Consider the following 117655-nt stretch of genomic DNA (forward strand, 5'->3'; position numbering starts at 1 on the left):
GGTAGTATGGTAAAGGAAATGGCAACCCACTCCAGTTTTCTTGCCTGGAGAATCCCAGGGACAGCAGAGCCTGGTGGGCTGCCGTCTATGGGGTCGCACAGAGTTGGACACGACTGAAGCAACTTAGCAGCAGCAGCAGCAGCAGCAGCAGCAGTATGATAAAGGGGGCTTCCCAGGTGGTAAAGAACCTACCAGCCAAGCAGGAGACATAAGAGACATGGGTTTGATCTCTGAGTTGTGGAGATCCCCTGGAGGAAGGCATGACAACCCACTCCAGTATTCTTGACTGGAAAATCCCACGGACAGAAGAGCCTGGAGGGCTATAGTCTATGGGGTCACAAAGAGTCAGACATGACTGAGCTCACACCACCAGTTTTAATTTCCTCATCTATAAAATCAAGACAACCACGTCTACCTAATGAGAACATTTACTGAAAACTTATGTGCTGGGCACTGCTGTTTAATTCCCATTTTACAAATGAGGAAATTGAGACACAGAGAAAGGATGCACAGGTAGGAAGTGTGCAACCAGTAGTCGGTCATTGGCAATCTGGTCCCAGAGTCCCTGTGTTTAATGCTGCACTTTATAACCTCACAGGCATGGCGACTGTCAATACAAAACCATATCTAAATATCATATATATTTCTGGCAGTGTCAGCAGACGCTGAATATGCTTATTATTATCATTGCTATTTTAAATATTTATTTATTTATTTGATTGTTCTGGGTCTTAGCTGTGGGATGGGGTGGTCTTCCTAGTGTCATGTGGGATCTAGTTTCCTGACCAGGGATCAAATCTGGGCCCTCTGCGTTTGACACAGAATCTTAGCCACTGGACAACCAGCGAAGTCCCAGAATATGCTAATTATTGTTAACAAACATTTTCAAGCATGAAATATGTCTGTGGTATAGGGTTAGGCTTTGAGGATGTGAAGAGGAAAAGATACAGCCTCAGCCCTCAAGTTTCTCCCAGGTTTAACAGTGCCACCAGATATCCCTATGCCAAGAGGCAAACAGACAATCATAAACTATCAATACTAAAGGAAATTTTAGAAAACATCCAATCCGAGAATAAACAAATGGGATCTAATTAAACTTAAAAACTTTTGCACAATGAAGGAAACTATAAGCAAGGTGAGAAGACAACCCTCAGAATGGGAGAAAATAATAGCAAACAAAACAACTGACAAAGAATTAATCTCCAAAATATACAAGCAGCTCATGCTGCTCAATATCAGAAAAATGAACAACCCAATCAAAAAGTGGGCAGAAGACCTGAAGAGACATTTCTCCAAAGAAGACATACAGATGGCTAATAAACACATGAAAAGATGCTCAACATCACTCATTATTAGAGAAATGCAAATCAAAACAACAAGGAGGTTATCATTTTACACCAGTCAGAATGGCCACCATCAAAAAGTCTACAAACAATAAATGCTGGAGAGGGTATGTAGGAAAGGAACCTTCTTGTACTGTTGGTGGGAATGCAGACTGGTGCAGCCACTATGGAGAACAGTATGGAGATTCCTTAAAACACTAGGAATAAAACCACCATATGAACCAGCAATTCCACTACTGGGCATATACCCTTAGGAAACGAGACTGATAAAGACATATGTACCGCAGTGTTTACCGCAGCAGTATTTACAATAGCTAGGATATAGAATCAGCTTAGATGTCCATCAGCACCTGAATGGATAAGGAAGTTGTGGTACATATACACAATGGAATATTCCTCAGCTGTAAAAAGGAATACATTTGAGTCAGTTCCAATAAGGTAGGTGACCCTATAGCCTATTATACATAGTGAAGCAAGTCATAAAGAGACAAATACCATATATTAACTCACATATATGGAATCTAGAAAGATGGTACCAACGATCCTATGTATGGGGAGACACAGGAGACACAGACAAAGGAAACACAGATGTAAAGAACAGATTTTTGGGCTCAGTGGGAGAAGGAGAGGGTGGGATGACTTGAGAGAATAGTATTGAAACATACACATTACCATATGTAAAACACATAACCAGTGCGAGTTTGATGTATGAAGCAGGGCACCCAAAGCTTGTGCTCTGTGACAACCTGGAAGGATGGGGCAGGGAGGGAGGTGGGAGGAGGTCTCAGGATGGAGGGGACACATGTATTCATACTGATGCAAGGCAAAAAGCATCACAATAGTGTAATTATCCTCCAATGAAAAGAAATAAATAAATTTAAAAAAAGAGAAAACATCCAATCCAACTCCCTCATTTTTCAGAGGAGAAAACTGAGGCCCCAAAGTGGGAATGAGGTATGAGTAATTAAAAAGTGAAGCTTGGATGAAAGTCCTGATCTCCTACACTGGAGCATCGCATCCTTGGCATAAGGTAGTGTTCAAAAAAGACAGAGGTGGTTCTTATCCAAAGCCTGTGTGAAATGACAAAGCAGCTTTCCTTGGCAAGCAGAAAATGGGAGGAGTGGTCACTGACGGATGGAGAGAAGCCCATCAGATCCTCCAGACTCAGTGGACTCACTGCATCTGCAACTCTTTAGCAGCCTCCGTCTTTCTAAATTTCAGCTGGCAACTTCTTTTAGCTTTCTTGTCTTCTAATGAGAGTGAGTGTTCCATTCCAGATGACTTCTCTAGGGTGTGTCCTTAACTAAATGACCAAATCTCTCTTATCCTTGGGCTCCTTCTCAAGAAAAAACCACCTCCACCATAAAAAAATGGGGTTGGACCCAGGCCTCTTTCAGTTCTAAAATTACGTGGATCTTTGTAGGGGTGGGGGTGGAGAGGGCACTACAATGTTCAGCCCCTGAACTTGAAAACTAGGGGAGGTGTTTTTGTTTGCCAAGAGGAGGTGCTGCTACGCCCCAGGCTGTAGCCACGAGACGGCAGCGGGTCCTTGAGTACCTAGGCAGGTGCCTACTGTGGGCCTCAGAGAGAGAAAAGCAACCACTCTCCACAGACCTTGCCTGGCCCCCGCAGCTTTCCTGTTGTAAATCCCAAACTCTTAATTAGTGAAGGGCAGCCAGCCAGATTGGGGTGAGACAAGGGAGCAGTTCTGCAAATTAAGTCTAGCACCAGAAAGACGAAAGATGAAAGACTGGGCCTAAAGAGAATTTGGATTCTAGGAAAGTAAATATTTTACAACAAATTGAAAACGTATCTCTGTCCTGGTTTAAGTTGCCTACAGCTCACATCATCAGAGGCAGTGCTTGGAAAAGAGCTGGGAGTTGGGAGAAAAGAATTGATGCTTTTGAACTGTGGTGCTGGAGAAGACTCTTGAGAGTCCCTTGGACTGCAAGGAGATCAAACCAGCAATCCTAAAGGAAATCAACCCTGAATATTCATTGGAAGGACTGATGCCAAAGCTCCAATATTTTGTCACCTGATGTGATTCATTGGAAAAAACCCTGATGCTGGTAAAGATTGAGGGCAGGAGAAGAGGGTGGTAGAGGATGAGATGGTTAGATGGTTAGATAGCATCACCAAGTCAATGGAGATGAATTTGAGCAAACCCTGGGCGATAGTGAAGGACAGGGTAGCCTGGCGTGCTGCAGTCCATGGTGTCGCAAAGAATCAGACATGACTAAGGGACTGAACAAAATTTTTAGCAGGCAGAAAGATGATTGTTAAAACTAATCTGTAAGGCTTGTATGTTAGACCATCATTTCTTAGAGTTCCCTGAGAAGTCTCTGTTCGTTCTGCTCATGTTTAATAAGCTCTTACTCAAGAAAGAATTGGCTCTGGAAGTTTCCAGAAAGCTCAGCTAAACCAACACTTAATCAATCAATTTTTCTGGAAAGGATGAAAATAATCAAAATTATCATGTGCTTACTGAATGAAGAGCACCAGCCTGGGCACCCGAGGGGTCTGAAAGGATGGAGAGGGAGTTCAGTGAGGGTGGTAAGGAGTGTGGGACACTGGCCTGTCTTGTTCTCTTCAGAGTTCCATTCAGGAATAATCACATTTCAGATCAACTCAGTAGCCAAAAATTCCACATGGCCTGTTTAAGGGTCTTTTTAAATATATAAAAGAATTTGATTCCTTGAGAAGACAGTTTCTAGTAGAATATAACCTTGCAAAATACCTAGAACACTCACAGAAAAGGATATATAAGGATATGAGGTTTCTATAGAAAGATAACATTGCTTATTCACCAGCTACAGAGCTAGAGCTTTGTTTTTTGCCTCCCTCCCCCAGGGCCAAGGAGGGATTAATTTGCCCACTGCCTTACTCGTCCAGCCTCATTTCTGAGCGTCTGCCACCTTGCCAGTTGTTTCCGAAACACACCAAGTGCTTCCTCACCTCTCTGCCTTTGCATATGTCCTCTACCTGGAAATCCTTTCCCTGCTTTAGTTTTCCAGCAAACTTGTGAAAGAGAAAGTCGCTCAGTGGGGTCTGACTCTTTGCCATGGACAATACAGTCTGTGGAATTCTCCAGGCCAGAATACTGGAGTGGGTAGCCTTTCCCTTCTCCAGGGAATCTTCCCAACCCAGGGATCGAATCCAGGTCTCCTGCATTGCAGGTGGATTCTTTACCATCTGAGCTATTGGGGAAGCTCAGCAAACTTTTATTCATCCTTCAAAACCCCACTCAATGACACTGTTTGGTGAAAACTTCCTTAACTCCCCAGAGAATCCCCAGACAGTTAATCATCCTTCATTAGTGCTCCCAGAGCAGCTGGTTCAAAACTTATCACACTATGCAGTCCTTGTTTGTTTTTATGTCTGCTCTTCCCCCGCAGACTTGAGAATTCCTGAAGGGCAGGGGCTGAGAAATTCTCTCTGTGTCCTCAGCCCTGGCCCGTTGCTTACTGTGCAACCTTAGTCAATGCTGGCCGAACAGAAATGGATTCTCTCTCCTGTAACCAGCAGGGTGTTTTGCAAGGTGACCAACCAGGATCACTGAACAAAAGAAAATCATTCCTGGAGGGAGCCCTGGGGCGCTTGCCTAATACCAGGAGCTAAATGCATATAACTGATTGCTAACATTCAATTGCATTGGAAGGCACACATCACTCAAAATTTAATGGAGGCCATTTGCCCAGAATCCATTTTAATTACAGTAGAAAGTTATATGTAAGGAGATATTTTCTGATAGTGTGATTAAGCTCTGAGACTTTAATGGAGTGGTGAGTGCTCCGTGTTGAAGGTCTTTATAATCTTAAATGTTTTGGAAAAGACCATCCAGCGTGAGTAAGATAAATATGAATTGGTAATGGGACTTTCCTGGCAGTGCAGTGTTTAGGACTCCACACTTCCATTGCAGGTAGCAGGGGTTCAATCCCTGGTGATAAGATCCTGCATGCCATGGCCAACAAACAAACAAAAACAAACAAACAAAACAAACAAATATGAATAGATGATGTCAGTTTTCAAGTTTATGTAATAGAACTGCCCAGCTCTGGGCACTGGAAACAGGGCGGAGGCTTTAGTAGCTGCATGTGGAATTACCTGGTCCTCCATAAATGGGTATTGGGGTTGGATACATAGCTGCCACTTCTCTACACAGCTCCTCACAGCTTTGCCTCATTTGCAAACATCCGAGGGATCAGTAAATATTAGTACACATGTGCCGTCAGTAAATAGATTTTGCGAGAGTTGCCAGCACTCGCTGGTGCTTTGTGCTTGTTCTTCTCTCTGGCTCCAAGCCTTCCTCTCTGCCTCCTTGTCCCAAAGCCTCTTAGCATGGACATGGGGAGAGAGCCAGTTATATTGAAAAAGGACTAGAAGACAAAGGAAGGAAGGGGAAGGCAACCTTCAAGGGACAAGTAAGTGGGCGTCGTGGCTGATTGCATTCTGGGCATTTTTTGGAGATGGACTTTCTTGATCTGCGCCTTGGTCACAATAACTGTTAATGTGAGGGGAGAGGAGAGAACGGCACACGATTTGGACAGAAGTGACAGCTGAGGCTGGGAAATGGTTCCACCCACAGTTCAAACCAGGCAAAAGTTCAACATTAAGGCTTCAACATTTTTTTTAAATTTTTATTTAATAAATGGTACAAAGCACAATGCCAAAAACATTAACAGTTAAAATTTCACCAAATGAAAAAATACTATAGAATACACAGTTGCAAAAAGCTACATTAAGTTATTTTACAACTGCCTCAAGCTGCAAAAAGAAAAAAAACCCAATGCCATACCTAAGTTATCCCTCTCTCAAAATAATGCCATTTATGTTATAAACCACGAGCACCCCATCAAAAGACGGGAACTGCTTTTGTTAATTCATATGTGTGTGTGTGTGTGTGTGTGACTGTATCACTTTGCTATACACCTGAAACAAACACAACACTGTAAATAAAATATAGTACAATATAAAATAAAATAAGTAACAGACCTTTGGGGCTTTACACCGAGTTAGAGTTCCTATTAGAGGGATAACAGCACCACAGCCGTACTGAATCCTCATGAAGGGGGCACATGAATGACTGGATTACAAGAGTTACAGGAATGAGAGCTGCTCACTTCCCAGAAACTACAGCTCGCAGAAAGCCAACAAAGGCACGAGGTACAGACCATTTACTTATGAACGTGTAAAACTCAAGAAAGTGCACATTATTCCTACAACATGTTGAAAGTGCTTCAGAATTCACACAATACTAATTTTCTTATGGTTCTGGTTAAATTACATATACCAGTTTATAACAAATGGTAAAATCTGTAACTCTGTTCAAAGTTTTAAAAGATTACTTAAGAATAGTTTCTTGTATTTCTATGCCACCTTTATAGTTCTGGTTTCTCATTTCTTAATTAGTAAATTCAGCGTGCAGGTTCTATCCCAGGCTAATTTATACACTTCTGGAAGGAATGGCCTCTTAAATCCACAGAGTGTTGAGGTGGGGAGCCCCCAACCACATCAGATTCGTTTCACGTATGATAATATACATGTTTCAATCCATTCTCCCAAATTATCCCACCCTCACCCTCTCCCACAGAGTCCGAAAGACTGCTCCACACATCCGAGTCTCCGCTTTTGTCTTGTATACAGGATTATCGTTATCATCTTTCTAAATTCCATATATATGTGTTAGTATACTGTATTGGTGTTTTTGTTTCTGGCTTACTTCACTCTGTATAATAGGCTCCAGTTTCATCCACCTCATTAGAACTAATTGAAATGTATTCTTTTTAATTGCTGAGTAGTACTCCATTGTATAAATGTACCACAGCTTTCTTATCCATTCGTCTGCTGATGGACATCTAGGTTGCTTCCATGTCCGGCTATAATAAACAGTGCTGCGATGAACATTGGAGTACATGTGTGTCTTTCAATTCTGGTTTCCTTGGTGTGTATGCCCAGGAGTGGGATTGCTGGGTTGTATGGCAGTTCTATTTCCAGTTTTTTAAGGAATCTCCACACTGTTCTCCATAGTGGTTGTACTAGTTTGCACTCCCACCAACAGTGTAAGAGGGTTCCCTTTTCTCCACACCCTCTCCAGCATTTATTGCATGTAGACTTTTGGATAGCAGTCATTCTGACTGGTGTGAAATGGTATCTCATTGTGGTTTTGATTTACATTTCTCTGATTATGAGGGATGTTGAGCATTTTTTCATGTGTTGTTAGCCATCTTTATGTCTTTTTTGGAGAAATGTCTGTTTAGTTCTATGGCCCACTTTTTGATTGGTTCGTTTATTTTTCTGGAATTGAGCTGCAGGAGTTGCTTGTATATTTTTGAGATTAATTCTTTGTCAGTTGCTTCATTTGCTATTATTTTCTCCCATTCTGAAGGCTGTCTTTTCACCTTGCTTATAGTTTCCTTTGCTGTGCAGAAGCTTTTAATTTTAATTAGGTCCCATTTGTTTATTTTTGCTTTTATTTCCAATATTCTGGGAGGTGGGTCTTGGAGGATCCCGCTGTGATTTATGTCGGAGGGTGTTCTGCCTATGTTATCCTCTAGGAGTTTTATAGTTTCTGGTCTTACATTTAGATCTTTAATCCATTTTGAGTTAATTTTTGTGTATGGTGTTAGGGAGTGTTCTAGTTTCATTCTTTTACAAGTGGTTGACCAGTTTTCCCAGCACCACTTGTTAAAGAGATTGTCTTTTCTCCATTGAATATTCTTGCCTCCCTTGTCAAAGATAAGGTGTCCATTCAGTTCAGTTCAGTTCAGTTCAGTTGCTCAGTCATGTCCAACTCTTTGCGACCCCATGAATCACAGCACACCAGGCTTCCCTATCCATCACCAACACCCGGAGTTCACTCAAACTCATGTCCATCGAGTCGGTGATGCCATCCAGCCATCTCATTCTCTGTCATCCCCGTCTCCTCCCATAGGTGCATGGATTTATCTCTGGGCTTTCTATTTTGTTCCATTGATCTATATTTCTGTCTTTATGCTAGTACCATACTGTCTTGATGACTGTGGCTTTGTAGTAGAGCCTGAAATCCGGCAGGTTGATTTCCCCAGTTCCATTATTTCTCAAGATTGCTTTGGCTATGTGAGGTTTTTTGTATTTCCATACAAATTGTGACATTATTTGTTCTAGCTCTGTGAAAAACACCGTTGGTAGCTTGATGGGGATTTCATTGAACTTATAAATTACTTTGGGCAATATATTCATTTTCACAATATTTATTCTTCCAACCCATGAACATGGTATATTTCTCCATCTATTAGTGTCCTCTCTGATTTCTTTCACCAGTGTTTTATAGTTTTCTATATATAGGTCTTTTGTTTCTTTAGGTAGATATATTCCTAAGTATTTTATTCTTCTCGTTGCAACGGTGAACAGAATCGTTTCCTTAATTTCTCTTTCTATTTTCTCATTATTAGTGTATAGGAATGCAAGGGATTTCTGAGTGTTGATTTTATATCCTGCAACTTTACTATATTCATTGATTAGCTCTAGTAATTTTCTGGTAGAGTCTTTAGGGTTTTCTGTGTAGAGGATCATGTCATCTGCAAACAGTGAGAATTTCACTTCTTCTTTTCCAATTTGAATTCCTTTTATGTCTTTTTCTGCTCTGATTGCTGTGGCCAAAACTTCCAAAACTATGTTGAAAAGTAGTGGTGAGAGTGGGCACCCTTGTCCTGTTCCTGACTTTAGGGGAAACGCTTTCAGTTTTTCACCATTGAGGATAATGTTTGCTGTGGGTTTGTCATATATAGCTTTTATTACATTGAGGAATGTTCCTTCTATTCCCACCTTCTGGAGGGTTTTGATCATAAATGGATGTTGAATTTTGTCAAAGCCTTTCTCTGCATCTATTGAAATAATCATATGGTTTTTATTTTTCAATTTGTTAATGTGGTGTATTACATTGATTGATTTGCGGATATTGAAGAATCCTTGCATCCCTGGGATAAAGCCCACTTGGTCATGATGTATGATCTTTTTAATGTGTTGTTGGATTCTGATTGCTAGAATTTTGTTAAGGATTTTTGCATCTATGTTCATCAGTGATATTGGCCTGAAGTTCTCTTTTTTTGTGGCATCTTTGTCAGGTTTTGGTATTAGGGTGATGGTGGCCTCATAGAATGAGTTAGGAAGTTTCCCTTCCTCAGCAATTTTCTGGAAGAGTTTGAGTAGGATAGGTGTTAGCTCTTCTCTAAATTTGTGGTAGAATTCAGCTGTGAAGTCATCTGGACCTGGGCTTTTGTTTGCTGGAAGATTTCTGATTACAGTTTCAATTTCCATGCTTGTGATGGGTCTGTTAAGATTTTCTATATCCTCCTGGTTCAGTTTTGGAAAGTTATACTTTTCTAAGAATTTTTCCATTCCTTGCAAGTTGTCCATTTTATTGGCATATAATTGCTGATAATAGTCTCTTATGATCCTTTGTATTTCTGTGTTGTCTGTTGTGATCTCTCCCTCTTCATTTCTAATTTTATTGATTTGGTTTTCCTTCCTTTGTTTCTTGATGAGTCTGGCTAGTGGTTTGTCAATTTTATTTACCCTCTCAAAGAACCAGCTTTTGGCTTTGTTGATTTTTGCTATGGTCTCTTTTGTTTCTTTTGTATTTATTTCTGCCCTAATTTTTAAGATCTCTTTCCTTCTACTGACCCTAGGGTTCTTCATTTCTTCCTTTTCTAGTTGCTTTAGGTGTGCTGCTGCTGCTGCTAAGTCACTTCAGTCGTGTCCGACTCTGTGCGACCCCATAGACGGAAGCCCACCAGGCTCCCCCGTCCCTGGGATTCTCCAGGCAAGAACACCGGAGCGGGCTGCCATTTCCTTCTCCAATGTGTGAAAGTGAAAAGTGAAAGTGAAGTCGCTCAGTCGTGTCCGACCCTTATCGACCCCACGGACTGCAGCCTACCAGGCTCCTCCATCCATGGGATTTTCTAGGCAAGAGTACTGGAGTGGCTTGCCATTGCCTTCTCCATAGAGTTAGGTTATTTAGTTGGCTTTTTTCTTGTTTCTTGAGGTGTGCCTGTATTGCTATGAACCTTTCCCTTAGCACTGCTTTTACAGTGTCCCACAGGTTTTGGGTTGTTGTGTTTTCATTTTCATTCATTTCTATGCATATTTTGATTTCTTTTTTGATTTCTTCAATGATTTGTTTGTTATTCAGCAGCATGTTGTTCAGCCTCCATATGTTGGAATTTTTAATAGTTTTTCTCCTGTAATTGAGAACTAGTCTTACTGCCTTGTGGTCAGAAAAGATGCTTGGAATGATTTCAAGTTTTTTGAATTTACCAAGGATAGATTTATGGCCCAGGATGTGATCTATCCTGGAGAAGGTTCCGTGTGCACTTGAGAAGAAGGTGAAATTCATTATTTTGGGGTGAAATGTCCTATAGATATCTATTAGGTCTAACTGGTCTATTGTATCTTTTAACTTTTGTGTTTCCTTGTTAATTTTCTGTTTAGCTGATCTATCCATAGGTGTGAGTGGGGTATTAAAGTCTCCCACTATTATTGTGTTATTGTTGATTTCCCCTTTCATACTTGTTAGCATTAGTCTTACATATTGTGATGCTCCTATGTTGGGTGCATATATATTTATAATTGTTATGTCTTCTTCTTGGATTGATCCTTTGATCATTATGTAGTGTCCTTCATTGTCTCTTTTCATAGCCTTTGTCTTAAAGTCTATTTTATCTGATATGAGTATTGCTACTCCTGCTTTCTTTTGATCTCTATTTGCGTGGAATAACTTTTTCCAGCCCTTCACTTTCAGTCTGTATGTGTCCCTCGTTTTGAGGTGGGTCTCTTGTAGACAACATATATGGGGGTCTTGTTTTTTTTATCCATTCAGCCAGCCTTTGTCTTTTGGTTGGGGCATTCAACCCATTTACATTTAAGGTGATTATTGATAAGTATGATCCTGTTGCCATTTTCTTTATTGTTTTGGGTTCGAGTTTATACACTCATTCTGTGTTTCCTGTCTAGAGAAGGTCCTTTAGCATTTGTTGGAGAGCTGGTTTGGTGATGCTGAATTCTCTCAGCTTTTGCCTGTCTGTAAAGCTTTTGATTTCGCCTTCATACTTGAATGAGATCCTTGCTGGGTACAGTAATCTGGGCTGTAGGTTATTTTCTTTCATCACTTTAAATATGCCCTGCCATTCCCTCCTGGCCTGAAGAGTTTCTATTGAAAGGTCAGCTTATCACTACCATTCTATCTTCTAACTCACTTATTCTATCTTCTGCCTCCATTATTCTACTGTTGGTTCCCTCCAGAGTGTTTTTGATCTCATCCATTGCATTATTCAGTGTCAGACTTTATTTTTTTGGGCTCCAAAATCACTGCAGATGCTGACTGCAGCCATGAAATTAAAAGAAATCCTTATGGGGATCTCCTTCTGTGTTATTTGTTGCTTTTCCCTTGTTGCTTTTAATATTTGTTCTTTGTGTTTGATCTTTGTTAATTTGATTAATATGTGTCTTGGGGTATTTCGCCTTGGGTTTATCCTGTTTGGGACTCTCTGGGATTCTTGGACTTGGGTGATTATTTCCTTCCCCATTTTAGGGAAATTTTCAACTATTATCTCCTCAAGTATTTTCTCATGGTCTTTCTTCTTGTCTTCTTCTTCTGGGGCTCCTATGATTCGGATTTTGGGGCGTTTAAAATTGTCCCAGAGGTCTCTGAGATTGTCCTCATTTCTTTTAATTCGTTTCTCTTTTTTCCTTTCTTCTTCATCTATCACTACCATTCTATCTTCTAACTCACTTATTCTATCTTCTGCCTCCATTATTCTACTGTTGGTTCCCTCCAGAGTGTTTTTGATCTCATCCATTGCATTATTCAGTGTCAGACTTTATTTTTTTGGGCTCCAAAATCACTGCAGATGCTGACTGCAGCCATGAAATTAAAAGACACTTACTCCTTGGAAGGAAAGTTATGACCAACCTTGATAGTATATTAAAAAGCAGAGACATTACTTTGCCAACAAAGGTCCGTCTAGTCAAGGCTATGGTTTTTCCCGTGGTCACGTATGGATGTGAGAGTTGGACCGTGAAGAAAGCTAATCGCCGAAGAATCGATGCTTTTGAACTGTGGTGCTGGAGAAGACTCTTGAGAGTCCCTTGTACTGCAAGGAGATCCAATAAGTCCATTCTAAAGGAGATCAATCCTGGGTGTTCATTGGAAGGACTGATGCTAAAGCTGAAACTGCAATACTTTGGCCACCTCATGCGACGAGTTGACTCACTGGAAAAGACTCTGATGCTAGGAAAGGTTGGGGGCAGGAGGAGAAGGGGACGACAGAGAATGAGATGGCTGGATGGCATCACCGACTCTGTGGACATGAGTTTGAGTGAACTCCAGGAGTTGGTGATGGACAGGGAGGCCTGGTGTGCTGTGATTCATGGGGTCGAGGAGAGTCGGACACGACTGAGTGACTGAACTGAACTGATTGCATTATCCATTATATATTGACTCTTTTTTATTTTTCTAGATCCTTATTAAACCTTTCTTGCATCTTCTCAGTCCTTGTCTCCAGATTATTTATCTGTAACTCTAATTTGCTTTCAAGATTTTGGATCAATTTCACTATCATTATTTGGAATTCTTTATCAGGTAGATTACTTATCTCTTCCTCTTTTGTTTGGGTTGGTGGGCATTTATCCTGTTCCTTTATTTGCTGGGTATTTCTCTGCCTCTTCATCTTGCTTATATTGCTGTTTGGGGTGGCCTTTCTGTCTTCTGGCAGTTTGTGGAGTTCTCTTTATTGTGGAGTTTCCTTGCTATGGGTGAGGTTGGACAGGTGGCTTGTCAAAGTTCCCTGGTTAGGGAAGCTTGTGTCAGTGTTCAGGTGGGTGGAGCTAGATTTCTTCTCTCTGGAGTGCAATGAAGTGACCAGTAATGAGTTATGAGATGTCAATAGGTTTGGAGTGACTTTGGACAACCTGTATTGTCACTTCCAAAGTGGTTCCCTCTGTTCTAGCTTCTGTTTGCTGGTCTCTTCAGTGTCTAATTTCTGCCCTGACACTAGGGGGTGGTGGTGGACACTTTTTAAGGCTCACTTGTTCAGTCCTGTTCTGGGAAGGGAGGAACACTGCAGAGAAATATTTCTGGCGTTTGTGGCGAGTGCTCATAGTGTCCTGGCCACACTGGGTTTGCCCCTGCTCATGGTGTGTGTGCTGTCCCAGTCTACACTGCACAGGCTCTAAGTTGCTCTGCCGATAACTGTCTGAGGCCAGCGCTGGGTTGCATGCACGTCCCAAGTCTAAGCCACTCAGGTTCAGGTACTCGGGCACTCCACAAAGGCGCAGACTTGGTTGGGCCTGCGTTTTGTGCCTTCCCTGGACCGAGCAGCTCAAGTGACCAGGTGTTTGGCGAGCGCAGTCACTGCGACTTATCACCTCCCCAGTCCCTCCCGCTTGGTTTTCTGTGTATACAACCGGCGCACCTTCTCAGGCAGATGTTAACCAGCCAGAAACCCGAAAAGTCTTGGTTAACACTGAAGCCTGCCTGCAGTTTGGTATCGGATGCCTCTCTGGGGCTGTGATTGCCCCCTTCTGGCTCTGGCTGCCCTCCCCTGCCTGTCTCGGTGCGGGATGGGCTGTCCGCAGCCGGCTAGCTCTGCTCTCCTTTGTTCTGTGAGCAGGGCTGGTGGAGTCTTAAGTTAGGACTTTTCGCCTTTTCGCGGGGTAGCTACCCCACAGTCTGCTCTGCTATCTCCAGTCAGCTCCCCCAGACTGCCCTCGCGGCATTCAGGCCTGGTCCTGTCTCTAAGCAGTTCAGCTGGCTCATCCCTGCCCAGGCCCTGCTTGTTAATGGCGGATGCGGGTGTCTGCTCTGCTTCTCCGCTGGGAATTACCTTTGGACTCGTAAGCTGTGAGGTTTAATTATTTATTTCTTTTTCTCCTGGTTGTGTTGTCCTCTGAGGTTCCAAGGCTCGCCACAGACTTGCCTGTGAGAGTGTTTCCTGGTGTTCGGAAACTTCTCTCTTTTTTTATGCCTCCCTTCCTGTCCCTATTTCTTTTGTCTCTCTTTTAATCTTTTATGTTTTTTCCTACCTTCTTTTGAAGACAATGGGCTGCTTTTCTGGGTGCCTGATGTCCTCTGCCAGCATTCAGAAGTTGTTTTATGGACTTTACTCAGTGTTCAAATGTTCTTTTGATGAATTTGTGGGGGAGAAAGTGGTCTCGCCATCCTATTCCTCTGCCATCTTATTTCAGCCTCCAAGGCTTCAACATTAAGGGACCAAGAGTTTACATTGTACATTTTTCAAGCTTAGCGCAGTATCTTTGCTCCATTGATGCTTTCGAATTGTGGTGCTGGAGAACATGCCTGAGAGTCACTGGACAGCAAGGAGATCAAATCAGTCAAGTTGAAAGGAAAGCAACCCTGAATTTTCACTGGAAGGACTGATGCTAAAGCTCCAATACTTTGGCCACTTGATGCAAAAAGCCAACTCACTGGAAAAACCTGTGATGCTGGGAAAGATTGAGGGCAAAAGGAGAAGGGGGCAGCAGAGAGTGAGACGGTTAGATAGCATCATGAGTTTGAGCAAACTCTGGGAGATAGTGGAGGACTGAGGAGCCTGCAGTGCTGCAGTCCATGGGGTTGCAAAGGGTTGGATACAACTTAGCAACTGAACAACAACATCCATTTTATAACATTTTTTATAACTTTTTTTTGTGATAGAACATACACAACATAGAACTTATCATTTTAACACTTGTTAAGAAGGACTGATGCTAAAGCTGAACTCCAATATTTTGGCCATCTCATGCGACGAGTTGACTCACTGGAAAAGACTCTGATGCTGGGAAGGATTGGGGGCGGGAGGAGAAGGGGACGACAGAGAATGAGATGGCTGGATGGCATCACCGACTCGATGGACATGAGTTTGAGTGAACTCCGGGAGTTGGTGATGGACAGGGAGGCCTGGCGTGCTGTGATGCATGGGGTCACAAAGAGTCGGACACGACTGAGGGACTGAACTGAACTGAAATACACCTTTCCATGGCATTAAGTATTTTCATGTTGTTATGCAACAGACATCTGCCTCCAGAATTTTTTCAGCCTCCCTGACTGAAACTCTGTATCCATTAAACACTAACTCCCAATTGAGGCCTCCCCCATTAAGCCCCAGGAAACTACCTTTCTTTCTGTCTGCATGAATTCGATAATCCTGCTGCTGCTGCTGCTGCTAAGTCACTTCAGTCGTGTCCGACTCTGTGTGACCCCATAGACGGAAGCCCACCAGGCTCCCCCGTCCCTGGGATTCTCCAGGCAAGAACACTGGAGTGGGTTGCCATTTCCTTCTCCAATGTGTGAAAGTGAAAAGTGAAAGTGAAGTAGCTCAGTCATGTCTGACTCATAGCGACCCCATGGACTGCAGCCTACCAGTCTCCGCCGTCCATGGGATTTTCTAGGCAAGAGTACTGGAGTGGCTTGCCATTGCCTTCTCTGTTTTTTAATTAAACTCTTTTCATAAGAGTGTCCTTGTGAAAAATTTTATTTCTAAAAGTATCTCTACATATAGATGAAGTAGACACTATCATGTCTAGTTTATAGTTGGACAAACTAAGTTAAGAGAAGTTCAGTGCATGAGAAACAAGTGGCTACTTATCCAAATCTATTCTGCCCTGTCCCCCTTCCCTTTCATCTTCTTTATTTTGGCAAGTCCCAAATTTTGTTCTGCTATTCACAAGCAAGATATGTACACAGGGAAGAGGGTACTTTTAGCCCTAAGAGTAAGTCTGGATGCATTTGAGTCAATGCCAGTAATTTCAGTCCCTTTGCCAAAGATTGATATAGGGGATTAGCAAGTGATACACTTCCAGCCTATGAGACATGAGAGAACACTGATGTAAGGATTTAAAAAAGGATTTCTTTGCTTTGACAAATACACAGTTCCTATTTTCTGCTTCTCAATATGGTGGCCATGTATGAAGTGGTGCCTGGAGCTCAGCAGCCATCTTGCCACCATGAGGAGAGTTAGCCACATCACCCAGATAATACACTGAAGACGGCAGAGGGGAAGATGGAAGGAATCTGGATACTTTATGATGTGAATGAGCTTCTGAATTAACCAACTTTGTAACTCCCCACCTTTAGCTTGCTGTTTATGTGAGATCATACATTTCCTTTTTATGTAAACCACTTTTGCATTTTCTGTACTTGCAGCCACAGGCATACTGAGTAACTTAAGGATTAAAGTTAAATAAGAACCAATGCAGATGACCCAAGTCTCACAACTTTTCCACTGGATGATGCTATTGAGGCAGCATTGGTCTTTTTGTTATGAGAGAGCCCATCCTATTGTATTATTTCTGAACTGTTCGCTCTGGGAAAAGATTTCTAGGAAAAAGTACTCCTGAAAAATTGAGTTTGATTTTGAGAAAAGGAAGAGGTGGGAGATATGGGAGAAAATGGAGAGAGACACAAATAACAGAGTTAATTTTGTGTAGGAAGTTGCAACTGGAAGGATGGAGAAAAATTTTAATCTGGGAATGGTCCTTTGAAATACAATGGTCAGGTGTGATGAGAGAGATGAGAAAAAAAAAAAGCCAGTCAGTATAGCTGTCAGAGACAGGGAGCTTTTCTCTCCAATGAGAAACCCAGGAAATCTCAGAGAGATGGTGTGTGACAAAGTGGAAGGCAAGGGCATGATATGAAGATGACTAGGTAAAGGGCTTTGAAATACTGCAACTACAGAAGGCTGACAGGGAACTAACAGAATTACACACTGAGCTGACATTGATGCTCACTTACGTTGAACTTGTGGCCAACTGGACTGTTCTTTAGAGTGTACCCAGCAAACGTTCTTTTAGGCATGTGGGCTGGGCATGTGATCCAGGTTTGGATAATCATAGTTCATTCAGGCAACTTCAATCAGTCCAAGGGGTAAGCACATGACTCAAGAAACGGTCAGAGTCCTTCCCTAGAAAATTATATACAGATGCTGAGAAAAACAAGGTGGGTTTTGTTTTTTTTTTGCTAATAGACAAAGAAACAGAGTTGAGCAGAAACAAAAGGCAGAAGAAAAAGAGGGAAGCGACCTTGAGTTCTCTGTGTCAGATCTTAAGGCCTAGGCTCCTATAGCATTTGTTTTAATTCTGTGAACTACCCCAGAGTGGCAGATCATTTTCTTCAGAAATGGCCACCATGATATATTCCATCCCACATACTCTAATTACAATGCAACATTGACACTCCCTCTGTGGAGTGGTGGTGTCTGTATCCCCACCTCTTGTACCTGGACAGACCTTTGTGACCACTTGATCTGAAAATGTATGGTGGAAGTGGTGCTATGCGACTTCTGACACTGAATCATAAAAATGCCGTACTCTATTGCTTTATTCTCTGGGGACCTTTGACTTTGGAACCCAGGCACCATGCTTGAAGAAGCCAGGAGCTACATGAAGAGACCATCAGGGTCATGCCAACAGCCCTAGATGAGGTCCCAGCAGACAGATAGCCTCAACCAGAAATGAGACATATCCAGATGAACCCAGGCATCAAGTCACCTTGAGCCCCAGTCTTCCCAACTGAGGTTCCAGGCATTGAGGGGCAGGAACAAGTCACCCTTACGTATCCTATCTGAATTCCTGACCCATACAGTCCATAGAATAATCAAATGATGGTGCTATATCACTTAACTTTGGGATGGTTTGTTACACAGCTACATTTAACAGAAATACTCAGTGTCCTTCTTAGCTATGTGAACCAACAAATTCTCTTTTTTGCTTAAGCTAGTTTGAAATGAGTTTCTCTCCTTTGCAACTAAAGGAATCTTGACTCATAAACGCTCTGTGCTCAGTTACTCAGAAGTGTCTGACTCTTTTGAGACCCTATGGACTGTAACCCACCAGTCTCCTCTGCCCATGGAATTTTCCAGGGAAGAATACTGGATTTCCTACCACTAGCACCACCCGGGAAGCTCCCATAAACCCTTTGTGCTAAGTCACTTCAGTTGTGTCTGACTCTTTTGCAACCCTATGTACTGTAGTCTGCCAGGCTCCTCTGTCCATGGGATTTCCAGGCGAGAATACTGGAATGGATTGCCATTTCCTTCTCCAGGGGATCTTCCCAATCCAGTGGTTAAACCTGGGTCTCTTATGTCTCCTGCATTGGCAGGTGGGTTCTTTACCACTAGTGCCACCTGGGAAGCCTCTGTGCTGTGCTTAATTGCTTAGTTGGGTCCAATTCTGCAACCCCATGTGCTGTAGCCAGACAGGCTCCTCTGGCCCTGGGGATTCTATAGGTAAGAATATTAGAGTGGGTTGCCATGCCCTCCTCCAGGCGATCTTCCCAACCCAGGGATCGAATTCAGGTCTCCCACATTGCAGGCGGATTCTTTACCAGCTGAGCTACCAAGGAAGCTCAGGAAGCCTCCAGTCTCAGAATTATCCATTCATGCAAATCAGTCACTCAGTTTACCAAAAAAAAAAAAAAAAGTGGTTTTTCACATGGTCTTCACAGAAAAAAAGTACAGAAAGACAGTGAAAAAGAAAGAACAGTCAGAATTAGGGCAAAGGCCTAATTTGTGTTTTCTTCAATCCATGACTTCATGGGACATGGCATGCCTTATCTCCTCACGCATGTCAATTTTCTACTTAGGACTGGGTGCTAGCCACTGATTTACTGAGTGACTTTTGACTGTCATTGTTACCTTGCTGGGTCTATTTCTTTTTTCAAAGAGTGATAGTGGAGGGAGCTAGTTCTTTATCAGCAAAATGAGGAAACGGGGCTAGATGTGGTATTTATTAGCATTCTTAATAATAGCCTTGTGCTAAGTATTATGTTAGTTATTTCTCACATATTCCCATTTGCTCCCCACCATGCCACTAGGCAGCAGATATTATTAGCCACCTTACAGTCCTTTCCTTAACTAACATGCTATCCATCCTGTTGAACTTTTTCTCTAGTGCCTCTCACTATGATACACTCTGAGGGCATGACAAGTCATATGGGACAAGTTCCTCATTTTTAAGAAGCTTTTGTTCAGGTTGGAAAGGTAAAGCTAAACCAGGTAATAGGGCGCAAAGAGTCGGTCATGACTGAGCGACTGAACTGAACTGAAACTGAGTAGCTCTGACCATAGATGCAACAGGAGTTGCTTTTATTACCTATCATCATGTAACAGGTTACCACAAATTCAGCAGTTTAAGAACACACATTTATAATCTCACACGTTTTGTGGTCCAGGAGTCTGGGTTCAGCTTAGCTGAGTTCTCTGTAGGGTCTCACAAGCCTGCAACAAGGCTGGGTTATGTTCCTGAGTTGAAGCCAGGATCCTCCTCCAAGCTCATAAGGTTGTTGTAACAATTTCCTGCAGATTTAGGACTGAGGGTCCTATTTTCTTGCTGTCCACAGGGGGCAACTCTCAGATCCTAGAGGCTCCTGCAGTTCCCTCCCACGAGCCTTCTCCACACGCAGTTCACAACATGGCAGAGTTCTTCTTCAGGGCCAGCCAGAGACTCTCACTCCAGTCAGCAAGAAAGGAGTGTTATATAATGTGTCTGTAACCATGGGAGTGACACACCATTATCTTCACCATGTTCCACTGCCTAGAAGCAAGTCACAGGTCCCGCCCACACTCAAGGCGAGGGAAATACACAAGTATGTGACTCACTGAGTGGGTGATGGAGTCATGGAAAGGTGTATTTGCTGCAGGAATTTAAAAAAGAGAGGGGTCAGAGTAAACTGGAACCCTCAGGGGAGGTTTTACGGAGGGACTTAGGCTACAGTTTGAAGGATGAGTAGAAGTTAGACCAGCAAAGGGGGAAAGAGAAGAGGCAGGACATCGAGGATCAAAGAACTGTATGAGTGACGGTGTGGAGGTGGGGCTCTCCTCACAGTACACAAAAAGCCAGCGGAAACCTGCTGACTTTGCACATCACAAAGGATAGGAAGAACTTTTTTTTTTGAAACCAAAAAGGAAGCTGGATAATGGAGAGTCCTGGCCTTGGTGTCAGAAAATTTGGGTTCCAGATTCACTTTTGCTATTAACTAGCAGTGTGATTCGGAGAAGGCAATGGCCCCAACTCCAGTACTCTTGCCTGGAAAATCCCATGGATGGAGGAGCCTGGTAGGTTGCAGTCCATGGGATCTCAAAGAGTCGGACACGGCTGAGTGACTTCACTCACTTTTCACTTTCATGCATTGGAGAAGGAAATGGCAACCCACTCCAGTGTTCTTGCCTGGAGAATCCCAGGGATGACTGGCCTGGTAGGCTGCCTTCTATGGGATCTCACAGAGTCGGGCAAGACTGAAGCGACTTAGCAGCAGCAGCAGCAGCAGTGTGATTGGGGTCTGCTGGTTATCCAAGCGTTTAGTTTCTCAAAAACGCTTTTATTTACCTGGTTATTGTGAGGACTAACCATGCTCTTGGCTAGGTGCTTTGCAAATTGTTTTGTTTCCAAAGGTAGCTTCATCAACTTTCAAGTCCCTGCTCTCTCTGGGTCCCCCAACTCTCTGACTCCTCTTTCTCGGTCTTTCCCCTGATCTCCTTTGTCTTCAGTTCAGTTCAGTTCAGTTCAGTCGCTCAGTCGTGTCCGACTCTCCGCGACCCCATTAATCACAGCACGCCAGGCCTCCCTGTCCATCACCAACTCCCGGAGTACACTCAAACTCATGTCCACAGAGTCTTAAAGTCTCCTAAATTTGACGAGGGAAAGTATTCTCTGGGTTCTGACCTTGGCCCTTCTCTCACTCACTACCCCTCTGCCTTGGGACTCTCAGGAACCCCACCTAGGACTTATGGCTCCCAAATCTATGCTCCAGCCCAGACCCTTTCCCCCAATGACAGATTCATGCATCCAACCAATAACTGATCAATTCTTCTTGGGTCTCCTGCAGGCCCCTCAAATCCAACACACCCCAAACTGAATTCATCATCTTTCTGCCCAAACTTTTTCCTCTTCCATTTCATGCCTGCTCTTAAAGAATCCCACTGGCAAGTCATCATTCTTCCTTCCCCCACCCACCTGCGAGCCAAACGGTCACCAAGTCCTTTTTCTCTAGCTTTTCTCCCCTCCATCACCACTGCCCTAGCTTGAGTCTCATCAGTTCTCACCTGAATCACTGCAGTCGCTTCTTAACTGGTCTATCTCATTCTATCTCCACCCTGCATAGAGTGAACCTTCTGAAGCACAGATCGGATGATACTGCTGCTCTGCTTAAAAGCATTCAGAGGCCCCCAAATACTTTGGAGTGACATCCAGACTCCTGGGCACTGTTTTCAGCATCTGAAACCCTCCCAGATCTGACTCCTGCCCACATCCCCTGTCTCCTCTGTGCCCACTTCCTCCCTGTCGCCTCTGCTCTAGCTCGCAGTTCTCATGCTGCTCCATGTTCTTACAAATCTCTGTGCGTCATGCCGTATTTAAAACGGATAACTTTCCAGCAGTGACAACCTCATGAGAACGTGCCTCTTGCAAAGAGTCTTCTTCATCCCTCCCCAGAAGAGGAGAAGAAGAAACACAAGAAGAAGCACCTGGTGCAGAGCCCCCGTTCCTATTTCATGGATGTGAAATGCCCTGGATGCCATAAAATCACCACCGTCTTTAGCCATGCACAAACAGTAGTAGTTTTGTGTGTTGGCTGCTCTACTGTCCTCTGCCAGCCTACAGGAGGAAAAGCAAGGCTTATGGAAGGATGCTCCTTCAGACGGAAGAAGCACTAAAAGTACCCTCTATCAAGATGAATGGGAAACCATCCCAATAAATGTGTTTTGGATACATCCTGTCTATTGTCTTGTTTTACTGCTAGGAAGCTCCTACCGCACATATTCAGGGGCAAACAGAGTGGACTCTAGAGTCACTCTAGAGTCTCTCTAGAGTCTGGGGCAAGTGAGTGGCCAAGTAATTAAAAAGTCCATTTGGGACATTGTTATCCCTAGGTTCATGGACTAAATCTGCAGAGTTTGATTAAAAACTGAAATAGCATGTAAATGGGGTATTTCCTTTCACTTTTATGTTTTCTTAGAATTAAGAACTGACAGTTGATACTTAAAACGCAATCCAGCACACTACTCTAATATTAAACAGCTTCAGTTCAGTTCAGTTCAGTCGCTCAGTCGTGTCCGACTCTTTGCGACCCCATGAATCACAGCACGCCAGGCCTCCCTGTCCATCACCAACTCCCGGTGTTCACTCAAACTCATGTCCATCGAGTCGGTGATGCCATCCAGCCATCTCATTCTCTGTCGTCCCCTTCTCCTCCCGCCCCCAATCCCTCCCAGCATCAGAGTCTTTTCCAGTGAGGATCCTTTATTTACAGTTCTCAGAAGCCTTGTTTGGAAGCATATGAGTGTAGAGGTTGCTGCTGATCTGGGGCTAGAACTCTCCAGTCCCCTACAGTTAAAGACTGGTCCAAGCAGAGGTTAGTGTCTTATACTCCACAGCCAGTGTTGCAGCCGATTCTGGGCTGGTGGGGGCTGTGGACCCATGAACGGAGGGGGAGAACGCGTGGATGTGTAAGAACCTAGAAGTAAAGGAGGAAAGGAAATAGAAGAAGGATGAATAGAGGTGAATGAGGGTGGTACCTGAGTTTTTCGGAGATGACAGGTGGTGATTCTTTACCTGACTGTGTGCCAGGAGTTGGTATGTAAACAACTGGAACTGTCTGTATCCTGTTTAGGAAGGCATTGTATGCTGGAGAAAGAATGAGAGAGATGTCAACAAGGGATCTGTTCTCACTGGAGGAAGGCCTGAGGGTCAAGTCCGTTCTTCAGTATTGCTATAAAAAAGTAATGCTCCAAATTAAACAACACTGTACACTTAACAGGACATTTTTATTCAGTGATTTTTAGAGGTATTCCAACTTTCGTCTGAAAGATGGGAAATGCACGTGTAGATAATGGTATGTGCTGTGTTGCCTGAATCATCTATCGCTCTGTATTTGAGCAAAATTGCTATAATCTAAAGTGTAGCAGTGGTTTCCACTCAGAGTGGCAGCTGTTTGCCACATGCAGTTTATTGCTTCTCAGTAAGTTGGGCGGGATCTTTGGTCCACCAGGTGACTAAGGATAGGGAGGCTAAGTCAGTTTCAATTGCATGTCCCAAATTAGATGTGATATAAACAGCTAATTTTCATCCTCATTTAGTTTGTGAAATAAAATGAAGGCAGTTTCCAAGTCTAAATTCTACAGTGCTGAATATAAGGACTCCTTACCTAGAAAGAGGAAAGCTGTTGATGCCAGCACCACAAAGAGGGTAAAGAGGAGAATCTGGTAAGGACCTGCGAATTTCTGGAGAACACCTGAACCGTCACATTGATCTATGCATTGGCAGAATAAAAGAAGATAGTGTTTTGATATATCCAGGACAGATGTTGCATTTAAAAATTGTGTGATCCTGAGATGTCTAGCTGAAGCACTCAAAACCTAGCCCTCCAGGAGATTCTTTTTGTTTGTTACCAGAGAAAAAGCGGTGAACTGTACTCGGTGCCTCTACCTCTTTTTGGCTTTTTACCACTCTGATGTAACAAACTACAATTCTTGAGCCTTTCTTTTCAGCTTGCAAAGGAATGTTTAAATTCTCTGCCACTGTAAAATGCCTGTTATCTTTCCTGAGTACTTTAATTACAGGTGACATGCTTCAACTTTTAATCCCTCTAATCTGAAACAATGACCTCTTAAATCCAGGAGCACTTGTCCTTTTTTATTCAGCTGTCATTTCTAGGGAACATAATGATTTGTATATAACTTTGTCCTCAATAAAACTTCAGACTTAATTCTTGTGAATAATAATAAAAAATAAAATAAAATGGATAGCTGTCAAGGACCGACAATACAGCACATGGAACTCTGCTCAGTGTTGTGTGGTGGCCTCGATGGGAGGAAAGTTTGGAGAAGAATGGATACATGTGTATGTATGGCTGAGTCCCTTTGATTTTCACCTAAAACTGTCACAATATCATTAATCAGTTACACACCACACAAAATAAAAAGCTGAAAAAAAATTCTCTCTGCCTTGTCAGAATGTCCTTTCACCACTACCCTTCCCTGCCTTGCTAACTCATCTATGATCAGTCAGCATTCCATGTGGAAGCCCTCTCCAATGTACACTCTTAGCAGCTGGTGCAGCCTCCGTCACAGCTCTCATTGCTCAGGAGTGCCAAGGCTTGTACTGTAATCACTTTTTCTTTTGCTGTCTCTCTTGCTAGATTCTTGAGAGCAGTAATGGTGTCTTATTTTCCTCTTTTGATACTCTGATCACCTTTTCTTCCAATTTGATCCTTCTAAGTATTTCCTGTATTTATTTTGTGAACAGGCAACATATTCATCTATCTAAAAGAACTTACAAAATGGCATATAGTGAAAGGTCTCCCACTCCTATTCTCCCTGCTCCCCGCAGTTGTCCAATCCCCCTTCCCAGAGGCAATCAATGTTATTGGTTTCTTGTGAATGTGTGTGTGTGGGCTCAGTCTTGTCTGACTCTTTGTGACCCCATCGACTGTAGCCCACCAGGCTCCTCTGTCCATGGAATTTTCCAGGCAAGAATGCTGGAGTGGTTTGCCATTTCCTACTCTAGGGGATATTCCCAATCCAGGGACTGAACCTGTGTTTCCTGCGTCTCCTGCACTGGCAGGCGGATTCTTTACTACTGTGCCACTTGGGAAGACCTTCTTGTGAATACTTCTAGAGATATATCTATGGTTCCCTTTTATGCAAAAGTGGTATCATACTCTACAGACCGAGCTGCACCTTTTCATTTAATTGTGTACAGTGTCTATGAGGTCATTCCTCTTAAGTAAAGAACTTCCTTACTCTTTACTTACAGTTTTTCAGTTTTCCATTGTGGCTGTATCTTAACCAATGAACATTATTTCCTAGCTTTTGTGAAGACAAACAATACCGCAATGACTAACTTCACAAAAATGTCATTTCACACATGTGCAAGTGTGACAGTAGAATGAACTCCTACAAGCGGAACTGACAGATCAAGAAGTATGCACATTTATAGGTTTGATCACGTCATATTGCCTTCATGGAGTCTGTAGATACCATGTTTGGATCCCTAGCCACTATTACAGAGTGTAAAGCAGATAGGCATTCAGTATATCTTTGACAAATACACAAATGAAGAAAAAAAAGCCCAGCTCTTTTAGTGCAAGTTCTCTCTTCCTTTCTCTGATGTCTTGCTTTGTTGGATAAATTTCTTCCCATCCAGTGCTCTGTTCAAACCAAATGATTCATGTTCAATCTAAATGCCATTATTATTTTGGAGCAAACTTCTCATTCCAAATTCTGTTCATTTCCATATTTCTTTAATGAATCAAGACCCCTATTCGTTAGCTTGGTTATAAAATACGACACATTAATTTTATGTTATAATATAATAACTTTGAGTCCTCATCCCACATTTTAATAAGATATCTTAGTTATTCTACTGGGGTTGTTTTTTGGCTGCATCTTTTGACTTGTGGGATCTTAGTTCTCTGACCAGGGACTGAACCAGCACTCTCAGCAGTGAAAGCAGAGTTATCAGGGAATTCCCTATTCTACTGCTTTCCCCCCGCCCGCACTTATATAGTCCATAAATTCTTTGGAGGGGTTGTTTGTTGCTTTTACAAGTCATCAAACCTCTGTAAATTAACTTTTATTCTCTTCTAACTATGTATCCCTGTTGTTTTTCCTAGATTCACAGCTTATTAGCTGTGTGAGCTCTCTATTCCTGTTTACTTAATCTATGAAATACAGGACATTAAAGAGTTGTGAGGACTAAATGAGATTATAGATATAAAGTGTTTAGCATTTAGTACTTAGTGTTTGGCACATAGTAATGTGGTTATGTATGGATGTGAGAGTTGGACTGTGAAGAAAGCTGATCACCGAAGAATTGATGCTTTTGAACTGTGGTGCTGGAGAAGACTCTTGAGAGTCCCTTGGACTGCAAGGAGATCCAACCAGTCCATTCTAAAGGAGATCAATCCTGGGTGTTCATTGGAAGGACTGATGCTAAAGCTGAAACTCCAATACTTTGGCCACCTCATGCGACGAGTTGACTCACTGGAAAAGAGTCTGATGCTAGGAGGGGTTGGGGATGGGAGGAGAAGGGGACGACAGAGAATGAGATGGCTGTATGGCATCACTGACTCGATGGACATGAGTTTGAGTGAACTCCGGGAGTTGGTGATGGACAGGGAGGCCTGGGGTGCTGTGATTCATGGGGTTGCAAAGAGTCGGACATGACTGAGCGACTGAACTGAGCTGAACTGAACTGAATGTGGAGAAAGACAGTCTTTCATGGGTTTTTCATGCCGTTTACCCACCTTCCTGGGCGGTCGCAGGTGGCACATTAGTAATGAATCTGCAAGAGAAGTGGGTTTGATCCCTGGGTTGGGAAGATCCCATGCAGTAGGCAATAGCAACCTGTTCCAGTATTCTTGCCTGAAAATTCCATGGTCAGAGGAGCCTGGCAGGCTACAGTCCATAAGGTTGCAATAAATCAGACACAACTGATGCACATACACACATCCACCTTTCTGCATATGACAAGAATGCAAGGCCCTGACCATTTTTTACCAGGGTAATTTCTCAGGGTTATGTTTACAGTGAGCAGATGTGAGGAACGAAATAAACTCTCCCTCTAGGATAAAGAATACGTTTGCTTACTACTCCCTACAAAATGGTGTAGGTTCCCCAAGCTCAGTGTTCCCGAACTGTGGAGTTTAAGTCCACCAAGTGCACAGCATTCATCTGAGCCTTCATGTCATCCTCGTGGCACTTGGTGGGGCAAGAGGAATTAATACAAAGGGGCTGAAGTTGTTGCTCCTGTCGTGAATAAAATTTCTTTGTCTCTGACCCAGGAATCTTGGATCTTTTTTCAGCATTCATGAAACAGTAACAGACTTATTAGCTTGCCAGACGTGAGCAGTAAGTGCTTAAGCAAGCTATTTTTCATATTTTTGTTCTTGTTCTTCTTACTTGACTTGCCAGGCATTCTGCACAATATTTGTAAGTTTGTGTTTGTGTTCAGTTCAGTTCAGTCGCTCAGTCGTGTCCGACTCTTTGCGACCCCATGAATCACAGCACGCCAGGCCTCCCTGTCCATCACCAACTCCCAGAGTTCACTCAAACTCATGTCCGAGTCAGTGATGCCATCCAGCCATCTCATTCTCTGTTGTCCCCATCTCCTCCCGCTCCCAATCACTCCCAGCATCAGTCTTTTCCAGTGAGTCAACTCATCGCATGAGGTGGCCAAAGTATTGGAGTTTCAGCTTTAGCATCAGTCCTTCCAATGAACACCCAGGATTGATCTCCTTTAGAATGGACTGGTTGGATCTCCTTGCAGTCCAAGGGACTCTCAAGAGTCTTCTCCAGCACCACAGTTCAAAAGCATCCATTCTTCGGCGATCAGCTTTCTTCACAGTCCAACTCTCACATCCATACATGACCCCGGAAAAACCATAGCCTTGACTAGACGGACCTTGGTTGGCAAAGTAATGTCTCTGCTTTTTGATATGCTATCTAGGTTGGACATAACTTTCCTTCCAAGGAGCAAGCGTCTTTTAATTTCATGACTGCAATCAGCATCTGCAGTGATTTTGGAGCCCCCAAAAATAAAATCTGACACTGTTTCCACTGTTTCCCCATCTATTTCCCATGAAGTGATGGGATCAGATGCCATGATCTTTGTTTGTGTAGTTAGCCAAAAAACATCAATTACTGCTGTTTGCAAAGAACACTACTGTGCTGTTGGGGGAAACAAAATGAATTTGAAATAAAGGTAACTTCAAAATCATTGCTCAATACATGTTATCATTTATATGTGAAATCTAAGACATAAAACACAGTAGTGAACATAACAAAAAAGATTCTCCAAAAAAAAAAAGAAAGAAAGAAACAACCATCTCTCAGATACAGAAAACAAACTAGTGTTACCAGTGTGGAGAGGGAAGGTAGGAGGAGAGTGATGCTGCTGCTGCTAAGTCACTTCAGTCGTGTCCGACTCTGTGTGACCCCATAGACGGAAGCCCACCAGGCTCCCCCGTCCCTGGGATTCTCCAGGCAAGAACACCGGAGCGGGCTGCCATTTCCTTCTCCAATGTGTGAAAGTGAAAAGTGAAAGTGAAGTCGCTCAGTCATGTCCAACCCTTAGTGACCCCACGGACTGCAGCCTACCAGGCTCCACCGTCCATGGGATCTTCTAGGCAAGAGAACTGGAGTGGCTTGCCATTGCCTTCTCTGAGGAGGAGCGTGATAGGGGTTGGGAATTAAGAGGTACAAACTACTGGGTATAAAATAAGTAAGTTACAAGGATACATTGCACAGCACTGGGAATATAGCCAATATTTAAAAATAACTATACATGAGGTATAATCTTTAAAACTTGTGAATCACTATGTTGTATCCCTGAAACTTACATAATATTGTAAATCACTATATTTCAGTGAGAAAAAAAATGAATATTTTAAAACTAAAAAAAAAAAAACCCAAAAAACAAAATCACTACTCAATTGCAATTATTACTTGGCCACTCTAACATCCAGGTCTAAATCACTGAGACTATAGTTTCCTGTACATAAGCTTTTTATGTACATGGGGTACTCTGGGTTGAGAAGATCCCCTGGAAAAGGATATGACAACCTGCTGCAGTATTCTTGCCTGGAAAATTCCAAGGATAGAGGAGTCTGGAGGGCTATAGTCCATGAGGCCCCACAAAGAGTCAGACACAACAGTTCTTATGTAGTTGCAATATAAGAAAAGAACGTTGCACAAAAATAACTTGGCTTTAGTTCCTGTTACTTAATATCTGGATGACTTTGGTTCAGTTTCCTCATATGTTAAATAGAGAAATGAATTCATGACCCAGTTGTCTCATAAGATTGTTGGAGTCCTGCAATAAAATAATGTATGTAGTGCAGTGGTTAAGACTCCTGCACTTCCACTGCAAGAGGCACGGGTTCCATCCCTGGTGGGGGAACTAAGATTCTGTATGCTGGCAGGCAGGGTTTAGGGAAAAAAGAAAGTAATAATAATAATGATGTATGTAGACACAAAATACTGAGCAAATGAGTTATAATTTAAGACTCTGTTGAATCACAAATGTCAAATCTGTCCTAATAGAATTATTTTTAGAAGTTATGAAATCAAAAGAAAATTAAATTTGCCCCGCACCAAAAGATGAATCTGTCACCTACATTCTAGGCCGGATTAGGGACTCCCGGTCCAACAGGATAAAACGAGCATAAGAGACGAACTACAAACCCCAGCAGGCTTTGCGCTCCGAATTGCGTCGTATAACCTCAGCTCCGGCCCGGGCCCAGCCCCCTCCCCGCCCCCACCAACCAGAAACTACATCTCCCAGGAGGCTTCACGGCGTCTAACCGTCCTCTTTTCCCCCCGCCCCCTGTCTCTCCTTAACCCGCGCCGGTAGCTCCGTGGCCGACTAGGGTCCCGCGGTCGGCGGAGCGGGCGCGCGCGCCGGGGGTCGCGCGGCGGCTGAGAAGGGCGAGCACGCGCGGAGGGAGTGGAGGTGTAGGGCGGTGGGAGTACGGCTTGCTAGCTCGCAAGATGGCGGACGAGGACGGGGAAGGGATTCACCCCGCAGCCCCTCACAGGAACGGAGGTGGCGGCGGCGGTGGGGGGTCTGGGCTCCACTGCGCCGGGAACGGCGGCGGGGGAGGCGGCGGCCCGCGGGTCGTGCGCATCGTCAAGTCCGAGTCCGGCTACGGCTTCAACGTGCGGGGCCAAGTGAGCGAGGGCGGGCAACTGCGGAGCATCAACGGGGAGCTGTACGCGCCGCTGCAGCATGTGAGCGCCGTGCTGCCCGGGGGGGCAGCCGACCGGGCCGGGGTGCGCAAGGGGGACCGCATTCTGGAGGTGTGAGTATCGGGGCTGCCCGCTGCCTCACCCCGCGCCCTCCCCTCCGTCTGTCCCTGCGTTTCTCCCCTAACCCTGCCACCCTGAGGCCGCACCTCCCTGCAACCCCCGGAGCGGCCCTCGGGTCCCCCGCCCCTCCACGGAGGCTGACCCTTTTACCTGCCCGCACCCTGGGTTTCTGGGACCCCCACCTCCCTCCGTGTAATCTCCCAGCGTTCCTCCTGCTGTTACCCCTGCCCCCATTGCTTTGGCTTCTTTTCTGCCCCGCTTGCCTTCCCCCTCGGCATGCTACCGCCTTCTCTGCTGTCCTCTAGTTGAACGTCTTTCTGCTTCTGACTGACAGCATCTTTTTCTGACCCAGCCACTGTGTGTCTCTTGTGTCTCCCCCCACCCCAAGTTCTCATCTTGAACATCATAGTTTCTTGCTCCCTTTCAGCCCCCGTGGACCGTCCCTTCTGTCCTCTAGACCAGAGAGGCAGAACCTTTGGTCTGCTCCTACTTTTCTCCGAAAACATATCCCTCCACGCCGCACTCCCTTTTCTTCCCTTAGTTACCCTGTCCTTATGGTTAAGCACTAACTGTAGTTTTGTGTCCTACCGTGTATCTCCTTTTTTTGTATTCATACTCCAAGAATACCTTCTTCTCTGACCCTTGGGGGTTTTTGTTGGTGGTGGCGTCTTTGACACGATGGTTTGTCTTCACAGTAGCCCCTACATCCCATCAGGATTTTGAATCTAGTGTTCCATCACACCTCTCTGAGAGCACCCCTGTTCTGGCCCTCGTCTTCACTCCTGCACGGTACTCATACTTCTTTAGAGTCAGAGCTTTATGGTAGCACTCTCCCTAGCTGGTACTTCTTCCAAACTACAGCCCTTTGGGGGTCTTTGACCTCCGCACTTTTACAGGGCATGCCGTTTTCATTCTCTGCTGTATTCCCTTGTTATCTCATGTTTTATTTTTATCTGGTTCTTTCTCTCCTCTGGGTTGCTTTCCCTTTCTTCTCTTTTTAGGCTCCTTCTGCTCTTGCAGCCCTTCCTCTTTCCTTGCTGCAACCCCTCCCCCTTCATATTCCTTCATCCTTACTTCCTCACTGCATCCCTTACAACTCTGGCAGGATGCTGCCCTGTTTTGCAGTTTCTTTGCAGACCTTCTCCACTCCTTTAATCCAGCTGTTACATTTGTGTTTTTATACTTCGTGTTAAAATTTATATAGTGGTTGCTGATTGACTGGTAGATGGTGTATAAGCTGTCTATATTCTCCTCAGCAGTCTTCAATCTTGCTGACTTTGTCTTGTGTATTCCTTTTTCCCCCCACTTCTGTTCTTCCTTTCAGAGTTTAGATTTGCCCTCATGAATCTTTCTCTTTTCTTTTTTTTTTTGACCTTGCTTTGCTCCTTGCAGGATCTCCGTCCCCCTACCAGGGATCTAACACCGCCCCCCCCCGCGCCCCGCCCACAACAGTGAAAGCTCAGAGTTCTAACCACTGGACCGCGAGGGAATTCCTTCTTTCTCATTTTTATAAATGTTGTTTTAACTATAATTTCCCTAACCTTCAGCCTTTCCTGTAGTAGAACAGTAGGTTTAATCAAAGTTTCAAGGGGATAGTGTTTTGAAGGACCTGTAGAGGGTCTATCCTTTCTTATTCAGCTCATGCCTCTTACCATAATCCTTGACACTCTTACTCTGTGGTATCCCTTCATTCTGTTTCCTCTTACACTTCAAGAAAGAGTAGCTCACCAAAGTAAGTGTTTGAAGCTATTATACCTTTCCTCTGTCCTTTTTGTAAATGGATGAGTTATTTTTCTGTTAATGTCCTGCAGTTTTTCTGGTTCTCTCTGGCGGTATATTCTTAATCTTTTGACGTTTTATTCTCAACCTTTTGTTTTATACCTGGGCACCTAATGCTTTGTTTTTTTCCTAGATAACTCAAAATCTGTGACTGACATTTCCTTCTGGTAGAAGCTCTTGGAATTGTCATTTCCCTTTCCTTTTCAAAGTTAGTTTTGGATCCAGCTGTTTATTTTTAAATTTAAAACTGAAGTGTTTATTTAAAATTATAAATTTGTCATAGAGTTCTAAAGCATTTACTCTTTACTGGAGGTAAAGAACTAAACTGAAACAAATAATTCTGTAGAAGACAACAGCTAACATGACCATTTTATATATACTAACTAGTGTAGTTGGTGGCTTCTTGCCTTTTCTGTGGTTTTTGCTGCAGAGTTCACATATAAACTAGGTATTGTAAAGGAGACCTCAGGTGATTCCCTACAGAAGGACTTGCCTCAGGCACAGGTTCCAGTCTAGGCCTACTTCTCCTTCTAGAGAAAAGACATTACATTTTAGCACATCATTAGCGGTAAGTGGAGAACTGTATATTCGTGGGCAGGGCAAAAAGAGCACTCTTTGCTTAGAGAAACTTTCTTGGAAGGTTGTGATGATCAGATATCTTCCAGACATTGGTTTCTCACCTTCCAACTGTATTTTGATTTCCGAATTCTTTGAGGCACCTCTGCTAATAGTGAAAATAGTGATAGTTGCACCACAGAGCCAAGGTAGTTGGTCAGTTGTTTGGGTCCTCAACTATACAGCTTCTTTCTCTTTCCTTCCTTCTACTAAAGCCTACATTTTCTCTTTAGTTTTCAAGTGAGAGGAGGAAATCAGAGACATGGTTCTTGAGGGATATCTGTATCTGGAACTTGTTTTGATCTTGGTTAGGTTGATTCTGATTTTCCTAAAGCATTCTTTTGGCAACACTTTTCTCTGTCTTTCACCCAGGTTCCTTAATTAAGCTTTCTATTGTCCCAGGAAAGTTTTGTATGTTGATGAAGTGCCAGGTAGGGTCAGGGTAGGTCTAGGTAGGTTATTATTGTATAGATGTAGTTTTTATTGAGTCAAAGGTGGATGTTTGGATCTTGATAATTGCCTTTTCAGACTTTTGTGCTTTCTTTCAATACATAAATTATTAGAGTTTCATATGTTGCAGTAATTTTGACAACTGACAGAGGTTTGAAAGAATAGAATACCTTTGAGATTTAAGAGAATACAGGCTTGGACCAAAAAGAGCATTATTTCTGTGCATTTCTTTAAAGGCTCCTTACTATGGCCTTATCCTCATTGAATCTTGGAAAAGTCATTAAATTGAATTCGGTATGGTTTGGTTTGTCCTTCTCCCTTCAAAACTGACTAGGTTCTTAACTGGTTTGGGAGAGTCATGTTGCAAGGCTAGATACTAGAGTATGAACAAGCCTCTGGGTTCTGAGTTTTACTGCAGATGGAAAGTTTTCTCAAATGACATTGTTAGTCTCTACCTTGTAATTTTTCACAGTGTAATATATATTGAGTGTCTTCCCTGTGATGTGTATATACCTGGAGGCTAGTGAGAAAGGATGCTTTCAGCAAGTAGAACCAAAATAAATATGTCTTTGCACTAATTATATAGTGTATGAAATATTTGACTTCAGGTTGATTTTTCTTAAAGTAGTTTCATGGGCTCTTGATTGATTTCTTAAGAGATGCCTTTAGGAGGGTCTAAGTGTGCACTGGATATGGACATAGTAGTGTCTGTTTTTAAGAGATGAGGTTTGTCTGTTGGCTAGTTTGTTTTGTCTCTTTGGTATTTGTGTAGTATGGTCTTCAATAAGCATGAACCCTACGGTTGGATTGTAAGCATTCAGTATCATGATATGTTTATGCTAGGCAGAGGGTGTATGCCTTACTTCTAGATAGCTGCAAGATAATATAACTTTCCTGTGTTAAACCATAAGAAAAATCGAAGATATTTGTGTGTATATATGTATTTATTTGTAATTTATTTTTAAAACTTATAAATGTGTCAGGCATTCTTTCTCTCTCTTTGCTGCATTTTATTTGAAAATTGACCTAAAAGAGGTTGGGGCCACAAGTATTTTTGTTAAAAAGTACATTCTTAAGATCTGCTTTCTCAGTTGTAGCTGAATTCTATTTAGCTTAGATTTTCAAGGTAGATTTTGAAAATGGTGTTTGAAATCATGGTTATTGATCAAAGGAAGTTTTTATGGCAGTGATTCTCAAGCTTTAGTGAGTATAAGAATCACTAGGTGTGCTTGTCAAAAGTATGGATTCTCAGGCTCACCCTTTAAAGATTATGATTCAGTAGATCTTGCATGGTGGCCTGAAATCTTTATTTTTTACTCCGTTGCTGCTGCTGCTGCTGCGTCACTTCAGTCATGTCCAACTCTGTGTGACCCCATAGACAGAAGCCCACCAGGGTCCCCCGTCCCTGGGATTCTCCAGGCAAGAACACTGGAGTGGGTTGCCATTTCCTTCTCCAATGTGTGAAAGTGAAAAGTGAAAGTGAAGTCGCTCAGTTGTGTCCGACCCTTAGCGACCCCACAGACTACAACCTACCAGGCTCCTCCATCCATGGGATTTTCTAGGCAAGAGTACTGGAGTGGCTCGCCATTGCTAGGTGTGGTTAATGCAGTCAACTTAACGAACCTATACCTGGAGTCAATCTACAGGCCTTGAATTCTCAGTTCATTTTATTGTCATGGTTATGTAGAGTCATTAGTCAAGAAACAAAGTGAAATCCCAGCCCTGAGGACAATCAGTTCAGTAGATAATGGACTGTTATATCTAGTCATCTGTACTTTATTTATTGGATCTTGCTTGTTGTTCAGTTGCTTAGCCATGTCCAACTCTTTGTGACCCTGTGGACTGCAGCATGCCAGGCTTCCCTGTCCTTCACTCTCTGGGAGTTTGCTTGAACTCATGTCCATTCGGTTGATGATGCCAGTGAATCTTGCTGAGCTATTGTAATAGAGATGAGGGTTAAGAGGTGGAACAAGTTAATAGTAATAATAGTCATATCACTTTGCAGTTTGTATAGTGGCTTTCCTAGTGGCTCAGATGGTAAAGAATCTGCCTGCAGTGCGAGAGACCTGGGTTCGATCCCTGGGTTGGGAAGATCCCCTGGAGGAGGGCGTGGCAGCCCACTCCAGTATTCTTGCCTGGAGAATCCTATGAACAGAGGAGCCTGGTGGGCTACGGTCTATAGGGTGGCAAAGAGTCAGACACAACTAAGCAACTAAGCACACAGGACAGTTTGCACAGTGTTTTTATGTTTGATTTGATCTTCATAATAGCATTGTGAGATAGGGAAGTCAACTATTCTTGACTGAAGTCACTGAAAATTCTTAAAATTCAGTCACATTCCTGTGAAGTTGGATAGCAATTGAACTTTGGTTCTATAGTTTTGAAGCGGAACTATTTTATAACTTTATTTACCCTGTTTCTCTTACTGTTAATTTGGGTGGAAAACAGGGACAAATAGTCATTCTTTGCTGTTCTTTGCTGTCTTTATCAGTGAAGAGAACATGATGATTGTAACTGTAACCCCAAGAAATACTTTTAACTCCGTAGGTAGTAGGGCAGCAAAATAATGCAATTAAATTTGGAAATAGCTTTGTTTTCCCCTCAGAAATGACTTCCGCAACATTACTGTGACCAGGGAAAAGATCTTTTGTTAGTAACATGAAGATTTGTCTGGTTCATGTAAGTTACTCTGAAGAACAGTTCTCTTTGCAGCCGCTACTTTACAGTTTGTTTTAGGAGAGAGTTTGTTACCATGCTCTCAAGGATAATTGTTTTTTTAGATAAGTCCCATTGGGAATAATTCTTATAATCCGTAGATAAGCAAAGAGGCTCAGTTGACAAGCAAACATTTACGATTTGTGATCACGGCAGAGCGCTTAGGGAGCATGATCTGTGGTGAGTTCATCTGTTAGATGATGGCACAAAGGATATTGTAGTGGTTTAGGTTAGAGCCAGTTAGGATCATTCTGTTCTTTGACTGTCAGCTATATAGATAGTGTCTGTGCTTCCTTTGGGCAGTCTAGTAAGAGCCTATGTATGGGTCCACATTTGGGGAAAAAACTACTCCAGGCCTACATTTGGAAAAAACAGTATCTAGGCAGTTTAAAAATATTAATTGGAACTCATAGTAAGAGATAACATTTTGTGTTACAATCCAGTTTAAAAACAACAACAACAACCAACAACCCACCTGAAACAAGTTTCACAAAACTGTATTTACTAGTGTCTTGCACTCTGGTATTTTTTAGTCTGTTCAGTATTTAATTTTTTTGTTTGAATGCTGATGGTGACCTACTGCATTAATTTCCTGACTCATTAGGTTATAATCCACTGTTTGAAAAACAATGATTTAGAGTGTCACTTTTCTAATATTGGCCCACCAACATCACCTCTTATTCAGCCTGATACCACAATTAAGCACAAGCTATGTGTAAAACACTGTTAGGCTATATGAGTCCCAGAATCCCAGCATCCCTGCCCTTGAGAAACCTACACTGCAGGTGGGTTAGATCTAACTGCTTGAAGTTCGATCAAATAGGGTTTTGATTGCAGTGCTAAAAAGTTTGGATTTTATACTTTTTTGAGGTCAGAATATGGTTGTATGTGCATTATACCCAGGACTCCCTGTGCATTTAGTTTTTATTTAATTATTTATCTGAAGAGGTTGAATAACATTTACAGGACCAGAGAGGAGGATCACTGTTAGAAGCATTTCAGAGCATCTACTCTCTTGGGCTGTCTTGTACTATTATATGAAGAAGGGAACTACAGACAACTAAGTTCTGATACCCAGAGGTGAGAGTAGCGGATGAGGAACTGGTTGGCTTTAATTGGTATATGTAAGCTACCTCACAGTCCAGGTCAGCTTCTCAAGTGTCCATTTCTCTCTCTTATGTTTTACGTGGCTATACTTGCTATTGTGTTTACAGTTGATCCTGTGTACTGTAGGCCCACTTGTGCTCTGACATACAGATGTTCTCTTTTAGCTGCACTCCTCTGATTTGAAGGTGCCTCCTTTCCGTCTTTTATTTTGGCATATACAGCATGTTTGGGAATTGAGGGGAACTGAAGGAACTTAATACATACAGTACTAAGACTTATACCTGCAGTCTGCCTTTAGAATGGAAAAATTCTTACTATTCTTCAAATAAGTTTTAAGAATTGGTGGTGACTGTACAGTGAATTTCTGCTGTCAGTAATGTGAGGGGTACTTATTTAAATTTTGTGATTTAACATTAGTCAAATGCTGAGTAGTATGTGTGTAGCTTCTTTTGTTAATTACTTATTTTAAAGCTCTCATATAGTTGAGGAAATAGACCTGTCTGCAGGGTATTAAAGTTGCAGAGTAAGGTACTGTATTTGAGTACTCTCGTGTGTACTTCCTTCAGTGAACTTCCGTTATTATGAAAAAAACATCTTTTAAAAATGATTTGTTTTTGCTTAAGCTCTCTGAAACTGCAGATTCTTGTCTCAGGCCTTAGAGCAAGACTAGAATGACAGGTCTATGTATTCTGTGGACTTGAAGCACAAGTAATTAGTTTACTTCTGTTTGGAAAAGTACAGAGCGGTCTGCAGAGAGTCAGCTGCTTGTGTGGATTTTCTCCCAGCTGCGTTCAAGAGCCTGATTACTCTTAGGGGGAGCTATTCAGTGAATTAACCAGGAAGTTTTCTCTACTCCTCCACCTCCCCCGCAGTGCTTTATATCTGTTTGTCTGTCTAGTTCTGGTTATATTTATTTGGTGTGTTCTGAAAATTGGGAGGTTGATTAGTTTAATGTTTGGAGATCTTGGAAAATGTGATGACCTCTGTGAAAGTTCTGAAAACTTCTTTGACTTCTTTTGCTGATCAGTTTAATCATGATAAAATTTGTAATTTATAAAGTATATAGTTTTTCTATTGAATGTACCATGAAGGTTATTTAATTCTTTGTACCTGTTATGATCGTTTTGATTCTGGTAGGGTTAAAAACTTTTTTGGATCTGTTTTCTTAAGGTATGTAGCTTACATCTCTTTTCTTAGAAATGACAATGAATTTTGTTCTCTCTAGCTGGTGTTTTAAATGTAAGGAAATGTGACACTGAAGTTTCCCTTTATGAATTGTGTGCTGATAGATTATTTTAGATTTCCCTGGCCTACAAAATTATCTTTTATGTTAACTATTTTGGAAAAAGTCTTACTGTAACTTTTTTCTCAATATGTTGAAATAGACTATAGCTTACAAAAACTATACTGTAGTTTGTGTTCCTCAGCTTTCAAAAGAAATGGCGCAAATTTAATTTGGATTAAAGGATGCATTTAATTGCTAGTGGGTCATATCACTTAAAAAGTATCTCTCTTTTTATTAATTTCTAAGGGCTTCTTTCAAAGATGAAGGTATTTTGAACTGTTTTTTCAATAGTAGTGATAGATTTACACTTCTACTCACACTCAAATACAGTACCTCTGAAGACTAGTTGAATATTTAGGAAATGGGTGTTAGGATTCAGGGTGTTTTCTGTCACCCCAGAATAGACTTATCCGATCTCGTGAGGAATCATGCTTTTAATTGCTTTATGTGGTAATTCAGAAGTAGTAATGAAACAGAACTTTAAAATATTAAGATGCCTTCTTCGGTAATTTACCTGAGTTGCAAACACAAAGGTTGTTGATAAAGCAAGTATATCTTATTCTTTAACTTTCACCGTATACCATACTAAAAACATGTGGGAGTTGCATTTAAATTGGCTGTAAAGGCTATGGTTCAAATTATAGCAGATCTCAAGAGCCTGAGTTGGTGTTGAGAAATGATTTAGGACTGATTATGTTTGTTTTGCTGATGAATAACTGATTGAGGGGTCCTCAGAAAGAGGGTACCATAGGAAGAGAATGAGTTAGGTTAGGGAAACTGTTAGACTATTAGCAAGCAACACTCTTCCCTGTAGCATTCATTATCTCACACTGTGAAGAAGTAACCCATTTTCACATCCAGCTGGTGGCTTAGACTGTAAAGAATCTGCCTTCTATGTGGGAGACCTGGGTTCCATCCCTGGGTTGGAAAAATCCCCTAAAGAAGGGAATGGCTATCCACGCCAGTATTCTTGCCTGGAAAACCCCATGGACAGAGGACCCTCTGAGAGCTGTAGTCCATGGGGTCGCATAGAGTTGGACATGAGAAAGCAACTAACAGTTTCACTTTCATAGAGTTGTTGTATGCTGATCAAGTTTTTAAAGATAAAAATTGAAAAGTAAGTAAGCAAAAAAATCTTATCCCAGACAAAAGAAATGTATATCTTTACAGCTTTAGCATCAGAAATTTCTGTAAGACTTTACTAGTAATGTTTAGCCTCTATTATGTGAGGAAACCCATGGTGTTTAATTTTTTCTTACTAAGTGTGGTGCATTTATTTTTTATGAGATGAAACAGTATAATTATAATAGATTTTATTCCAAGAATTAACATAAAATAAAGGCTACTTTTTAAATGTCAGCATGTTTGTTTCTTATTCCTTCTTCTTACCTGATTTTGCTATCCTTGGAATTAAGGTTTATTTTTTTAAATTAATAAAAACTTTTATTTTCAGTATATTTTAGTAAAGGAAAACATAGCCTTACTTTGAAATTGCTTGCATAATTGAATGTCATATATTATTCTTAAGCATTATTTTTATTGCTTCCCATAATAGGAAACAAAACTGTCACTAATACTAAAACTTGAAAAATGTAGAGCTTGCGAAATATTTTTAGTACTTCCCTCTAAATAGTGAACAGGATCTTCCTGGTGGCTCATTTGGTAAAGAATCTCCTGCAGTGTAGGAGACTCAAGTTAGATCCCTGGGTTGGGAAGGTCTCCTGGAGAAGGGAATGGCAACCCACTCCAGTTTTCTTGCCTGGAGAATTCAATGGACAGAGAAGCCGGTAGGCAACAGTCCACGGGGTCACAAAGAGTCGGGCACAGCTGAGTGACTAACACTTTCACTAAACGGTGAAACCAGTATAAAAATTAAAAGTAAGGAATGAAATTATGAAAGTGCATGAAGGAAAACTAGTATGAGTTTATATGCTAGCCTTAATAATCACCTTTCATTCATTCAGGGAAAATGCATTTTAGATTTTTATTTGCTGATTTATTTTTGGCTGTGCTGAGTCTCTGTTGCGGTGCACAGGCTTCTCACTGTGGCAGCTTCTCTGCTGTGGAGCATGGGCTCGAGTGTGTGGGCTTCAGTAGCTGCAGTGCGTGCTCTCAGTAGTTGCGGTTCCCTGACAATAGAGCACAGAGGGTCAGTAGTTGCGGCACTTGGGCTTAGTTGCTCTGCAACATGTGGGATCTTCCCAGACTAGTACCTGTGTCACCTACATTGGCAGGCAGATTCTTTGCCACTGAGCCACCAGGGAAGACCCCCAGGGAAAAATTTTAATGAGTACTTACTACGTGGCAATGGCAAGCCACTCCAGTACTCTTGCCTGGAAAATCTCGTGGACGGAGGAGCCTGGTAGGCTGCAGTCCAGGGGGTCGCTAAGAGTCGGATGCAACTGAGCGACTTCACTTTCACTTTACTGCGTGGCACAAACAATATTGGACACTGGGGATAGGAAGCTGAATGACAAGTAGTCTTTGCCCTAAGGAATTTTAGATTTGATGGCGAATCTGGCAGCCTCAGGTCATTTCTTAACCCCGATTGACCTCAGGTCTCATTCCTCCTTGCTAACCTCTCCCATCCTGCCTCCCCACAATGGAATGAACAAGTTGGAGCAATTCCTCCAAGTACTTTTCTACCCTTAGTTATCTAAACTAGTAATGCAGGTGCCCAGAGACCGTGTGCCTATTAACAGGAGCCTTCCAGGCACAAAATGTACTAAAACTGGGAAGACTATGTAGTGTATGGTACAAACCAAGACACTTGAGAATGAAAGGGACCCGTTAATTAAGCTAGGAAGGAACATGTAAACTCGTTGTGTCCTGACCACCTGGAACACAAATCTATAGCCTTGGTAATTTTAAATATAGGAGGCTTTTTTAAAATTCTGAAACTAGAGTTTTGTATTCTATTATGAGGGAAATGAACAAGTTTATTTTTATTCTTGGTGTCAAGTTGTTCCATTGGCCTTGTAGGTAATTATCAGATAACAAATGAACTTTTCTTCTGAATCATTTCAGTTCAGTTCAGTTGCTCAGTCGTGACTGACTCTTCGCGACCCCATGAATCACAGCACGCCAGGCCTCCCTATCTATCACCAACTCCCGGAGTTCACTCAAACTCATGTCCATCGAGTTGGTGATGCCATCCAGCCATCTCATTCTCTGTCGTCCCCTTCTCCTCCTGCCCCCAATCCCTCCCAGCATCAGAGTCTTTTCCAGTGAGTCAGCTCCTCGCATGAGGTGGCCAAAGTATTGGACAAGGGACCAAGACCATTCCCATGGAAAAGAAATGCAAAAAAGCAAAATGGCTGTCTGAGGAGGCCTTACAAATAGCTGTGAAAAGAAGAGAAAAGCAAAGGCAAAAAGGAAAGATATAAGCATCTGAATGCAGAGTTGTTCTGAATAGCTTGATTATAATTTTATATTGATTTTTAAAATGTCTGAAAACCTTAAGCCTTATTATACTTTTTTTATTGAATGACAAATAAGATTTATTTATTTAGAAATAAGTCTGTGTCGATTATTTTTGTATCCTGATTGCCTTGGAACTAGAAGTTTTGAGGTATCTATTACTCTTTCCCAAGTAATCAACCCTTGTAAACTGTGACTGGCGGTATTATGGTTGAAAGTCAGATGAGGTTTGTTTGTACTTTTACTGCCTCAGGCAGCATTCTTTGTGACTAGAACACCCAGCCAAGGTTAAAAAGTCCCAGTGATGATGAGCGGCTTATTTGACAAGTTATTTATTCTTTCTTCCCTCTTTGGGAAGACCAGGTGCACATTGACATACCTCTCAGTTTCTCAGTCCTGACAGGGCATACTCTATTATTATTAACAGTAATATGGTACTCTCTTTTGCTCAGCATTAAAATTTTGGATGCACTTTAAAATATTGGTGTAAATATTGCATTTTGCTTTTGGTACTTAGAAAAGGCACCAAGGGTTTGGGAATTAGGGGTCTCCATAGAATGCTTTCAACATTCAGAAAACAAAGATCATGGCATCTGGTCCCATCATTTCATGGGAAATAGATGGGGAAACAGTGGAAACAGTGTCAGACTTTATTTTTTGGGCTCCAAAATCACTGCGGATGCTGATTGCAGCCATGAAATTAAAAGACGCTTACTCCTCGGAAGGAAAGTTATGCCCAACCTAGATAGTATATTAAAAAGCAGAGACATTACTTTGCCAACAAAGGTCCGTCTAGTCAAGGCTATGGTTTTTCCCGTGGTCATGTATGGTTGTGAGAGTTGGACTGTGAAGAAAGCTGATTGTCGAAGAATTGATGCTTTTGAACTCTGGTGCTGGAGAAGACTCCTGAGAGTCCCTTGGACTGCAGGGAGATCCAACCAGTCCATTCTAAAGGAGATCAATCCTGGGTGTTCATTGGAGGGACTGATGCTAAAGCCGAAACTCCAATATTTTGGCCACCTCAGGTGAAGAGTTGACTCACTGGAAAAGACTCTGATGCCTGGAAAGATTGGGGGCAGGAGGAGAAGGGGACGACAGAGAATGAGATGGCTGGATGGCATCGCCGACTCGATGGACATGAGTTTGAGTGAACTCCGGGAGTTGATGATGGACAGGGAGGACTGGCGTGCTGTGAATCATGGGGTTGCAAAGAGACTGAGCGACTGAACTGAACTGAACTGAACTGATAGAATGCATAACCTCCACCATTGTAAACATCCCCCACCAGAGATGGTTAGAATTGATGAGCCTACATTGATACATCATTGTCACTCAGAGTCCGTGATTTACTTTAGGGTTCACTCTTGGTGTTGCGTATTCTATGGGTTTGGACAAATTTGTAATGACGTGTCTGCCATTATTGCATACAGAGTACTTTTACTGCCCTAAAAATCCCCTGTGCTCTGCTTATTCATTCCTTTCTCCCCCTAAGCACTGGCAACTAATCTTTTTACTGTCTCCATAGTTTTGCCTTTCCCAGGTTATCGTACAGTTGGAATCATGTACTATGTATCCTTTTCAGACTGTCTTCTTTTACTCAGTAATATACATTTAAGTGTCCTTCATGTCTTTTCATGGCTTGATAGTTCATTTCTTTCTAGTGCTGAATAATATTCCTTTGTCTAGTTCTACCACAGTTTGGGCTTCTCGGATAGTGTAGTTTCCATATATATATTCCCCACTCCTGCCAAACAGTTTCTCGTTATGAACATCTTATATTAGTATGGTTATTTGTTAATTGTTTTAACATTAAAATACATCAATGTTGATACATTATTGCTAACTGAAACTCATAGTTTATTCTGATTTCCTTAGTCTTTACCTGTTGTCTTTCTGTTTCTGAATCCTGTCCAGGACCCCCACATTACATTTAGTTGTCCTTAGGCTCATCTTAGCTGTGACAGTTTCTTAGTCTGTCCTTGATTTTGATGACCTTGACATTTTTGAGGAGTACTGGTTAAGTATAGTACACCTGACTATTAGAATTTGTCTGCGTTTTTTTTTCATGGTTAGATTGGAATTTCGGGAAGACAGTCACAGAAGTAAAGTGCCATTTTCATCAGTTCATATCAAGGGTGTATTTTATCATCATGATTTGTGACTGTTTATATTGACCTTGATCATCTGGCTAAAATAGTATTTGCCAGCTTTCCCTACTATATTCTCCTCCTCTCCCCCCTTTTCATATTGTAGACTTTGGATAGGAGTCACTGTATATGCAGCCCATATTTGGGCTCTTCCCCCTTAGTATGTAGTAACTGTATAATTTATTTGGAATTCTACACAGGAGAAGAATGTCTCTTCTTCATGTATTTATTCTGTCATTTATTTGTATCAGTATGGGCTAATGAATTATTTATTTTATACTTTGTGTTATGTAAGGGGCTTCCCTGGTGGCTCAGACATTAAAAATATACCTGCAATCCTGGAGACCTGGGTTTGATTCCTGGGTTGGGTAGGGAATGACTACCCACTTAAGTATTCTTGCCTAAACAAGTCCATGCAGTTGCAAAGAGTTGGACACAACTGAGTGACTAACGTGTTGGCTTTTCACTTAGGTTATAAAATCCGATACTACCACTGTATTTTGTTGCTCCAGAATTGGCCACTGGTAGCTTTTTCATTTGGCTTGTGTGCTCTTCTGCCATCCTGTCATCAGTGTGTGTTTTTTGTTTTGTTTTTGAGCACTTTCTTTCTGGTGCTACAGAATGCTCTAGGCTCATCTTGGGTATTTCCTGCTCCCGTCCTAGAATCAGTCATTTCTCCAAGAGGCACTGGTTCTTTTTATTGAAGCATATTGTTAGAAACCAAGGTCTGGGCATTAGGTATGGTTCTTGGTACAAGAGTGTACCTTCTTTTAGACCCTCTCAGCTGACAGAGCAAAGAAATACATGTGTTTATAAACCCCTGTGTATATTCATGAGTTGAGTTCAGTTACTCAGTCATGTCCAACTCTTTCCTACCCTATGGACTGCAGCACGCCAGGCTTCCCTGTCCATCACCAACTCCCGGAGCTTGCTCAAACTCATGTCCATCAAGTCAGAGATGCCATCCGACCATCTCATCCTCTGTCGCCTACTTCTCCTCTTGCCTTCAGTCTTTCCCAGCATCAGGGTCTTTGCCAGTGAGTCAGTTCTTCGCTTCAGGTGGCCAGAGTATTGGAGTTTCAGCTTTAGCATCAGTCCTTGCAATGAGTATTCAGGACTGATTTCCTTTAGGTATGATTGATTAATCTCCTTGCAGTACAAGGGAATCGCAAGAGTCTTCTCCAACACCACAGTTGAAAAGCATCAGTTCTACAGTGCTCAGCTTTCTTTGTAGTCCAGCTTTCACATGCATACATGACTACTGGAAAAACCATAGCTTTGACTAGATGGACCTTTGTCAGCAAAGTAATGTCTGTTTTTAATAACTATCTAGGTTTGTTGTAGTTTTCCTTCCAAGGAACAAAGCATCTTTTAATTTCATGGCTGCAGTCACCATCTGCAGTGATTTTGGAGCCCCCCAAAATAGTGTGTCACTGTTTCTATTGTTTCCCCATCTATTTGCCATGAAGTGATGTGACCGGATGCCATGATCTTAGTTTTTTGAATGTTGTTTTAAGCCAACTTTTTTCACTCACTGAGTTTTAAGGCAACTTTTCCGCTCACCTCTACATATCTATAAATATTTCTATATGTAAACATCTGTATCTATAGAAACTTAAACATGAGCTCTTTCTGATGTCTCTGGCTTTTCTTCATTACTGAATGGATGTTTTGTCCCCCTCCCCTTGCTGATCTGTTCATTTTCACTCCAACATTGAGGAACTTGACTCCCTGCATCCACCCTTTATTTACTCAATTGTTCATTTCCAGTATACATATGTAGCAGTACCAGAATTGTTAACCTGAACCCTGTGGGAAACAACTTTATTGACTAGAATATAGTACTTTCATGCAGTCCCTTTGGCCTTGAATTCACTTCCAGATACTTAGGTCTGTATCTCCCTGCTCATTACCCTCTCCCTGCCCCAACCCTGTTCAGTGAGACTTTTTGAAATAGATTTGAAATATAGTTAGACTCTCTTGTGACAACTGGAATTCTCTGGACCTACTGACTTAAGAAAAAGTAGCAACTATTAAGGTTTCAGTTCAGTTCAGTCGCTCAGTCGTGTCCGACTCCTTGCGACCCCGTGGACTGCAGCACGCCAGATCTCCCTGTCCATCACCAACTCCCGGAGTTCACTCAAACTCATGTCCATCGAGTCGGTGATGCCATCCAACCATCTCATCCTCTATTGTTCTCATCTCCTATTGCCTTTAATCTTTCCCAGCATCAGGGTCTGGCCAAAGGATTGGAGTTTCAGCTTCAGCAGCAGTCCTTCCAATGAATATTCAGGACTGATTTCCTTTAGGATGGACTGGTTGAATCTTCTTGCTCTCCAAGGGACTCTCAAGAGTCTTCTCCAACACCACAGTTGAAAAGCATCAATTCTTCAGCGCTCAGCTTTCTTTCTAGTTCAGCTCTCACATCCATACATGAGTATTGGAAAAACCATAGCTTTGACTAGACAGACCTTTGTTGGCAAAGTAGTGTCTGTACTTTTTAATATGCTGTCTAGGTTGGTCATAGCTTTTCCTCCAAGAAGTAAGCATCTTTTAATTTCATGGCTGCAGTCACCATCTGTAGTGATTTTGGAGCCGGACAAAATAGTCTATCACTGTTTCCACTGTTTCCCCATCTGTTGGCCATGAAGTGATGGGACCAGATACTATGATCTTAGTTTTCTGAATATTGAGTTTTAAGCCAACTTTTCACTCTCCTCTTTCACTTTCATCAAAGGCTCTTTAGTTCTTCTTTGTTTTCTACCATAAGGGTGGTGTCATCTGCATATCTGAGTTTATTAATATTTCTCCCAGCAGTCTTGATTTCAGCTTATGGTTCATCTCCTGATGTATTCTGCATACAAGTTAAATAAGCAGGGTGACAATATACAGCCTTGATGTACTCCTTTCCCAATTTGGAACTAGTCTGTTGTTCCACTTCTAAATGTTGCTTCTTGACCCGCATACAGATTTGTCAGGAGGCAGGTCAGATGGCCTGGAATCCCCATCTCTTGAAGAATTTTCCACATTTTGTTGTGATCCACACAGTCAAAGACTTTGGCATAGTCAATAAAGCAGATGTTTTCCTGGAACTCTCTCGCTTTTTCGATGATCCAGTGAATGTTGGCAATTTGATCTCTGGTTCTTCTGCCTTTTCTAAATCCAGCTTGAACATCTGGAACTTCACGGTTCACATACTGTTGAAGCCTGGCTTGGAGAATTTTGAGCATTACTTTGCTAGCATGTGAGATGAGTGCAATTGTGCGGTAGTTTGAGCATTCTTTGGCACTGCCTTTCTTTGGGATTGGAATGAAAACTGACCTTTTCTAGTCCTGTGGCCACTACTGAGTTTTCCAAATTTGCTGACATAGTGAGTGCAGCACTTTCACAGCATCATCTTTAAGGATTTGAAATAGCTCAACTGGAATTCCATCACCTCCACTAGCTTTGTTCGTAGTGATGCTTCCTAAGACCCACCTGCCTTCACATTTCAGGGTGTCTGGCTCTAGGTGAGTGATCACACCATCATGATTATCTGGGTAGTGAAGATCTTTTTTGTAGAGTTCTTCTGTGTAATCTTGCCACCTCTTCTTAGTATCTTCTGCTTCTGTTAGGTCCATACCATTTCTGTCCTTAATTATGCCCATCTTTGCATGATAAGTTCCCTTGGTACCTCTGATTTTCTTGAAGAGATCTCTAGTCTTTCCCATTCTATTGTTTTCCTCTATTTCTTTGCATTGATCACTGAGGAAGACTTTCTTTTCTCTGCTTGGTATTGTTTGGAACTCTGCATTCAAATGGGTGTATCTTTCCCTTTTTCCTTTGGCTTTTGCTTCTCTTCTTTTCACAGCTATTTGTAAGGCCTCCTCAGACAACCATTTTGCCTTTTTGCATTTCTTTCTCTTGGGCGTGGTCTTGATCCCTGTCTCCTATACAGTGTCACGAACCTCCATCCGTAGTTCTTCAGGCACTTTGTCTATCAGATCTAATCCCTTGAATCTTTTTGTCACTTCTACTGTATAATTGTAAGGGATTTGATTTAGATCATACCTGATTGGTCTGGTGGTTTTCCCCACTTTCTTCAATTTAAGTCTGAATTTGGCAATAAGGATTTCATGATCTGAGCCACAGTCAGCTCCCGGTCTTGTTTTTGCTGATTTATAGAGCTTCTCCATCTTTGGCTGCAAAGAATATAAATATAAAATCAATCTGATTTCGGTGTTGACCATCTGGTGATGTCCATGTGTAGAGTCTTCTCTTGTGTTGTTGGGAGAGGGTGTTTGCTATGACCAGTGCGTTCTCTTGGCAAAGCTCTGTTAGCCTTTGCCCTGCTTCATTCTGTACTCCAAGGCCAGATTTTCCTGTTACTCCAGGTATTTCTTGACTTTCCTACTTTTGCATTCCAGTCCCCTATAATGAAAAGGACATCTTTTTGGGTGTTAGTTCTACAAGGTCTTGTAGGTCTTCATACAACTGTTCAACTTCAGCATTACTGGTTAGGGCGTAGACTTGGATTACTGTGATATTGAATGTTTTGCCTTGGAAACGAACAGAAATTATTCTGTCATTTTTGAGATTGCATCCAAGTACTGCATTTTGAACTCTTTTGTTGACTATGATGGCTATTCCATTTCTTTCAAGGGATTCTTGCCTAGTAGTAGATGTAATGGTAGTAGTAGTTGTAGATGTAATGGTCATCTGAATTAAATTCACGCATTCCAGTCCATTTTAATTCGCTGATTCCTAAAATGTTGATGTTCACTCTTGCCATCTCCTGTTTGACTACTTCTAATTTACCTTGATTCATGGACCTAACATTCCAGGTTCCCATGCAATATTGTTCTTTACAGCATTAGACTACTTCCATCACCAGTCACATCCACAACTGGGTGTTGTTTTTACTTTGGCTCCGTCTCTTCATTCTTTCTGGAGTTATTTCTCCACTGATCTCCAGTAGCATGTTGGGCACCTACTGACCTGGGGAGTTCATCTTTCAGTATTCTATCTTTTTGGCTTTTCATACTGTTCATGGGGTTCACAAGGCAAGAATACTGAAGTGGTTTGCCATTCCCTTCTCCAGTGGGCCACATTTTGTCAGAACTCTCCACCATGACCTGTCCATCTTGGGTGGCCCTACGTGCCATGGCTCATAGTTTCATTGCATTAGACAAGACAGTGGTCCATGTGATCAGATTGGTTAGTTTTCTGTGACTGTGGTTTTCAGTGTGTCTGCCCTCTGATGGAGAAGGATAAGAGGCTTATGGAAGCTTCCTGATGGGAGAGACTGACTGAGGGGGAAACTGGGTCTTGTTCTGATGGGCGGGGCCGTGCTCAGTAAATCTTTAATCCAGTTTTCTGTTGAAGGTTTAAGGTTTGCACTTTGTGTTTTAAAGTTCTGTAGGTTATGACAAGTGCATCCTGTTATGTATGCAGTGTTACAGTATCATACAGAGCAGTTTCACTGCAGTAAAAATCCCCCCTGCTTCACTTATTCATCCCTCCACTCCATCCAAAGTCCTGGCAGTCTACTGATATTTGCCTTTTCTGGAATGTCATGTAATTAATTGGAATCAAACAGTGTTGTTTCAGATTGGCTTCTTTCCCTTGGCAATATGCGTTTAAAATTCCCTCATGTTTTTTCGTGGCTTGAGAGCTTATTTCTTTTTATGGCTGAATAATATTCCGTTGTCTAGATGTACCATTTTTGTCTATCCATTCACTTATAAAAGACATCTTGATTGCTTTCAGGTTTTGGCAATTATGAATAAAACTGCCATAAACATTTATGTGCTGGTTTTTGTGTGAATATAAGTTGTATATTGAGTAAATACTGAGGAGTGTGATTGTTGGATATTATTGGTGAGACTATGTTTAGCTTTTAAAGAAACTGTCAAAGTGTCTTCCAAAGTGGCTATACCATTGATTGAGTTGCTGTTGCTTCACATCTTAACCAGCATTTGATATTATCATTTTTTAAAAACCCATTCAAATAGGTGTTTAATGTTATTTGCAGTTCTCTCATGATGAATGATGTTGAGTAACTTTTATATTCTTATTTGCCATCTGTATATCTTCTCTTCAGAGGTGTGTGTTCAGATCTTTTGCCTGTTTTTAGCTTGTTTTCTTACCGTTGAGTTTTAAGTTTTACGGTTCTTTTGTATTTTGGATACAAGTCTTTTATCAGATATGTTTTCCAAATATTTTCTCCTAGTCTGTGGCTTGTTTTTCATTCTCTTAATAGTATCTTTTGCAGAGTAGACATTTTTAATTTTAATAAAATTCATCTTAGTTTTTTTTTATGGATCACGTTTTTGTTGTTTAAAATCTCATTAGATTTTCTCCCATGTTATCTTTTAGAAGTTGCATTTTTATAATCCATTTCTTAGCATTGACTCAAACATATGTCTAGATTATCTTGTTCATATTTAAAATTTTAAATGATTGCTTTATAGTCAAATTGTTTTACCATAATTTTCTTGAGCATTCATTTCCCCCTTTGTCAACTTTTTAGAAGAACAGAAATTGGGAAACAACCTAAATAATAATGAGCATACTTGGACTTTGCTTTTTCTGTGTTCAGAATTGTTTCATTTCTTCCCACAAAAACTTGAGAATGGTCTACATGCCACTATAAAGTTCTTTTCTTCATGGAACTCATATTTTGGTGATTTCGTTAGGATAAATCCTCAGGCCACTTGGGGTTGAAAGAACATGAACATTTTTATGCCTTTAGGTGCATATTATCAGTGAAATTGCTTTCCAAGAGTACTTTACCTATTTATATAGTCATCATCTCATTTTCCATATGTTAACATTAAAAGTAATTGAGGTAATAGTTTTGTACCTTCAAAATCGTTAACAAGATTTACTGTTTATTAAAAAAAGTGCAAACATTTTAGAAACCTTTGATCATTTACTTTCTCTAGTTGTATTTCTCTTTTCCTATTGGTAAATTAGGTGTTCTAAAATGTTATTTCTGCAACAGAATTCCAAAAAGTTCTTGATATTTAGTAATCTGGAATTACACATTGGTGTGGACACATTCAAGCTTGAGTTCCTTTGGCTATTTTCATTGCTTATGCATGCCTGAGTCCCTTATCTCCAGAGTGTAAGGGCAAAGTACAGTATCGTTCCTGAGACAATTAGTCAATAAAAATATTCTCTGACTTGATTGTTTGCTTAAGTATGGTAGCAGAGAGGCAGAGGTGGATGAAAAGAAGTCAGCCTAAACCAGCCAGTTTATTTAACTGTAAAATTTAAAAGGACATGTCTTTACATTTCAGTAGAGTGGTTTCTTTTTATAGTCTGATGTCTAGTATAACTACCCAACTGGGCAGTCACTACCAGTGAAAAGTCAAAGGAAATGTCTTTCTTTTAAAGTGTCAGAGGACTGTTTTTCTCTAACTCGTAAGGTGTTCACCATTTCCAAGAAGGTCTATTACAGAGAAGATAGAAAGTTTGTTTAAAAAGCTTTGTATAATTTAAAAGATGGAAAAACTTTCTTAAGTTAAAAAAATTACCCATAGTTCCATAATTACCCTAACTCAGTTATTTTCATATTTTACATATCGTGCATATTTTTGGCTCAAAAATATCTTATGTGTTCATAATCACAGTGGATAATATTTTTATATTTTAAATGCAAAAACCTCCAAAATAGATTGTCTTTGATTTTTGCATATTGCATACTATACAGACTTTTCCATGTTCCTAAATATTTTTTAAAAGTTATAAGTCCATTTGCTTGATGTTCTTCAGTGTCATTAAAAGTTTTTCTAATGTTAGCTATTTGGCTGAGCAGATTCTTTTTCAAATACTCTGAGAAGAAAATGCTTTATAATTTTGAATGCTTAACAATCTGACAAGGGGATTCTAGGACTCCTAAAAAGATCGATTATATTTATACTGTAATATAATAGTATTAATCAAGTGTTGAGTGAGTTTGAGGTTTGTTTCTCACATTATGGTTTTAATAAACTTGAGAGAGATGCTGTTGCTCTCTGGCTTAACTTTATAATCATCCATTGCTGAGGTTCTTAGCTACACTGGGCTTGAAATAACATGTATGTTCTGTTGTTTATAGGAGGTTAAGACAATGCCAAATCAGTAGTAGTGATAAAACTAGTTCTGGTGTAATTTTGTCTTTATTGTTTCTGTGAACTAGGCTTGTAAGACATGAAAGTATTGAAGGCTTAGTTTATTTTCTACAAAGTTATGGAAGGTGAAGGAAAAAGGATGTGTTTTATCCATTAAACAGTTTTGTATTGCTGATATGTGTATGGATTAATCTACTAGGATCTTCATAACATTATTCAATAACAGCAAAAAAAAAAAAAAATCGGAGTAACCTAAAAGTTGAATAGGGACTCTTTCACTCTGATGACTACTATTTCACTTTTATAAATGCGGATATTGTATAATTTTAAAATCAGCTTTATTGAGGTTTAACTTATATACACACTTAATTTACATGCACGCATTTTGACAATTTTAAATTGGAGAAAACTATAGATTTACCACACCAGTCAAGGTACAGAACACATCTGTTAGTTTAGAAAGCTTCCTTGTGTGTGTTGTTCCCTACCATCTGATTATTATCACTATAGGATAGTTTTGTCTATTTTGGAACTTCAAATAAATGGAATCAAATCAAACATATTCTTTTCTGTCTTCTTTGCTCTTTGTGTTTTTGGGTTTCATCCATATTGTGGACATCAGTAGTTTGGTCCTTTTCGTTGCTGAATAATACTCCCATTTCATGAATATGCCACAGGTTTTCTGTTTACCTCTTGATAGACATTTGGTTGTTTTCAGTTTTGGACTATGATGAATAAAGCTTCAGTGAACATTTGACTATAACTGTTTGTATGGACATGTTTTCATTTCTTTTGGGTAGATACCTATGAGTGGAATTACTTGGTCGTATAGTTAATGTATGTTTAACATGATGAGAAACTGCCAGAGACTTCCCTGGTGGTCCAGTGGCTAAGACTCCAAGCTCCCAGTGCAGGGGGCCTGGGTTCAATCCCTGGTGGGGGAACTAGATTCCACATGGCACAACTAAGTTTGTATGCTGCAAATAAAGATCCCAGGTACTGCACCTAAGACCTGGAGCAGCAAAATAAATAAAAATAAGTATTAAAGAAACTGCCAGATTGTTTTGGCTTTATGCTCCCCTCAGCAATGTAGGAGAATTCTGATTCTTCCATATCCTTGGCAAAACTTCTTTTTTAATTTAACTGTTCTGTGAACATGTAGCCATTATGCTTTAACGTCTAGAATTGAAGTGTGTCCTACTGCTTGCAGTTATAGGAATTTGTTGTCTGTTTTTTACCGGCTGCAGACTAACTGCACTTTAATTGCTTTCCTGCATGTCACAGGGGGTCAAAGTAATATTGTTCTTGCCACATGGAAGGGCTCCTTCCCGTGCCACGTGTAGTGATTGACTCTGTCCTGTTTCCATCCATACCTACGTTCATGATATATAGGTTCCTTCATAAACTGTATACAAATCCTGACTAGAGCATTTTTTCTTGCCTTTTGGGAGTATTTATATTAGTTTTGCAGTTTCCCCAGCTGGCTAACTTTGAAAAGTGAAAGTATTAGTTGCTCATTCATATCTGACTCTTTGTGACCCCATGGACTGTAGTCCACCAGGCTCCTCTGTCCTTGGTATTCTGTAGGCAAGAATACTGCAGTGGGTTGCCATTGCCTTCTCTGGTGGATCTTGCAGACCCAGGGATTGAACCCTGGTCTCCTGCGTTGCAGGCAGATTCTTTACTATTTGAGCACTAGGGAAGGCTTGAAGTCACTCTTATTAGCTAGTTAAAGGCCTCTTGATGGGGCCAAATTTTGGTCTTATGTAAAAATTGAGGGGCATTTTATTAAAATTATCAAAGTGTATCTTTAAAATGCTGAAGGCACAAATTAATTGGATATCATCTAATTGCCTAAGGGGAAAAATTGGCCTTAGTTGTAGATTTTTTGGAGGCTTGGAAAGAAGCCGCCTTTTTTCCCTCCACAATATGAAAAATTATGAAAAATTTCAAACATACAGAAAAATTGAAGGATTGCACATGAATACCTGTTTTACCTACCATCTGGATTCTGTAATTAACTTTTTGCTGTATGTGTTTAATCATGTATATCTGTTGAAAAATTTTGATGATATGTTCAAGCCTTTCTTTGTAGAAGAAGCATTGATGGGTAGAACCTACTGGGTGGTTAGTTACTTTTGTGTGGTGTAGGATTTAATGGTTCTCTGATGTGGTAGTTTGCTTTTGAAGTTGATTATCTTGTGATTCCTATTATCACTGGCTGAGAGCTCAATCATTTATTTTCAAATGAATGGCAACTAGATTATGTTACATAGACAAAAGAAAAGCAAGGGAAATTGTTCGTAGAAAGGGTTTGTATCATCAGGAGCCCCAAATACTACCAACCTGCTTGCCCAGCTGATATAATTAATATCACATGAGTAACTACCATTTGTTGAGTGACTACTGTATTCTAGAGCTTTATCTCATTTGAGGTCTTACAGCAACTCTGTTAGCTGAGGGTGTTATTAGCCCCATTTGGGTTAAGAAATTGAAGTTAAACAAGATTGAGATTGAATTATTTACCTAATGTCTCATCTGTTAAATGGCACAATTGGTATTTAAACTGAAGTCTCTCTTAACTCCAAAACCCACACTTTGATCCAGAAGTCTATAGTGCTGCAAGTTCCCTTTATTGCAGAATTTATATTTTACATTCATTTGTGTCTTCAGAATTGATCAGACTGGGCCACACCTAATATAAGCCTGGTATAGTAGCGTTCCTGTAGAAAAAGGGTATCATAAACATTTTTATGAGTAGGAAGGCCTCTTAATTCTTGAGGATGGAGGACTCTTTTTGAAATCCGACATCCTGGGGTTTTTACTGACCCATTTCATTCTCTGAAGAAGTTTCCAGCTTGTATTAAATTGTCGAATGTATAGTATTCCTTCTGTAATTGAACCAGATAAGTATTACCAAGTGTGTTTAGAATATGACACTGGACATGAGTTTGAGTGTACTCCGGGAGTTGGTGATGGACAGGGAGGCCTGGCGTGCTGTGATTCATGGGGTCGCGGAGAGTCGGACACGACTGAGCGACTGAACTGAACTGAACTGAACTGAATTCTTTCCTGTTTCTGTTTGTTTTGTTTTTTTTAAGAGAGATTTGGGATGATAGCCAATTTGAAGTGTGGTCTTACTGTTAAAGAAGTGAAACCCAAGCAAATTTCTTTGCTTGCTGGCTGCTCTTAGAGTAAGCCTCACCTAGGTTTCTCTGTTGATTTTCAGGGTTTATTTCTGTGAGGGACCTGTAGGAGCAGTGTATTCTAACTTGAAAACTGAATGACTGGAGGTGTGTATTGAAAGCAGTAGTTCTTAACCTTTCTGAGATTACATACTCCTTTTTGAAGCGGATGAAAGCTGTTAGCCCTCTTCCCTGAAAAAAAAATGCATATATGTAGACAAATACAGTTTTACATACAATTTCTTTAGGGGTTCACTGATTTTCCTCTGCCGCCACCACAAGCCTGTCAACAAAGTAGCCCAGATTAGGAATCCTTTAAAGGGGAAGAATTAGGGAGCTGAAAAATAAGAGTGGAACATTGCTTCTTAACTTTTTTCACAAGAGCTCATCTCATAAATTTGATTGTATTCACATAAAAATCACATTTTTAGTATATAAGGTGTTTTCTTTAGTCTCTGAAGTGTTAGTTTTTCACTTTTTTTTTTTTTTAAACTTAAGGCTATTTGTAAGTTAAGATGATTCCTAGGGATAGATCAGATATTCTGTGTTGATTTTTTAACTTTTACTTTTTCAATTTTATTTCTTCTACCATCAAAACATTTTCCCAGAACTGCTAATTAGATCAAAGATTTAGATGAAATCCTTTACCAGTCCCCAACTTTAGTTGTCCATTTCTTCTTTAACCAAAATCTCTTCATAACACATAGCACCATAGTACTTCTTTCCTTAATATACCTTCTAATGTGAGTGTTCAGGCATTGATGTTAGCAAGTTACATGTTACATTACATGTAATGTTACGTTACATTAATCTTCACAGTGATCTGTTAGGGACTTATTGTCTCCATTTTATAGATGTGGAAAGCAATGGTAAGAAAGATTAAATGACTTGATTAAGATCAGTTCTGGCAGGACCAGGATTTAAGCCCATGTAGATCTTGCTCCAAAGCCCATTTTCTATTTTATCATGCTGCTTTATGGTCAAAGAACTGACCACTTCTGGTCACTGGTCTGACCTGATCTGAACTTTAAAAGCTGAAATTTCCATTGGTGGAGGGGGCTGATTTTCTTCTATAGCTGCTGCTGCTAAGTCACTTCAGTCGTGCCCGACTCTGTGTGACCCCAGAGACGGCAGCCCACCAGGCTCCCCCGTCCCTGGGATTCTCCAAGCAAGAACACTGGAGTGGGTTGCCATTTCCTTCTCCAATGCATGAGAGTAAAAAGTGAAAGTGAAGTCGCTCAGTCGTCCGACTCTTAGTGACCCCGTGGACTGCAGCCTACCAGGCTCCTCAGTCCATGGGATTTTCCAGGCAACAGTACTGGAGTAGCTTGCCATTGCCTTCTCCGCTTCTATAGCTAGCCAGTTGTAAAATTGCTATATTTATATGTGTACGTGTGTAAGTTAGAGTTTAGGTTGTGAAATGTCAAGAGTGCTGAATTTACTGGCTAGATTGTTAGACCTGAAATAAGGAAGGAGGCTTGGCTGGATGATCTCCTGCCTATTCTGTTTATATAGATGGGTATTTCAGATACCATACACTGACAGACAATTCCAGTGATTGAAAAGTTGGTGGAAGGCTTGTTACTAAACTTAGCATCATTTTCAAGAAGAAAAAACCCTAATGGTTTGGAACAGGACTGAAAAAGTTTAAAGGGTAAATAAGCTTTTGTCAAATTGACTAAAGGCCAGGTGTGTATTTCCTCACCCTCTTGGGATAGCCATGGAGGGAACCTCCAGATCAGCTAGCTGTCTAGTGGTTTTTGCTGAGATGGCAGGCTGGGTCAGCATTCTGGGAAGGTAGCTCAGTTTGCTGAGTGTGTTTTGTGAGACTCAGCATCTTTCTTGACAAAATTATTGTTCTTCTAAACCTTGTACTTTTCCTAGTTTCAGCCTTTATATACACAGTGAAATAGGAAGGAGAATGCGTAGGTTGATTTACTATGTAACCTTAACTGTACATTTTTTAGTTTGAACTGATACACGGGGCTTTAAGCGAGACAGCACAGAACAGAAAAAAGTAGGTAGACTCCTAAAAGAGGCTAATTGAAGTGATTGGGAGAGAACAAAGGATGTTGGGTTAGATAGTAAAATTTTAGAGATGTTATCTCCTTGCTTTTCTTCAAACTGAGTGATAGAAGAAACTAGTGTGTATGAAGATATGATCATTTAATTCCCAAGGTCATGAAACTTGTTATAAGGGAAATGAGTTGACTGACTTGAATATATGGGGAGAAATCAGATACAAATGCCAGATAACAGTCTTAAGTCAGTCACACTTTTTGAGTCTTCACAAATTAAAGAAGTGTGTTTTGTAAAATTTTTCTTTTAATGAAATGCCCAGTTCCAGGAGGTTTGAAAAGGGCACAGAACAATTCAAATGGCAGGATTGTTAAAAGTCACTTTGTTGTATTGTATACATGCTTAGTTAGGATGAGGAAATTGTACTCTTTAGCTTTAAAAGCTTTGTTTCCTCTTGAGCTTCACCTTCCTTCCTGTGTGTTTTCCTAAGGCTGTGTGTTGAGTTCTGGTACAGAGGAAGAGTAGGTCTTCTCACCTGTTACCATTTTTTCCCCCTGCCTTAAGTTCACACACACTTTTTCACATTATGATTTGTAAAAACATAAACAGTTTTTCTGGAACCAAACTAATCCTTTTTCTTTTATGGTTCACACTTCATGACACTGGAGTGGGGGCAGGAGGGTGGAGCTTTAAGGTGTTTGGACCCTTCTGGTTTATGGGATTGTCTTTTTCCCTTTTTCCCCTTAGGAACGGCGTGAATGTTGAGGGGGCGACACACAAGCAGGTGGTGGACCTGATCCGAGCAGGCGAGAAGGAATTGATCTTGACAGTGTTATCGGTACCTCCTCATGAGGCAGATAATCTAGATCCCAGTGACGACTCGTTGGGACAATCATTTTATGATTACACAGAAAAGCAAGCAGTGCCCATATCGGTCCCCACATACAAACATGTGGAGCAGAATGGTGAGAAATTTGTGGTGAGTGTCAGCCCAACTTGATCCTCAAACACTTAGCTTTTGTTTCTCCCAATCTTATAATTTATGACATATATGAGTGCACTGGGATAAATGACTGCAACCTAGGTCAGTTTGCTACCAGGAATGTGGGTTTACACATAAATAAAAGACACTGACCCTGATTTATTGCAGGGGTGAACTGCAGTAATGAAGAGTCCTATTTCTGCTTAAGTATTTCTAGACAGTTTTAAGTTTCCATTCAGGCCTATTGTAATCATGTGTATGTTTGTTTTGTTTGTTCTTTTATTGGTTGTCGTATCTCCTTGCTAATAGTGTCTCACTGTTGACTCTGTAGAGCTATAGAGCACGATTCATTTTAAAATGTGGTATCTTCTAAAGTGTTTGGGTAATAAAGTTTGTCCATGTTAGAACCTACAAGTACCCATACCCGTTTCATGTCTTGTTCTTTTTCATTTTCTTTGGAGATATCTGTGTGAATGGTTAATTCGGATTTTCTCCAAGGTCCTCATATTCTGAATGCAATTCACATGGGCTGCTTTATACATTTCCAATTTCTTGCAGTTATAGATATGCAGAAAAGCCCATCTTGAATTTGGATGATATGTGCCAGCCACTTTCTTAAATGCCTTTGTTTGTTCTTCAAAACCTAATTGCAGTGATCGCCCAATCTACTTAATTTTTCCCTTGGTTGCAGTATTCTTTATTTACCTTTGATTAGTCTGGGAGTAATGGTACAATGAGAAATTCACTAATCTTTGTGAAAAATGCAGTATGTTCTGTTAGGTATTGGCAAACAGACTACATGTATTTAAAGCTGATCTGCTCTTTAAAGTTGCAGTCTCTGAAACAGATTTGTCCCCTATATAGGAATGAGCTACTAGAATTTTATGTAGGTTTTATGTCAGTCTGGTGTATGTATTCTCAGAGCCATACACACAAAATTTAGAGTTTTGTTTTTGCTGTACCTTTTGTCTTTCACCATTTTTAAAATTGAAGTATAGTTAATTTACAATGTTGTGTTAATTTCAGGTATGATTCAGTTATACATATACATATATATTGGGTTGGCCAAAAGTTTATTCTGGTTTTTCCGCGACATTTTATGGAAAAACTCGAATGAACTTTTTGACCAACCCTCTATCTGTTCTTTATAAGATTCTTTTCCATTATAGGTTATTAAAAGATAACTGAATATGGTTCCCTGTGCTATATAGTAGGCCCTTGTTTATTTTATATACACTAGTGTATATATGTTAATCCCAAACTCCTGATTGATCTCTGCCCCACCCCCACCCCCTGCCATCCCACTATCCCCTTTGGTAACTGTTGAGTTTTCGTGTCTGTGAGCCTGTTTCTGTTTTGTAAATAAATTCATTTGTATCATTTTTTTAAATTTCCACATATAAGTGATATCATATGATATTTGTTTTTTTTCTGACTTACTTCGTTTAGTATGATAATCTGTAGGACCATCCATGTGTACTGTGTGCTAAATTGGTTCAGTCGTGTCTGACTCTTTGTGATTCTTTGGACTATAGCCTGCCAGGCTCCTCTGTCCATGGGATTTCCCAGGCAAGGACACTGGAGTGGGTTACCATGCCCTCCTCCAGGGGATCTTCCTGACCCAGGAACTGAACCCCCTTCTCTTATGTCTCCTGCATTGACAGGCAGGGTTTTTACCATTAGTGCTGCCTGGGAAGCCCTAATAGGATTATTTCATTCTTTTTATGGCTGAATAATATTCCATTCTATAAATGTTCTATGTCTTTTTTATCCGTTCCTCAGTGGATATTTAGGTTGCTTCTGTGTCTTGGCTGTTGTGAATAGTGCTGCTGTGAACATTGGTATGCATGTATCTTTTCAAATTAGAGTTTTCTCCAGATATATGCCCAGGTGTGGGATTGCTGAGTCCTATAATAACTCTATTTTTAATTTTTTAAGGAACCTCCATACTGTTTTCCATGGTGGCTAGTGGCTGCACCAATTTACATTCCCATCAATGGTGCAGGAAGGTTTCTTTTTCTCCACACCCTCTCCAGCATTTATTATTTCATTGTTAGTGTATAGAAATGCAACAGATTTCTGTGTTTTAATTTTGTATCCAGCAACTTTACCTATTTCATTGATGAGCTCTAGTAGTTTTCTGGTAGCATCTTTAGGATTTTCTGTGTACAGCATCATGTCATCTGCAAACTGTGACAGTTCTATTAAGTTGATGAAACAGTAATTGTAGTTTTGCTTTGTTGAACTTTACTGCTTGATATTGGAATACATTCTTAAAGAAATGTGGTCATGTTGTCCATCATGTTAATGTGCATTTCTTGTTGTATGGTTTTTTTTCTGGTGACTTATTATTAGTTGTGTATTTTATATTTATTTCAGACTATGGAAATGATGTTAGACAAAAAGCAAATTCAAGCGATTTTCTTATTTGAGTTCAAAATGGATCATAAAGGAGCAGAGACAACTTGTAACATCAATAGCACATTTAGCCCAGCAACTGCTAATAAACTTTCAGTGCAGTGTTGTTTCAACAAGTTTTCACAGGGGATGAGAGCCTTGAAGATGAGGAGTGTATTGGCTGGCCATCAGAAGTCAACAGTGACATCAAAGTTGATCCTCTCACAACTACATGAGAAGTTGCTGAAGAACTCAGTGTTGACCATTCTATTTTTTTTTTTAACCACAAATAAGATCTTTTATTTGTCACCATTAAGAGTCTGCATTTTAAACCGATTCTTGGACTGGTGGCTTGTTCAACTTTAGCACCTGTCTCATCCCCAGTAGCTTTTCCAGAACTACTACCTTCACCATGTAGCTCCATGAGTTTTCCCAATTCAAATTTGGGCTTCTTCAGCATTTTTACTTTTCTAACGAAGACATCATGTAGCGGATAAATAGATTGGCAAGCCTTTTCTGTGTGTTTTCCAATGTTATCTGGAATCAGTTTATTGACCACCTCTTTCAAGTCATTTGTCTGCACCTCTCCAGTCATGATTTCCATCATCTTGCGGATCTGGCGCACCTGCTGGTGCTGGGCATAAGAGGTCTTCCGAATCTGATTGTTGCGCTTTTTAGTAAAACTCACACAGAACAGATGAAGCAAGTAACCATCGGTAGTCTTGACTTCAACATGAGCTTCAATCACGGTCTGCCATTTTTTGACCATGGAGCACATTTTGTCATGGGTAAGATCCATACCATGAAAATTAGTCAGGCAGTTTTTGCCCTGAACATCCTCAGTAATTAGCTTGAATTTTCTAAATGCTACTTCATCATTCTGCAGATCAGCAAGACTCACTTCAAAAACATGACCTTTGAGGCCGTCAGACGTGATTTTGGTTCCTTGCATTCTCGTGACCAATGCTTTCCCAATATTCCTTATATTGAACATAGCTGGTGCTTTCACATCATACCAATCTTTTTTAGAAAATGGGTCAACCACTTTCTTCTTGGCTCCCTTTTTGCCTCCTTTCGTAAGCCGCTTGTTCTTGCCGACCGCCATGGTGCCGCTCAGAGAGCCAAAAGGGCGGAAGTGCAATTCGCACGAGAACTTAGGCGTGCAGATTGACCATTCTATAGTTAGCCAGCATTTGAAGCAAGTTGAAAAGGTGAAGAAGTTCAATAAATGGGTACCTCATGAGCTGACTGAAAATCAAAAATATCGTCTTCTCTTCTACACAACAACAGTGAACCATTAATCGAATTGTGACTTGAGATGAAAAATGGATTTTATATGACTGTAGGTGACAACCAGCTCTATAATTGGATTGCGAAGATGCTCCAAAGTACTTCCCAAAGCCAGACTTGCACCAAAAAAAGGTCATGGTCACTGTTTGGTGTTCTGCTGCCCATCTGATCCACTACAACTTTCTGAATCCCAGTGAAACCATTACATCTGTAAAGTCTGGTCAACAGATCAGTGAGATGCACCAAAAACTGCAATGCCAACAGCTGGTGTTGGTCAAAAGAAAGGGCCCAGTTCTCCATGACAATGCCTGACTGCCCATTGCACAACCAGCATTTCAGAAATTGAACGAATTGGACTAGGAAGTTTTGCCTCATCCACCATGTTCACCTGACCTCTTGACAACCGACTGCTGCTACTTCAAGCATCTCAACAACTTTTTGCAGAAAATGCTTCCACAACCAGCAGGAGGCAGAAAACGCTTTTCAAGAGTTGTTGAACCCTGATGCATGGATTTTTACATTACAGGAATAAACAAATATTTCTCATTGGCAAAAATGTATTGATTGTAATGGTTTCTATTTTGATTAATAAAGATGTGTTTGAGCCTAGTTATAATGCTTTAAAATTCACAGTTCAGAACCTCAATTATGTTTCAACCTAATACTTCTTAATATGTTTCAACCTAATACTTCCTAATATGCTAGCAAAGTAATGCTCAAAATTCTCTAAGCCAGGTTTCAACAGTTTGTGAACCACGAACTTCCAGGTTTTCAAGCTAGATTTAGAAAAGGCAGAGGAACCAGAGATCAAATTGCCAGCATCCATTGGATGATCGAAAAAACAAGAGAGTTCCAGAAAAACATCTACTTCTGCTTTATTGACTACACCAAAGCCTTTCACTGTGTGGATCACAACAAACTGTGGAAAATTCTTCAAGAGTTGGGAATACCAGACCTCCTTACCTGCCTCCTAAGAAATCTGTATGCAGGTCAAGAAGCAACAATTAGAACTGTACATAGACCAATAGACTAGTTCCAAATTGGGAAAGGAGTATGTCAAAGCTGTATATTGTCACCCTGCTTATTTAACTTATATGCAGAGTACATCATGAGAAACGCTGGGCTGGATGAAGCACAAGCTGAAGTCAAGATTGCCGGGAGAAATATCAATAACCTCAGATATGCAGATGACACCACCCTTATGGCAGAAAGTGAAGAGGAACTCAAAAGCCTCTTGATGAAAGTGAAAGAGGAGAGTGAAAAAGGTGGCTTAAAGCTCAACATTCAGAAAACTAAGATCATGGCATCTGGTCCCATCACTTCATGGCAAATAGATAGGGAAACAATGGAAACAGTGGCTGACTTTACTTTGTTGGGCTCCAAAATCACTGCAGATGGTGACTGCAGCCATGAAATTAAAAGATGCTTGCTCCTTGGAAGAAAAGCTATGACCAACCTAGACAGCATATTAAAAAGCATAGACATTACTTTGCCAACAAAGGTCCGTCTAGTCAAAGCTATGGTTTTTCCAGCAGTCATGTATGGATGTGAGAGTTGTACTATAAAGAAAGCTGAGCACCAAAGAACTGATGCTTTTGAACTGTGATGTTGGAGTAGACTCTTGAGAGTCCCTTGGACTACAAGGACATCCAACCAGTCAATCATAAAGGAAATCAGTCCTGAATATTCACTGGAAGGACTGATGCTGAAGCTGAAACTCCAATACTTTGGCCACCTGATATAAAGAACTGACTCATTGGAAAAGACTCTGATGCTGGGAAAGATTGAAGGCAGGAGGAGAAGGGGGCGACAGAGGATGAGATGGTTGGATGGCATCACTGACTCGATGGACATGAGTTTGAGTAAGCTCTGGGAGTTGGTGATGGACAGGGAAGTCTGGCGTGCTGTAGTCTGTGGGGTCCCAAAGAGTCGGAAACGACTGAGCGGGCGAACTGAATGCTTCTCCAGTTTGGATTCCTTTTATTTCTTTTTGTTGCTGATTGCTTTTTGGCTAGGGCTTCTAAAACTGTTGAATAAAAGTGATAAGAGTGGGTATCTTTGTCTTATTCCTGATCTTATAGGAAATGCTTTCTTTCAGCTTTTCACTGTTGAGTATGATGTTAGCTGTGGATTTTTGATATATGGCTTTTGTTATGTAGAAGTATGTTCTGTCTGTGCCCACTTTCTAAAGAGTTTTTATCATAAATGGGTGTTGAATTATATCAGAAGCTTTTTCTGTTTTTTTTATTCTTCAGTTTGTTAATGTGGTGTATCACATTGATTTGTGAATATTGAAAAATCATTGCATCCCTGGAATGAATCCCACTTGGTCATGGCTTATGATCCTTTTAATGTATCGTTGGAGTTGGTTTGCTAGTATTTTGTTGAGGATTTTTATATCTGCCTGTAATTGTGTGTGTGTGTGTGTGTGTATGTGATATCTTTTTTCGGTTTTGGTGCCAGGGTGATTGTGGCCTCATAGAGTGAGTTCAGATGTGTTCCTTCCCATGCAATTTTTTAGAATGGTTTCAGAAGGATAGCTGTTAACTCCTCTCTAAATGTTTGGTAGAATTCACCTTCTAAGCCGTCTGGTCTTGGACTTTTGTTTGTTGGGAGTTTTTAAATTCCTTATTTAATTTCAGCACTGGTAATTGGTCTGTTCATATTTTCTGTTTCTTCCCTGTTCAGTCTTGGGAGATTGTACTAGTCTAAGAATTTGTCCATTTCTTCTAGGTTGTCCATTTTATGGGCACATAGTTGCTCATAGTAGTCTCTTAGGATCCTTCATAGAGGTACTTTTAATCGTAAGACACGTAAGAAGTAGAAATCAAGGTCAGGTTCTAAAAATGGATCACATTGGATGTTGGCACCTTTGGGGAATTGCCTAAGACTTTGAGAACTTCTGTAGACTTAGAAAAGGAATGAAATTACTAATTGTCCTTTTTTCAAAAATCAACTTCATTAAGCATAATATACTTGCATTAACATTCATCACTGTTTAATGTCCAGTTTCGTGAGTTTTAATTAATATACATAGTTTTATAATCACCACAGTCAATATAGAACATTGTCGTTGTCCCAGAAAGTTGCCTCACACCCCTTTGCAGTCATCTTGTCTCCCTCCCACTGCTTTTTTCAACCACTGATCACCTTTCTGTCACTGTATTTTGTCTTTTCTTGAGTGTAAAATAAATGAATAAGGAGGGTGACAATATGCAGCCTTGACGTACTCCTTTTCCTCTTTGGAACCAGTCTGTTGTTCCATGTCCACTTCTAACTGTTGCTTCCTGACCTCTATACAGGTTTCTCAGGAGGAAGGTCATGTGGTCTGGTATTCCCATCTCTTTCAGAATGTTCCACAGTTTATTGTGATCCATACAGTCAAAGGCTTTAGCATAGTCAATAAAGCAGAAATAGATATTTTTCTGGAACTTTCTTGCTTTTTCCATGATCCATCGGATGTTGGCAATTTGATCTCTGGTTCCTCTGCCTTTTCTAAAACCAGCTTGAACATCTGGAAGTTCACGATTCACGTATTGCTGAAGTCTGGCTTGGAGAATTTTGAGCATTACTTTACTAGCGTGTGAGATGAGTGCAATTGTGTGGTAGTTTGAGCATTCTTTGGCATTGCCTTTGTTTGGGATTGGAATGAAAACTGACCTTTTCCAGTCCTGTGGCCACTGCTGAGTTTTCCAAGTTAGCTGGCATATTGAGTGCAGCACTTTCACAGCATCATCTTTTAGAATTTGAAATAGCTCAATTGGAATTCCATCACCTCCACTAGCTTTGTTTGTAGTGATGCTTCCCAAGGCCCACCTGACTTCACATTCCAGGATGTCTGGCTCTAGGTGAGTGTGAGTGATCACACCTTCGTGATTATCTGAGTCGTGAAGATCTTTTTTGTAGCGTTCTTCTTGCCACCTCTTCTTAATATCTTCTGCTTCTTTTAGGTCCATACCATTTCTTTTAGGTCCATACCATTACCTTTATTGAGCCCATCTTTGCATGAAATGTTCCCTTCGTATCTCTAATTTTCTTGAAGAGATCTCTAGTCTTTCCCATTCTATTGTTTTCCTTTTCTCCTTTGCTTTTCGCTTCTCTTCTTTTCACAGCTATTTGTAAGGCCTCCTCAGACAGCCATTTTGCTTTTTTGCATTTCTTTTTCTTGGGGATGGTCTTGATCCCTGTCTCCTGTACAATGTCACGAACCTCCGTCCATAGTTCGTCAGGCACTCTATCAGATCTAGTCCCTTAAATCTATTTCTCAATTCCACTGTATAGTCATAAGGGATTTAATTTAGGTCATACCTGAATGGCCTAGTGGTTTTCCCCACTTTCTTCAATTTAAGTCTGAATTTGGCAATAAGGAGTTCATGATCTGAGCCACAGTCAGTTCCTGGTCTTGTTTTTGCTGACTGTATAGAGCCTCTCCATCTTTGGCTGCAAAGGATATAATCAATCTGATTTCGGTGTTGACCATCTGGTGATGTCCATGTGTAGTCTTCTCCTGTGTTGTTGGAAGAGGGTGTTTGCTATGACCAGTGCGTTTTCTTGGCAGAACTCTGTTAGCCTTTGCCCTACTTCATTCTGTACTCCAAGGCCAGATTTGCTTGTTACTCCAGGTGTTTCTTGACTTCCTACTTTTGCATTCCAGTACCCTATAATAAAAAGGATGTCTTTTTTGGGTGTTAGTTTTAGCAGGTCTTGTAGGTCTTCATAGAACCGTTCAACTTCAGCTTCTTCAGCATTACTGGTTGGGGCATAGACTTGGATTACCGTGATATGCAGAGTACATCATGAGAAACACTGGGCTGGAGGAAGCTCAAGCTGAAATCAAGATTGCCAGGAGAAATATCAATAACCTTAGATATACAGAGGACACTACCCTTATGGCAGAAAGTGAAGAAGAACTAAAGAACCTCTTGATGGAAGTGAAAGAGAAGAGTGAAAAAGTTGATTTATAGGTCAACATTCAGAAAACTAAGATCATGGCATCTGGTCCCATCACTTCATGGCAAATTGATGGGGAAACAGTGGAAACAGTGGCTGACTTTATTTTTCTGGGCTCCAAAATCACTGCGGATGGTGATTGCAGCCATGAAATTAAAAGATGCTTGCTCCTTTGAAGGAAAGTTATGACCAACCTAGACAGCATATTGAAAAGCAGAGACATTACTTTGCCAACAAAGGTCGTCTAGTGAAGGCTATGGTTTTTCCGGTAGTCATGTATGCATGTGAGAGTTGGACTATAAATAAAGCTGAGCGCAGAAGAATTGATGCTTTTGAACTGTGGTGTTGGAAAAGACTCTTGAGATTCCCTTGGACTGCAAAGACATCCAACCAGTCCATCCTAAAGGAGATCAGTCCTGGGGTACATTGGAAGGACTGATGCTGAAACTGAAACTCCGATACTTTGGCCACCTGATGTGGAGAGCTGACTCATTTGAAAAGACCATGATGCTGGGAAAGATTGAGGGCAGGAGGAGAAGGGGATGACAGAGGATGAGATGGTTGGATGACATCACCGACACAATGGACATGGGTTTGGGTGGACTCTGGAAGTTGGTGATGGACAGGGAGACCTGGCGTGCTGCAGTTCATGGCGTCGCAAAAAGTCGGACACGACTGAGCGACTGAACTGAACTGAACTGAAAGTAAATGAAACCATATAGTATATAGTCTTTCATGTCTAGGTTTGTTCTCTTGGTGTAGTTCTTCTAAGATTGATGCATGTGGTTGCATAGACCAACAGATTATTGCATTTAATTACTGATAGTATTCCATTGGATGGATTTATTACAATTTATTTATCCATCCACTTGTTGTTGCCCATTTGTGTTGTTTCCAGTTTGGGCTAGTATTACTGAAGCTGCCGTGAAATAACATCAATGTATGGGTTTTTATGTAGATTTATGTTTTCATTTCCCTTGAGTATATACATAGCTAGAAATGGAATTGCGGTGTCAAATGCTAAGTGTAAGGAACCTTATAAACTGTTTTTCAAAGGGATTGTACTATTTTTGTATTCTCATCTGTAGTGGAGTGTTCCAGTTGCTCCATAACCTCTTGAAACCTTGGTATGTTCAGTTTTTAAATTCTGGTCATTCTGAGTATAATGGTAGCTCACTCTGATTTTAATTTGCATTTGCCTAATGACTCATGATGAATGTATTTTCATGTGCTTACTGGCTTTTCTTATATCTTCGTTGTTGACGTAGCTGTTCTACTCTTGCCCATTTAAAAAATTGGGCTGTTTGTCTTGCTATTTTGTGTAAGAGTTCTTTATGTATTCTGTATATGTCTTCTATCAGATAGATCCCTTGTAAAATATTTCTCCCAGTCTGTGGCTTGCCTTTTTATTTTTAGCTGCCTTTGAAAAAAAAACAAAGCTATAAATTCTGATGAAGTCTAGTTTGTCAATTTCTTTCTGTTATGGATAATACTTTTTTGTGTTCTAAGAAATCTGCCTGCCCCAAGGATGCAAATCTTTTATGTTTTCTTAAGAAAGTTTTATAGTTTTACCTTTCTGTTTTTGCAATAACTTTAGTTTGAGGTTTGAGTCACATATCATAAATTCACCCATTTAAAGTATACAGTTCAGTGGTTCTTGGTATGCTCAGCATTGTGCAACTATCACCACAATTTTAGAACATTTTCATCCTCTCAAAAAGAAACTTTGTACCCTTTAGCCATCATTCTTCAAACGTCTTATCCCCTCTAGTCCTAGGCATCTACTTTCCTTCTCTGTAGACTTGCCCATTCTGGATGTTTCATATAAATGAAGCTATATGTGTTTTCAAGGTTTATCCATGTTGTAGCATGTATCAACCAAATGACATTCCATTTTATGAATATACCACATTTATCTGTTCTTCAGTTGATGGACATTTGGGTTTTTTCTACTTTTTGCTTCTTATGTATAATGCTGGATTGAACATGTGTATACAAGTTTCTGTGTGGATACCTGTTTTCATTTCTCTTGGAAAGAAATACTCAGGAGTACAATCACTGGGTTATATGATAACTTTTATGATTAACTTTTTGAGGAAATGCCAAACTGTTTTCTAAAGTGGCTGGATCCTGGTTTTCTTGTTTGTTGTTTTTTTTTGACTGTGCCATGCTTGACATGCAGGATCTTAGTTCCCTGACCAGGGATCAAACCCACACCCCTTGTAGAAGTGTGGAGTTTTAACCACTGGACTTCCAGAGAAATCCCAGTTTTATGTTTAGGTCTGTGATCCATTTTGAGTTGACTGTTTTATATGTATGATCTAGGGGTCACGGTTATTCCCCGCCCCAAGTGGACATCTTGTTTCATCAGTTGTGTTGAAAAGACCTTTTTTTCCCGATTGAAACATCTTGACATTATTGTTGAAAATCAGTTGAACATCTGTGTGTGTTTTTATTTTTGTATTCATTGAGTATATGTCTGAACATTTTAATATTTATGTCATTTTGATTTAGTCTTTTTGTTTTCCTTGAGAATGGCTCATATCTTCTGAGTTCTTTGTATAGTGAGTAATTTTGGATTGTGTCCTGGGTATTATGAGTGTTACAATTGTGTAGGCTCTGGATTCTGTGATATTCTTCTGAGTTATGTTGATGTGTTTATTTTACCTGGCAGTTAACTGAGTAAGCTATGTCAGCTTCTGTGAACTGTACAAGCCTGATTACAATTCTTTAAGCTTTTGCTGTGCTGCTTTTGAGTCTGTCTTGTGTGTGTATCATTTAGGGAGGAATCAGCTTGAGGTGTATGTAATGTTTGTTCAGAGTTAAGGCATCTCTTTCTCTGATTCTTTCTCCTGTGGAATTCTCCACTCATTTTGGTGGCATCTGTGATTGCCCAGAACCTTCTCTTTTTCTTCCAGCCAGAAAGCTGTCTATTGGAGTTTTAGTTGCTTAAGTTATGCTACTTTGTGACTGATGTCCACTATGAAAGCAGAACTCCCTAAAAGTAGGAAACTCCCCAGCTCTTTGCTTCATGTTTTGACTCCTGTCTACAATTTTAGGGTACTATTTAGAATCCTTAGGTAATTGGTTTTTGTATTTTTTCCCAGAGTTTGTGGTTATTCACTGGGAGGGTTGGTCTGTAGTGAGTTTACCTGAAGCAGAATCTTCAGTTCTACCCATTTTTTATGTGTAATGAAGCTATTATGTCGTTTTGATGAATTGGTCCCTTAAACATTCTCTCTTGTAATGTTCTTTGTTCTGAAGTCTTTCTCTAATGTTAACATATAGCCACTAATAGTTACTTCAGCCTTCTTTTGATTATTGTTTTCATTGGATATCTTTTCCATCCTTTTTGACCTATCTGTATAATTATATTTGAAATGGGTTTATTGCAGATAGCATATAATTGTGTCTTGCTTTTTTATGCAGTCTGGCAATCTTGGTCTTTTATTTAGAGTGCGTAGTCTGCTTCCTTAGTATAATTATTGATATAGTTAAAATTAAATCTGCCATCTTATTTTTTGTTATCTGTATCTCATCTGTTCTTTATTCCTCCTTTTTTGCTCTTTTCAATTAATAGAATATTTTTAATGATACTGTGTTATCTCTAATTTGTTTCATTTTGTTAGTGGTTGTTCTAGGTTTACAGTATGCATCTTTATAAATAGTATCTTTAATACATTATTGTTTCTCAATGTAAGAATTTACTATTGGTATATTTCATTTCTACCTTCTATCCTTTGTGCTGTTGTTATACATTTTTATTCTATATGTAATTTTTTTCTATATTCTGTATGTAAATTTTGTGAGATTTGTTGTTGTCTTTGCTTTAAGTAATTAAAGAGATTGAAAATGAGAAGAGTTTCTTTATATTTAAGCACATATTTCCATTTCTTATGTCTTTCATTCCTTTGTATAATTGTAGTTTCAGTTTCTATCTGGTATCATATTCCTTCTGACTGAAGAAATTCCATTAATATTCTTGTAGTGTAGATCTGCTGGCAGTGATTTCTCTTAGCTTTTGTTGATCTGAAGAAGTCTTTATTTCACCCTTATGTTTGAAAGGCATAAAATTCAGGAATGATGGTTTTTTCTTTCAGTACATTAAAAATGTCATGCCAGAGAACCAGTTCTTAGTTTCATCAGTCTTTTCTATTATTCTGTTGTTACTTAGTCTCTGTTTCATTTATTTCTGCTCTGATCTTTATGGTCTCTTTCCTTCTACTAACTTTAAGTTTTGTTTGTGTTTTTTTCTAGTTACTTTAGGTGTAAGTTTAGCTTGTTTATTTGAGATTTTTCTTGTTTCCTGAAGTAGACTTACATTGTTATAAACATCTCTTAGAACTGCTTTTGTTGTTTGCATTGGTTTTGGATCATTGTGTTTTCATTTGTCTCCATGTATTTTTAAATTTCCTCTTTGATTTCTTCACCCATTGTTTGTTGAGTAGCATATTGTTTAGCCTTCATGTATTTGTGGTTTTTGCAATTTTTTTCTTGTAATTCATTTCTAGTCTCATAGCACTGTGGTCAGAAAAGATGTTTGATATGATTTTAATCTTAAATTTCATGAGACTTGTTTTGTAGTCTAGTATGTGATCTGTTCTGGAGACTGTTCTATGTGCATTTGAAAAGAATGAATAATTTGCTTCTTTTGGGTGGGATGTTATACATGCTAGCAAAGTACTGCTCAGAATCCTTAAAGCTAGGCTTCAGCAGTATGTGAACCAAGAACTTCCAGATGTACAAGCTGGATTTAGAAAAGGCAGAGGAACCAGAGATCAAATTGCCAAGATCTTTTGAATCATAGAAAAAGCTAGAGAATTCCAGAAAAACAACTACTTCTGCTTCATTAACTATGCCAAAGCCTTTGACTGTGTAGATCACAACAAACTGGAAAATTCTTAAAGAGATGGGAATACCAGACCACCTTACCTGCCTTCTGAGAAACCTGTATGCAGGTCAAGAGGCAACAGTTAGAACTGGACGTGGAACAACGGACTGGTTCAAAGTTGGGAATGGAGTACGACAGGGCTGTGTGTTGTCACCCTGCTTATTCAACTTATATGCAGAGTGTATCATGTGAAATGCCAGTCTGGATAAGCACAAGTTGGAATCAAGATTGTGGGAAGAAATATCAGGTATGCAGATGACACCACCCTTACGGCTGAAAGCAAAGAAGAACTAAAGAGCCTCTTGATGAAAGTGAAAGAGGAGAGTGAAAAGTTGTCTTAAAACTCAACATTCAAAAAATGAAGATCATGGCATCTGGTCCCATCATTTCATGGCAAATAGATGGGGAAACAGTGAAACAGTGACAGACTTTATTTTCTTGAGCTCCAGAAGCTCTGTGGACGGTGACTGCAGTCATGAAATTAAAGGACACTTGTTCCTTGGAAGAAAGGGAATGATAAACCTAGACAGCATATTAAAAAGCAGAGACATTACTGTGCCTACAAAGGTCCATATAGTCAAAGCTATGGTTTTTCCAGTAGTCATGTGTGGATGTGAGAACTGGACAATAAAATAAGCTGAGTGCTGAAGTTTGATGCTTTCAAACTGTGGTACTGGAAAAGACTCTTGAGAGTCCCTTGGACTGCAGGAAGATCAAACCAGTCCATCCTAAAGGAAATCAGTCCTGAATATTCATTGGAAGGATTGATGCTGAAGCTGAAGCTCCAATCCTTTGGCCACCTGATGGGAAGAGCTGACTCATTGGAAAAGACCCTAATGCTGGGAAAGAGTGAAGGCAGGAGGAGAAGGGGTTACAGAGGATGAGATGGTTGGATGGCATCACCAACTTAATGGATATGAGTTTGAGCAAACTCCAGGAGATGGTGAAGGACAGGGAAGGCTGGCGTGCTACAGTCCATGGGGTTGTAAAGAGTCGGACACAACTGAGTGACTGAATAGCAACAAAAACAACTATCTATATCTGTATAGTTGTTGTTCAGTTAAGTCCATCTGGTCTGATGTGTCGTTTAAAGCTAGTGTTAATTATTGATTTTCTTTTTTTTTCTCTTTTTTTGGCCATAGCACTTGGCGTGTGGGTCTTAGTTTCCCCCCCCGAGATTGAACCCACAACCCCTGCATTGGCAGTGCAGAGTCTTAACCACTGCAATGCTGGGACTGTCCCTCATTATTGATTTTCTGTTTGGATTATCTCTCCATTGATGTAGGTGTGGTGTTAAAGTCCTATACTGTCATTGTGTTACTGTCAATTTGTCCCCCTTTTTATTTATTAATATTTGCTTTATGTATTTAGGTGCTCATATGTTGGGTGCATGGGCTTCCCTGGTGGCTCAAATGGTAAAGAATCTGCTTGAAATGCAGAAGACCTGGGTTTGATCCCTGGGTTGTGAAGATCCCCTGGAGAAGGGAATGGCAACCCACTCCAGTATTCTTACTTGGAGAAGTCAATGGACAGAGGAGCCTGGGGGGCTATAGTCCATGAGGTGTCAAAGAGTCGGACATGACTGAGCAACTAACACAGCAGCAACAGCATGTTGGGTACATATATATTTACAATTGTTATATCTTACTGGATTGATTCATTGATTGTTATGTAATTTTCTTCTTTATCTCTTATTACAGACCTTGTTGTAAAGTATATTTGGTTTGATATAAGTGTTGTTACCCTGGCTTTCTTTAAATTTCATTCATATGGCATACCTTTTTCCATTCCCTCCTTTCTCTGTGTGTCTTTAGATCTGAAGTGAGTTTCTCTTAGGCAGCATATATATGGTTCTTGTTTGTATATCCATTCAGCCGCTCTGTGTCTTTTGATTGGAGTATCTAGTCGATTTATATTTAAAGTAATCGGATAGATTTGTACTTACTGCCATTTTATGAATTGTTTTGGGGTTGTTTTTTTTTTTTTGTTCTTTTCTTTGTTGTTTGCTTTTTACCATGTCTTTAGTGTTATGTTTGGATTCCTTTCTCTTTGTGTGTATATCTTGTGCAGATGTTTGGTTTGTGATTACCGTGAAGTTTATATATAGCAGTCTGTCTCTCTATATGATCATTTTAAGTTTCTGATCCCTTAATTTTGAATGCATTTTAACAATCCTGTGTTTTTACTCCTCACCATGTTTATTGTTTTTAACATCACATTTTACATCCTTTTTTGATATTGATGGTTTTAATACTTTTGTCTTTTAACCTCCCTACTAGCTTTATGATTGACTGATCAACTACCTTTAACAATGAGATTTTTCCTTTCCTACTTTCTTATTTCTAGTTGTGGACTTTTTTGCATAGGGAAGTCCCTGTAACGTTTCTTGTAAAGTTGGTTTCATAGGGCTCAACTCTTTTAGCTTTTGCTTGTCTGTAAACCTTTTTGATTTTCTCCTTCAACTCTGAATACTATCCTTTCCAGGCAGAGTCATCTTGGCTGTGGGTTTTTTCATCACCATGGTATATTGTGTCACTCCCTACTGATCTGCGGCTTCTGCTGAAAAGTCAGCTGATAGCCTTATGGGAGTTAGTTCTCTTGTGCATAACTAGTTGCTTTTCCTTTGTTGCTTTTAATATTCTCTCTTTATCTTTTAATTTTTGCTGTTTTAATGACAGTGTGTCTTGGTGTGGTCCTCTTTGGGTTGGTCTGTTTGGGACTCACTGTGCTTCCCAGATCTGGATGTCTGCTTTCTTTCCTAAGTTAGGAAAGTTTTTAGTTACTCCATCTTCAAATATGCTCTCTGCACCTTTTATTTCTTTTCTCCTTCTGGGCCCCCTGTTAAATAAATGTTGTATGCTTGATGTTGTCCTAAAGGTCTCATTTTTAAAAATTATTTTTCCTTGTTTCTGTTCAGTTTGAGTTATTTCCTTTACTCTGTCTTCCAGTTTTCTGATTCATTCATCTGTATCATCTAATCTGTTATTGAATCCTTCTAGTGTATCTTTTATTTTAGTTACTGTATTTTTCATCTGTTTGGGTCTGCTTTGTATTTTCTCTGTTAGAAAAATTCTAACTTCTCACTGTGTTCATCTAGTCTTCTCCAAAGTTCTTTGAACATTTTTATGATCATTACCTTGAAATTTTTGTTGCATAAATTGCTTCTCTCCATTTCACTTAGTTCTTTTTCTGGGGTTTTGTCTTGTTCCTTTGTTTGGAACGTATTCCTCTGTAGCCTCATTTTGTCTAATTCTGTGTTTTTATTTCTGTGTATTTGGTAGGTTGGTATGTTTCCTTATCATGGAGAAGTGGCCTTAAGTAGGAAATGCCTGTGTGCCAGCAGTGTACTTGCTTCTGGTCTCCAGACCTTTATGCTTTAGGGGTGCCATCTGTATGGGCTGCATGAGCCCTTCTGCTGTGGTAGGCTGACTACTGTGAGGCACATTGGTAGGCATGGCTGGCCCCTGATTGGGTTGGTTGCCAAGCCTTGCCTGGTGCAGAAGCTGTCAGGCACTGGTGGGTGGGGCCATGTCCTGGGAGGGTTCTGGGTCAGATGTCAGACTACTGGTAAGTGGGACCAGTTCCTGACTCAGCTGGCTGAGGGGTCTGGGGTTTTCCACAGTTGAAGTTGGCCCACTGGTGGGTGAACCTTGATACCTGGGCAGCTGGCCAATAAATATATATGGAGAGACGATGATCAACATCATTAATAATCATGGAACTGTGAATTAGGACCAGAGCAAGAAATCTTTTCATACCAATTCCATTTTCAAAAATTAAGAGGATTTTTATATATTATTACTGAAAAGTAGTATAAGGAGTATAAATTTATGTAACTGCTTTAGCTTATAAGTTGGCATTATCTCCTTAGGTTGAATATTCACATACCTTATAATTCTGAAGTTCCTCACATGGAGTATATCCAGGAGAATCTCTTATATTAACGTATGTACTACAGACGGCGTGTGCGCAAACATTCACAGTAGCATTGTTCATAGTAGGTAAAACCAAGAAATGTTAAAACGCAGAAACAACCTAAATGTATGTCAACAGAACAGATTTTTTTTTAAATGCAAAACAACAAAGTGTTATGTACAATAGAATAAACCACAAAGATATATAGCATTGTGGATGAGACTGTGTGAAAAAATAAGTGCCAAGAAGTCTCATTCTCCATGATAGACTTTTTATAAAACTGTAGTATCCTTCAAAAATTAAAGTAAGGACTTCCTTGATGGCCCAGTGGTTAAGAATCCGCCTGCCAATGCAGAGGACACAGGTTCAGTCCCTAGTCTGGGAAGCTCCCATGTGCCCTGAGGCAGCTAAACCCATGCACCACAACTGCTGAGCCCACACGTCACAACTCCTGAAGCCAATGTGCTCCAGAGCCTGTGCTGTGCAACAAGAAACGCTGCTGCAGTGAGAAACCCACACACCTCAGCTAGAGAGCAGCCCCGCCTTCCCGCAACTAGAGAAAGGCTGCACACAACAACAAAGACCCAGGGCAGCCAAAAAATTAACATAAAAAATAAAAACACAAAGATGACATGGAAACGTAGGAATAAACTATGAAAAGAAAAACAAGGGAATAATGAAACATGGTGGAGCCTCATAATTTTGAGAGTGAAACAGGGAGATGGGGTGAAGTAGGCAGAGACTATGTGGTTAGAAATGTTTTTGTCAAGGTCTTAGCTTTTAGTTTATTTTTTACAATGTTAAACATAATTAAATTGGGATTTCCCTGGTGGTCCAATGATTAAGACACTGTGCTTCCACTCCAGGGGCTGTGAGTTCAATCCCTGGTTGGTGAATTAAGATCCCACATGCCGTGTGGAGTGGCAAAAAAAAAAAAATCAGTTAATTAAAATAAATTTTAAAAGATAAAAATATCTGAATTAAATATCCAAACAGAGTTCATCAAAATGAGACTGTTAACGAACAGTTGTTAACAGGATTGTTGTTAACCCAGTTCTACACACCAGAGGTCCAAATAAAGAAAATAGATGCCATTTATGATCTACATTAGGGAAAACACACACACATAGCCAAGTTCTTTAGGAGCATCTTGTTGTCTTTTGATTTTTTTCTTTCCAAGAAGAAACCTAAATACTTCAGCATTGGGAAAGAATCCCTTATTTAAGGATCTCATGCATTTCACTCAACATGAAACAGAACTGTACATGGAACAACAGACTGGTTCCAAATAGGAAAAGGAGTACGTCAAGGTTGTATATTGTCACTGCTTATTTAACTTCTATGCAGAGTACATCATGAGGAACGCTGGGCTGGAAGAAGCACAAGCTGGAATCAAGATTGCCGGGAAAAATATCAATAACCTCAGATATGCAGATGACACCACCCTTATGGCAGAAAGTGAAGAGGAACTCAGAAGCCTCTTGATGAAAGTGAAAGAGGAGAGTGAAAAGTTTGGCTTGAAGCTCAACATTCAGAAAACGAAGATCATGGCATCTGGTCCCATCACTTCATGGGAAATAGATGGGGAAACAGTGGAAACAGTGTCAGACTTTATTTTTTTGGGCTCCAAAACGACTGCGGATGCTGATTGCAGCCATGAAATTAAAAGACGCTTACTCCTTGGAAAGAAAGTTATGACCAACCTAGATAGTTTATTAAAAAGCAGAGACATTACTTTGCCAACCAAGGTCCTTCTAGTCAAGGCTATGGTTTTTCCATTGGTCATGTATGGATGTGAGAGTTGGACTGTGAAGAAAGCTGATTGCCGAAGAATTGATGCTTTTGAACTGTGGTGCTGGAGAAGACTCTTGAGAGTCCCTTGGACTGCAAGGAGATCCAACCAGTCCATTCTAAAGGAGATCAATCGTGGGTGTTCGTTGGAAGGACTGATGCTAAAGCTGAAACTGCAATACTTTGGCCACCTCATGCGACGAGTTGACTCACTGGAAAAGACTCTGATGCTGGGAAGGATTGGGGGCGGGAGGAGACGGGGACGACAGGGAATGAGATGGCTGGATGGCATCACCGACTCGATGGACATGAGTTTGAGTGAACTCTGGGAGTTGGTGATGGACAGGGAGGCCTGGCGTGCTGTGATTCAAAGAGTTCAAAGAGTCGGACACGACTGAGCGACTGAACTGAACTGAACTGATGCATTTCACTCAGAAATCAGATAAGAATGCTGAATCTCCTTTTGCTATTATAAGCATCTTGTGAATAGCCAATAAGGTGTCCTTTGGAAGACAGATTTTCAGCTAAAAGCAAGATTAAATGGCAAGGTGGCATTGGAAACAATTTGTTGGTCCTAATGTACATTGAGGATTTATTCAGATCAATAGCATGAACCAGATGAATGTCTATTTTGACATTTGGAGGCAGAACTTGGGTGGTGTTGTCATTCTTTTTTTCTTTTTGTTGGAGGATAATTGCTTTACAATATTGTGTCTGATCACTTTTGCATTGTTTAAGGAGATTCTCTTCTGTGTGTTCACTAACACAATTCCTGTGGGTTACCAGAGGCTTGAGAAAGTGAGAATATTTTAATACTCAGATCCTACACAGAATGAGATGTTACCGTTTAAAAGCCTTAAGAAATCTGTAAGTGGGGATTAAAGAACCAACAAAATAAAGATCTCTGTTATCTGGGTTTTGTTTTTTTATATTGAATATAGAGCCCAGATATTACTAGAATTGCTTTCCCTACAGTGGTTTGTGCTTTTGTGAGAATTTATCAGTTACCAACTTCTGGCATTCTTTCCACAGAATTAAGTCATGAGGATAAAGCAAAGTGGCATGGCATGGATTTTCAATATTTACATATAGAGAAATTTAGAAATTATTTTAAAGCTGAATTTTGAAACTTTTATTTGTAGAATCCAGAGAGACAAAATCAGATGACTGATCAGATAAGTTTTATACTTTCCCCACTCATGATTCATTCCTTTTCCCTCATTGTTGTCTAATTCAGCAAAGAGTATCTCAAGAGGGCAATAACTTGTTACCCTTGGAAGCTGGCTTTGCAATCTGAACATTCCAGCTTTTGAAGTTTTGTAGGATATGGTCAGTTGGAGAAGACAGTGACCAGTGATCGTTAAATTCAACATGTTCTCACAAGCTAGACGAACTGTCTAATTCCATGTATGAACCAGCCAGTCTGGGGTTTACTTAAGATGGAAAGATCCTGGAAGTACTACCTGCCTGCCTGTATCTTTAGTCCCTATTTTATGATAATCTCCTTCATGTCTGGCAAATATATTTTTTGACAGACCATTCTCATTTGTAATGAGACCATGGTCATTTCTCAAGGACCATGGACCTTCACGAGTTGATTCAGTGGGGGATCAGTAATTTTCTTTGCAAATGAGTGTGTTCAAATCAGCGAAATGAATACTAATGGATCATAGGTTAATGTTAAGGACAAATGAAGAACAAAGCATCACTGTTGTAATATCTTTTTGTATGTTTTTTGTTTGCTAAGCACCGCTAATTTAAAAATGGTTTAGCTCTTGTGGAAGCCATTCCTACCTGCATGAATGTATTACTGAACTGTCAGGCATCCTATTTATAGTTCTGTTCCCTTTGACTTCACATTTAAGTGGGAAGAGGTGGGTGGTGAGAGGCTATTTGATGTTACTGTTCTCACCTTATGAAAAACTGAAATTTTAGGGTTGAAATTGTCAAAAAGGCCTCTTATGTTTTAGGGTTCTTTCTACCCTAGGAAATGTTTTGTTAGACTTGAGATCACTCAAGTGATCATCATTGGGGAAATGTAGTCATAGTCTTTAGAAGGCGATGATGGGAATACTTGGTATTACGTGTGATTCATTACAATCAGTTACAAATTTGCGTGATAATTACAAGAAGAAAACTTGTTGATCAGGATCGTATTCATCCCTGCACACTGATAGTAGTTAGAGGCTTTGCTTAGGGGAGGATCATAGGAGGAGAGTTGTGAGAGAGGAGTTTTGAATGACTAAGTTATCGTTACATTTAATTTATACTTCTTAAATCATAGAAGCATGGAAAAGATTCTTCTTGAGACTGAAGGAAATGCTTTGGTGTATACATTCTCAGTGACTAAGTCTTTGTTTATTTATTAAATTGAAGTATAGTTGATTTAGAGTAATTGTGTTAACTACATCTGTACAACAAAGTGATTCAGTTTTATATATATATATTCTTTTATAAGAATATATATATTCTTTTTTGTATACATATATATATATACACACACAATTTCTTTTTTATATTCTTTTCCATTATGGTTTATCATAAGATATTGAATATAGTTCTCTATGCTGTACAGTAGGGCCTTGTTGTTCATCCATTCTGTATATAAAAGCTTACATCTGGTAACCCCAGCCTCCTACTCCCATCCTTCCCCCAACCCCTTCCCTCTTGGCAACCACCAGTCTGTTCTGTGTTCAGTGACTAAGTCTTGATTACACGAGTAGATGACTTGTTTTGTGCACATTTAACTTTTTGAGTGATTTTTGCTAAGCCAGTAAGTGTGATTTGGGGCTAATTTTCCCATCTCTGTAATATGATATGTTCTGAGATTACAGAGTTACTTACTTGATGTTTTTGGATCATGTATTTCACTACTTTCCTTTATGAGGACACATATCTAAGAATTGCACATATATACATTCATTTCTCCATCAAATATTTACTGAATACCTAACGTGTGCCAGGCCCTATTCTAGAAGCTTGGCATGCATCTGTGAACAATAGGCAAAAATCTGTCTACTTCTTTATGAGGATTATTAACTGTTTATTATTGTGAGGAGGTCCTTAGAGTACATTTATTCTTCAGCTTTTTGTTAACTCTGTTTTAATGTTGGAAAGGAGAAGACCAAAACTAGGGACATCTGATTTTAAAAAGGAGCTTTGGCAAAAATGAAGTATATAGAGAAATATACCTGCTGCTGCTAAGTCGTTTCAGTCGTGTCCTACTCTGTGTGACCCCATAGACGGCAGCCCACCAGGCTCCACCGTCCCTGGCATTCTCCAGGCAAGAATACTGGAGTGGGTTGCCATTTCCTTTTCCAATGCATGAAAGTAAAAAGTGAATTGAAGTCGCTTAGTTGTGTCCGACTCTTGGCAGCCCCGTGGACTGCAGCCCATCAGGCTCCTCTGTCCATGGGATTTTCCAGGCGAGAGTACTGGAGTAGGTTGCCATTGCCTTCTTCGACCTAACCAGTGTTAATCTGAGCCTGACTCTAGGTGATTCTGTCATTTAATATGTAGTAAGTAGGCTTTTTTTTTGTTCTTCCCCCTCACCAGGTCTACAATGTTTACATGGCAGGGAGGCAGCTGTGTTCTAAGCGGTACCGGGAGTTTGCCATTTTACACCAGAACCTGAAGAGAGAGTTTGCCAACTTTACATTTCCCCGACTTCCAGGGAAATGGCCATTCTCTTTATCAGAACAGCAGTTAGATGCCCGACGTCGGGGGTTGGAAGAATATCTAGAAAAAGGTAAGCCAGCCTATTAAACTCTATTATAAACATAGGGTTGAGATAGTATGTTGTGGCTCCTAAGCTGCATAGCTAAGTTTCCTGAAACTCAGTAGTGAAAGTCACATTTCTGACTATAGATGTTGATTGATCTGAGCATTAAGGCCAACACTGAACTGTTCAGTACAGCAGTTAATAGTCTATATTATTGACTCACTGAACACTTAACAACAATAGAAAAATGCATAATTATTTTTTATGCATTAAGGACCTTTATTTATAGGGTTATATTACTTGCCAGCAAACACATACACACTCAACATGCTAAATTTATTTGGAAGCTAAGTATTTAAGACATTTTTATGAAAGTGATTCTTAGTTTACTGACATAGCCTACTTGAAAATTCCTTATTCCTTTTGGACAGGTTTGCTGAGTTGTAAGTAAGCTAGCGCCTTGTTCTTGCAGGTTATAGGTAGAAATATTAAAACTAACTTGTTATTAGTATCTCAGGACTTGCAAACAAGACATTAGGAATCTTTGGATGTGGAAGCTGAGACATTCATTTGTCTAGAAAGGCAGGGAGAAATGACACAGATCTCCTAAATATGATGGTTCAGTTTGTGGCTCAGAGAAGAGACCTTGCTTTGGTATATTATAGAGTTATATAATTTGCTAGGCATGCAATAGTTTTTTCTTTAAAATACTCATTTAATAGAATAATGGTCTTATGTGGTATTTAGTAATTCTGTGTCCTTGTAGAAGAACTAATTGACCTAGTTGAATTTTTTAAAACTTTGGTAGAGAGCTTTCCCTGAAGAAAAACCATTTCCTCCATAGAAGGTAGTTAAACTTCATCTATTTTTAACTTCTCTAACGTGGAATGGCCTCTAAACACAGCCCTTGGGAAATGAAAAAGAGTACAGTTTTTTTTTTATTTTTATTTTTTTTCCCTAAATGATTTTTTTAAAATTTTTTATTGGAGGCTAATTATTTTACAATATTATATTGGTTGGTTTTGCCATACATTGACATGAATCCGCCTCGGGTGTACATGAGTTTCCCTTCCTGAACCCCCCTCCCACCTCCCTCCTCCCTTTATCCTCCCTCTGGGTCATCCCCGTGCACCAGCCCCGAGCATCCTGTATCATGCATCGACCCTGAACTGGTGATTCGTTTCACATATGACAACATACATGTTTCAATGCCATTCTCCCAAATCATCCCACCCTCACCCTCTCCCTCAGAGTCCCAAAGACTGTTCTATACATCTGTATATCAGTTTTTTTTTTTAAATAAAATGAAGTAAAATCAGCAGTGTAATTTATTATCCCCATGAGAATGTTAGGAAGTTGACTCTCTTAGATGATTACCTACCTACCTGCCTGTTTTCCTTTCCTTCCTTTTCCCTTTCTCTCTCTTTTTTTCAGTTGTAGTTATTTTGAAGTTAAACTTAGTGAGATGAGAAGAGGTACTCAGCTTAATTAATACTTGATAACCCCTTTTTTCCCAAAGTGGCTTTAAATGTTAATGATTCTCTTACTGACCTTCTCCTTTCCCAAATAGATATTTTTCTTTGTATTTTAACTGTGTGTTTGATACATTCCTAATTATCCGTACTCTTGCTCTATTCTCTGGCTTATTAACACAAGCCAGCAAAGTTGGATTTACTGAACTTTTATTTCTCTTTTATGAGTGACTTCCTTTGTCTGTGTTTAATGTTTTTAGCAAGCTGTATCTTTGTACATCCTATTATTCCTCAGTCCTACTTCATATATAAATGTTTGTTGTGCCTTAAAATACCATGTGTCATGGATGGCATACTCCTTCAGTATTGCCTGCTGCTGATGATTTATATTTAAATCTTGATATGTTCTTGACTGTGTATTCTTAATTTTAGGGCCTCATGCCAGATTCTGTCTTTGTTTTCTATAGTGTGCTCAATACGAGTCATTGGCGAAAGTGACATCATGCAGGAATTTCTGTCAGAATCAGATGAGGTAGGTGAATACCCACTGCAGTGATTGTTTCCCTCTTGGCTCCTTGTGGGAAATTGAAGTTATTGATTCTGGATTGAATTGCTATAAATTCTTCAAATGACTAATTTTCCAACTTCCTGTTTTACGTGTTCTGCTTATCCTTCGTGTCCTAGTGCTAGGCACCCGTTCTCTCTGGCCCCTTCCCTGATGCGCAAGTCATGAAGTTTCTGTTCCACCAAGAACTTCTGCAGTCAGTGCCACTTAATTGTCACCTTGTTGCTATCTCATTCTCTAAGTTTTTATACGTATAGTCAGGTTATCACTTTATAATTTTAGTTTACTGAAGTATGAGCTACATGTAGGTAAGAGCTAAATCTTAATTATTTTCTTTTCAGCTTTTTGACATAATTGTCAAATAGGAATTGTATATATTTAGGTGTATGATTTGATGTTTTGATATCTGTATGAATTTTGAAATGATCACCATAGTCAAGTTAACATATTTATCAATTCATTACTGTTTCCTCCCTTCTTTTCTTGTTCTTTTCTTCCTTCCATCCTTCCATCTTCCCTTCCTTCCTTTCTTCTAATCTGCCCCTTAGCAAATTTCAGATATACAAAATAGTATTGTTAACTGTGATCACCATGTTGTACGTTAGATCTTCAGAACAAGAGTTAAATCTTGATCATCTTTATATTCCCAGTGCCTTAGCACAATGTTAAACATATTGTAGGTGTTTAATAAATACTAATTGAATAGACAAATGACTGTGTAATGCTGTTGTACTAGTATGTTATTCATTGATTATTTTATATGTATATATTTTATTTTCCCAACTGGATTGTAAGTTCTTGCAGACAAGGGCTTATAACAAAGTAATGCTTAGGATGATTTTAGGCAATTTTACTTTTTTAAAAGTGGTATTGTTCCTAAATAGTTGTTTCTTTGTAGTAAAAATTACAAGGTCACAGTTTGTTAGAGGAATGTGTAAATTTATCAAAAGCAGTAAGAGAAAAGGACTTCTTTTGAATTAAGGAGGATAAGAATCGTTTACTCTTTGCTTGAAGAAAATTGTGCATCAGACTAATGCAGATTCCCGAGTTTCATCAATTTCCCTTTCAAAGGTGTGATTATTTCAGAGTCTGGGAAGGAACTTAGAATTCCACTTGAGCCAGTCTGGTATTGTAAGTTGTATCCAACTCTTTGTGACCCCATGAACTGTAGCCCACCAGGCTCCACTGTCCATGGGATTTCCCTGCAAGAATACTGGAGTGGGTTGCCATTTCCTCCTCCAGGGAATCTTCCCAACCCAGGATCAAACCTGTGTCTCCTGCATTGGCAAGGGGATTCTTTACCATTGAGTGGTTACCAGGGAAGCCCATGCCTGACCATTTAAAACCAGAGAATATTTGTTGAAGCTACTGCTTTCAGTTGTTTTCTTTTCTCATTTGTGAGTTCTGAATGTTTGAAAGTAAGCCAAAAATCTCATCTGTGTTTGACCTAGACTGCTTCACACAAGTTTTCTGTTTTGGATATGAACATGTTGAGTTTAACATATTTCTTTCCTTCCTTTTCCTCTTAAAGGTTAACTTTTGCAGCAGCCGAAAGTCAGCTTTATGACTGACTTATAAAATGTAAATGTATTGATTTATGAGGTGTCTTTTTTCCCCTTTTCATTGAAACTCATTTTCTTTCCATCACAAGTTTAGGTTGTTTAGCTAGCATGTTGCAAGGAGAGTGAAGATATACTGTGTCATAATTTTTTTTTAATTAATTCTTTTTCTGTCTTTTCCCCAGAATTACAATGGTGTGTCCGATGTAGAGCTGAGAGTAGCATTACCAGATGGAACGACAGTTACAGTCAGAGTTAAAAAGAATAGTACTACAGACCAAGTATATCAGGTAAATTAAACTTGAACAAGTAGACTTGATTTTGGTTGGTTTAAAACTGAGAAAGATAGGTTAAATGAGTTAATACATATAAAGTGCTTGGAGTATCTGGCATGTAATAAATTTATTAAATATTAGCTGCTACTGTTGATGTTACTTATTATTAATTTGAAAGTAGTTTGTCTTTCTTAAAAGAAAGGTGATAAATATCTTAGGTTGTATTGGTTGTGATTAGTACCTCCTCTTTTTAATTGTAAAAACTTTATAATGTATGTGAAAATAGAATAGTACCATGAAGTTTCATGTTCTCATCACTCATATTTAATAATCCTCAAGATTTTGCCACATTTGTGTTATATATCCAGTTTTCCTTTTCCTTTGTTTAAATATTTTAAGACAAATTCCATGTTATTGGACCTGTATGCATTTCTGTATGCATCTCTAAAAAATATGGACATTCTTCTTACATAATCACAAAACCATTATCAAACCTAAAAAATTAACTGCTTGCATGGTATTAACTAATAACAAATCCATAGTCAAGTTTTCCCAGTTGTCTAAAAATGATTCTTTACAGTTAGTTTGTTAAAATCTGAATCTAAACAAGGTCCTCATGTGATATTTGGTTTTTATGTTTGTTTTAACATAGGGCAGGCTCCCTTTCCTTCCCTTCCCCAACTTTTCTCCCAGATTATTGCAGAAATTGGGTCTGTGTCCTGTGGAATGTTCCACATTCTGAATTTACCCATTTGTTTCTTTCGTCTATTTATGTCATTTAATATGTCTTTCTGTTTCCTTATATTTTCTATAAATGGAATTTTGCTCTAGAGGCTCAATTGGATTCAGCCTCTGTTAGGAATACTTCATAATCTGTGCTATATACTTCATATGTGTGCTGTGTACTTCCTCAGCAGGAGGAACACAGTATCTGGTTATTCACTTTTAGTGATTAATTAGTAGCTTTAGGTGGTAATAACCTGATATCTCCATTGTTTACTCCACCAGATTTTTTTATTCATTGAGTTTTTCACTGATGATTGCTGTTGTAACCAGTGATTTTATTAAGGGTTGCAAAATGCTGATTTTCCAATTCTCTCATGTCTTCACATTTATTAACTAGAATTCTTCTATAAGAATGTTCCCTTATCAACTGAGGCTATTTGGTATCCTGAAATACAGTTTGTAGGGAAGGGGGGATAAATATGTAATTCTTCCCTTTTATTGCCAATTTGTGGTATAAAGAAATGGTGCCTTTATTGATTCCAGTGATATCCAATGAGGTTTTTTTTTTTTTTTTTAGTATCATGTGGGTTTTTAGATACTCAGTATGATTTAATCAAAGCAATATTCTTTCTGGTGCTCATATTGTTCTGTCTTTGGTCATTGGAACCTCCTTCATGTCTGCTCCTGTGGGTTTTTTTGGTGCAACTCATTTGTTTATGATAGCATCCTTGCTTTTTGGTACAACAAGATGCTCTGGGCTCATCTTTGTATATTTCCTATACTGGATCTAGAATTAGCCATTTCCCCAAGGAGTCCTGTTTCCTTTCAGTGAGGAATGGTATTTAAAGATCATGATCCGGGTGCTGGGTATAATTGTTTCTTTTAGGCCTTTTCTTTGGTCCTTAATCTTGATTTGATAAAGGTTTTCAGAGAGACTAGCAGATTCCTGGATGTTAGTGCTTATTTCTCCTTTGTAGCAAATAAATTATCCCCCAAACATTTACTGTATACCATGGCAAAGGGTATGTACAGGATCTGAGGTATTTCAGAAATTATAAAATGGTAGATTGACTGCAAGAAAAACATTAATTTTATATAGCTTACTGATGTTTTATTTTCAATATTTCTCTACAAAGGTCTAAATTTTTTTTTTCCCAGTTCTCTCCTTAGCCGATTACTGAGACTTCTAGCTATAAGCCAATTTCCAAACCCTGAGAAGATATCAGTTTCTGTCTGGTGCAGTATAGAATTGTAACTTAGAACACTTACAGTCTCCAGTTTCCACCTCACTTCAGGGATGACCCTAGGTCTGCTTGGTGAGCAGATCTGGGAAGAGGGATATATTTATGTTTGGTTCACTGAGACACTAATACCTAACAGTTTTTTCTTGTTTAATTAACACCTTATTTATATATTTTGGGATTGACCTTGAAAAGGAATTTTGATGCTACTAGTTTATGTTTTTTGCTTTGTGTTTTGTTGTTGTTTGTATGTAATTTTGGTTTTCTTTTATCTGCATATGGATCTTTCAATTTATTTGTCACGTTAGGAGCTTAGTTTCTAGAGAGAAGGACTGATACTTGTTCAAAGTGTCTTTGTTGTTCCAACATTTTGCTTTTTTCATGTGGATAAGAATGACATTAATTCTTAGGAAATGGAGGTCCCAAGCATGAGACATGGATTATCTGAAAATAAATAAGAATAATTTGGGAAATATGAACAAAATTGATAACCAGTATTTTAAGCTCAAGAACCAAAGATATAGATCTTGTATGGTAAAAGCCTGTATTAAAATGTAGGCTGAATGTGTAAGACTAGATATTTATAAGAATTAATTTTCTTCTTAAAATCTGTCCTGGTGAAGCACATGTCATGTTAATTGCTATTATAAAAGACCCTTATGAGATGAAGTTATATTTCAGAGAGCAAAGTTGATAGGAGAGACTATTAATCAGTTTTAAAATTCGTATTTAGAGATCATAGCTATTTGGGTCAAATACTGTAGGTATTTTTACCCTTTTATTTCATGCATGTATATGCATGTATGTATACATACATACAAAGAAGAGTAGCTATGGACCATGGGTTTAGTTAATATGAAACCAAGATAGTAAGACCCTTCTCTTCTCCCTGTTTCTCATGGATACACCTATCTTTTCCCAGCCCCGTGAAACTATGCTTAGTTTCCCTGAAACTAATCTATTTCGTTTACACTTTAGGCAATTGCAGCAAAGGTTGGCATGGACAGTACAACAGTGAATTACTTTGCCTTATTTGAAGTGATCAATCATTCCTTTGGTAAGTGCCAGTGACTAATATTAAGTTTGGGAATATTTTATTCTAATACTAATGTACCGAATATCCCAGAAGCTGTCAGATTGAAACTGTGGGCCTAGAGAAGAAGATACTGAAGACATGGGGCAGTCCCACTAATTGGACCTGTTTCTAACAAGCAGACAGGACAAATCCCATTAAGCCCAAGTCTAGGTATCTGATCGCCTTTTTCCTCTTCTGTTAGTGTTGATTACTTGTACCCAGCACTGAAGCAGGTATTTTCATGAGATTTTTTTAAATCAGAAATTCAAAATTAATATATTCTAATGAAATCACCTTAAAAAGAGGAGATTTTATTTAACTACAACTTGTTTTAGTGTTCTTTATGCTTTTTGTAGATTTTTAAAAATAGCTTTTTCTTTTCAGGAGTTAGAAAGAGATACACTGATTAAAAGGCTTTGCTTTAATGCATGTATTTAAGTTTCTGTGTAAACAGGTATCCTTTTTCTTGGAAGTTTTATTGCATGGTGACAGAGATTTTCTCTTATATATTATTTTATAAAAGCTAGGGACAGTTTCATTGAGACCACAAAGGGGAGGAAGTCGGAAGGCTGTCTTTAAATGACAGATTTCCAATGGTTTATGGGTTTTTTCCACATCATACATATATAGGGGTAAGACCAGAAACAACAGATAATATCGATAAATCATAATTTTCCCATTCTGGAAAGGGAGAGAGTTTGGGAGATTTGATAGAACAACTTTTATTCCCCCTAAAGCAGCTATTTCTCAATTATTTATTGTCTTCCCAACTCTCTATAGTCTAATATGCAGACATAAATGTTGCAAAGGATTGTTAAGGAACCAGTACACTTGGATTCTAATCTTATCCTTCTTTTCTAATTTTCAGTTCAGTTCAGTCGCTTAGTCGTGTCCGACTCTTTTTGACCCCATGAACTGCAGCACACCAGGCCTCCCTGTCCATCACCAACTCCCAGAGTTTACTTAAACTCATGCCCATTGAGTCGGTGATACCATCCAACCATCTCATCCTCTGTCATCTCCTTCACCTCTTGCCTTCAATCTCTCCCAGCATCAGAGTCTTTTCCAATGAGTCAGTTCTTTATATCAGGTGGCCAAAGTATTGGAGTTTCAGCTTCAGCATCAGTCCTTCCAGTGAATATTCAGGACTGATTTCCTTTATGATTGACTGGTTGGATGTCCTTGTAGTCCAAGGGACTCTCAAGAGTCTATTCCAACATCACAGTTCAAAAGCATCAGTTCTTTGGTGCTCAGCTTTCTTTATAGTACAACTCTCACATCCATACATGACTGCTGGAAAAACCATAGCTTTGACTAGACGGACCTTTGTTGGCAAAGTAATGTCTATGCTTTTTAATATGCTGTCTAGGTTGGTCATAGCTTTTCTTCCAAGGAGCAAGCATCTTTTAATTTCATGGCTGCAGTCACCATCTGCAGTGATTTTGGAGCCCAGCAAAGTAAAGTCAGCCACTGTTTCCATTGTTTCCCTATCTATTTGCCATGAAGTGATGGGACCAGATGCCATGATCTTAGTTTTCTGAATGTTGAGCTTTAAGCCACCTTTTTCACTCTCCTCTTTCACTTTCATCAAGAGGCTCTTTAGTTCTTTGCTTTCTGCCATAAGGGTGGTGTCATCTGCATATCTGAGGTTATTGATGTTTCTCCTGGCAAAGTCTTGATTCCAGCTTGTGTTTCATCCAGTCCAGCATTTCTCATGATGTACTCTGCATATAAGTTAAATAATCAGGGTGACAATATACAGCCTTGATGTACTGCTTTCCCGATTTGGAACCAGTCTGTTGTTGTTCCATGTCCAGTTCTAACTGTTGCTTCTTGACCTGCATACAGATTTCTCAGAAGGCAGGTCAGGTGGTCTGGAATTCCCATCTCTTGAAGAATTTTCCACATTTTGTTGTGATCCACATAGTCAAAGGCTTTGGCATAGTCAATAAAGCAGAAGTAGATGTTTTCCTGGAACTGTCTCACTTTTTCAATGATCCAACGGCTGCTGGCAATTTGATCTCTGGTTCCTCTGCCTTTTCTAAATCCAGCTTGAGTATCTGGAAGTTCATGGTTCACGTACTGTTGAAGGCTGGCTTGGAGAATTTTGAGAATTGCTTTGCTAGCATGTGAGATGAGTGCAATTGTGCAGTAATTCGAACATTCTTTGGCATTGCCTTTCTTTGGGATTGGAATGAAAACTGACCTTTTGCTGGCATAGTGAGTGCAGCACTTTCACAGCATCATCTTTTAGGATTTGAAATAGCTCAACTGGAATTCCATCACTTCCACTAGCTTTGTTCGTAGTGATACTTCCTAAGGTCCACTTGACTTCACATTCCTGGATGTCTGGCTCTAGGTGAGTGATCACGCCATCATGATTATCTTCGTCGTGAAGATCTTTTTTGTATAGTTCTGTGTATTCTTGCCACCTCTTCTTGATATCTTCTGCTTCTGTTAGGTCCATACCATTTCTGTCCTTTATTGTGCCCATCTTTGCATGAAATGTTGCCTTGGTAGCTCTGATTTCTCTAGTCTTTCCTATTCTTTTGTTTTCCTCTATTTCTTTGCATTGATCACTGAGGAAGGCTTTCTTATCTCTCCTTGCTATTTTTTGGAACTCTGCATTCAAATGGGCATATCTTTCCTTTTCTCCTTTGCCTTTCGCTTCTCTTCTTTTCATAGCTGTTTGTAAGGCCTCCTCAGACAACCATTTTGCCTTTTTGCATTTCTTTTTTTGGGGGATTGTCTTGATCACTGTCTCCTGTACAATGTCACGAGCCCCCGTCTAGTTCTTCAGACACTCTGTCTATCAGATCTAATCCCTTGAATATATTTGTCACTTCCGCTGTATAAGCTTTAGTTAGCAAATAAAATGAAAAATACTAAATCTGTCTTTTGCAGTGTTATAAAGACAGTAAACATCAAGAGAAAGAACTCAACCTTTTCCAAGAGAAACAGTATAGAAATTAAAAGTGTTAGTGTCTTGCTTGAACATTGTTAGGAAGAGGAAATAATGCTACCCAGAAGACACTTTTCACTTTGATGAATGTCTTATATTTGTGGAGGGATAGGGAGAGCCTTTCAGCTCTTAACAATAAAAGCACCATAAGTAAATAAAATTCACTATAGCTGGATAAAAGGGGAGACTTGCTTTAAAGAGGTTCAGTGGTCATTGCAATAACTTGCCCAATAATGGATCAGATATTTTAACTGACTGTGGAGTAGGTGCTGTCCGCAGAGCCAGCATGTTAACTGAAGGGCATGTCATTCAGGTGATAGATTTCAGTTAGCTTGAGGCTCAACTGGCCAGTCATATTAGAAGGCATAGATTTGGCTAGACAAATGAATATTTTGAGGTTCCAAGGCAGAGCTCCTTGACGGTCTAAGCTGATTTACTGGTTAATGATCAACTCCATTCTTGTCTGCTTTACACAGTTCAAACTAAGGAAATACATTATATGTCTTCTCACTCTGGCTTGCTTTGTTTTGTCTTCTCTCTAGTGCGTAAGCTGGCACCTAATGAATTTCCCCATAAACTCTACGTCCAGAATTACACATCAGCTGTGCCAGGTACCTGCTTGACCATTCGAAAGTGGCTTTTTACAACAGAAGAAGAAATCCTCTTAAATGACAATGACCTTGCTGTTACGTACTTCTTTCATCAGGTAGGTAAATTGATCTCCTGGAAAGGCCTAATTTCTTCTTCTGTTTGTATATAGTGGTCATTTGCCAATCCTGTGTGAATCCTTGAGTAAGCTGTTTTGCCTCCTGGATTTTAGTTAAATTTGTAAAATGTTCTGTTGCATTTCACTAAAGATAAGTTTAAGAAGAGGATATCCTGGAGTTCAAAATGTATTTATTATTATTTTTTAAAGCAATAGCAAATGAAGATTCTGGGACTGTGTACTTTTTCAAAAAGATCTTCATCAGACAGTATGGAGATTCTTTTAAAAACAGGAATAAAACTATCATGTGACCAACAATCCCACTACCCTTGCTGCTGCTGCTGCTAAGTCACTTCAGTCGTGTCCGACTCTGTGTGACCCCATAGACGGCAGCCCACCAGGCTCCCCCGTCCCTGGGATTCTCCAGGCAAGAACACTGGAGTGGGTTGCCACCTCCTTCTCCAGTGTGTGAAAGTGAAAAGTGAAAGTGAAGTCACTCAGTCACGTCTGACTCGTAGCGACCCCATGGACTGCAGCTCACCAGGCTCCTCCGTCCATGGGATTTTCTAGGCAAGAGTACTGGAGTGGCTTGCCATTGCCTTCTCCGCCACTACCCTTAGAAAAACCATAATTGAAAAAGGCCTGTGTGCCCCAGTGTTCACTGCAGTGCTATTTGCGATAGCTAGGACATGGAAGCAGCCTAGATGTCCATTGACGGATGAATGGATAAAGAAGCTGTGCTACATATATACAATGGAATATTACTCAGCCATGGAAAGGAACGTATTTGAGTCAGTGCTAATGAGGTAGATGAATCTAGAGCCTATTATACAGAATGAAGTAAGTCAGAAAGAAAAGTATCATATATTAATGTGTATATATATGGAATCTAGAAAGATGGTACTGATGAGCCTAATTACAGGGCAGCAGTGGAGATGCAGACATAGAGAACAGACTTATGGGCATGGGAGGCAGAAAGAGAAAAAAAGGGTGGGATGACTGAAGAGAGTGGCATGGAAACATATACACTGCCATATGTAAAATAGATAGCCAGTGGGAATTTGCTGTATGACTCAAGCACTCAAACTGGGGCTCTGTGACAACCTAGAGGGGTTGGAATGGGGTGGGAGATGGGAGGGAGGTTCAAGAGGGAGGAGACATATGTATTACCTATGGTTGATTCATGCCGATGTATGGCAGAGACCAACACAATAAAGCAATTATCCTTCAATTAAAAATAATAAATTTTAAAAATTTTCATCAAAACTATACATCCATAGAGCTTAAAGTATCAAATAATTCTACGCAAGTTATTATGAAAAATATTAGTTATTCCCACTTCTTTCTACTCATAGGCAAACACTTTCACCTCTTTTTAGCTTTGTTTTTCTGTTGTTATTTATTCCATCTTTTTAAAAAAAATGTATTGAAGTATGGTTGATTTACAATGTTGTGTTTCTGGTATACAGCAGAGTGATTCAGCTATACATATATATATTCTTTTTCATAGTCTTTTCTGTTATGGTTTATTGCAAGATATTGAGTACAGTTCCCTGTACTAAATAGTAGGTCCTTGTTAATTACCTATTTTCTATATAGTAGTGTGTATCTGTTAATCTTAAACTCCTAATTTATCCCCCGCACTTTCCCCTTTGGTAAGCATGTGGGATCTTAGTTCCCCGACCAGGGATCAAACACATGCTCCCTGTATTGGGAGCATGGAGTCTTAACCACTGGACTACCAGGAAAGTCCCCTGTTTCTGTTTTCTAAAGAAGCTCATTTGTATCATATTTTAGATTCCAAATATAAATGATATCATATGATATTTGTTTTTCTCTGTCTGACTTCACTTAATTTGATAATCTCTAGGTCCAGCCATGTTGCTACAAGTGGCATTATTTCATTATTTTTTATGGCTGAATAATACTCTATCACACACACACACACTCGTGTTCTTAATCCATTCATCTATCCTTGGACATCTAGGTTGCTTCCATGACTTGGCTGTTACAAATAGTACTGCAGTGAACTTTGGGGTTCTTGTATCTTTTTGAATTAGTTTTCTCCATATATATGCTCAGGAGTGGAATTTTGGGATCGTATGGTAACTCTGCTCTACTTTCAGTTTTATGAGGAACCTCCATACTGGTTTCCACAGTTCAGTTCAGTTCAGTTCATTTGCTCAGCCGTGTCTGACTCTTTGTGATCCCGTAAACTCTAGCATGACAGGCCTCCCTGTCCATCACCAACTCCCAGAGTTTACTCAAACTCATGCCCATTGAGTTGGTATTGTCATCCAACCATTTCATCCTCTGTCATCCCCTTCTCCTCCTGCCTTCAATCTCTTCCAGCATCAGGGTCTTTTCCAATGAGTCGGTTCTTTGCATCAGGTGGCCAAAGTATTGGAGTTTCAGCTATAGCATCAGTCCTTCCAATGAACACCCAAGACTGATCTCTTTTAGGATGGACTGGTTGGATCTCCTTGCAGCTCAAGGGACTCTCAAGAGTCTTCTCCAACACCACAGTTGAAAAGCATCAATTCTTTGGTGCTCAGCTTTCTTTATAGTCCAACTCTCACATCCATACGTGACTACTGGAAAAACCATAGCCTTGACTAGATGGACCTTTGTTGGCAAAGTAATGTCTCTGCTTTTTAATAAGCTGTCTAGGTTGGTCATAACTTTCCTTCCAAGGACCTGCCTCTTGAGAAACCTGTATGCAGGTCAGGAAGCAACAGTTAGAACTGGACATGGAACAACAGACTGGTTCCAGATAGGAAAAGGAGTACGTCAAGGTTGTATATTGTCACCCTGCTTATTTAACTTCTATGCAGAGTACATCATGAGGAACACTGGGCTGGAAGAAGCACAAGCTGGAATCAAGATTGCCGGGAGAAATATCAATAACCTCAGATATGCAGATGACACCACCCTTATGGCAGAAAGTGAAGAGGAACTCAAAAGCCTCTTGATAAAAGTGAAAGAGGAGAGTGAAAAGGTTGGCTTGAAGCTCAACATCCAGAAAACGAAGATCATGGCATCTGGTCCCATCACTTCATGGGAAATAGATGGGGAAACAGTGGAAACAGTGTCAGACTTTATTTTTTTGGGCTCCAAAATCACTGCAGATGCTGATTGCAGCCATGAAATTAAAAGACGCTTACTCCTTGGAAGGAAAGTTATGACCAACCTCGATAGCATATTAAAAAGCAGAGACATTACTTTGCAACAAAGGTCCGTCTAGTCAAGGCTATGGTTTTTCCCGTGGTCATGTATGGATGTGAGAGTTGGACTGTGAAGAAAGCTGATCGCCGAAGAATTGATGCTTTTGAACTGTGGTGTTGGAGAAGACTCTTGAGAGTCCCTTGGACTGCAAGGAGATCCAACCAGTCCATTCTAGGGGAGATCAGTCCTAGGTATTCATTGGAAGGACTGATGCTAAAGCTGAAACTCCAGTACTTTGGCCACCTCATGTGACTAGTTGACTCACTGGAAAAGAAGGGATTGGGGGTGGGAGGAGACGGGGACGACAGAGAAGGAGATGGCTGGATGGCATCACCGACTCGATGGACATGAGTTTGAGTGAACTCCGGGAGTTGGTGATGGACAGGGAGGCCTGGCGTGCTGTGATTCATGGGGTTGCAAAGAGTCGGACACGACTGAGCGACTGAACTGAACTGAACTGAAGGAGTAAGCGTCTTTTAATTTCATGGCTGCAGTCACCATCTGCAATGATTTTGGAACCCCCCAAAAATTGGTGTAGCTACTTTCCTGAGTAACTGCACCAATTTACATTCCTACCAAGAGTGTAGGAGGGTTCATTTTTCTCCACACCCTCTCCAGCATTTCTTATTTGTAGACTTTTTAATGATGGTTATTCTGACCATTGTGAAGTGATACCTCATTGCAGTTTTGATTTGCATTTCTCTAATAATGAGCGATATTGAGCATATTTTTTTAAAAATTCATTTTATTGAGGTGTTGACTTATAATTATGTTAATTTCTACTGTACAACAAAGTGATTCAGTTACACATGTGTATACACATGTTCTTTTCCATATTCTTTTCCATTATGGTTTATCACAGGATATTGACTATAGATCCCATTGCTATATAATATGACTTTGTTATCTGTTCATCCTATATATGATAGTTTGCATCTGCTAATCCCAAACTCCCAATTCTTCCCTCCCCAGGTCCTTCCTCCCCCATGGTGACTGCAGATCTGTTCTCTATGTCTGTGAGTGTGTTTTTTGTTTCACAGATATGTGTATTTGTGTCCTATTTTAGATTCTACATACAAGTGATGTCATGTGGCATTTGTCTTTTTCTGACTGACTTTGCTTAGTATCATAGTCTCTAGGTCTACCTATGTTGCTGCAACCGGCACTATTCCATTCTTTTTTATGGCTCAGTAATATTCCAGTGTGTGTGTGTGTGTGTATAATCCAGGTCTCCTGCCTTGCAGGCAGATTCTTTACCATCTGTGCCATCAGATCACATATGCCCCTTGAAATTAATTCCCAAGTATTTTATATTTTTATTACAGTTATGAATGGAATATTTTTTCTTTGTGTTGTTGGAGCAGAAAAATTATTTTCTAGAAGTCAGAATATCTGGTTCAAGTACAAGCTCTCCATTGGGTAAACACTTAACAAAGCTTTGTTAAGATCTGTTTTCTGATCTGTTAAAGGATAATAGTAGTACTTCACTTTTTTTTAAATCAGTATCAAACTTTAAACAAAGCAGAGCTTGTGAAATTACTTTTTGAATTATAAAACTGTAAAGCAAAAGTAGGGCTGACTTCCCTGGTGACTCAGTGGTAAAGAATCCACCTGCCAGTATAGACAGAGGTTTGATCCCTGGGTCGGGAAAATCCCCTGGAGAAGGAAATGGTTCTTCCTTTCCAACATTGGAAATGGTTCTTCCAACTCCAGCATTCTTGACTGGGAAATCCCATGGACAGAGAAGCCTGGTGGGCTGTACAGTCCATGGGGTTGCAAAGAGTAGGACACAACTTAGCAACTAAACAGCAACAACAGAGCGAAACATTTAGGTGGACAGATAGAAAAGCTTTTATTTTTGTATCGGTGTCTCATACCCCAAAGTATTTGAACTCTCTTGCTTCTTCAGTTTTTTAAACAGCTTTATTGAGGTATAGTTGACACAATAGACTGTATGTATTTAAAATTTATTATTTGGTAAGTTGTTTTTTTTTTTTTTTACTCTCAACCATTTAAATGTGCAGTTCAGTTGTGTTGAATTCACTTTATTATGCAATAGATCTCCAGAACTTTTTCCTCTTGAAAAACTAAAATTCACCCCATCATTAAACAGCTCATTTCCGTCTCCCCTACTTATGGCAACTCCCGTTTTACTTTCTGTGAACTTGACTACTTTAGATATCTCATGTAAGTGGAATCATACATTATTTGTCTTTTGTGACTTGCTTATTTTATTTAGCATAATGTCCTTAAGGCTTATTCATGTTATTAAAGCTGAATAATAATATGCCATTGTATGTGTATATCACATTTTGTTTATTCATCTGTGGATGGACATTTGGGTTGCCTTTACCTCTTGGCTATTATGAATAATGATGTTATGAACATGGTTATGTAAATGTCTCTTCAGAATTCTGCTTTTAATATCCCCAGAATCGTGATCAATGGCTGGATCATATGATAGTTCTATTTTTAATTTTTTGAGGAACCACTGCACTGTTTTCCATAGCAGCTGTACCATTTTACATTCCCAGCAATGCACAGCAGCTCAAATGATTTTATGATTGACTAGGTAAACAATTGTGCCTTTTGGAAAATAATACTAAAATTTTTCCCTCACTTAATTTTAGTTGATTTTTTGTATCATATTTTGATGGTGGGACTGTCTCATGCATCTCATCAATTCTAATATGCCATCAGTTGTAAGATGCACTAGTATTTTATGTACTGCTAAGAGAAAAAAGCTACCAATTAAACAAAATATATCATTGATTATAAGATGCATCCCAATTATAGAACTGATAAAATGTGAGAAAACTATGCACCTTAGAATTGATGAAATACTAGATAATAATGATAGTAATGTGCCTTTTCCTTAAAAAATTGATAAAGTCAAAATCCATAGTAGGATATACTTAATTTCTGGCTAAACCTGGCAGATTAAACATACATTTAAACTACTTTTTGAAAGCTTACTAGAATAATCGTAATGGATTTTAAGAGGCGTAAACCTGTGAAGAGAATAGGCAGAGACACAATAGATGAGAATGGTCAACAGTTTTTAGAAAACGAATGTTTGAGTGAGTCAACAGGAGTTTGGTGTTTGGTTATTGTGGAAGAATTGGTAAGATGCATGTGGAAAGTTACAAACATAAGGCAGTTAACCTAAAAGTTACAAACATAAGGCAGTTAAGAAAGGAAGTCCTGGTAACAGCACATGATTTAGTTGTGAACAGTGTTTACATGCTTATAATAATGTATTCTAAAGGAGATCAGTCCTGGGTGTTCTTTGGAAGGACTGATGCTAAAGATGAAACTCCAATGCTTCAGCCACCTCATGCGAAGAGCTGACTCACTGGAAATGACTGATGCTGGGAGGGATTGGGGGCAGGAGGAAAAGGGTTCAACAGAGAATGAGATGGCTGGATGGCATCAGCAACTCGATGACATGAGTTTGAGTGAACTCCAGGAGTTGGTGATAGACAGGGAGGCCTGGCGTGCTGTGATTCATGGGGTCACGAAGAGTCAGACACGACTGAGCGACGAACTGAACTGAACTGAATAATGTATTGATTACAGTATTCAATACTGATTACTGATTTAATTTTTATTGAGATGTTGGAGGAAGAAGAGAGAGTGTAGGAGTGGTATATGAAAGCTAAAACATTACTATTTTGGGCTGCACATTATGGTATGCGGGGTCCTAGTTCCTCAACCAGGGATTGAACCCATGCCCTCTGCAGTGGAAGCATGGATGCTCAACCACTGGACCACCAGGGTAGTCCTTAAAACTTTTTTTTAAACTCTTTTTATTTATTTATTTATGGCTGTGCTGGGTCTTTGTTGCTGTGCAAGGACTTTCTCTCGTTAGGTGAGCAGGAGGCTGCTCTCTAGTTGCAGTGTGGTGACTTCTTTTTTTGTGGAGCATGGCCTCTAGGGCATGTAGGCTTCAGTAGTTGTGGCATGTGGCTTCAGTAGTTGCAGCTCCCGGGCTCTAGAGCACAGGCTCAGTAGTTGTGGCACATGGACTTAGTTGCTCTGAGGCATGTGAGATCTTCTGGGATCAAGGGTTGAACCATGTCTTCTACATTGGCAAGAGGATTCTTTACCACTGGGACACTAGGGAAGCCCAAAACTTATTATTTTTAACACAGCAAGTCAACATTGTCTAAAATTGACAAGTTAGGAATTAGCATAAGCATGACATTTAGAATTATGAAAGGAATATCACAAAAAACTGCTTACAGTGCTTAATAATATCTGGAATGAGGCTGTGCGATCAAACTTGCTTTGGTTAGGTGCCTCTTAGTAATGCATATTTTTAAAAACGATGTATCTGTTTTGTTTCATAAATTTTTTTCAATTAAGGGAAAAAGAATCTAGTGTCCTGATATTTATGTTTTCCACTCAGCTAGTCAAGCAATATAATCTTGATTAGAAATGAGTGAGGAGAGAACATTTTTACTGCCCCACATGAAAATAGTTCACTTAGAGTTGGATGTTCACTCTGGCCCACCTCTGCCCAGGGGAAATGGTCATCAGTAGGTACTTAAGTGCTATTACTAGTCGGACAGTTCTAGGTATTGGAGAAACTGCATTGATACATCAGTGTTTGTTTGTTTTCCCTCTTTACTTCTCTCCCAGCTTTTCAGTCTAACTGGTTTAAATTTGATCTCGTTGGAGCAGCCAAGTCTTCTGGTGATAGTGCTGAGGTTCTGTAGGACACTGGTGGCAGTTCCCATTGAGCGTCCCCCTGTGAATATAATCTCTCTGCCTAATTGAATCCTTGCTTGTGTGGCTAGGACTGGGGAGACACTGGGATGCTCTTTCCAGAGGCAGTCCCAGGGAGGATATATCCTTGTGTGGTTCTTAGAATTTACAGGCAAATGATGCCAGTATCAGTGATAGTAATGATAACTATTTATATATATTCCACAAAGCTATTATCATCTTTTATCTTGTTTTGTTGTCTACCTTCAAGATGGATTTTATTACTGTTTTATAGAAGGAGAGGGTTTAAGTGACTTACTCAAATGTATATGGGTAGGTGACAGCTAGAATTTGAACTCGTCTCTTGACTTCAATCCTGAATTCATTCTAATAGGCAAATGTTTTCCTGTAAAAGACTGTGCGGAATGATTTCTACCTGAAGGAAATTGGCAGTTTTCTGGTAAAGATTCAGGTGGTTCCCTGCCTGGTGTCTGCATATGGTTGTCTTTGGAGTAACTGAGGGTAGATTCTGAATGCTCTGGACAAATGGTTCTGTTTGTTCTTTTTCTTTTTTTTTCCTCCCAAAGATCAGTTTTCCCTTCCATTGGATTTTTAAAGTTTTTCTTAGAGTGGAGGAGAGGTGGAGTAAGGTTAGGAAGGGGATGTATGTTTCATACAGTTGAACCAGGAATAGTTTAGTATCTGGATACCTTCATTTCTATATCAGATCCTTGCTGGAAGCTTTTCTGTTTATGGTCTCAGATTTATCACTTCTTTCTTCCAGTTGCTCTCCCGCTGGACTAAGGTCTTGTTTCACTTCATGCTTTAAGTACCACAATATCATTGATTGTCCTGTTTCATTCTCTTCTTAGCTTAAATCATTTGGCAGTCATGTAGAGATCAATCTTTCTGAAACAACAACTTTTTATTATTTATTTTAGCTCTCTACTGTCCTTAAGTCTAAATTCCTATGCCTGCTCTTTGGGATCCTTCGTGTTCTATTAACCTATGCATTCAGAATTATTTTCATTGTCCACTAACATGTATCCTTTATTCTGATCAGGCAGGTCTGTCTCCTGAGTATATTTAAATCCAAACCCATTTCTGTTTCCTGACTTTAGCCTGAAGTTTCTCCTATTCAGCCTATCCTGTGGGGTCCAACCAAGACTTCCTTGATAACTACAGTTAGCAATAAGCTTTCCTGTTCTGACTGCATGTATCACTCACTATGTCACACATTTTTGCTACTTCATTGTTATCTTTAATACAGTATTGTGTACTATCTTTCAATGTTCTGTAATTATTTCACATGTATAAATTAACCTGAATTTAAATCTCCTAACAGGACAGACGGAGAAGGAAATGGCAACCCACTCCAGTGTTCTTGCCTGGAGAATCCCAGGGATGGGGGAGCCTGGTGGGCTGCCGTCTATGGGGTCACACAGAGTCGGACACGACTGAAGTGACTTAGCAGCAGCAGCAGCAGCAGCAGCAGCAACAGGACAGACTTAGAATAAGAGTTGCAGAGTTCACAGGCAATGATGTTGATGGTACAGATGGACACGAATTATTGTGAAAATGAATCTGTATCCCTTTATTTTTATTAAGAATGTACTTGATGATAATTATTTACATTTCTTTCTTCCTTGCCTTTGTTTTGGTGACAGGCTGTTGATGATGTGAAAAAAGGTTACATCAAAGCAGAGGAAAAATCCTACCAATTACAGAAGCTGTATGAACAAAGGAAAATGGTCATGGTAGGTTTATGTTCCATAATCTCTTTATAAAATGCCCCTTATCCCTTTTTAAATTTAATTTAATTTTATATTGGAGAATAGGTGATTTACAATGTTGTGTTAGTTTCAGGTATACAGCAAAGTGATTCAGTTGTACATATATCCATTCTTTTTCAGATTGTTTTCCCATATAGGTTTATTACAGAATATTGAGTACAGTTCTCCGTGCTATACAGTAGGTCTTTGTTGAATATCTATTTTATATATAGTAGTTTTTGTATATTAATCCCAAACTCCTAATTTGTCCTCCCCGCCCCCACCTTTCCCCTTTGAAAGTTGTTTGTTTTCGAAGTCTGTGAGTCTCTGTTTTCTGTATATATTCATTTGTATTATTTTTTTAGATTCCACATATAAGTAGTTGCAATAAGTCCATTTGTAGCCTTTTTTTAGATTCCATATGTAAATGATATCATATGGTATTTGTCTTTCTCCTTCTGACTTACTTCACTTAGTATGATAATCTCTTTTTGAATTATAGTTTTGTCTGGATATATGCCCAGGAATGGGATTTCTGAATCATATGGGAATTCTATTTTTAGTGTTATGAGGCATCTCCATATTATTTTCCATAGTGGCTGCATTGGCTTACATTCCCACCAACAGCGTTGGAGGGTTACCTTTTCCTCACACCCTTTCCAGCATTTATTTGTAGACTTTTTGATGATAGCCATTCTGACTGGTATGAGGTGATGCCTCATTATAGTTTTGATGTGCATATCTAATAATTAAAAATGTTGAGCATCTTTTCATGTGCTTTTTGAAAATTCCCCTTCTTATCTTTTAAATCTGTTGTTCTTATCTTTTAAATCTGTTGTTTAAAACTGATTTAAAAAGGAGTAGGGTACTTACCCAATAGTCCAATAGTTAAGACTCCGCACTCCCAAGGCAGCGGCACGATTCAATCCCTGGTCAGGGAACTAAGATTCTGAGTGCCACGTGGTGCAGCCAAAGAAACAAAAAAGGAGGGGGATATAGAGCTTGATATAAAGTCTATTGTGTTCCTCTGTTTAGCACACAAAGAGCTTATTGTTTTATATATGGGTATATAATTTTATTATTAGTGATTACTAAACAATATTCTTTTTTATAATAAAAAGGCCTAAAAGATGTGCAAAACATTTAATATGATAAAAAATAAGATTCTGTGAGAATTAATATTTAGGTGTTTAACATTAGAAATTATTTTAGTTGTGATTTAGCAGTGGGGAAGTCATTTGTTTTCACAACCCCCATCTCTGCAGTTGCTCAAACATTTGTGCTCAGTAGTGCTCTTGGCTAGTGTGATATCCTAGAGCTGTGCTGTTTGATTCCATAGCTACTAGCCTCATGTGGCTACTTAAATTTAATTTTAAATTTGTTTAACTTAAATAAAATTCAAAATTCAATTCCTCAGATGCATTAGCACATTTCAGGTATTGAGTGAGTCGCTAGTAGCTACTGTATTGGACAGCTCAGATATGGAACATTTTCATCACCACAGAAAGTTCTGTTGGAGAGGGCTACTACGATATTCTTAGAATATTTCAAAAATAGTTTTGAATTTATATCTGCCATAAATGGAGGGATGAAACTTGTCAAAAATAAAATGTATAAAGAACATTTATAAAGACTCTACTCATATCATTTTAAAACTTCTTTCCTGGCCAGTTCATATAGTTCAAAATTTTCCAGTTATAGCTTTTCCTAATAGTTTTCATATAGTTTTGACACAATGGAGTAGGAAATCACAGTTCACTCCAGTATTCTTGCCTGGAAAATTCCATGGTTAGAGGAGCCTGGTGGGCTACAGTCCATGGAGTTGCAAAGAATCAGATACAGCTGAGCAGTTGAGCACAGTTTTTACAGAAGGCAGTAATTGCATTGATAATAATTCTAATAGGCCACTTGAGTTTCTTTTGTACTTTCTGAGCAGTTTTAGGAGGGAATGTTTAGAATAAGAATACAAACAAGTTAGCCACTGAACTTATTTAACTCCTAGTCTTATATCTAGGTGGGATATTTATTTTATCACTCATATGACAAAGAGGAAACCATCTACCAGTGTTCTGCATTTCCCCAAATCTTTTAAGTGGAATTAAGTCTTGGCAGAATTTTAGTTAAGGAAATTTTGCTGTATGGGAGACAAGATTTTTAAACTCAGCTTCCACCTCTTCTTTAATGGTATTGTCTTCTATATATTAATGCATGATTCTGACCAAAAGGTCTGCATATTTTGGTGAAAAAGGCTGTAAACCCCTGCAGTAGTTCTTTGGCTTTGTCAAAACCAACAGAATCAAAGTAATTTCATAAAAACTTCTGAATGTGGAATACATACTGTTTCTTTGTACATATAGCACTCTAAATGCACTATCTTCCATTTATATATTTACAAAAAATACTTGTTGAGCACCAAGTGTGTGCCAGGCACAATGCAAGGTGCTAGAGAAATAAATAGGTTTAAGTTGTTCTGTGGCAAAATATAGCAAGTCTGAGTTTAACAAACACAGTAATCTATTATGAAGTTATTTCTTAGACTCAAGTTTGTATCTTGTCATACAAGGTGACGAACTCAAGGGCAGTTCGTACGTTGATATGTTTCCCCACGGGTCATCTTAACTGAGTATAAATATAAAATATGCTTAAACATTTATGGAATTCTGTTCTCTTGAAAGCCTAGTGCCAGTGTACAGTTTTGTGCTGGCCACATAATATTGCAGCCTGATTTTAAAGACCTCCTGCTGCTGCTAAGTCGCTTCAGTCGTGTCCGACTCTAGACGGCAGCCCACTGTCCCTGGGATTCTCCAGGCAAGAAAACTGGAGTGGGTTGCCATTTCCTTCTCCAGTGCATGAAAGTGAAAAGTGAAAATGAAGTCGCTCAGTCGTGTCCGACTCTTAGCGACCCCAGGGACTTCAGCCTACCAGGCTCCTCCGTCCATGGGATTTTCCAAGCAAGAGTACTGGAGTGGGTTGCCATTGCCTTCTCCTACACCCCCCAGAAAGTTTGAATTTTATTCAAGTGTTAGTGTTCAGAGACATTAGCCTAGACAGTGGTCATGGTCAATACATTGAAACTTCCACCTCAGATGGATCCCTCAGAGCCCGTGGGTGTTGATACCGTTATGTATAACAGCTTAGCATGTTGATAGGCCTAAGATTAGGCCTGATCACTATGATATTTTGCCAGATAACTGTGAGACTTTCAGCCATTCACAAACTTCTCACTTTCAGTTTCATTTTTGTATATTGGGGATGTTAGAATTGCTTGCTATCACGTAGAGTCTTGACGAAACATCACAAAGTTCTTAACAGATAAATAAGCTTTCTGTAAGTTCCTCTGCTCCCCACATACCTTTGCCGTAGTTTGTAATACCCAGTATGATCAAAATGTTTTTGTTTTTTACTTATTTACAAAGTTAGATTGAATCTCAAATTTGGATGGTTGAGAATATAATGTATACAAGACTTGTTTTTCTTTTTTCTCTCTCTGTCTTTTTTTACTCTCTTTCAAGCAGTGAATGTGTGTAACTTATGTCTTGCCATTATTGAACTGACAAATGGAAGTTTCTGGGTTTGTGTTTGTCAATGTAATTTTTAATGAATTCACAGAAGGTGGTATATGTGGAGGTGAGTGTTTCTCAAAGTGTAGTCCCCAGCTCAGTTACACAGGAATCACTTGTGAAGCCTGCTTCAAGTGCATATTTCTGGACTCCACCTCACATATACTAAGCCAGAATCTCTAGGGGTAGGATCTAGAAATCTTTGTAAATTTTTACAGAAGCACCCTAATGAGTCTGAAATTTCAGGTGCTTGAGAATTGCTGCCCTTGAAATTTGGGAGAGTTGGTTCCCATGGTTCCTCTCAGGCCTTGATTTCAATATTAGATATGGTTTGACCCTCCTCAGGAAGTTTGGGAGAACAGAGAGTTCTCCAGAATGGTTCTCCATACCCCCACCAAAAATGTTTTCTCTGTTAAGTACTTTGTCTCTGCCTTAATAACTGTCCTATTTTTGGTATTTACCTATCTTGCTGAACAGTGAATGTTTATAAAATGTCCCATGCCATACCTGTCCTCTTCTTTTGCCTAATGTGGGGCCATCATCTAAGTGGTATGCAAATCAGAGAAACTAATTTAGGATACATATTTAATATGAAAGGAGAATGGACAGGGTAATTTTTGTTTGAAATACAAATAGATACATAGTTATACCCTTAAGTAAATATGTTTGAAAACAAAAGTTAACTTCCCTTTTGGAAATTTTGATACATGTAAAATTTTAAATATTTCTTCTCTGCACTTTCTGCAAATCCAGGAATATAGAGATTGCCCTCTTAAAGCTGAGATTTACTACCTGACCTGATAATTTTGGGAAAATCTTAAGTTTCCCCAGTGACACTTTACCTTAATGGAGCCTTTAAAATTATTTTTGGTAGCTGTCATATATTTGATACCTAATTATGTACTAAGTACTATGCTTATGTACTAAGTACTTTCAAAGGTTACAAATAGCTGTATGGTATAGATGCTATTTAATATTATTACTTCTGTTTTTCTGGAAGAGGAAACTAAGGCTCCTAGGTTTAGTAATTTGCTTGTGTTCAAATAACTTGCCCAGGATTACGCAGTTAGGAAGTGATGGGGCCAGGATTGAAGCCCAGGGCATCTGGGACCAGGAGTTGGATCATTCTTCGGTGCACTGTTTCTTGTCTTGTCATAACCCCAGAAGAGTTCTTTCCTGTATCATCCAATGCCTGTCATATTTACCAGAATGAAGTAGCCAGAGATTTCTTTTGATCATAGTGCCAGTAGAAGGGCTAGGCAGTTTATCACTGACTCAGGAAGGATGATGATAAAGGGTGATCAGTGGGGTAATGGGCGGAAGGAGACAGAAGCAAAATGATGCAGACAAGTATTTTGGCACTTCTGAATTGACACTGACCCTGTGTTCTTGCTACCCTTTTGTAAGTTTTCACCTTTAAAGTGGTTGTTATTTTACCTGAGCAGAAGTAACTACAAAGTAGGGAAGGGAACCTGTGGTGTGATTCCTTCCTGCCCCCCAGGCCCTTAGGTCTTCCCAGACAGTCCCTGGTGGCAGTAGAAAACAGTGTTAGGTGCCATTCCTAGGTACCAGAGCCATGGGTTGTGTAGGGTCTTTTTTGTGCTTGTGTCTCTTCTCTTGGTGAGGCAGAAGGCGGCTCTCCAGTGTTCTAACTTCCTTACCCATCTAGTTGAAATCAGCTAGGGGCTCCACCTTTGTCTCCTCTCTAACTCTCTTTCTGCACACATTACCACTATGCCTGTTCTTCCTGTGTGACATGCAGATGGTGGTGTCACACAGATGCAAGACTGTTTGCTTGTTTCCCAGGCAGTCTATGAGGAAACCAGCTCAGAGTCCATGCGTCGTCTTTTGTTCTTATCATCTTTTCTCTGTTTCTCTCCTACTTTCCTTCCCGCGCCTTCTCTTTCTCTCTGTCCCCACTCGATTCAAAGTAGTGTTAAGGCAGAGAGAGGCTAGCCTTCACTGTGGAGGAAAAGAGAAGAGTTCCGAGACCTCTCTGGGGAGCACTGTGCCTCTGAGGGCCACATAGGCCACTTGATTCGGGTCCAGATGCTTTTTAAGGAGACATACATGCTGGAGACCCAGGGGACAGAGGGGCTGAAGGGCACTAGTTGGTAACAGAGAAAAAGGGTCAGAGGCCTAGAAATTAAACCTGATTTGTAATCCTGGTTGTACCACTTATTATTACGTCTAACATTGGGCAAGTCTCATATTATTCTGGGTTTCTATAAAGTGACTAACTTTTAAGTTTCCCTCAGCTTAAACCTTTTATGAATATGAGATTTGGGTGGTTTAATCCTCATCATTGAGATCTAACTTTTGATTGGAGAGGGCACGAGAAACATTAGTTCTCAGATTTGATTTCATCCCTTGCTGCTGCTAAGTCACTTCAGTCGTGTCCAACTCTGTGTGACCCCATAGACGGAAGCCCACCAGGCTCCCCCATCCCTGGGATTCTCCAGGCAAGAACACCGGAGTGGGTTGCCATTTCCTTCTCCAATGTGTGAAAGTGGAAAGTGAAAAGTGAAAGTGAAGTCGCTCAGTCGTGTCCGACCCTTAGCGACCCCATGGACCGCAGCCTACCAGGCTCCTCCATCCATGGGATTTTCTAGGCAATAGTACTGGAGTGGCTTGCCATTGCCTTCTCCGTTTCATCCCTTAGGTACAGTGAAAATAGAGGGCTGGACTAAATGGCATTATGAGTTCCCTCCTCGGAGTCTTGGTTGCAATCTCTCTTCCGGCTTCATTTATTTATTTTTTTTAAGTGGAGAAAGAGACAAGGGTTGAAGTATGGAGGTGAAAGTTAGAAGGAGGATGAAGGATCATCCAGGAATCCTGTCCCAGCTTAACAGTAGATGTGAGCCCAGAGGCACGGTCTATAGGTTGTGAGGATTTTCTTGGTTCTTTTGTGCCTTCTCAGCAGCTCTTGAGGATGGTATAGTTCCAGAGTAGCACTGTTTCTCTTTCCGTTTTTTTCCCCTAGTACCTCAACATGCTAAGGACTTGTGAGGGCTACAATGAAATTATCTTCCCCCACTGTGCCTGCGACTCCAGGAGGAAGGGGCATGTTATCACAGCCATCAGCATCACGCACTTTAAATTGCATGCCTGCACTGAAGAAGGACAGCTGGAGGTGAGAGTCCACTGAGCATGCACCAGGAGGTCAGGGGGCAGGACCAGGAACACCGGGAATGCTCTGATGCTCACTTGCTATGTTTTACTTCCTGCTTGGGGTGGGGAAGAGTGAAATCAAAACTGTTTTGACTGGGATACGTAGGCTCTGGGTGCACACTGCTCCTCACCTTCACTGGCTGTTTACACTGACTTTTATTCTTCTGTCAGTCCTTTCTATGAAATGCTATAGACATCTCTACATTTTTTTCTGCTGCCTGGTTCAGAACCATCTTACCTAAGCTCCCCAGCATTCTCAAACTTATGTTCTCAATTGTTCAGAACCAGGTAATAGCATTTGAATGGGATGAGATGCAGCGATGGGATACAGATGAAGAAGGAATGGCCTTCTGTTTTGAATATGCACGAGGAGAGAAGAAGCCTCGATGGGTTAAAATCTTCACACCATATGTGAGTGATGGTTGGGGAAACATGCTTGGGGAAAGTAGATTGGGCTTAAAGTTCTCCTAAAGCTAAATGCACAAATGGAGCTGTAGGGATAACAGTCAAGATCTGAACCTGTTTGAATCCTAGATCCCCAGGTTCTTCTGTCTTTCCTTTAAGCCCAAGTAGGACTAGCAGTTGCACTTTCCTCTTGACTAACAATTACCACTAGAAGGAGCCAGAGAATAGCAGATGAGCCAGGCCTGGGTTTTATGGTCTCTTAAGGTTTTTCTCAGGCTGAGCAAGTTTGGAAGGTGACTCTGGGCAGGAGTTCAAAGGCATGGTTTTGTGATGCCTGGTCTGGAGAAGGCAGTGAATATTGCTTTGTCTTTTTTCAGTTTAATTACATGCATGAGTGCTTCGAGAGGGTGTTCTGCGAGCTCAAGTGGAGAAAAGAGGTAATTCTAAACAATCTTGAATTGACCTTTTCATCTTTGTTTGTTTGTTTAAAATGTACAGTCCTGTATCCAAATTCCTGGGACCCTCACTTCCATCTTTCTAGGAATATTAGTTAGAGACCGGTTATCCCACATGAGCCAGGATGCTCTTCTAGGAGTATTAGTTAGAGACTGGTCATCCCATGTGAGCCAGGATACTCTTCTAGGAGTATTAGTTGAGACCAGTCATCCCATGTGAGCCAGGATGCTCTTCTAGGCATATTAGTTAGAGATCAGTCATTCCACGTGAGCCAGGACACTCCTCTAGGAGGATTTGTTAGAGTCCAGTTATCCCATGTGAGCCAGGATATTCTTCCAGAGAGGTCATTAGCCTTGGATGCTAAACCAGACTGTGCCAAAAAGCCCTGTTTCCCTTGTCAAGAGGGTGGCTGTTGGCCACAGGCTGTTCATCTCCTGTGATTTCATGGACCCTCCTCTACCTATTTTTTTATCATTCGCCCTCCATGTTGTTCCTGATCCAGAAGGGCAGTTGTACTTAGCCTTAGTCCTTCTGACTAGATGAGATGTTAAAGAGTGTGTAGGATAACCAAGAGAGTGTGTGTGTGTGTGTGTGTGTGTGTGGTTTTTGCTGCTGCTTTCCTGCTGTCTGTACATGCTAGTGATGGAACAGAATTTAAAAGATTCTGAATAATTAGCTGCTTACTCTCCAAGAAGATGTTTTTGAGGTTCAGAAAGTAAAGTAAGGAATATGAATATTTTTATTCTTGGTTTTGTAGGAAGAACACAGGGCTCTGGGGATCAGATCTGGATTCTCTCCTAGACACTTTTCTCTCTGTGATTCTGTTCAAATCGGCCTCCCTGGATCTCAGTTTTCTCATCTTTTCTTATGTGTGAGACTGAAAGACTGAGCCGGATAAGTAATATCCTGGACCCCTTCCAGCTCTAAAAGGCTGTGATTCTTGATGAAAAGTTGTGTCCAGTGGAGAGGCCCATCACGTTGAGTCATCCAGTTGTACATTTTCTGTGTGAGGGGTTGTCTCTGGATGGGAGGAGATGAAGACCCCTGAGGCTTCCCAGTAACTCTTGTCTTGTTTTCCTTTCAGAACATTTTCCAGATGGCGAGGTCACAGCAGAGGGATGTGGCCACCTAGCCTCTCATTACCCTGTTCCTTCTCTTCACCCTCATCCTCTTACCCCATTCGTCTCCCATGTCAGACAGAGTAACCATTAACACACAAGAAGAGAAAAAGGAAAACAGTCATTATATTCAGAAGCCCTAAACTAAATGTCATTAATAATCCCTCTGAGTTTCATATCTCGGTAATTGAGCTGGTAGAGAACAATAGATGGGTCAGCACCAGGAGTCAGCTGCGTTAAGACAGGAAAAGAAATAAGCCCAACCAATTCGCCAAAGGGATCTTTGTCCTTTCCTCTGGGCCTCATACCAACAGACTCTCCTTGTACTATATTTTTAGAACTGGAACTATGAACTCCATCCATTTGCACTGTTCAGACATATATATGTATGTATGTAAAAATTATATATACGCAAATTAGTTGCACGTATATACATATATATATTTCTTTTTAAATTTCATATTGATGGCAGTACCTTTTTTAGCTTGTGTTTTTACACACCTTTCACTAGAACTCATGACTTCTCTCTTGCTCTCTTTATTTTGAAACAAACTTTAAAAAGGAAAAAAAAAATTTTACAGGGAAAAATACCTCTCCTCATGAAGGACTCGAAAAGTTTACAACCTGCTTGGGTTTTCCCCCCTTTTTTGTATTGAATGAAGATTTTGGACCATTGGTTGCCATAGAGTCTGAGGAGCAAGGAGCATAGTTTCTTTATCTTCAAAAAGCTTCTGGGGAGGAGAAAGAAGTGTGTTTTTCAAGGGCAGTGGGGCTGCAGATATGCAGGGAGAGTCTGAAGACTTGGTGTGGTCTCTCTTGATTCCAAGACAATGTTCCTGGTCCATTTCTCTCTCTTCCACTCATGGCTTTTAGCCACATTCCACATCTTCCTGCCTCCCCAGGGCCCCCTGTATGCTTTTCCTCAGCAGGCCTAGAATGAAGAGGAAGGCGGGGCTCAGGAGGTTGATGCCACAGACCCTGGAAACACTTCATGGTCATGATTGCCCGTTTCTCTGCTGTTTGTAAAGCAGGGATCGTACTCGGGACCAGAGTCAAAGCTGATACCTTTAGGCACAAAGATTGGACTTAGGTAGGGGAGAAAAGAAGAAAGGCACTGTGTACGTAAGCTTCTTACGTTCCTGACCAGTAGCACCGTAACTGTTAGGTTCTCTGTGACTTCCTTAAACAACCATGTTGGGGAAGGATCTGACCATATCCCCAAGGCTTTGGGGAAACTTGGAACGGGTCAGTGACATGAGCCAAGCAAAACCATAACCCATCTAAGCCAGCTGAGGACATTAGGAATATGGTTGATTTGGGTTGGATCTCAACTTTTAATTAAAAGGAGACTGAAGGAAAATATCTTTGCCCCTTAAAAGAGCGCCTCATCTGACCTTGCAGTTGGACCTTTTGAGACCTAAGAACTGCATTCCTGGGTCTGGGGCCAGGGCTGACTGGGGGTTGAGAATGTAGCTGTCTCAAACGCTGCCCTCCTGACGTGAGAGCAGCAGGAGCGACATTCTGAACCCCCAGGCTCCAAAGAGATGGCATTAAGAGCTCTTAGTCAGGCTCTGATGCATCTGAAACACATTTTTGAGCCTCTTTTACTTTTTTTCCTTCTCTACCTTCTGAACAAAAGCCTTTACAGAGTGGCATCTTTTGCTTTGTCTAACTGGGAGGCAACCATAGTTGGTTGTGGTCACTGAGCAGTGTTGGGTGGTTTGAAGTTTCTTTTTCTGTAACTTGTCTCTGCAGATGGCCGTGAGGCACTTTATTCTCTCTCACTCTTACCCTGGCAGGCACTTGCCCTGGCGGGGGTGGGGGGGCGGTGTGGTTTCATGTAGGACATCCTGTCTTTCCTCGCCTTCTCCAAGCCAGGTGGGATCGCAGAGTGCAGACTATAAGGAAGCTGTGTTTAAAGCCTCAGAGAGTGAGCCCTGCTTTGGAGGCTTTGGCACAGAATTAACTTCTTCTGGCATAAATGAATTTAATAATGAGCCAGAGGACCATGGGAAGAAGGTATGTTGATTGCCCACTCCAAGGAGCTGAAGAGGTTTTTGGCCTCAGCTCTGTTCACACTTTAAAAATAGCAGTTTGCTCCTATTCTGTCAGAGTGGGAGAGGAATGAACAAATCCTGGAGTCCATGGGAAGCCCAAAGGCTGCCCTCCAGATGTGAGAGCAGTGGGGGTGCTCTTAGCGTGTGGAGACGCTATTCCCTCCCTCCTGCCTTGACCTGGCACTCACTTGGCACTTGGAGATTGGGTGGGGCCCATCGGATGGTTAGCCTGTTGGGAGGATATGTTGAGGGCCAGCCCCTACTTGAGGCGGTTCCATTAACAAAGCCCCAGCTTGGGGAGAAGGGGAAGGAGGGAAGGCCCGGAGGAAGGCTTTCTTATCTCTCCCACTCACAGCAGGTGTCCTGCGATGGAGGCAGAGGTCACTGGGGCTGTGCAGCTCCTAGGGTCAAGCTCTTCTTTGCATGAAGCCGTGTTCGTGTGATGCCCTTTCCCTCTTACTCTGCACTTCCTTTCTCGAATCCCTACTGTCTTTCTCAGTCCTGGGTTCTGCTCAGGGAGGCTTCTCCTCAGTCTTTTTTTTTGGAAATGGAGAGGTCCCCCTGCCCCCTGCTTTGCCCGCAGCAAAGCCAGCAGGATCACCCTGGTCTCCTCTCCTTTCACCCCTACAGAGAGTTCGTATCCTCTTTGATAAAAGCTCAGAGTTGTTATGGGTCAGGAGAAAATGCAGGCCCTGAGAAACCTATCTCTGTAGAAAGTTTCCCTTGGCCCGTGCTTTGGGTTTTCTGCTCTTTATAGTTTAATTTTGCTCTCCATTTTTCTCCCCTCCCCTTGCTCTAGGTCTAAGCTCAGCACAGGTGCGTGCTCAGGGCAGCTCCTAGGCCTGGACAGCTCTCAGGGAGGAATTAGGTAAATGTTCGGCATCCCCATACCTGGCCCATCTGGTTTCATCTGTTGCCCAGGCCAGTAGCTTTGGGTCACTCCCTCTTGTACATCCAAATCCAGTGCTTGGAGCAGCAGTATAGGGCTCTGATGGGAGGTGACACCTCTGTCTCTCATTTCAGAATTTGCCAACTTGGGGACCTGGCTCTGGAAGGCAATTTTCTTAAAGGGGATGGCATCCTGGGTGACCCGAAGTCTCCAAACCTAGAGGGACAACTGTGCCCTCCCTTCTCTCCTTGGTGGTCTCTGGATTGATTCAGCAGTAGAAACCATTTGGTCTGTTGGGCCGCAGCATACCCGCTAGGTTCCTTCCAGATTCACTGTGTCACATTAGCTTCCCTTTGGGATGGTGATGTGGTTGAATACTCAGAGAGGAGAGGTGGTGGGTGTGCGTCATTAGTCCCCCACCTTCCGGTTTCACCTCCTGCCTTCCTCTTCCTCTAAACCTGAGCGTGTCATGCCAAGACTCACTCATATACACAGTGGCGTCAGCTCACTCCTCAGCAGTAATCTAGGATGTGTGGGAAGCTTAGGGTTCTGGGGAGGAACAGAATCGAAGAGGGGAGTGATGTGGGTGGAGGCACTGGCCAACTGCTAAACTTGGACACCAGTTTTATATCACGCCCCCTTTGTAAGCCAGTGAGCTGGGCTTCAGTTTTCCCCAAACCATGCACACTTTTAATTTATTTGAGAGAAACTCTAATTGTATTTTCACTGCAGTATCTTGTATTTTTTATTTGTGATTTAGGAAATGTGAAGAGAAAATACACAGACACATAATGGCTAACAGTGTTTCTTTCATTCCTTGTTCTAGAGCTAACCACTCTAAAATTGTTTGGTAATGTCACTTAGTGTAATTAATTGTAACATATTCTTTTAAATAAATTGATTTATTGATGAAACTATTCTTTGGTTTCCTTGACTACAAATCCTTTGGGTTGTGTGGGAAGAGGTGAAGAAGAATGTTTGAGATTTGAGTTTGAATGATCCATCTGAAGATGGGGAGAAACATGTAAGTGGCTCTCCTGCACAACTAGTGAGGCGGTTGTTTGAGAGCAGGAGATGGGGAGGGCTGGAAAAAGCAGAAGGAGAAAGGAGAAGCTGGGAGGCCTCTGGTCCACAGGTCTGTTTCCAGAAAGGTCCTTCTCCAGCTCTCAGGATTGGTTGTGCTGGTTCGCTCCCGCTCCACATTGCAACTCACAGGACATCTCGCCTCAGTCTGATGCAGATAGAGTCTGGCAGAGCCCTTGGGACAGGTGTTAGCACTGTACCCCTGGCCCAGCAACATATATTTTCTTTTTTGCTTTTCAAGTAACAGGAAACTTCCCTCTGGAATCTGAACTGAAAGGTACATATCACCTTTAGGGAGTGCCAGCTCAGTACTGTGTACTCTGGATGATTGGAGTCCCTCCTCTGCACACGTGTGGTCTTGCGTGTTTTTTGCTCTTGCAGAAGAATCTCAGGTGCTATGGACTGAGTACCTGTACTTTAGAATCCCTGTTCTCTGTGTGTTAGTTTCTGGGCCAAATCTGCTCTGAAAAGCTCAGCGTTTTTGTTTGGTTGGATGTTTTAAATTATTTTTATAGACCCTCCTGTTTTTATAATCCCGAGCCACATGCTTTTGCTCCTTGATTAGAGACCTTGAGAGCAAGTAGTTTGACATTTTGTTTGGCAGCTCGGGGAGAGACATTGAGTGGGTCTCTCACTCAGCCGCCAGTACTAAATAATTGAAATTTGGTAAATATTAAAGTCCCTGATGCTGGGAAAGATTGAGGGCAGAAGGAGAAGAGGGCGTCAGAGGATAAGATGGCTGGCTGGCATCACCAATGCAATGGACATGAACTTAGGCAAACTTCTGAAAATGGTGGTGAGGGACAGGGAGGCCTGGTGTACTGCAGTCCATGGGGTCGCAAAGAGTCGGACACAACCGGGCAACTGAACAGCAACAAATACTACTGTGTTAATAGGGAAAAACAATTTTTTTATTTAATGAGGAAAGAATCCACAGAGAAGTAGAAAGTGGAACTCCAGAGTTAGAATAACAAGGTAAAGTCAAATATTTATTGATTATCTGCTTTGTGCAGAGTATTGTGTTGCTGCTGCTGCTGCTGCTGCTAAGTCACTTCAGTCGTGTCCGACTCTGTGTGACCCCATAGACGGAAGCCCACCAGGCTCCCTCGTCCCTGGGATTCTCCAGGCAAGAACACTGGAGTGGGTTGCCATTTCCTTCTCCAATGTGTGAAAGTGAAAAGTGAAAGTGAAGTCACTCAGTCGTGTCCGACCCTTAGCGACCCCATGGACTGCAGCCTCCCAGGCTCCTCCATCCATGGGATTTTCTAAGCAAGAGTACTGGAGTGGCTTGCCATTGCCTTCTCCCGAGTATTGTGTTAGATACTGCAATAAAGCCAAAAGCAAAGTAAGAAGCTCTACTAACTTTTAGGCTCTTGAAGTAATGACCATGATCCCCAGCTGTGGAAGGGTTAAGTGGCAAAAGGACTAGAAAAGATGTGAGAAAGATCTTTGGGTGAAAGCAGTTAAATCTTGATGAAGAAAATGGTGTTTAAAGTGAACTGTTCAAAAGGAGCAGGATTTCAACACGAAGGCATTCAGCGAACTTCATTGAGCTGTTATGTGCCAACATGAGTAATTGGGAATGAAAATACATGGGTTGGAGGTATCAAATACTTGTCTAGACAACAACAAACAGTTGTGTTTGATTAGGATTTAAGGTGTGTATAGGAATGAAACGGAAGATAAGCCTCTAAAGAGCCTTGAATGCCAGGTAAAATCAAGAATTTCCCCAGCCACTGGTTAGGACTCCATGCTCTCATTGCTGAGGACCCAGGTTCAGACCCTGATTGGAGAACTAAGACCCCAGAAGCCGCACAGCATGGCCAAAAAATAAAAAAGAGCTGCAGTTGAGAAACTTTGATGTTGCAGAATACATACAGAGGGATCAGTTAGTAGGAGACTAGTCTTGATTAGTAAGTGGATGCAGTAATAACTTGAAATGAGGGAAATGAATATGAAAAAATTACGGAAGTAAAATCATTTATGAGTTAGCATTAAACATTGAGTTTACTCGAGAGTAGTAAAAGATTCTCAAGGTTTCATGGCTCAGTGACAAATGGATATATTTAAGATGTGAAACTTTGGGAAAGAAAATATTTTAGCTTTGGACCTGTTAACAGTTTAGGCGTGTGTAAGAAATGTAGATATAGGTGTCCAGCAGTTATTTCTTATTTGCTGAGCACCTCCTAATGTCCTGGGCACTGATGAGGATGGTGGGGACATGGCAGATGAACAAGGCAGAGTAGATATCTGTGAATGAATCTGTAGAAGATGGATGACTTCTCTGGAGAACAGGAGGGGAGATGTGGAGTTGGGTGGGGAGGAAACTGTAGCTCTCCGGTGGGTGAGGAGAACCTGGACAGTGCTGATGGCGGTGAGGTCGAGAAGCAGACGTGAGTGAGAGAGAGCCAGCAGGGCTGTGCAGTTGCATTGGATCTGAGACATGAGAGAAACAGTGTGATTGCAGTTTGGGCTGGGACTGGTGAGGAGGATGGAGGGAGGAGAGGCACCACCAAAACGAGTTCAGGAGAAACAGCAGGTTAGAAACACGTATCTGGTACTCATCTTCTTTGAGTAAAGAGAAGATGCAACCCCATTTAGGAGGAGCAAGAGGAAGCCGACTGCTCAGGAAGAGACTGAAGGAGCCGCCAGAGAGGGGAGAATCTTAGAGCTGGGAGCTCGAGCCAGGGCTACTCAAGTTCTCCAATTTGGAAAAGGGAATGAGGTTTGCTTGGCCAAGAGTGGGAACTGCTTCAGTCACAAACTCAAGCAGCCAAGGCTGTGAAAGTCTTTGAAGTTTTAGCAGGAGAATGAAAAGACAATGGAGAGCCTGAAAATCAGAGAGGGAATCGAGCTACTGAAGAGTCCAACCCTAAAGAAGCGAGACACCTTGTGTTACGTTCATATATTTTAAAGATCTGAAAATACAGACGGGATGGGAATGCACTGAAGGAATGAAGGGGCTTTTTCCCTTACCACATTCTCGTCGCCACAGCCCTAAACGTCTTTTTATCTCTAAAACTAGAAGGCTTCCCCCAGTCCCTGCTATTAACCTGTCAGCTCCACGCTTCTGCCTTCTTTCCCTTCTCTCCTCATCATGCTGCCATAAACATTTGAACAATAACTTGATTATTTTAGAAGAAACTAATGCTGTTTCCTCTTGTTTGGCTTGAAGGTAAGTGATCCTGTTGTCATCATTTCCTATTTCTTCTGCATTTTATTACTGAGGCCTCTGCTGCTCAGAAGAGAGGTTAGTGAACTTCATTAGCTAACAGAACTACCTCTCCTTTATACCTTTCCTGCGATGTTTGAAGCAGGATGATGTCTGAAAAATCTGTGTTCATACAAGTTAGGAGCCCTCTTCTCTGTCTCAGGTGGCCTCCTTTGTTTGGCCGTCAAAGGGTCTGGAGAATCTTTGCCCAGATGTTGTTCTGATTCCTCAGGAGAACCCTGTGTCTTCATCCCCATCGTTCAACCTGACTTGCCTAATGCTTTTCTGGAGAAAAACTGGCTGCAGCCTTGAGGGAGGCGGGACAGCAGCAAGCAGTGACAAGCAATGAATGTTGTCTTCCCTGTTTGTGTGAAGGGAAAGATGCCAGGAAGGGGAAGCCTTCCTAGTCCCCCCAGTCCCCACATCTCAGGAGACCCCAGCTGTCAGTAAATCACTCTGGAGGTGACTTTTGGTTTAAACCCAA

General features: G+C 40.4%; 1 protein-coding gene and 2 pseudogenes across 3 annotated transcripts; 2 read left to right on the forward strand and 1 right to left on the reverse strand.

Moving 5' to 3' along the window:
• The first annotated feature begins 21643 nt into the window (after window positions 1-21643).
• On the forward strand, window positions 21644-22024 carry LOC148778173 (small ribosomal subunit protein eS27-like pseudogene; annotated as a pseudogene).
• A 7640-nt stretch (window positions 22025-29664) lies between these two features.
• Window positions 29665-113794, forward strand: SNX27 (sorting nexin 27). Of its 3 annotated transcripts, XR_008682702.2 has the most exons (13): window positions 29665-30171; window positions 57744-57975; window positions 80768-80960; window positions 82873-82937; window positions 84715-84819; window positions 87750-87828; window positions 91351-91514; window positions 101117-101206; window positions 107765-107914; window positions 108235-108363; window positions 108735-108794; window positions 109898-112856; window positions 113012-113794. XR_008682702.2 is itself a non-coding variant. In XM_055402046.2 (12 exons), exons 1-12 carry the CDS (start codon window positions 29861-29863, stop codon window positions 109943-109945), a joined length of 1626 nt encoding a protein of 541 aa, XP_055258021.1. In that variant the 5' UTR covers window positions 29665-29860; the 3' UTR covers window positions 109946-113794. The 3 variants fall into 3 exon arrangements, 2 of the variants coding, with proteins under 2 accessions (XP_055258021.1, XP_088691886.1); XM_055402046.2 differs by having other exon boundaries at window positions 109898-113794; XM_088835760.1 differs by lacking the exon at window positions 57744-57975 and having other exon boundaries at window positions 30048-30171; window positions 109898-113794.
• Window positions 60703-61480, reverse strand: LOC129540714 (small ribosomal subunit protein eS1 pseudogene; annotated as a pseudogene).
• Window positions 113795-117655: the final 3861 nt, after the last annotated feature.

The sequence above is a fragment of the Moschus berezovskii genome, chromosome 4 (genome assembly GCF_049115385.1).
Source record: "Moschus berezovskii isolate FMDL1 chromosome 4, NW_MosBer_1.0, whole genome shotgun sequence".
In the NCBI taxonomy this organism is placed as follows: Eukaryota; Metazoa; Chordata; class Mammalia; order Artiodactyla; family Moschidae; genus Moschus; species Moschus berezovskii.

What these genes read in the sequence shown, in the direction of transcription:
- SNX27 (XM_055402046.2), top strand. Translation starts at nt 29,861, where the DNA reads ATGGCGGACGAGGACGGGGAAGGGATTCACCCCGCAGCCCCTCACAGG. An exon ending in GGGGACCGCATTCTGGAGGT is followed by an intron (nt 30,172 to 57,743) that starts GTGAGTATCGGG and finishes TTTTCCCCTTAG; the next exon opens with GAACGGCGTGAATGTTGAGG. An exon ending in GGAAGAATATCTAGAAAAAG is followed by an intron (nt 80,961 to 82,872) that starts GTAAGCCAGCCT and finishes TGTTTTCTATAG; the next exon opens with TGTGCTCAATACGAGTCATT.